We start from the raw sequence: 144,179 nt of genomic DNA, 5'->3' as shown, positions 1-144,179 counted from the left end.
ATGCTGCATACTCAACTCAAAAAATTTTTTCTCATCAAAAAATTAAAATTTTGGAAGGGTTACCCCTTTGCTAAAAAAATGCAAAAAAAAAATAAAATCTTAAATTTTAAGGAATTTTGTTTATTTTATGATTCGCCTTCAAATTTCGAACTGCGGAATGCTTTAAAATGTTCTATATTCAAAAAAATTAGTGAGTTACAGCGCTTTCGACCTCAAAAATGACCTTGGAAATTTTAGGCCCATAATAGGTCGATTTTTACGATGTTTTAATAGAAACCTTTGATTTATTGCTTCAACCAGCACCATTACGGAAAGAGCTTTGCATGACGAATCCAATGGTGTTCTCAAAATTTCGGAGCTCGAAAATCTAAGGAAGTTACAGCAATTTCGACCTCACATAGATTTTTTTGCATTCTTTGGGTATCAATATTGAGATTTAGGGCTTATTTTTTGAGGAAACGACGCAGGATTTGAGCTAAATGTTATTTTTCGCCATAAATTTCGATGCTGCATACTCAAATTAAAAAAAAATTTTTCTCATCAAAAATTGAAAATTTTGGAAGGGTTACCCCTTTGCTAAAAAAATTGCAAAAAAAAAAAAAATCTTAAATTTTAAGGATTTCATTTATATTATGATTCGCCTTCAAATTTCGAACTGCGGAATGCTTTAAAATGTTCTATATTGGAAAAAAAGTAAAGTGCTACATCGTTTTCGACCTCAAAACTGACCTTGGAATTTTTAGGCCCTTTATAAGTCGATTTTTACGATGTTTTCATAAAAACCTTTGATTTATTGCTTCAACCAGAACCATTACGGAAAGAGCTTTGCATTACGAATCCAATGGTGCTCTCAAAATTTCGGAGCTCGAAAATCTAAGGAAGTTACTGCAATTTCGACCTCACATAGATTTTTTTGCATTCTTTGGGTATCAATATTGAGATTTAGGGCTTATTTTTTGAGGAAACGACGCAGGATTTGAGCTAAATGTTATTTTTCGCCATAAATTTCGATGCTGCATACTCAAATTAAAAAAATTTTTTCTCATCAAAAATTGAAAATTTTGGAAGGAAAATGGAAAATTTGGTACAAAAAAAAATGCAAAAAAATAAAATCTTAAATCATTAGGATTTCGTTTGTATTATGATTCGCCTTCCGATTTCGAACTGCGGAATGCTTTAAAATTTTTTATATTCGAAAAAAGTAAGGTGCTACAGCGTTTTCGACCTCAAAAATGACCTTGGAAATTTTAGGCCCATAATAAGTCGATTTTTACGATGTTTTAATAGAAAGCTTTGATTTATTGCTTCAACCAGCACCATTACGGAAAGAGCTTTGTATCACGAATACAATGGTGTTCTCAAAATTTCGGAGCTCGAAAATCTAAGGAAATTACAGCAATTTCGACCTCACATAGATTTTTTGGATTCTTTGGGTATAAATTTTGAGATTTAGGGCTTATTTTTTGATGAAACGACGCAGGATTTGAGCTATATGTCATGTTTTGTCATAAATTTCGATGCTGCATACTCAACTCAAAATATTTTTTCTCTTCAAAAATTGAAAATTTTAGAAGGGTTACCCCTTTGATAAAAAAATGCAAAAAAAAATAAAATCTTAAATCATAAGGATTTCGTTTATATTATGATTCGCCTTCCAATTTCAAACTGCGGAATGCTTTAAAATTTTCTATATTCGAAAAAAGTAAGGTGCTACAGCGTTTTCGACCTCAAAAATGACCTTGGAAATTTTAGGCCCATAATAAGTCGATTTTTACGATGTTTTAATAGAAAACTTTGATTTATTGCTTCAACCAACACCATTACGGAAAGAGCTTTGCATCACGAATCCAATGGTGTTCTCAAAATTTCGGAGCTCGAAAATCTAAGGAAGTTACAGCAATTTCGACCTCACACAGATTTTTTTTGCTTTCTTTGGGTATCAATTTTGAGATTTAGGGCTTGTTTTTTGAGGAAACGACGCAGGATTTGAACTAAATGTTATTTTTCGCCATAAATTTCGATGCTGTATACTCAACTCAAAAAATTTTTTCTCATCAAAAATTGAAAATTTTGGAAGGGTTACCCCTTTGCTAAAAAAAATGCAAAAAAAAATAAAATCTTAAATCATAAGGATTTCGTTTATATTATGATTCGCCTTCAAATTTCGAACTGCGGAATGCTTTAAAATTTTCTATATTCGAAGAGAGTAAGGTGCTACAGCGTTTTCGACCTCAAAAATGACCTTGGAAATTTTAGGCCCATAATAAGTCGATTTTTGCGATGTTTTAATAGAAACCTTTGATTTATTGCTTCAACCAGCACCATTACGGTAAGAGCTTTGCATCACGAATCCAATGGTGTTCTCAAAATTTTGGAGCTCGAAAATCTAAGGAAGTTACTGCAATTTCGACCTCACATAGATTTTTTTGCATTCTTTGGGTATCAATATTGAGATTTAGGGCTTATTTTTTGAGGAAACGACGCAGGATTTGAGCTAAATGTTATTTTTCGCCATAAATTTCGATGCTGCATACTCAAATTAAAAAAATTTTTTCTCATCAAAAATTGAAAATTTTGGAAGGAAAATGGAAAATTTGGTACAAAAAAAAATGCAAAAAAATAAAATCTTAAATCATTAGGATTTCGTTTGTATTATGATTCGCCTTCCGATTTCGAACTGCGGAATGCTTTAAAATTTTTTATATTCGAAAAAAGTAAGGTGCTACAGCGTTTTCGACCTCAAAAATGACCTTGGAAATTTTAGGCCCATAATAAGTCGATTTTTACGATGTTTTAATAGAAAGCTTTGATTTATTGCTTCAACCAGCACCATTACGGAAAGAGCTTTGTATCACGAATACAATGGTGTTCTCAAAATTTCGGAGCTCGAAAATCTAAGGAAATTACAGCAATTTCGACCTCACATAGATTTTTTGGATTCTTTGGGTATAAATTTTGAGATTTAGGGCTTATTTTTTGATGAAACGACGCAGGATTTGAGCTATATGTCATGTTTTGTCATAAATTTCGATGCTGCATACTCAACTCAAAATATTTTTTCTCTTCAAAAATTGAAAATTTTAGAAGGGTTACCCCTTTGATAAAAAAATGCAAAAAAAAATAAAATCTTAAATCATAAGGATTTCGTTTATATTATGATTCGCCTTCCAATTTCAAACTGCGGAATGCTTTAAAATTTTCTATATTCGAAAAAAGTAAGGTGCTACAGCGTTTTCGACCTCAAAAATGACCTTGGAAATTTTAGGCCCATAATAAGTCGATTTTTACGATGTTTTAATAGAAAACTTTGATTTATTGCTTCAACCAACACCATTACGGAAAGAGCTTTGCATCACGAATCCAATGGTGTTCTCAAAATTTCGGAGCTCGAAAATCTAAGGAAGTTACAGCAATTTCGACCTCACACAGATTTTTTTTGCTTTCTTTGGGTATCAATTTTGAGATTTAGGGCTTGTTTTTTGAGGAAACGACGCAGGATTTGAACTAAATGTTATTTTTCGCCATAAATTTCGATGCTGCATACTCAACTCAAAAAATTTTTTCTCATCAAAAATTGAAAATTTTGGAAGGGTTACCCCTTTGATAGAAAAATGCAAAAAAAAAATAAAATCTTAAATCATAAGGATTTCGTTTATATTATGATTCGCCTTCCAATTTCGAACTGCGGAATGCTTAAAAATTTTCTATATTCGAAAAAAGTAAGGTGCTACAGCGTTTTCGACCTCAAAAATGACCTTGGAAATTTTAGGCCCATAATAAGTCGATTTTTGCGATGTTTTAATAGAAAGCTTTGATTTATTGCTTCAACCAGCACTATTACGGAAAGAGCTTTGCAGCACGAATCCAATGGTGTTCTCAAAATTTCGGAGCTCGAAAATCTAAGGAAGTTACAGCAATTTCGACCTCACATAGATTTTTTTGCTTTCTTTGGGTATCAATTTTGAGATTTAGGGCTAATTTTTGGAGGAAACGACGCAGGATTTGAGCTATATGTCATTTTCCGTCATAAATTTCGATGCTGCATACTCAACTCAAAAAATTTTTTCTCATCAAAAATTGGAAATTTTGGAAGGGTTACCCCTTTGCTAAAAAAAATGCAAAAAAAATATAAAATCTTAAATTTTAAGGATTACATTTATTGTATGATTCGCCTTCAAATTTCGAACTGCGGGATGCTTTAAAATTTTCTATATTCGAAAAAAGTAAGGTGCTACAGCGTTTTCGACCTCAAAAATGACCTTGGAAATTTTAAGGCCATAATAAGTCGTCTTTTATGATGTTTTAATAGAAAGCTTTGATTTATTGCTTCAACCAGCACCATTACGGAAAGAGCTTTGCATCACGAATCCAATGGTGTTCTCAAAATTTCGGAGCTCGAAAATCTAAGGAAGTTATAGCAATTTCGACCTCACACAGATTTTTTTGGATTCTTTGGGTATCAATTTTGAGCTTATTTTTTGAGGAAACGACGCAGGCTTAGAGCTAAATGTTATTTTTCGCCATAAATTTCGATGCTGTATACTCAACTCAAAAAATTTTTTCTCATCAAAAATTGAAAATTTTAGAAGGGTTACCCCTTTGCTAAAAAAAATGCCACAAATATAAAATCTTAAAATTTAAAGATTTCGTTTATATTATGATTCGCCTTCCAATTTCGAACTGCGGGATGCTTTAAAATTTTCTATATTCGAAGAGAGTAAGGTGCTATAGCTTTTTCGACCTCAAAAATGACCTTGGAAATTTTAGGCCCATAATAAGTCGATTTTTACGATGTTATAATAGAAAGCTTTGATTTATTGCTTCAACCAGCACCATTACGGAAAGAGCTTTGCATCACGAATCCAATAGTGTTCTCAAAATTTCGGAGCTCGAAAATCTAAGGAATTTAAAGCAATTTCGACCTCACACACATTTTTTTTTGGATTCTTTGGGTATCAATTTTGAGATTTTGAGCTTATTTTTTGAGGAAACGACGCAGGATTTGAACTAAATGTTATTTTCCGCCATAAATTTCGATGCTGCATACTCAACTCAAAAAATTTGTTCTCATCAACAATTGAAAATTTTGGAAGGGTTACCCCTTTGATAAAAAAATGCAAAAAAAAAATAAAATCTTAAATCATAAGGATTTCGCTTATATTATGATTCGCCTTCAAATTTCGAACTGCGGAATGCTTTAAAATTTTCTATATTCGAAGAGAGTAAGGTGCTATAGCTTTTTCGACCTCAAAAATGACCTTGGAAATTTTAGGCCCATAATAAGTAAATTTTTGCGACGTTTTAATTGAAAGCTTTGATTTATTGCTTCAACCAGCACCATTACGGAAAGAGCTTTGCATCACGAATCCAATGGTGTTCTCAAAATTTCGGAGCTCGAAAATCTAAGGAAGTTACAGCAATTTCGACCTCACATAGATTTTTTTGGATTCTTTGGGTATCAATTTTGAGATTTAGGGCTTATTTTTGGAGGAAACGACGCAGGATTTGAGCTATATGTCATTTTCCGTCATAAATTTCGATGCTGCATACTCAACTCAAAAATTTTTTTCTCATCAAATATTGAAAATTTTAGAAGGGTTACCCCTTTGCTAAAAAAAATGCCACAAATATAAAATCTTAAATCATAAGGATTTCGTTTATATTATGATTCGCCTTCCAATTTCGAACTGCGGGATGCTTTAAAATTTTCTATATTCGAAGAGAGTAAGGTGCTATAGCTTTTTCGACCTCAAAAATGACCTTGGAAATTTTAGGCCCATAATAAGAAGATTTTTACAATGTTTTAATAGAAAGCTTTGATTTATTGCTTCAACCAGCACCACTACGGAAAGAGCTTTGCATCACGAATCCAATGGTGTTCTCAAAATTTCGGAGCTCGAAAATCTAAGGAAGTTACAGCAATTTCGACCTCACATAGATTTTTTTGCATTCTTTGGGTATCAATTTTGAGATTTAGGGCTTATTTTTTGAGGAAACGACGCAGGATTTGAGCTAAATGTAATTTTTCGCCATAAATTTCGATGCTGCATACTCAAATTAAAAAAATTTTTTCTCATTAAAAATTTAAATTTTTGGAAGGGTTACCCCTTTGATAAAAAAATGCAAAAAAAAATAAAATCTTAAAGTTTTAGGATTTCGTTTATAATATGATTCGCCTTCAAATTTTGATCTGCGGAATGCTTTAAAATGTTCTATATTCGAAAAAAGTAAGGTGCTACAGCGTTTTCGACCTCAAAACCGACCTTGGAAATTATAGCCCCTTTATAAGTCGATTTTTACGATGTTTTAATAGAAAGCTTTGATTTATTGCTTCAACCAGCACCATTACGGAAAGAGCTTTGCATCACGAATCCAATGGTGTTCTCAAAATTTCGGAGCTCGAAAATCTAAGGAAGTTACAGCAATTTCGACCTCACATAGATTTTTTTTGCATTCTTTGGGTATCAATTTTGAGATTTAGGGCTTATTGTTTGAGGAAACGACGCAGGATTTGAGCTAAATGTGATTTTTCGCCATAAATTTCGATGCTGCATACTTAACTCAAAAAATGTTTTCTTATCAAAAATTGAAAATTTTGGAAGGGTTACCCCTTTGCTAAAAAAATGCAGAAAAAAAATTAAATCTTAAATTATAAGGATTTCGTTTATATTATGATTCGCCTTCAAATTTTGAACTGCGGAATGCTTTAAAATTTTCTATATTCGAAAAAAGTAAGGTGCTACAGCGATTTCGACCTTAAAAATTACCTTGGAAATTTTAGGCCCATAATAAGTCGATTTTTACAATGTTTTAATAGAAAACTTTGATTTATTGCTTCAACCAGCACCACTACGGAAAGAGCTTTGCATCACGAATCCAATGGTGTTCTCAAAATTTCGGAGTTCGAAAATTTAAGGAAGTTACAGCAATTTCGACCTCACATAGATTTTTTTGCATTCTTTGGGTATCAATTTTGAGATTTAGGGCTTATTTTTTGAGGAAACGACGCAGGATTTGAGCTAAATGTAATTTTTCGCCATAAATTTCGATGCTGCATACTCAAATTAAAAAAATTTTTTCTCATCAAAAATTTAAATTTTTGGAAGGGTTACCCCTTTGATAAAAAAATGCAAAAAAAAATAAAATCTTAAAGTTTTAGGATTTCGTTTATAATATAATTCGCCTTCAAATTTTGATCTGCGGAATGCTTTAAAATGTTCTATATTCGAAAAAAGTAAGGTGCTACAGCGTTTTCGACCTCAAAACCGACCTTGGAAATTATAGCCCCTTTATAAGTCGATTTTTACGATGTTTTAATAGAAAGCTTTGATTTATTGCTTCAACCAGCACCATTACGGAAAGAGCTTTGCATCACGAATCCAATGGTGTTCTCAAAATTTCGGAGCTCGAAAATCTAAGGAAGTTACAGCAATTTCGACCTCACATAGATTTTTTTTGCATTCTTTGGGTATCAATTTTGAGATTTAGGGCTTATTTTTTGAGGAAACGACGCAGGATTTGAGCTAAATGTGATTTTTCGCCATAAATTTCGATGCTGCATACTTAACTCAAAAAATGTTTTCTTATCAAAAATTGAAAATTTTGGAAGGGTTACCCCTTTGCTAAAAAAATGCAGAAAAAAAATTAAATCTTAAATTATAAGGATTTCGTTTATATTATGATTCGCCTTCAAATTTTGAACTGCGGAATGCTTTAAAATTTTCTATATTCGAAAAACGTAAGGTGCTACCGCGTTTCGACCTCAAAAATGACCTTGGAAATTTTAGGCTCATAATAAGTCGATTTTTTCGATGTTCTAATAGAAAGCTTTGATTTATTGCTTCAACCAGCACCATTACGGAAAGAGCTTTGCATCACGAATCCAATGGTGTTCTCAAAATTTCGGAGCTCGAAAATCTAAAGAAGTTACAGCAATTTCGACATCACATAGATTTTTTTTGCTTTCTTTGAGTATCAATTTTGAGATTTAGGGCTTATTTTTTGAGGAAACGACGCAGGATTTGAGCTATATGTCATTTTTCGTCATAAATTTCGATGCTGCATACTCAACTCAAAAATTTTTTTTTCTTCAAAAATTGGAAATTTTGGAAGGGTTACCCCTTTGCTAAAAAAATGCAAAAAAAATAAAATCTTAAATTATAAGGATTTCGTTTATATTATGATTCGCCTTCAAATTTCGAACTGCGGAATGCTTTAAAATGTTCTATATTCGAAAAAAAGTAAGGTGCTACAGCGTTTTCGACCTCAAAAATGACCTTGGAAATTTTAGGCCCATAATAAGTCGACTTTTACGATGTTTAAATAGAAAGCTTTGATTTATTGCTTCAACCAGCACCATTACGGAAAGAGCTTTGCATCACAAATCCAATGGTGTTCTCAAAATTTCGGAGCTCGAAAATCTAAGGAAGTTACAGCAATTTCGACCTCACATAGATTTTTTTGCATTCTTTGGGTATCAATTTTGAGATTTTGGGCTTATTTTTCGAGGAAACGACGCAGGATTTGAGCTAAATGTAATTTTTCGCCATAAATTTCAATGCTGCGTACTCAAATTAAAAAAATTTTTTCTCATCAAAAATTGAAAATTTTGGAAGGTTTACCCCTTTGATAAAAAAATGCAAAAAAAAAAACTAAAATCTTAAATCATAAGGATTTCGTTTATATTATGATTCGCCTTCCAATTTCGAACTGCGGAATGCTTTAAAATTTTCTATATTCGAAGAGAGTAAGGTGCTATAGCTTTTTCGACCTCAAAAATGACCTTGGAAATTTTAGGCCCATAATAAGTAGATTTTTACGATGTTTTAATAAAAAGCTTTGATTTATTGCTTCAACCAGCACCATTACGGAAAGAGCTTTGCATCACGAATCCAATGGTGTTCTCAAAATTTCGGAGCTCGAAAATCTAAGGAAGTTACAGCAATTTCGACATCACATAGATTTTTTTTGCTTTCTTTGGGTATCAATTTTGAGATTTAGGGCTTATTTTTCGAGGAAACGACGCAGGATTTGAACTAAATGTCATTTTTCGTCATAAATTTCAATGCTGCATACTCAAATTAAAAAAATTTTTTCTCATCAAAAATTGAAAATTTTGGAAGGGTTACCCCTTTGATAAAAAAATGCAAAAAAAAAAACTAAAATCTTAAATCATAAGGATTTCGTTTATATTATGATTCGCCTTCCAATTTCGAACTGCGGAATGCTTTAAAATTTTCTATATTCGAAGAGAGTAAGGTGCTATAGCTTTTTCGACCTCAAAAATGACCTTGGAAATTTTAGGCCCATAATAAGTAGATTTCTACGATGTTTTAATAAAAAGCTTTGATTTATTGCTTCAACCAGCACCATTACGGAAAAAGCTTTGCATCACGAATCCAATGGTGTTCTCAAAATTTCGGAGCTCGAAAATCTAAGGAAGTTACAGCAATTTCGACATCACATAGATTTTTTTTGCTTTCTTTGGGTATCAATTTTGAGATTTAGGGCTTATTTTTCGAGGAAACGACGCAGGATTAGAACTAAATGTTATTTTTCGCCATAAATTTCGATGCTGCATACTCAACTCAAAATATTTTTTCTCTTCAAAAATTGAAAATTTTAGAAGTGTTACCCCTTTGCTAAAAAAATGCAAAAAAAAAATAAAATCTTAAATCATAAGGATTTCGTTTATATTATGATTCGCCTTCCAATTTCGAACTGCGGAATGCTTTAAAATTTTCTATATTCGAAAAAAGTAAGGTGCTATAGCTTTTTCGACCTCAAAAATGACCTTGGAAATTTTAGGCCCATAATAAGTAGATTTTTACGACGTTTTAATAGAAAGCTTTGATTTATTGCTTCAACCAGCACCATTACGGAAAGAGCTTTGCATCACAAATCCAATGGTGTTCTCAAAATTTCGGAGCTCGAAAATCTAAGGAAGTTACAGCAATTTCGACCTCACATAGATTTTTTTTGCTTTCTTTGGGTATCAATTTTGAGCATTAGGGCTTATTTTTTGAGGAAACGAGGCAGGATTTGAACTAAATGTTATTTTTCGCCATAAATTTCGATGCTGCATAATCAACTCAAAATATTTTTTCTCTTCAAAAATTGAAAATTTTAGAAGGGTTACCCCTTTGATAAAAAAATGCAAAAAAAAATAAAATCTTAAATCATAAGGATTTCGTTTATATTATGATTCGCCTTCCAATTTCGAACTGCGGAATGCTTTAAAATTTTCTATATTCGAAGAGAGTAAGGTGCTATAGCTTTTTCGACCTCAAAAATGACCTTGGAAATTTTAGGCCCATAATAAGTAGATTTCTACGATGTTTTAATAAAAAGCTTTGATTTATTGCTTCAACCAGCACCATTACGGAAAGAGCTTTGCATCACGAATCCAATGGTGTTCTCAAAATTTCGGAGCTCGAAAATCTAAGGAAGTTACAGCAATTTCGACCTCACATAGATTTTTTTTGCTTTCTTTGGGTATCAATTTTGAGACTTAGGGCTTATTTTTTGAGGAAACGAGGCAGGATTTGAACTAAATGTTATTTTTCGCCATAAATTTCGATGCTGCATAATCAACTGAAAACATTTTTTCTCATCAAAAATTGAAAATTTTGGAAGGGTTACCCCTTTGATAAAAAAATGCAAAAAAAATAAAATCTTTAATTTTAAGGATTTCGTTTATATTATGATTCGCCTTCAAAATTCGAACTGCGGAATGCTTAAAAATGTTCTATATTCGAAAAAAGTAAGGTGCTACAGCGTTTTCGACCTCAAAAATGACCTTGGAAATTTTAGGCCCATAATAAGTCGATTTTTACGATGTTTTAATAGAAACCTTTGATTTATTGCTTCAACCAGCACCATTACCGAAAACGCTTTGCATCACGAATCCAATGGTGTTCTCAAAATTTCGGAGCTCGAAAATATAAGGAAGTTACAGCAATTTCGACCTCACATAGATTTTTTGCATTCTTTGGGTATCAATTTTGAGATTTTGGGCTTAGTTTTCGAGGAAACGACGCAGGATTTGAACTAAATGTTATTTTTCGCCATAAATTTCGATGCTGCATGCTCAACTCAAAATATTTTTTCTCATCAAAAATTGAAAATTTTAGAAGGGTTACCCCTTTGCTAAAAAAATGCAAAAAAAAATAAAATCTTAAATCATAAGGATTTCGTTTATATTATGATTCGCCTTCCAATTTCGAACTGCGGAATGCTTTAAAATTTTCTATATTCGAAGAGAGTAAGGTGCTATAGCTTTTTCGACCTCAAAAATGACCTTGGAAATTTTAGGCCCATAATAAGTAGATTTTTACGATGTTTTAATAAAAAGCTTTGATTTATTGCTTCAACCAGCACCATTACGGAAAGAGCTTTGCATCACGAATCCAATGGTGTTCTCAAAATTTCGGAGCTCGAAAATCTAAGGAAGTTACAGCAATTTCGACCTCACATAGATTTTTTTTGCTTTCTTTGGGTATCAGTTTTGAGATTTAGGGCTTATTTTTTGAGGCAACGACGCAGGATTTTAACTAAATGTTATTTTTCGCCATAAATTTCGATGCTGCATAATCAACTCAAAAAATTTTTTCTCATCAAAAATTGAAAATTTTGGAAGGGTTACCCCTTTGATAAAAAAATGCAAAAAAAAAATAAAATCTTTAATCATAAGGATTTCGTTTATATTATGATTCGCCTTCCAATTTCGAACTGCGGAATGCTTTAAAATTTCCTATATTCGAAGAGAGTAAGGTGCTATAGCTTTTTCGACCTCAAAAATGACCTTGGAAATTTTAGGCCCATAATAAGTCGATTTTTGCGATGTTTTAATAGAAACCTTTGATTTATTGCTTCAACCAGCACCATTACGGTAAGAGCTTTGCATCACGAATCCAATGGTGTTCTCAAAATTTTGGAGCTCGAAAATCTAAGGAAGTTACTGCAATTTCGACCTCACATAGATTTTTTTGGATTCTTTGGGTATCAATTTTGAGATTTTGGGCTTATTTGCTGCATGTTTAAATTAAAAAAATTTGTTCTCATCAAAAATTGAAAATTTTAGAAGGGTTACCCCTTTGCTAAAAAAATGCAAAAAAAAAATAAAATCTTAAATTTTAAGGATTTCGTTTATATTATGATTCGCCTACCAATTTCGAACTGCGGAATGCTTTAAAATTTTCTATATTCGAAGAGAGTAAGGTGCTATAGCTTTTTCGACCTCATAAATGACCTTGGAAATTTTAGGCCCATAATAAGTCGATTTTTACGATGTTTTAATAAAAAGCTTTGATTTATTGCTTCAACCAGCACCATTACGGAAAGAGCTTTGCATCACAAATCCAATGGTGTTCTCAAAATTTCGGAGCTCGAAAATCTAAGGAAGTTACAGCAATTTCGACCTCACAAAGATTTTTTGCATTCTTTGGGTATCAATTTTGAGATTTTGGGCTTATTTTTCGAGGAAACGACGCAGGATTTGAACTAAATGTTATTTTTCGCCATAAATTTCGATGCTGCATACTCAAATTAAAAAAATTATTTCTCATCAAAAATTGAAAATTTTGGAAGGGTTACCCCTTTGATAAAATAATGCAAAAAAAAAATAAAATCTTAAATCATAAGGATTTCGTTTATATTATGATTCGCCTTCCAATTTCGAACTGCGGAGTGCTTTAAAATTTTCTATATTCGAAGAGAGTAAGGTGCTATAGCTTTTTCGACCTCAAAAATTACCTTGGAAATTTTAGGCCCATAATAAGTAGATTTTTACGATGTTTTAATAGAAAGCTTTGATTTATTGCTTCAACCAGCACCATTACGGAAAGAGCTTTGCATCACGAATCCAATGGTGTTCTCAAAATTTCGGAGCTCGAAAATCTAAGGAAGTTACAGCAATTTCGACCTCACATAGATTTTTTGCATTCTTTGGGTATCAATTTTGAGATTTTTCGCTTATTTGCTGCATGTTTAAATTAAAAAAATTTGTTCTCATCAAAAATTAAAAATTTTAGAAGGGTTACCCCTTTGCTAAAAAAATGCAAAAAAAAAATAAAATCTTAAATTTTAAGGATTTCGTTTATATTATGATTCGCCTTCCAATTTCGAACTGCGGAATGCTTTAAAATTTTCTATATTCGAAGAGAGTAAGGTGCTATAGTTTTTTCGACCTCAAAAATGACCTTGGAAATTTTAGGCCCATAATAAGTCGATTTTTACGATGTTCTAATAGAAAGCTTTGATTTATTGCTTCAACCAGCACCACTACGGAAAGAGCTTTGCATCACGAATCCAATGGTGTTCTCAAAATTTCGGAGCTCGAAAATCTAAGGAAGTTACAGCAATTTCGACCTCACATAGATTTTTTTGCATTCTTTGGGTATCATTTTTGAGATTTTGGGCTTATTTTTTGAGGAAACGACGCAGGATTTGAGCTAAATGTAATTTTTCGCCATAAATTTCGATGCTGCATACTCAACTCAAAAAATTTTTTCTCATCAAAAAATTAAAATTTTGGAAGGGTTACTCCTTTGCTAAAAAAATGCAAAAAAAAAAATAAAATCTTAAATCATAAGGATTTCGTTTTTATTATGATTCGCCTTCCAATTTCGAACTGCGGAATGCTTTAAAATTTTCTATATTCGAAGAGAGTAAGGTGCTACAGCGTTTTCGACCTCAAAAATGACCTTGGAAATTTTAGGCCCATAATAAGTCGATTTTTACGATGTTCTAATAGAAAGCTTTGATTTATTGCTTCAACCAGCACCATTACGGAAACAGCTTTGCATCACGAATCCAATAGTGTTCTCAAAATTTCGGAGCTCGAAAATCTAAGGAAGTTACAGCAATTTCGACCTCACATAGATTTTTTTGCATTCTTTGGGTATAAATTTTGAGATTTAGGGCTTATTTTTGGAGGAAACGACGCAGGATTTGAACTAAATGTCATTTTTCGCCATAAATTTCGATGCTGCATACTCAACTCAAAAAATTTTTTCTCATCAAAAATTGAAAATTTTGGAAGGGTTACCCCTTTGCTAAAAAAATGCAAAAAAAAAATAAAATCTTAAAGTTTAAGGATTTCGTTTATATTATGATTCGCCTTCAAATTTCGAACTGCGGAATGCTTAAAAATGTTCTATATTCGAAAAAAGTAAGGTGCTACAGCGTTTCCGACCTCAAAAATGACCTTGGAAATTTTAGGCCCATAATAAGTAGATTTTTACGATGTTTTAATAGAAACCTTTGATTTATTGCTTCAACCAGCACCATTACGGAAAGAGCTTTGTATCACGAATCCAATGGTGTTCTCAACTTCCTTAGATTTTCGAGCTCCGAAATTCTAAGGAAGTTACAGCAATTTCAACCTCACATAGATTTTTTTGCATTCTTTGGGTATACATTTTGAGATTTTGGGCTTATTTTTTGAGGAAACGACGCAGGATTTGAGCTATATGTCATTTTTCGTCATAAATTTCGATGCTGCATACTCAACTCAAAAAATTTTTTCTCATCAAAAATTGAAAATTTTGGAAGGGTTACCCCTTTGCTAAAAAATGCAAAAAAAAAATAAAATCTTAAATCATAAGGATTTTGTTTATATTATGATTCGCCTTCCAATTTCGAACTGCAGTATGCTTTAAAATGTTCTATATTCGAAAAAAGTAAGGTGCTACAGCGTTTTCGACCTTAAAAATGACCTTGGAAATTTTAGGCCCATAATAAGTCGATTTTAACGATGTTTTAATAGAAACCTTTGATTTATTGCTTCAACCAGCACCATTACGGAAAGAGCTTTGCATCACGAATCCAATGGTGTTCTCAAAATTTCGGAGCTCGAAAATCTAAGGAAGTTACTGCAATTTCGACCTCACATAGATTTTTTTGGATTCTTTGGGTATCAATTTTGAGATTTAGAGCTTATTTTTTGAGAAAACGACGCAGGATTTGAGCTATATGTCATTTTTCGTCATAAATTTCGATGCTGCATACTCAACTCAAAAAATTTTTTCTCATCAAAAATTGAAAATTTTGGAAGGGTTACCCCTTTGATAAAAAAATGCAAAAAAATAAAATCTTAAATCATAAGGATTTCGTTTATATTATGATTCGCCTTCCAATTTCGAACTGCAGTATGCTTTAAAATTTTCTATATTCGAAAAAAGTAAGGTGCTATAGCTTTTTCGACCTCAAAAATGACCTTGGAAATTTTAGGCCCATAATAAGTAGATTTCTACGATGTTTTAATAAAAAGCTTTGATTTATTGCTTCAACCAGCACCATTACGGAAAAAGCTTTGCATCACGAATCCAATGGTGTTCTCAAAATTTCGGAGCTCGAAAATCTAAGGAAGTTACAGCAATTTCGACATCACATAGATTTTTTTTGCTTTCTTTGGGTATCAATTTTGAGATTTTGGGCTTATTTTTTGAGGAAACGACGCAGGATTTGAGCTATATGTCATTTTTCGTCATAAATTTCGATGCTGCATACTCAACTCAAAAAATTTTTTCTCATCAAAAATTGAAAATTTTAGAAGGGTTACCCCTTTGATAAAAAAATCCAAAAAAAATAATATCTTAAATTTTAAGGATTTCGTTTATATTATGATTCGCCTTCAAATTTCGAACTGCGGAATGCTTAAAAATGTTCTATATTCGAAAAAAGTAAGGTGCTACAGCGTTTTCGACCTCAAAAATGACCTTGGAAATTTTAGGCCCATAATAAGTCGATTTTTACGATGTTTTAATAGAAAGCTTTGATTTATTGCTTCAACCAGCACCATTACGGAAAGAGCTTTGCATCACGAATCCAATGGTGTTCTCAAAATTTCGGAGATCGAAAATCTATGGAAGTTACAGCAATTTCGACCTCACATAGATTTTTTTGGATTCTTTGGGTATCAATTTTGAGATTTAGAGCTTATTTTTTGAGGAAACGACGCAGGATTTGAGCTAAATGTCATTTTTCGCCATAAATTTCAATGCTGCATACTCAACTCAAAAAATGTTTTCCCATGAAAAATTAAATATTGTTGTCTTTTTTGTAACGTTCTGAAATTTAAATTCACTACAAACTACATCTTCAAACCCAACTTTGTCTTAATATTCTTAAAAAGTTTTACCAAAAAACAAACTGAGTTAGGAATATTTTTTTTAAGGAAAAAAATTAAATTTTCTTGCAATCGAGTTAAGGATTTTCTTTTGGGTGATATTTTTGTTTGTTTGTGCTTCGATTTTTTTATGGGATTCCCAAGCCTTAGAAGGAAACTTCGTTCATAATTTACCAATAACCGCCACCCATACCATTTTGCAAATGCAAAGCGAATAAAGTGAAAGTCCTTTGCCAATATGTGTGTGATTGTTTTCAATAGATGACTGTGTGTGTGATGGAGTGAATGCGAATATGTATTGCAAGGATCTGCAATACATGTCTGTGAGTTCGTAAGTTTATTTGTGTTTACATTTTTTATGATATTTTCATTATTATGCGTAGAGACGTACAAAATGAACAAAAAAAAAAATAAAAAAATAAACAAAACACACACAAGACCATATAAAAAAATGATGAAAATAACAATAATTTTGCAGGACGTTCGTTCTAAATTCATGGCCAACAAATGCTACAAACATTGACACACACACACATACGTACACAAAACAATGCGAATAACGAAGTAAATCGTTCTGGACGTCTCGTAAGCCCTCTATAAAGGACAACAAACGTGTGCCCAAGATAAAGTATGCTTATCATCCTGGCCATTCCATAGCTTAAAACATGGCCATACATACACACACACACACACAATTGGAGCAGACACATGTATTGTGTTCAAAGAGCATCCTTCTCCAGCTCCCACTACAAGGACATGGCAAAAGCAAAGAGTGAAAGTTGTTTCGTTGTTGTTGCTTTCATTTTCAATGTAATTTCGTAACCCTTTTTGGTGTGTGTGTGTGTATCTGCAACAACAAAAACTCATTCCTTTTGCTTTAGCAGTTGCTGCGCCCAAACTCTTCTCCTGCTGCTTTGGTCAAAGCTATGGCATCAACACAAAAACCATGGAATGTTCCCAAAAACAGTTGTGTCCATTTCCACATTTGCCCCCTGTTTAAAAAATGGGGTGGTGGCGCTTGCCAGCCGGCCAATGGAGCAAGAGTTATGTCAGACGCCGTTGCCCGCTGGATGGGGTGGTGGATGAGGCAAGAGAAGGGACTTGCCGAATGACCAACAACAAGCAGAGAGAAAGAGTAAAGTTCTAAGCCTCCCTAATTCTTATGTAATACCTGCAGATGATGTTGAGGAAGCTTTGCCTGCTATGCCTCGTTTATGTGAAATATCAAAAACACGCGCATAGACTCTTTCGGTTTAGAAAAAGTAGAGATGGTCGTTTTTTCGCAAAAAAAAAAAAGAACGCAAATGTGTCAGGCAAATAATTGAAGTACCATTACTCTGAGCCTATATAAAGGATCAAGGAAGTTATGAAGGATACTTTTGAAGGAATCAAACAATCATAAATTCTAATGACAGACATCCTGTTAACAAAATGAAAGAGAGAAGGCTAAAGGCCAAAGCCAATCCCTGCAAGTAGAGGACAAATAAGATGCCTGAATATTTAGAAAATTTGATTATAGATGGAATTTCCGAATTGGCTGAAATTTGGCACACAGACTGCTATGACTTCCAACATCCATGCCAAGTATCAATCGAATCGGTACATACCTGATATAGCTGCCATATACACCTTGAGGCTCTTGGGGTTACAGTGTGGAATATATTAGCATATTAGCCTATGATAAAATGCCGGCTTGGGCTCAAATTCCGGCGAGAAGATCAGAAAATTTTTTCATTTGTCACTAATACTGGTGACAGAAACTTCTCTACCAAATTGTGTCGCTATGCCGTACAGCTTTCGGATTATGTAAAGAAAAGGATGGCCCTGTGGCCACCATGGCTCAGAATGTAGCATGTCGGCGCCGAGCCCCTGGGTTCAAATCCCGTCGCAAACATGAGACAAATTTTCAGCGGTTGTTATCTCCTTGCTAATGCTGGCTACATTTGTGAGCTATCCTGTACTCTACCAAGAGGTGTCGCTATGCGTCACGCGGTTCGGACTCGGCATAAAAAAGGAGACCGCTTATCATTGAGCTTAAACATTAAACGAACTGCACTCATGGATATGAGAGAAGTATCCCTTGTTCCTTAATGGAATGTTCCTGGGAAATTAATTAGTAGTAGTTATCATTCATAACATCCTATTTCACCATTTACCTTCATTTTTCATACCTCCCTCTTAAATTTTCTGCCATTTGTCCAATTTTGTTATGTCTCACTAAGAGCAAATGTAGTGGGCGAATGAATATAACGAAAAAAAAGTTAGCTGGCCGAGATGCTGTTTTGTTATCTCTTTGCTGTTTGTTACCCCTTTTTTAGAGTTAACACTGGACTCAGGGCCATCTCAACCATCCCTGGACAGTTGTTCATTGATAACAATGGGGGAGGTTTGGCATTGCTGTTTTTTGTTTTTTTTTTTCTGTTATTTCGTACTTTGAGGCATTCACAAGAATTCTATACATTTTCCAGCTTTTTCTCCCAATTTTCTTTATTTTTCTCCCCTTCTTGGTTGCATGGGATGATGATAAAAAACGAAGACAGCAATGTTGTAGAATATAAACTAAATTAAGTTAGAATCTCATTATAGGCCACCCCTTTGTCATATAAAAGAGGGAGAGTGGGAAGCGGGCATGTACTATTAGTAAGAATGGTTAGAAACATTGAAGACCATAGGAAAAAAGAGCACAAATCCTTAAGGATAATTTTTTTTCCTAAACTTTGTTTATTTTACATTTGGACTTTGTATGTTTAGAGTGGACCATGCTCATATGTATGGTAGGGTTGAGGGTTCTAACCCCATGTAGTAGGCCAGCAATTATTTATTTAATAGAAGCGAATTTTTGACTGGCCTAAGGATAATAACATGTTGCCAGTTTCCAGGGAAAATGTTTTGGCATAATTGCAAATTGTAAAATAACATTTGGGAGTCCAATAGATAGGCAGGTCTTCTCACATAATGGAAATTATAACAGCTGCCTGCAGTAGACTTCAAAAGCAAGAATTTCGATGAACAATGTAAATGATGACCATTGAAGTTAGCACATTAATACTTTGGGCACATTAAAATTCTGCTGTACCAATATGCAAATGCAAAGTTTGATTATGAACATTACTCTAAGGAACAGGGGCACCATTATGCAGTTACACCAAAAATCGCATACATTTGTTGAACAGTGTAAATTTTGGTTTAAGAAGTCTGTACATCAATACTCTGGCATCCTAAAACTCTGCTACATCAACATTACACCACTACTACACCAAAAGTCCTTCCACCAGTTAATGAATCGATTATTTTGTGTCTCTAGAAAATTTTTTTGCTATAATTTTTCCCCCAAAAACAACCCTTTTTTTAATGTGATTTTTACCACCTTCAAAATGTAATCAAAACAATTGAATCACATTCCTTTATCTAAGGGTGTTAGTATGTGTGTATGTGAGACTACACCAAAGCTGTGTGTGTGTATTGGTTTTTTTGTCCCAACAAAAGATTGATAAAAATCGCTACTTTCTAGGTACAGCACAGATGTGCGTTGAAATTGACACTGAAAGGGGTTGCAATAGACAATGGCTTAGAAACAAAAAAAAAACAAAAAAGCAACAACAAAATACATGAGAAAATTGTTCAAAAATAATTGGAAATTATTTGGACTTTGATGATTTCCTTGTAATCAGTAACAAAAAAGAAACATCTAAAAGCCATATCAAATTTGCCATACAATGAAATATGGCAATTTGTTGCAAAGATTTCATATAAAATGTCAACCAGAAATGTAGCATACTTTTAGGTCAATCGAATGAAGTGCAAAATGTCACAATGGAATTAGAAAGAGCTTAACAAATTTTCAGTGTATAAAATTTGTTATTGTCTCTCGAAGAACCAGTCTTCTATAGACAATTTAATGGTGGGGCAAGTTTTCTATAGAAAATTAAGCGGTAAGGTAAATTTTTTGCAGAAGAATTGGTGGTGGAGTAACTTTTCTATAGAAAAATTGGTGACGAAGCAAGTTTTCAATAGAAAAATTGGTAGTGAAGTAAGTTTTCTATAGGGATATTGGTGGAAAAGCAATTTTTTTTAAGAAAATTTGGTAGGAGAAACAGAAACATTGGTGGGAAATCAACAGAAACATTGGTGGGAAATCAAGATTTCTATAGAAAAGTTGGCAGGAGAACAAGTTCTTTATAGAAAGAATGGTGGTGGAGAAAGTTTTCTATCAACAAATTGATGGGAGTCCAAGTTATTCATAGAAAAGTTGGTGGGAGACCAAGTTTTCTATAGAAAATTGGTGGGAGACCAAGTTTTCTATAGAAAAATTGGTGGGAGACCAAGTTTTCTATAGAAAAATTGGTGGGAGACCAAGTTTTCTATAGAAAAATTGGTGGGAGACCAAGTTTTCTATAGAAAAATTGGTGGGAGACCAAGTTTTCTATAGAAAAATTGGTGGGAGACCAAGTTTTCTATAGAAAAATTGGTGGGAGACCAAGTTTTCTATAGAAAAATTGGTGGGAGACCAAGTTTTCTATAGAAAAATTGGTGGGAGACCAAGTTTTCTATAGAAAAATTGGTGGGAGACCAAGTTTTCTATAGAAAAATTGGTGGGAGACCAAGTTTTCTATAGAAAAATTGGTGGGAGACCAAGTTTTCTATAGAAAAATTGGTGGGAGACCAAGTTTTCTATAGAAAAATTGGTGGGAGACCAAGTTTTCTATAGAAAAATTGGTGGGAGACCAAGTTTTCTATAGAAAAATTGGTGGACCAAGTTTTCTATAGACCAAGTTTTCTTGAACCAAGTTTTCTATAGAAAAATTGGTGGGAGACCAAGTTTTCTATAGAAAAATTGGCGGGAGACCAAGTTTTCTATAGAAAAATTGGCGGGAGACCAAGTTTTCTATATAAAAAATTGGTGGGAAACCAAGTTTTCTATAGAAAAATTGGCGGGAAACCAAGTTTTCTATAGAAAAATTGGCGGGAGACCAAGTTTTCTATAGAAAAATTGGCGGGAGACCAAGTTTTCTATAGAAAAATTGGCGGGAGACCAAGTTTTCCGTAGAAAAATTGGCGGGAGACCAAGTTTTCTGTAGAAAAATTGGTGGGAGACCAAGTTTTCTGTAGAAAAATTGGCCGGAGACCAAGTTTCCTATAGAAAAATTGGCGGGAGACCAAGTTTTCTATAGAAAAATTGGTTTGAGACTAAGTTTTCTATAGAAAAAATTGGTAGGGGACCAAGTTATCTCAATAGAAAAATTTTCTTTAGAAAAATTGGTGGTGAAGCAAATTTTCTATAGAAAAAGTGGTGGTGGACAAACTTTTCCATGGAAAAATTGGTGGTAGAGCAAGTTTTCTATGGTAAAATTGGTTTTGGAGCAAGTTTTTTTTTGGAAAAACGGGTGGAGCTGTAATTTTCCGTAGAAAATTCGGTGGGAGACCAAATTTTCAGTAGAAAAATTGGTGGTGAAGGAAGTTTTCTATAGAAAAATTTATGGTGAAGCAAATTTTCTATAGAAAATTGTTGGTAGAGAAAATTTTCTTTTGAAAGTTAGTGGGGAGCAAGGTTTACATGGAAAAACTGATGGTGGAGTAAGTTTTTTTTATGGAAAACCCAAGTTTTCTGTGGAAAATTTTGTTAGGCCGATGATGAATCTGTTCAAATGACAGTTTTATTCGGTTTTATCACACATTGATCATTCAATAAATGAAATTTGTTTTTAAGTTCTATGTTTACCCTTTAAACACATAACTCTCTCTCTCTTCTTCGCTCTCTTTAAAAACTCTAAACAATTACGACAATGTGTGTCCTAATATCCAACTCTTACCATCATTAAAACTATAACTTATTAACCCAATTTCAAAACTAAACTTTTCCAAAAAAAAAGGATAAAAAAAACAAATTTTTCTTCACATTTCAATTTGCTGCTGGAAAAAAGGATGTCAAGCCATAAAAGGCAAAATTCCGAAAGTCATAAATTTCAAATGAGTTTAAAATTTCTGATTATGAAATGGAATATACCTGAGGCAAGAAAAGAAAAATGGCGCAAAACTTTATCACATGAAAAACTTGCAGGACATAAACTGTAAGATAAGGTAACCAGCCACAAGCGAAGCATCTATGAGCAGAAAGTAGAGCACACAAAGGCAAGAGGTGGAAATGCTGGAAACTCATCTAAAATAATTTAACAAAATGTGGAACTTAATTAGTTATCAGACATAGGACTCTCATACAAACACAAGCACACACATAAGCCGGTAGATGTAAGCCAAGACCATGAAAATAAGGGACATGTGAGCTTTCTCTTGACAAAGTAGTCCCATATATAGTATGTCCAAATACACCTATGTATGTGTGTTAGTGCATGCATAAGTAATATTTTAGCACAAGGACTTGAATGTGTGTTTAGATTTAATCTGCTTACCTATATTATGGTCATACAATCGCACACACATGCACATACGCACACATTTTGTTGAAATTTTCCATTTTTCATTTACATAAGATGCTTTGTGAAACATTAAACTAGTTTAGATTTTCCAAAAATTTCACCCACCTCCACCCCCACACCAAGAACTTTGTATTCTCTCATACATAAATAATGCCTTCATGCTAGGCTATAACTTCATGTGCTTTTATGTATGTGTGTGCTTTTAAGACTAAATTTGAAATCATATTTCATATGTGAGAATTTGAATCCTAGTATGCTTTGATATATGTATGTTAGCGTATGTGATTGTACTCATATGTATGTGTATTTGTAAGTGTTTGCAGGACTTTTAAACAGATTTCAGATTTATTTTCATTGTGTTGGCGTGCTGTTGGCACTGAGTCCTTGTAAAAGTGCTGGCCCTGGCCATGACCATTGCTTTCTTTCCTTTGATTGTGGCGCCTCCGCCCCTTTGCTCATGCCAGAGTCACTGTATAGCAACCCTAGTGTACAATAAAGTAAATTGTAGCATACATTAGAGCGCTTTTAATACAAGATTAGATGAGAATTTGTGAGTGTGTTAAATTTCATAGACAGTGGGAGAAATTTGAATAGAAAAATATCGAAAGATATATAATATTGAGAAGAATTTCTATAAAAATAGAAGGCTGAAAAAAAATTGTAAGCATAAAAATTAGGAAAAAGTAAATGGAAATCAATGAACATTCCATTAAAGGACAGGGTCAAACTTCTTACATATCAATGAGTGCTGTCCGATTCAAGTTTAAACTCAATGATTAGGGGCCTCCTTTTTTATCCGGGTCCGAACGGCGTGCGACACCTTTTTGGAAGAAGGAAATCAAATTATAACAACCTTAGCCTCTATATCGAAATATGGTCCTATCTGGACCAAACTATCTAGGGAAGTAGAGAGGTCTAAAACAATTCACTGTCCGTAAAACGGGATATTGGTACTTGTGGTACGTTTATCCAAATATAGACCAATCTACACCATATTCAGCATATGTAGGCGTCGAATACAACTCATTGTACTTAAATTCAGCGAAATCGGGTAATAACAACTCCACCATTAATGGTCCCTAGACATAAAATCCGGTGATCGGTATATATGACAACTATATCTAAATATATACCGATCTGAAACATATAGGTAACGGATATTGAAGAGCCTAGCACAGATCATTGTGCCAAATTTAAGCGAAATCGGTTAATAAATGCTCTTTTTATGGGCCCAAAACCTTAAATCGGGAGATTGATTTAATGGCAACTATATGCAGCTATAAAACGATCTAGACCATATTGAGCAGGGATGTTGAAGAGCCTAATACAGCTGATTGTGCCGAATTTCTGCGAAATCGGTGCTCCTTTTAAGGACCCAAGAACTTAAATATGTTTATTTTTAACGAATGTAACGTGATGTCAACAAATAGACGGGCAGACAGGTAGATAGATTGACGCATAGATGGACAGACAGACAGACGGTAGGCAGACAGAGGGACGATCAGGCGGACGGACAGATGGGCGATCAGACGGACGGACAGACAAGCGGACATGGCTAGCTCTTCTCAGATTTACACTTTTTTTCTAAAGCAAGCTAAAAGTAAGAAGAAAGAATGCAATTACAGAGTCACAAGCTGTGAAACAAATTGTCAACGCCGACTATATGAAAAATCCGCAATTACTTTTTGGGCAACCCAATATATATATTTTATAGAGTCAAATTCACTAATTTCCTTGAACAATTTTATATGACTGCGTTTATACCAATTTCTGTCCGATTACCTACAATAACACCTTGGCTTCTATACACTCATATGTGCACATAGCATTGTTAGCTGGCCAACAACTCCCACCATTACCCCCCTCCAACTTCCCTTACATTCTCCAACCTCTTCTTACTCATTCCATAACCTGCAGACAGTCCATTTACTGTGTGATATGTGTGAGAATACACAACTACATAAACTGATTATAAGTTTAAAATATTTCATATATGTACATACATACGCATATTGCAAACATTCACACTCATTCGCATAAAGTTCAATTTGGCCTAAAGTCATAGTGAAGGTAGATATTCAAACATACTTGTGTAGTGAAAGTGTTAGTGTGTGTGTGTGTGTGTGTGTGAACAAGTCGCTTTTGGCGAACATGCCCAAATTGCCCACACAATGTCCTAACTAAAATCTCTCCATGCATGGTTCTCTTATCCCCCTACCCCTAAGCCAAGCAAGCACCTTCATTACTTACCAGGATATCCTGCGCTTCGTCCATACACATTCTTACATACACACACACATACTATGGTTTCATACATTCTTATAGCCATTGAATAACATGCGTCGTGTACGCACATCCTTTTGGGGTATTATGCATGGACAACATTTGCCTTTTGCCCGTGCCGCCGTTTTAGCTACTAACACCACGCTAGTGAATGCTGATGATGCTTTCCATTTCAATACTCACCAGGCCAGTCACATGTCCTTGCCGCCACCGGCTGACTGGAAAAGGGAGGGAGATGCGAGAAGAAAGCATTTTAAAATCAATAGATTTCAGCTTTCATAGTGATGGTGCTAACTACAACAAAAAGTGGCACAGTGGGTGTAATTGGAATTCTATATAAAATTTTTTTGAAAATTATAGAATATTTTTAGAAAATTCTTTTTTTTATAATTTGGGCAAAATTATATTTCGGTAGAAAATTTGGTCAACATTTAGAAAATCTTATTATATCTTATTATAATTCTAGAGAAATTTCTTCCAATATTTTATTTCTGTAGAAAATTATATCGAGTTTTTATTTTTATAAAAATTTTATTTTTATAGGAAATTTTTTAAAAATTTTATGTTAAAACAAAATTAAAAAAATATATTTTTAAAAAATTGCATAATTTTATAGAATTTATGTTAAAATCTAATTTTTGTAGAAATTTTTCTCAGAATTTCACTTTTTTGAAAGATTTTTTTTGAAAGATTTTATTTTTATAAAAAATTTTGTTAAAAATTTTAATGTCACAGAAAATTGTGGCAATTTTTTTATAGATTTTTGCCAAAATTTCGGTTTTTATAGATAATTTTTAAAGAACTTTTACTTAGTAAATTTCATAAAAACTTTTGAAAAAAAATTAAATTGTATATGAAAAAAAATTTGGTCATAATATATTGGGTTGCCCAAAAAGTAATTGCGGATTTTTTAAAAGAAAGTAAATGCATTTTTAAAAAAACTTAGAATGAACTTTAATCAAATATACTTTTTTTACACTTTTTTTCTAAAGCAAGCTAAAAGTAACAGCTGATAACTGAAAGAAGAAAGAATGCAATTACAGAGTCACAAGCTGTTAAAAAATTGGTCAACGCCGTCTATATAAAAAATCCGCAATTACTTTTTGGGCAACCCAATAGTTGTTGATTTTATATAAATTTTATTATAGAAAATTTTGTTAAAATGTTATTTCCGTCAACATTTTTGCAAACTCTTTAAAAAAAATTTGGGAAAATTTTGCCCGATTTTTTTTTCTATGGAAACTTTTATTTTTAGAAAAAAGTATGTGAAAAGTTGGGAAAATTTTGCCCAATTTTTTTTCTATGGAAAATTTTATTTTTAAAAAAAAAGTATGTCAAATTTTTTTTTTTATTTTTAGAAAAAAGTGTTTCAAAAGTTTTGTTCTATATAAAATTGAGTCATAACATTATTGCCGAAAAAATTTTTTTTAATCTTTATTATAGAAAATCTTGTAAAAATTTTATTTTTGTTAAAAATGTTGTCAATTATAATTTTTTTTAACATTTTAGTTTTTAGCCCCTTTTGGCCAATATTTTTTTCTATGGAATATGTTATCACAATTTCGTTTTTACAGAAAATTATGTAAAAATTTAATTTTTTTAGAAAATATTGTCAAAATTTTTTTTTCCTATAGAAAATTTCTTCAAAATTTTATTTTTTTCAGAAAATTTTATCAAAATTTTACTTATCTGTTTTTTTGACGAAAAAACCAATGTTGAACACATTTTACTTCCCTCACTGTTCCATGCCACAATCAACTCTGGGATAGCGAGGCGAATGCTTTTTAAATATTATCAAATCACATTTAAAACATGCCTAAGATGGTTGATTGGAGCACAATGGAACATAAAAGAAGTTTAAAGCAGGTAGGGGGATTTGCAGACGGGGAAAAATGGATTTCCGTGAATTGGAAAAATCACAGAATGGCGGGGGAGGAAGAACAAAGGGGGCCAAAGCAACAATTTATGTGAATATGACATTGTTAGCACAATATAAGGCAGACACCATAAAAATCACACACTTACACACCCACACACAAACATCTACACGTACATACATATATAGTATAAGCATAGTTTTTGTCATATGAGATATGACCATAAAGATTCCCCCCAAATCCCAATCGCCCATATACGAATACATATGCAGTCGTGTTTGTATGTGTATGTATGAAACTCATGAAGCCACCCACCATCTCTCACGTAAGTCAAAATATTTTGTAAGGTGATTTACATTTTAAAACCACTTTCACTTACGTTTTTAAATCCTGCCTCTGTCCCGGTGGCCAAAAATAAAAGTAAATAGTGATATAGACTGTGCGAAGCAGTGTTCACCTTTAAGGATTTAAGGAAAGAGATTTTGAAAATCTAAAACCAAGAAGAAAGAAGTATAAATAAGGGGAGATATTCAATAAACTATACAGCATATTTTAGGGAGTACATAAATAATAAGAAGGCAAGAATAGCTTTAGGAGTTTATGGGTTGCTTACCTTCGAAAATGGAGTGCATGCCAGATGATGAGTGTTTATTTTGACAAAATTTCCTATAGAAATAAAATTTTGACTAAATTTCCTATAGAAATGAAATGTTGGGAAAAATTTTCATCGAAATGAATTATCCTGCAATGAAATCTCAATGAAATGAATTTAAGATAACATTTCCCATAGATAAAAAACTTTGACAAAATATCCGATGGAAGTTTGACAAAATTTCCCATGAAAATGATTTTAAGATAAAATTTCCAACGGAAATGAAATTTTGACAAAATTTCTCAAAGTACTTAAATTGTGACATAATTTCCCACAGAAATGGAATTTTGACAAAAATTCCCAATAAAAATAGAGTTAAGACAAAATTCCTCACAGAAATGCCTTTGTGATTAAATTTCCAATAGAAATGAAATTTTGATCAAATTTCCGACAGAAAAAAAATTTTATAAAAATTTTCCAAAAAAATTTAATTTTGACCAAATTCTTATAGAACTAAAATTGTAAAAAAATTTCCAACAGATATGAAATTTGGACAAAAATTCGCCATGGAAATAAATATAATAAAAATTTCCCACAGAAATGAAATTTAAACAAAATTTCCGATAGAAATTTAACATATTTTTAGACATGAAATTTGGACAAATTTTTCCATGAAAATAAATTTAAGATAAAATTTCCCACGGAAAAGAAATTTTGACAAATTTTTCCAAAAGAACTTAAATTGTGACAAATTTCCCACAGAAATGAAATTTTTATAAAAATTCCCCATGAAAATGGAATTAAGACAAAATTTCCCTCAAATTTTGACAAAAATTTCCCATAAAAATGAAATGTTAACAAAATTTTCAATTGAAATGAAATTCGGGCCATCTTTTCTATGGAAACGATTTTTTTTACACAAAAATTTTACAAATTTTAAAAAATTTCCCATGAAAATGAATTTAAAATCAAATATCTCATAGAATATTTTGACAAAATTTCCCATAGAAATGAAAGTTTTGACAAAATTTCCTTTAGAAATGAAATTTTTGGCAAAATTTCCTATAGAAATGCAATTTTTGACAAAATTTCCTATAAAAATGCAATTTTGACAAAATTTCCTATAGACAAGAAATTTGGACAAAATTTCCTATAGACAAGAAATTTGGACAAAATTTCCTATAGAAATGAAATTTTAACAAAATTTCCTATAGAAATGAAATTTTGACAAAATTTCCTACAGAAATGAAATTTTGACAAAATTTCCTATAGAAATGAAATTTTGACAAAATTTCCTATAGAAATGAAATTTTGACAAAATTTCCTATAGAAATTAAATTTTGGCAAAATTTACTTTAGAAAATTAAATTCAGATCAAATTTGCCATAGAAATAAAATTTTGCCAAAATTTCCCACAGACATTAGGTTTTGTCTAAAACTCCCATAAAATCCATATTTTGACAAAATTTCTTATAAAAAAGTTTTTATAGATCGATGCTTACGACAAACGAAATTTCAAATGAGAAATCTCCTAGACTGGAACCAGCAAGGACAGAGAAAGAGGGGACGCCGGAAAAACTCATGGATCCACTATACGAAAAGACAATTGGAATCAACCCATATGTGGTGGAATCAAGCCAAGGCTTTGGTCAACGATAGAGATAGATGGAGAGAGCTTGTTGGTGCCCTATGTTCACACTGAACCATATTTTTTGTGACATATTTAATATACTCCAATTGTAAATAAAAGATATAAATATAATGAAATTGGGATAAAATTCACTTTAAAAATTCAAAATTTGCCCAAATTTTTTTTACAAAAATTTAATTAAGATAAATGTTTCTAGAAAAATTAAAATTTTGTTAGATATCGTCTTGTTGCAATTTTTTTACTACAAGAAATGTTGGCCTGTATCTAGTAGTTGTTATACAATAAGTATCGTCTACCTGTATCTTGTGTTGTCTGAAACAAATGTAAAGCATACCTTTAGGAGCTATATTTAAAATAAAACGTAATAATAACTTTGCAAATTTATTTAGAGTGATTTTTGTTTTGCTCTAAGCAATTTCAAAGAAAAATGTTTATAGTATATCACTGTCAGTCATTTGCAACTGTTATAAAAAAAAAACACTCAAGAGAAAAAAGGAAGCCTTTTAAATATACCAAAAAAATTGAGGAGAAGAAACTCTCACAAATTAGAAAAACATTACGCTTAAAAATCACTGGGTCTAAAAGAAAGAGTTACTACCTACACAAGAGACTTTGTAAAAAAAAAATTTAACAAAAGTGAAAAAATAACAACAATAGAAAAACATTTCATTGCTGTTAATAACGGTCAATGAATATGTATGAATTTTGTTGCTAGCTTAAAAAACAGACAAAAAATATAACAGAAGTATACAAACGTGTCAAGGAACAAAAGGGTTTGAGGTACTTATGGCTAAAGGGGAGCAATACTCAATGCAAAACCCTTCATTCGTCCTTTTCGAATATTCACCGGAAAAAAACATGGTTTTTTTCGGGGGATGCAAAAAAGAAACGGCTTGCCATTGCTGGCAAAGATGTTGGATTTTTCATTAAAATCAAGTGAATCAACAACAACAATAACGGCGAATATAACTGCTGGCATGGTTATCCTTTTTCGACTCGTCCTGGCTATGGTTTGCCATCCATTCATTGTTTTGGGTGTTTGGCGTATGGCATTTGGCGTTTTCCAACTCCCCGCTGCCTATGCCCTTGATCCTGATATTATATTTCTTTTTAACATAATTTTTAATGGTTTTTAGATTTTACTTGTTTTTTATTTTTTGGACCACCATCAGTTGTTGGCGTTAAGAATAACAGAAACGCACTTGTCCTTTAATAACAAAAAAACCAAAAAAAAAAAACTCGAAACAAAACAACATTCAAATTTGATGAGGAAAAAATCGAGAGAAAAGAGTGTGCAAACCCCAGCCATCGAAAGCCAAAATAAAGAAGGAGCCACTCTATGTAAGGATAGCGAGAAAGTGGTAATTAAACATGAAGAAGAAGAGTCAGTAATACAGCGAAAGGAGTACAGTTGATTACAAAAACTTAATTATAAATGGTCATGTTGGTTAAATTTTGTCAACAATTTTTTATAGAAATTTTTATCAAATTTTTTTTTGTGTTGAAAATTTTTTCAAAATGTTATTCCATCAAAATTTTGTTTGTATAAACAATTTTGTTTCCATAGAAAATTTTATCAAATTTATGTGGTACCCTGATATGATCCAATGTTCGTCCTAAATAGGAATGCTTCTATCATTGCACAGCTCACTAATTAGGGAGTAGTTGAAAGCATGTAATCTTTTTTGGGGCTGATTGGACTGATGAGATGCCTTGGTTGGCATTGAAATCGCGATCTCCATAGCCTGCCCAATACATTACAACACATATGCTTAACTTTTTTAAAAGGTTTTTATTTTGCTTTCCATGGAAAGCAAAATCAAAGCCTATGGGTTTCAACTGGAAAAACAAATCCAAAAACTATATGAAACAACCAAACTAGAGCGAAAAACAGAAAAATTATGTTTCTTAGAAAATTTTGTAAAAATTTTGTTTCCATTTTTTTTTTATTTTTGCTTTATTCAGCTCTCTCTATCATTTTTGAGTGGGGATACTTCACCCTGAATGTGGATATCGAATTGGTAGCCTTTATCCGCCTATGACTCTGAACGCCTGCGTTCGAATCCTAGCGAGAACATTGGACAAAATTTAAAGCAGTGGTTATCGCCTAACATGCCATGCACGGTCATGTAAAAAATTCTCCCCAGAGAGGTGTAGCATTGAGGCACGCCATTCGGGCTCGGCTATAAAAAAAAGTCCCTTATAATTGAGTTTAAATTTAAATCTAAAAGCTCTCATTGATGATTATGAGGTTTGCCCTTGCTCAGTTTCTGGGCAAATGCCTTTCTTTTGAGGCCTTTATTGCCATATTGGTAAATATTTCCCATTTAGAGGGCATTTCAGGGGTGGGGTGGCCAACCAGACACTTGGCCCTTAAAAACCATTTTATATGAGCCCCATATCGATTTCCCGAAAATCATTCAATTTCCACCTCAAATAGATTTTATATTTATATAAGTCATATATTAACATGGTCGGTAAATACGTCCGATTAGGGAGGTATTTTGGAGTGGCTGCCCAAAGGCATGGGTCTTCAATTGGATATCAAATTTTGATTTTTTCTCTCAAGCACCTTTCGATTGAGCTCTATATTGCAGTCATAGGTCAATATATCCATTTGGCGGGTTTTGAGCGGCCCCCGAGTCTCCCGATCCCAATAATAGAACCATGTTTTGTTTTTGGTGACTGTAAAAGTGCAAAAAAATTTCAAAGGAATCACATTACCAAACTCCGAAATCTGGTGTTTTGAAAATTAGAGTAATGAAAAGTGCTTCTTAGGGGGGATATGGCACCTCAGGCATTTCAAATCAAATATGGATATCAAATTCGTGCTCCACTCCCAAATCCTCTTAATTTGAGCCGCATATTGCCATGGTCGGTAAATATGAACGGTTTGGAGTGTGTTTTGGAGCTGGGGCGGTCACCGGCACTTTGCCCCGAAAATAGATATTAAATTCGTTCTTTTCTCCCAAATACCGTTGATATAAGCTCCATTTTGCCATGGTCGGAAATTAAACTCATTTTAAGGGGTGCTTTAGGGCTTACCCCCCTAGGATATCAAATTCGTTTTCTACTCAAATACCATATTGTCATAATGGGTCAATTAACCTATTTGACGTACTTTTAGGAGGAGTAGTGCCACCTAGACTTGATCACAAATTTTTATGTCATTTTCGTAATCTACTCCCAAATACATTTCATTTGAGTCCCATATAGCCATGATCGGCTAATATGCCCATTTGGGGATATTTTGGGTTGGGGCGACCTCCCATGACTTGGGCCTAGTTTTTTTTTGCCATATTTGTGTTCTACTGCTGAATACTTTACATTTGAGTCCCATATTGACAACATCGAATATATCTGTTAAGAGGCGTTTTGGTGTTGGGGCGGCCCGCTGGGTACTTGGTATTCGGTTTCATTTGATATCCATATTGTTGCTATCGGTCCGCTTTTGGTTTTGGGTGGTGTTTTTGGGGTAAGGAGGAGTGTCCGCCACCATCCGATACCAAAAAATTATGAAGCCTATGTTTCCTTCTAGGCAATCCTACACAATCTGTGAAAAATTTAAGAAATACGGTTGAGCCGTTTTTGATTCTACGAAACAAACCGAGACCCAAATAGCCATGATTGGTTCATATGCCAATTTGGGGAGTTTTTGTGGGGTGGGTTGATCCCCTATACATCGATCAGATTTTGTATACCATATTTGTAATCTACTGCCAAATACTATTCATTTGAGCCCCATTCGACATGAACGTCCAATATGTGTGTTTGGGGAGATTTGGGGTTGAGGCGTCTCGATGGGTACTAAGTCTCAAATGTTAATGTCATATTCCTATTCTACTATACAATACCTTTCATTTGATACCCATGATGCTTCCATTGGTCCACTATTGATTTTGGGTGGTGTTTTGACATAAGGGGGAGGGTCCGCCCACCTCGGTATTACAATTTCAATTTTGACTAAGAAATATCATTAGCGGGAGGTGTCAAATGGATCATGGTGCTTTACAACCATTCCAACTAAAGTAAGTCGTAAAGCACACATCTGAATTTGAATGGGACTCTTTAAGACGACTTGATTCATAAGCGCAATAGAAAACAAATTAAATCTTACTTCCCTTATTCAAATCTAACGTATCCAACGATGCCAATAGTAACAAACACAAACATCTTTTGCAATTTTTTTTCTATAACGCTTATGAATCAATTCGTCTTAAAGAGCCCTGTTCAAATTCAGATGTGTGCTTTACGACTTACTCTAGTTGGAATGGTTGTAAAGCTCTATGATCCATTTGACACCTCCCGCTGATTATATTTCTTGGTCGAAATTGAAATCGCGATACGGGAATCCAGTCAAATGCTTCTAGCAACAACACACTTTTGCTGACTTTTAAATGTTGTTTTGCTTTACTAATCTTTGAATAGAAAGCATAAAACTATGGTCTAAAGCAGGACAATATCCTGCAATTTATTTCTATAAAAAATGTTTTCACAAATCCTCGTCAAAATTCATATTTTTGAGTTTTGGAAATTTTTAAACTTAAATTTATAATCAACATTTGAAATTCCTTATCAGATTTGTTTCCTTACATGACTCTGGCAGAATATCTCACAAAAATTTTCTTAATTTTAAGTTTTATTAAAAATTTTCTTTTAATTTCAAATATATCTAATTCATTAAAAAAAATTCTTCAAACAAACTTATTTTCTTTTTATCCACATACTTTTAAGTTCTCTTTTCTCGAAAAAATGGTGCCTACTTTTAGGCTTTGTTTGTGTTATTCTGAGTACAGATGCTTGTACTAATTAAAAAAGACTCTCCAACGAAAGTTGTTTAGCCCAATGAGCCTCATTAAAAAGCAAAGTCGAAAACTTTCCAATGTTTTCCCTTTCACTGGTCATGTCCCCAATCGTTTGTCCCCGCCTGCCTGCCTACATTTTATCCATATATACATAAATATTTTTCTTTCATGAAAAACCCTTTGATTTTTTTTTGCTGTATTTCATTAGAAACTTTAATGGGTTTTATTTGTAATTTCCTTTTTTCACTTTTCGTGGGGATTTTTTTTCGCGTGTTTTCCGCCATTTTGCTTCAACTACCCGCTGTCGCCAACATTGAGCCGCCCCCTCCTCCTTTTCAAGCTAAACAAATGGCAAAATTTCAAACATTTTCCATTGACGCATATTGAAAAGTACTTTATGGCCAGGATTTCTTTTCTTCGAAACTCTTTTTTCTTATTATTTTTTCACAGAGTCCTTTTTTCGAGAATATTTCCATTAATTAGACAATGCTTGTCCGTTTGCTTCATGTACATAGAGGCAGCGGCGTTAGCGGCGGTGTGGTATAATAGAAATGAAGGGTTAGAAGTTTCCCTTTTTCGTCTTGGTCTTCAATGATTTGTTTTTTTGGGAAAAACTTGCACACGCCAAAAAAGGGTAAAAATCTAAATTTTAGAATATTACGCGTGCATAGAATTGAAAGTTTGTTGTCTTTTGGCGGGGTTGAATATTATAGAATAGGAATACATTAAAAAGTCCCCAGGATTTGTGAAATTTTCTATGTGCTTTCAAAGTGAGGGGGTGTTTTGGGTTGGCACTTGGCCCTTTTTGGACCCTTTAGGTCTCTCTCGCCGTTGTCGTGATGCTTCCAAGCATAATTATTATCTTTACAATTGAGTAAACAGATTTATCATTAATTGTGACAGTTTATGTCTCTAAAAAGCTTAAGGTTAAATTACAGGGAATTAGCGAAAGTAAATTGTGGCTTGTGCCGCTTGGACGTTGGTAGGTTGGTTGGGTTGAAGCGCTGTCATTTACCCCTTTATCAAAAATTGCCAAAAACATTACCATCGCTCCAAAAATAATTTTTGGAAAAATTATTTCAAAGTCTTCTTTAAAAGTTTTGGGGAAATTTTTAGGAAATAAACTTCTTAAAATGGGGCTTAATTAATTAAACATCATTGAAGCCTAAAAGAAGACTATGATTTTGATGGCAAATCACTTACAAACACTTAGAGTTAATTGTAGCCCAGCAAACAGGGGGTGAGGGACAAATGAAATTGCTTCTCTTATTTAAAATATCATGAAATAAATAATTGACATTCTGATAAAGTTCCTCAAAAGAAATCCTACGCCTATTTTGTAAGAAACAAACCTAAAATAAAGATAGCATACTTTATGGAAATCGAAAATATATTTGAAATAATGTCAAATTCTCAAATTTTCATTTGTTAGGGAAATTTCGTCAAAATTTAAATTTTTATAGGAAAAGGCTCATCATAACTGAATTTTTGATAAAGGAAGACTTGATGAACTTTTAACCATTAAAGTCACCCGGACCTGATGGAATATTTCCGGCGGTACTACAGGAGACCGACTATCTTAAGCCCCATCTGGACACTACTTTACAGCGTGACTAGAACTTGCATATACTCTGAAAGTTTGGCAGGAGGCAAGGGTGGTATTTATATCTAAGCCCGGCAAGTCATGTTATGCAACATCAAAGACCTACAGACCTATAAGTCTTGCGTCCTTTCTACTCAATATCATAGAACGTATTGTTGATACCATTATAAAGAGTAGGTCATCCAGCGAACTTCTCAAATACAAACTCAAATACAACTTATGTCTAGGAAATTTCATTTTAAAGGATATGCTGTAAAAATTGAATTTGCATACAAAATTTTGCAAGAATTTGATTTGCATAGGAGATTTTGTAAAAATTGGATTTGCATAAGAAATTTTTATGATTTGATAGGAAATTCTGTTACAATTTCCTTTCCATAGGAAATTTTGTTAAATTAAGAAATTGCTTTGTGGAGAACAAAATCAATCGACATAAATTGCGTACATGGGCTTTACTATAATTTACTCCTAAAAGTATGCTTCAGATTTGCATTAGGCAACAAAAGTAGGCAATTCTCATAACAACTCTAGATATGGGCAATATTTATAAGAGAATAATTGACAATATCATATCAATAAAATAATTTTTCTGCAAAATTTTAATTTCTATAGAAAATATTTCCAAAACTTTGTTTCAACAAAAATGTTACAGAAAATACGATCAATATTTCATTTCTATATGCAATTTTATCAATATACATATCATGTTTAAAGGAAAATTTGTCAAAATTTCATTTTTGTAGGAAATATTGTCAAAATTTAATTTCTATGGGAAATTTTGTCACTTTAAATTCTCATTTCTTTGAGAACCTATCTGATTTAGCGGATGTGAAAATTCGCAAGTTATTTGGCTTTTTAAAGCGATCTGCATGGTTCAACGGTAGGAACTAGAAGGCATCTTCCTTCTTCTGTTTCAGTGGTATCACAAGGGACGAAAACGTCTAAGTGAGTCTGATGACAGCCACTTGAACCTAACCTATCCTTTATTTATATACAAATTTTGACAAAATTTCACTTTTATAGAAATTTTTTTTCAAAATTTAATTTTTATAAGAAATTTTATCAAAATTTGATTTGCATAGGTAAATTTTATGACAATTTCTTTTCCATAGGAAATTTAGTAAAAATTTAGAAATGATCTTATGAACAACACAATCACTCTTATGAATATCGTAAGGTTACAAATAACCTTTACTTTACTCCTAACAGTATGCTTAGGATTTGCATTAAGCAACAAAGGACAAAGTAGACAATTCTCATAGCAACTCCTAGATGTACATTTTCTAGAAAAATTTTTCAAAATTTTCCTTCTATAGAAAATTTTGTCAAAATTTTATTTTTATAGAATATTTTCAACAGAACTTCGTTCTTATGGAAAAGGTTTGATTTCAGTTCGAAATTTTGTTTATAAATTTTTTCCTGGGGAAATTTGGTTTCAATAATAACTTACCTTTTCTTCTTTATTTATTCCAAAATTTTAGTTCAAAGCTCAATATTTTTTAATTATATATTTATGCAAAAATTTCATCTTTATTGATTTATTTTGTTTCATATGGTATCAAAAAATTACAAAAAGGAAAACTTGTACAATTATCAATTATCAAAAAATTCTTTGTGGTTACTTCAGTTTGTCTATTCAGTTTTTCTATTGCTATTGTATATCAGAGGTTATTAGAAAAAAATAAATAAATAAAAGAGAAAAACATTTAAGAGGAAAACGTTTAGGTAGAAATACAAATCGATTTTATATCAAAAGACTTTTGTGGGTTTTCTTGGCTTAAATATTAGACTGCTGCATGGGTATCAGGGTCATTATCATATCTTTTAAGGGTTTACTTTAAGTCTTTGTCACACTATAATACTATAACATGTACGTATGTATGTATGCATGTATATGTATATGAATGAATAAAGATTTGTAGTCTTTTTTATGGGCTTGTCGTAGGTTTTTTGCATTGGTTTTGTTTTCCCCTCCTCATTCATTCATATGTGGCAACCGGTTACTGTATGTTTAAATTTATGGCTTGAGTGTTTAGCGTTTGTGTATTTTCTTTAGCATAGTTTTAGGCGTTTGTTACTTTATTAGCTATGATTTAATGCTATGTTTTACTCTATTTGTTTTACTTTGTTATCTTTTAGTAATACTTGTTGTTGTAAATTGTAAATGTCTGTTGTCAAAAATTTTAAGTTCTTTTGTATTGTATGTGTGTGTGTTTATAGATTTTAAAGTAGTTGTTTTCTTTAGCAAATGTCCCTTTTGAATTGATTTCATGGCTTGATTTCGATCCCCTTTTTTGTCTTTGAAGTCTTTTAAGTTTTGAGATTTTTAAGTCTGTTGCTGTAAGTTATTATGTAAAATGATTTTCATTTTTGTTACGCTTCTTTTATATTTTGTTTTATTATTATTATTAAATATTTTATTGCATAAGTTGTAGGATGAATTCCTTAAAATTGTATTAATATATATCCTTTTTAATATATATTTTAAATCAAAACAAATATTAACTTCACATCCATTTATAGTTTTTAAATTCTAGATTTCTTTTCTGGTATATATATATATTTTTGTTCAAACAACAATTTGTATTTTATCTTATTTTCTTTACTTTTGGCTAAACTTTAGTTATCATTCCACTTGACCTATTTTTAGGTTTTAAAATTTTTAATGATTTTATTTCCCCCCTCTCTATCTCATTTCCCCTCACTATCACTCTCGTTCTTGCCATTTGTTCTCATTTATTGATACAATAAAGAGTTTGTATATTTTAACATATTTTTTCTCTTTATTTTATAGACTTTTTTATATATTTTTTTATTTTTTGTAATTTTTTTTTTATTTTAAATATTTTACTTTAGACATTTATCAAATATAATAATGCACATGTTTATTGCTGTAAACATTGTACATTGTATACTTCATGGCTGAATATGTTATTTAAGCAGTTTCATAGCATAATTTAAGGCATTATCATAAAGTAGTAATATGAAGCTAAATAAAATTAAAAAAAAATAATAATAATAGAAAACGATTGAATAAAACGTTTTGGTTCAAATATTTGCTCAATCCAAAGAGACAGAAATACATTTTGAAAACATTTTATTTCTGTTGAAAAATTTTTTAAAACGATTTAGGCACAGTAGAGATGCATTTTTTGAAATTTCAGTGCGAGGGTCGTGGATTCGATTTCCCCCAAAGGCTATCGTCTGTCGTCGCTGCGATATCACAATGGACTTCCTAATGGACTGCCACTATTATCTAACCTAACATTAAACGTACAAAAGATGGGAACGACAGTTCACTAAAGCAGCGATTTTCATTAGAATGATAAACGTATGGCCGTCTGCACAAAATGGGTGGCCCGTAAATATCATTAGGTAATGCAAGGAAAGAACAGCTTTAGTTACCCATAATTTTGGTAGACTTTATAAATTTTTCCCGAAAATTTTCTATTCTGACGTAGTTTATTGTTCACTCCTGTATATGTTTTCACATAACCAAGCTAAGTAATCGGTTTGACAGAACTTCTGAATTGATGTCGACCAAACACACAAATGGTGGAAATGGGTTCGACAAATAAATCAGAACCCAGGTTCAAATCCGGTACGGACCAGTAACAATCACATACAGCATAAAATGTGGAATAAATTACACATAACACTGAGGCGGCTAACCTTTTTACCGTGGAAGATTTGGTATCAGATACCAGTCATGCGGACTCTGAAATCTGGATCTTCATGAAAGGCTCCAAGATGGTGAAAGTCTTAGAAAGATTAGAGGGTTAACATCGATGTACTAAATCTTAACACTCAGCTTTTCTTTGAGACTGATGGGCTCATACAGTATCTCTTAGTTAAGGTCAAAACAGAAAGAGTGCTTTGTGAGATTTGTTTGCAAAGTTGTATCTTTCAACGCAACTCTCAACTCTCTAATTCTGATTTGGCCTTAAGAGGTATGCACCATTACATCGTAATTACCGCAATCGAAGGTCTGAATTCGCAGCAAAGCTTAATGTGAGACCCATTGAGATCAATATGTTATCTGATATACACTCAGATATTTTGTACAGGGTTTAAGGGAATCGGGAAAAGGATTTATTTCGGTATACTTTTAACATATCGTTGAGACTGCATGACATAAGCAACGTCTTTCAGCCATATGTTCGTACCATAATTATTATCGCAATCGAAATCCACGAGAGAAAACTCCCTTCATCGAAATTTTATGACATTAAGATCAAAATGAGTAATGGAATGTATAGAATTCCGGAATAGATTCAAACAATAAGGCAAAATTTCTAAACTAAAACTGCGAACAAATCGAACTCGACGAGAGTGAGCATACCAACTTGACTACTGAATCTATTAGACGTAAAACCTTACATACCAACTTTACTACTGAATCTATTAGACGTTTAACCTAGTGTACAAGCGGGTCGAATCGACAAGGCTCTATGACCTGAACTTAGCCACAAAAGGATGAATAAAAAACATCTTTGAATATGCCGAAGGAAGTCTTTACATGGCATTGCGCTCCATGTTGGCACTGGGTATACCACATAAACTTTTTCCATCTGTGTATGCATAACACAGATGGGTCTAAATTGAATGAAGGCAAAGGGACAGAAGGCTTCGTATGAAGCATTTTATTATCCACAACCTGTGTATGCGCCCGGTATCGTGACAGCAATGAACACCAACACAAATTGGAGCACAAAATGGTATGAAAAACCAGTGGGAAGCACTGAGAGAGGATATTAGCCAAGATCAGCGGGGCCTTGGCTATATAGTTGTTATGAAAAAGCTCGGCGGAAAGAGCCCAGGAAGTGAGCTAGACAACGAGGCCATGGACAACATTGTAAACACGTTTTTACACAGACACAACATAAAAGCAGGAAATACTGGTAATGAGGATACACGAGGCTTTGCCACTTTTACAGTGTAGTAACTTAATTTGGCAGCATCAAAATTGAAAAATAGAAAAGCAGCAGGTCATGATGGAATACCAACAGAGGGGCTGAAACAAACAGCCGTCGCAAGACCGGACGTACTCCTAAGTAGTTAAAATACGCATCTCACCGAAGGCGTTTCCCAGAATGTTGAAAAGAACAGAAGTTCGTTTTGATATGCCAGGGAAAGGGAGACGCAGTAGCACCCTCGCCCTGCAGACCTCTATGCAAGCTTGACACAGTTAGTAAACTACTCGAGAGACCCAAGTCCAGACTGGATGAAGCTATAAAAAGCGGGGGATTCCACAAGGCAGCAATGCTTCCGCCCAGGAAAATCTACTGTCGCCGCACTAAAAGCTATGGTTTATTAGGTTCTACATGTACGAGAAAAGAAACCAACGCAGCATACTTCTGGCTACCATTGATGTGAAGCAAATCTTAATGTAAATACCAGGGTACCTTTTAAAAATAATCAAAAGCTACCTTAGATATAGAACTTTGATCTACAAAACATGTTCTGGAACGAAGAAATTGCAGATAACTTGTAGGAGCACCTCAGAGGCCATACTGGGTTCAGACCTGTTGAACATCAGCTACTATAACATTCTAAGGATAGAATTGCCTGACGAGACCTTCCTCGTAGGCTACGCAGACGATATTGCCGCAGCCATACCTGGGAGAAACAAAGAAGAGGCTCCGCTATAGGAACTGGCTACACGAACGCGGAATAGAGTTGGCCACAGACAAGACTGAACTAGTACTGCTAACTAGTGGGCGAATTCCCCACAACACGACCAGTGTTGGCGTTTTTGGTAGGATCCTACCAAATTTAGTACATTTATTTTCTCTTGGTAGTAGGTTGGTAGGCTGACCTTTTTTGTATGTTTTTCCAACATTTAACTGATACGAGTGTTAAGGGATTCTTTCAAATTTCGTCAAGTCTGGCTAAGAAATGCGGCTTTTGTGCCTTCAATCGGAAAACAGGTTTATGTAGCAGATGCATACAAATATGGCCAGATCTTTCCCAAATCAAATATTTAAATCAGGTGATGGCTTTATCTAAACTCGGCACGGTTGTTCATTGAAATCAGAGCAAAAATATGACTTTATGAACTCAAGATTTCTTATCGGTAGATAGACATAAAGAGCACTATATCAAGATATAGGCAATCTTTGAACTTACTGCTATATAGTAATTTCAACAAACAGATGGACGGACATGTCTAGTTCCTTTACGAATAAGGACGATCCAGTACTTTGTGGCCTTGGAAATGTATAATTTGATGTGTTCCGAATGACATTTCAAAATGGCCTACTCTTCGCTGGTGCGTATGAAAACATATACCGCATTTGTGGCTTGTAGAATATTTTGTAGGTTTTGGTCGGGTATGGTAGGATTTTTCTCAAATTTTGGTAGAAAATAATTTTCTTGAGTGGCAACACCGATAAAGACAGGAAAGGCTGTAAATTACCTCAGAATTCGACTGGATTCCAAACTGCTATTACATCCGCAGACTTACGGCGAACATAGGAGGGCCACTACTCAAAAAGTGGAAACTTTTAATAGAAGCTTGTAATAGCAGATACCCTTCATGTCAGGCACAAAGCATCACAGCTGATTAGGGTCCAGCGAAACACCGCACTAAGGGTGGTATCACCATATAAGACCGTTTCGGTGCAGATAATAGCTCGAATGGAACCGCTAGACCTGTGAGCCTAGGAACGCTCTGCACTTTAGAACAACAACACATAAAAAAATTAAATAAGAGACTACAAGAAAGTGACAGATATGGTGGGAGAACGAAGCATGCAGGACATGGACTGCGTAACTTATGCCAGATATCAAGAACTTTGTGTGTGGGAGACATGGCGATGTAAACTATTACATAACGCAAATGCTGTCCGGTACTTTTGGGAAATATTTGCCCAGACAGCACTCCTTTTCGCCTTTACGAAGAACACCTGGATGACTCTGAACATACTTTCTTCCACTGCACACGAAGGGAGAAACCACGCGCGTCCCTTGAAGACCAGATGGGGTCAACAACTGCAGAAAATGTTGGGGACAAAATTATCACAAGTATTGACAATTGGACCGCAGCAGCAAGATTCTGCGAAAAGGTCGTAAGACGAATGAAAACTGATCTTGACGAGGCATACGTTTCGGTGAGCATAATATGGACTGAGAACCTGATCCAAAATATAAAGAAATTTGTAGATAGAAGACAAGGGATATAAACTATTACATGACGGAAATGCTATTCGGACACGGATATTTTTGGATATAGTCGCACAAAATAGGGAAGTCCACCCCTCTTTGACTCTACGAAGATGAAGAACACTTGGACGACGCTGAACATAATTTCTTCAACTGCACACGATGGAGGAACCACGCGCGTCCCTTGAAGGCCAGATAGGGTCAATAGCTGCAGAAAATGTTGTAGACCAAATGATGCTGCGAAAACTTCCTAAAGCGAAAGAAAATTTATTCGACGAGGCATAATTGATCTCAAAAAAGAGAGCTTGGACACAAGCGACGACATGGACAAAGATGTAAGGACCAACTTGAAAGTAATGGTAAAGCGGTGCCGAGGTGAAGTTGACTCTCAGCCGTGATAAGGTGGGTTTTTAATTGGTGAGGCGAATTCTAAGCCATACATAAAACATAAGTGACGACTTATGTGCATGCAGCAATGGATTTTTCCATATTAATTACATATCATTCCGAAGATAGGAACAAGGTCAATATCGTTTTAAAAAATACAACAAATTTACTTACCCATAGGACCTTCCTAATCCTTTTAACGCTCACATTTATACATACTATATAGCATACTTTTAGGAGGTATGATAAGACATTTTATGAAGCATTGTTTAATAGAGCGTGCACACGTTCAGCCTTTCTGATTGTTGAGTTAAAAATTCTAAGGATTCAGTATTCATCTCTACTACTGGCATTGTTTTCAAACTGAAAAAAATGTATAGCGTACTTTAAGGATGAATACTAAGATATAATATGAAGTATTGTCTAAAAGAGAGTTAACACGCGTTGGTGCATTTAAAATTCTTGAAAAATTAAAATACAAGAATTAAATTATTAAAACGTTTGAACGGTACAACGTTCGAATGTGTTAACGCTCCAACAAATGTGTAAATTGAATTTTTAAATATATTTTTCATGAAATGTTGATTTTTAAAATATATGAAACTTGTGCGAGAAATAGATTGTGAAATTAACTAACAATCGGGTTATCTATTGCGAATTTGAATTGTTATGCACATGGCAATCAAATGAGTATTATGTCTGTGAAGGGAATAAGAAGGGTAATTGAAGTCTATGAAAAAATGTTTTTTTTTCGTTACAACAAAAGTCAGCAAGCCAATCCGTGAAATGAAATGAATGAATAGACCAATTTTGTGTTTTTTGTTCAATGGGGGTATTTTTATTTAAAATAAAAATATAATTTGTTTAAGAATTTTTCGAATTTTCATTGGAAAAATGTTATAATTGAAATGATTTAAATGGTTTTATGATATTTTTAAATTTATTTTGTAATATCCTTACATTTTGCTTGTTTATATATGTAGTTATGTATATATAAATATTAAGCATAGTTATTATGTATATAAAATTTTTTTAGTTTGTTGTATACAACTCAAATGCAAATGAAACTAAAATAGAAAATTTTAGCTGGATGGATGGAAATCTAAAATAATTGATTTAATAAAATTTTGTTTAAAAGTCATTTGGTTTTTTGTTCTTATTTTTTGGATTAAGAATGATTTCTCATAAAGTCACAGAAGAGGGGGTTAATTTAATAATTAATATAAATATTTGTTATTTTTTCTTATGTATAAAAAAATTTTTTTTCCATTTTCTTCTTTTGCTTTTTTTATTATTTAATTTTTTTTGGATACAAGGGGAGGGGGCCTATGGCACTTAATAATAATTACAATCAATTACCTTGTTATCTTTATTTATTTGTATGTAGTATAAAAAACACTTGTTTTGTTTATTGATTGGCTTATAATTAAAAAATTATTTTTTTTTAGAAAATCCGATTTGTGGTCTCTTTAATTTTTACACAATTTATTTGGTTTTTTACAAAAGGGTTTTAAATTTTTAAATTTATAAGTTAAAGCAGAAGTCTTTTAAACTAAGTATAATTTTTGTTTTTTTTTTTTCTTCAGAAATGAAAGCAAGAAATTATGTTTTTTTTTTTAGAAAAAAGCTATATCTAATATAAAAAGGTATACCTCAAGGATTTCATGGTTTGTTTTCATAGTAAAAAAATGTAGCATATCTTTAGGAGTTATTTTATAGCGTTTTTATTATTTAAATTATTATTATTATTGTTTAACTTAAATAAACTGAAACTATTTTGATTTATAGGAACACCACTGTTTTTTTGTTGCTTTTGTAAAAAACAAAAGATAGCAAAACAAAATGCTAAAAGCTATGTATGGGGGGTATAAACAAAACAAAATATCTTGGCTTCTTGTAGGGAAAATTAATTTCTACCTAATCAGGATCAAGGGATATGTTAAGAGAATAGACCATTCAGTTTTCAAGAAATCTAAGCACAATAACGCAATTAAAGAGTAATAAAAGCCAAAATTCATTTCGATAACTTCTTATTATCGAATTGTAACTAAGGTCACAGAAATCCATTACAATGTCCCAAAAGCATTTTTCGATAACACGTTTTTGTTCATGATAGTTTTTTTATAGTACTCTTTAACCAACCCCCTTAGTTGAATTTAACCTTTAGACGCCCTAAATACTTATTTCAAGACGAATGGAAAATAATTATCTCCAACGATAAATGCATGTTATAGATATTTTTTAGTTTTTTTATTATTATGTTTATGGGATATTTTTGTTTTGCTAAATAGCGTAATCGATGGATGTATATTATCGAAAGAATGAATTTGTCATCCATAAATATTTTAAATATATGAATATTAAAATTTGTATCGATTAATAAAGTAACCGATAAATACATGTTATCGAAATTTTCATCATATTTTTTTTTTTTTTTTTGCTACAATTGTCAAAATTTTTGTTTGCTTCTATTTCGAGACGAGCTCAATTATCCGAGATTTTTCTTTGCAAATGGAAAAGGAAGCTACAGCGTACAGCTAATAGACAGGGTTGTTAAGCGTGGTTAATGTGGTATTTATATCATAGAGGCACTTTCTAATGCATGTCAGGTCTAATATATTGCTGTCTAGAATAAAAACACACTGTTTAAACCTCGATATCACTCGATAACAAGCGATAACACAATTGAGGAGAGACCCTATACATTGTAAATCGTACACGGGAAGAGATTTTTATCCACTTTTATAAACTGTTAATAAAAAAAGTGAGTTATCAGCTGTTATTTCTCGTTATCGGGAATTATCTAGGCACAGTGAAGGCAAAAATTCCATTAATAGATATTTGGAACTCTATATCGAGAAAGAAACTTCTTCTACATGTGCCGTGGTTTAATTTTATTCCATCCAACTTAAGTTAATAAAATTCCAGTGCAAAGCTGTACTGTATGCATATCGATATCACGCGATAACAGTTTAAAATACCCGATAAATCGGGATTTGCACTGTTTAGTACTAAAAAAACGCAGCCATAATTATCTTGCGGAAGTGGAGCATGAAAATGTTTTTTTTTTAATTCTGTCCAGCGAAAGGTATTTCTCATGGCGAAACAATTAAAGTTGGTCTCATTTGTACAAGAATCAGAAATCATATGGTGCAATCCGCCATAGAGCTGGCAAACTATCGATAGTCGCAACATTCGATAATTTCGATAGTTTATTTAATAAATATCGATAGTATCAATACTATAGTTAATTTCCCATCACCTATATTTCAAACAAAAATAAGAAGAAAAAATCAGGAGATCGATTTATGCACAGACCAAATAAAACCAAGGTTAATAAAGTCAGTTGGAAATCATGAGAGAAATCATTGTACAAAATGTTTTAGTCTAATCGGATAAAAATTGCGCCCTCTATAGGCGCAATGTATTGCTTATTTTTGTTTAGTTTTCCAAAAAATTTAACTTTTGCGACAGTATCCATCGGAAAAATATCAATAGATATTCAGTCGAAAAATTAAATATCGATAGAATCGATATTTTGCCAGTTCTAATCCGCCATCTTGCCATTAAGCTGATCGACGTTTTGCCAACCCACACAAAGAAATTTGTGTGCGTGGTTGTATGCGTGTGTGTAAATGAGCTGAGAATATGTGAGAAAGAAGATGACAACAAAGAGAATGTAAATAAAAATCTGGCATTTTAATACCGTCAAACCTGGACGGCTGTTAACAGCTGTTCGCGTGAGAACACCTTCTTAAATCCGGCTTGGGCAGTTCTAAAGAATAAAACTCTAGTGCAAAGTTGTACTCGAAAGTTATCGATACCAAGCGATAACAAGTTAATAATAACCGATAAATCTTGATTCGCCATCTTCAGTACTAAATTTAAATACACAGTTATTCTGTGGGAAAGGAGCATGGAATATTTATCGATAACTAACGATAATTTGCAATTTATTTTGTATAGACTTGAATTTTAGCAAATTTTCTTTAATAGAGCAAATACTTGGGGAAAATGTATTCTAATATTTGTGCACTTATATCATTATCGTAATTGGGTGGTCGTTTCGCATTATGGTCTTTGTTTATCGATCACTTTATAGACTTTATCTCAACATTTCCCTGATCACCATCAACTTTTCTCTGATCATGATAGTTAAAGTTTGAAAAAAATTAAGAAAACTGTTTTTAAACAAGAAAATGGAAAAGTTATTGTAATAATTTTTGTTTTTTTACATTTTTGTTATAATTACAAAATATTGATATCAGCCAATATATACTTCTCATGTCTAGTTGAATTTGAAATGTTTTTGATAAGCTTTTTTATTTAATTATTTTGCCTTAATTTTAGCTTTTTATGCATTAATGATGACTATGCCAATTAACAATTGATTTGCTGTAATCAAAGAATGCTCATATGCAAAATTTGCTTTTAATATTTTGTTTGTTTTTGTTTTCTTTTTTTTTTGTTGGTAAATTTTCATTATTTTTTTTTTTAAATTTCCATATAAAATATTTTTGTTTTATTTTTTTTATTAAATATTATTTTTACTATTTCTAGATTTTTTTAGTTAATTTATTAATATTTATAATTATTTTTATTTATCATTTTTTGTATTAGTTTATAAAAAAAGCATTGTATGCCTACTAAAGTTTCGCTTTGTATTTTTCACTGTCTATGCTTTAAATCATTATTTTATTTATTTTTCTTGTTTTTTGTTTAGCGTTTTTTTTGTTATTTTAGTTTTAAGAATTTCTAAATTCAAATGAAATATTTATATGTATTTATATTCCTATTATATATGTATGTATAAACTTTATGGCGCTTTTACTTCTCTATACGGAACAATACCTTATATAGTAACCATACCAATTAGAAACACAAAATATAAATATTTTTAATTTTTCATATATGTGTATGTATGTATGCATTTTATAAGGCTTTTTCTCAGAAAAAAAAAACACACACATGGAGAGAAAAATCCTTTTCTTTTTCTTTATAGTTGTTTACATTGGCAGGTTGTTCTTCAAAAATCATGCTTTTTGTTTTTTTTTGTTGTATTTTCTTGCAATCATTTACTTATAAATGTTAATTTTTATGTAATATATTCAATTTCCTTTAATTTTAACGCATTTTCATTTAATTTTTTACATTTCTAAAATAAAAGCAATTATTTTGTTTTTGATGATATTTGCAAAGTTCTACTATTTTTGAAAAATTTAAATTTTTAAATGATGACTCATAAAGCTGGTAAAATTTAATTTTGAATTTATAATTTTTTTTTTTGGTATTCACAAAACTTAATGTAAATTTGAAATGGGTTTATTTAACATATTTTCTTATAGAACTGTCAAATAAACATATTTTAAGGCTTCATTAAGTTTTGTGAATACGGCCGTTGATATTTAAAAAGTGCTTTAAAAACATTTATTCTTAGATTTACATTTCCTCTAAAGCAGAAGCTTTTGTGTTCTTTTAAAAATATATTGCCTACTTTTAGGGTTTATAAAAAAGTCAATTCCATTGCATAAAAATTGCAATAAAAGAAAATAGAGTTGAATTGAATAAAATTAAAAAAAAAAAAAAAAATAAAATAACAATTAAATTATATAAAAAAAAAACAATAAACTGTAGTATAAACTGAAATATAGTTTAAACAAGTTTTTATCATAAAAAATATGTTATTGTGTACTTTAGGGGTTAATCCAATCCTAATTTTTGATGTCAGTTTCCTTAACAACCCATGCATATTTAAAATATTAAAAAATTAGAAATGCTTAGTTTGTATGGTATCCTTAATCAATCTGCAAGCCCTTGACGTTATCTTGAATTGGAATCTTTGGCATGGCGTCGGCAAAGCACTTACACAGGTGCCATAAGCAGGTACTATAGGAAAGACCCTTATAACTGCACGCATAGGAATCCAGTAGTTGTTGTTGAAGCCGCAGACTTACGGCGTCCTTGGCAAGAAATGATCCTGGATCTTTTGTTTTTTTTATCTAGGGGCTACGCAGTTTCTTTCCCCTCATTTCTTACTTTCATTGTGTAAGACAGGAGCGACGGATTTCATGCTGGAGGATAGGGTCAAAATAGACACCAAAAACCCAACTCAAAGAGTATACAATTGAGTCGTTGCAGAGAAGCAAGCACCGTCATCTCGTCTACTACTTCTTTCTTATCATTTAAAATTCGTCCCAAACCTTCGTTTCTAAATTTCATGCCCGAGGGTATGGTCAAAATGGCCGTCGAATGTTCTCTGCTACGGAAACCTCGACTGGTAAAGGGTAGCACCAGGCTTCACTAGCCGATAAGGTTCGCAGAAGCTTCTAATGCTTCGAGACTTGATGAGAGGTAGCGGCTGGCACCACAAGCCGACATGTGACTGAATCGTAGTGGCTTCTAATAAAATCTCCTGATTCAGGGATTTATGACAAGACCAAAGACATCTTCATATGGGAGCCATTTGCACATGCAAAAATATTCCCTCTTCTAAGAAGAGTAATAATAATAGCCCCCTAGCCTTTAAGTTTGAGGTTGAAGGTTATAGGGCGCGCTTTTAGCAAACTCGATCGCTACTTTCTCGAGAAAATTTGGCTACAACAATTTCCACCGTAATAAAGTACAAGACAGTAGAATGACAATCCCATGGCAGCCGATTGTACGAACCGGATTGACCCGATAGAGTCCTTCATCGGCAAGGGTTGCCGCCTCAGTGCACACTGCTATGACAACACCAACAGTAGAATGAAAAGAGAAAGGAAGAATAAGAATTAACCAACGCGTATGGCAAGAAACTAATTCCGCACGGGATAACTATGAGCAACATACAAGGTTGCGGAGAGTGAAATGCTCCATACGGAGTAGATGCAGCTGCAGTCATGGACAATCAGCGGTATCGAGTGAAAGGCCGGGCTGCACCGGCTCTGAGTGCCTATGATGCTCGATATGAAAAGGCGAGTTATTCGCGCCTTTCAATAACCAATGCCCATCACGTCCTCGCGGCGATCGGTCTTTTGGACCGGAACGAGCTTTTTTACCTCTAAGAGCTTGAAGAGTATCACTACCTCCAAATGAAAATGTGACTATAACAACAACAATTTCCACCACAGTAAAGTGTAAGTAGCATGGAATTCCGCACTTAGAGTTTCTTTTTGGATGTTACTTTATAGTATTTAGAGCGCACAACAAGTCAAATACTGGCTTAGGTTTATGCCCATAGTGGTATGGGGCGGATCAATATACGTAACCTCTTTTCAACCTAACCTAAAATACAAGACAGTGGAATGACATTCCAATGGCAACCGGTTGTTCGTATCGGATTGACCCGATGGAATCACTCATTGGCAAGGGCTGCCACCTAAGTGTATAACACACTGCTGCGACAACAACAGTAGAATAAAAGGAAAAAGTCGGGCGGTCCCGACTGTATAATACCCTACACCTACCCTATAGCCACAAAGTGGAAGCTATATCTCATTCTGAACCGATTTTGGGCAAACTTCTCAAATATTGTGGTGGTCGTCGAGGAAAGCGTTGTAAAAAAATTTGGCAAGATTGTTTAATAAATGCGCTTGCAGTGACTCTAGAAGTGAAAATCGTGTGATATTCATATATGGCAGCTATATCTAAATCTGAACCGATTTCTATGAAATTTACCAGTAATATCGAGAGTCAAGAGAATATCTTTCCTGCCAAATTTCGGCAGGAATCGGTTAACAAATGACCACATCGGTTAACATCTATATGGGAGCTATATCCAAATCTATACCGATTTTTTCTAATTTTAATAGGCCGAAAAACATGTCTGTACCAAATTTTATGGCGATCGGGCGAAAATTGCGACCTGTACTTTGTACACAAGGGCGCCCCGGTAGCCGAGTTGATAGCGTGCTTGGATTACCAGTGCAGGGGTCGTGGTTTCGATTCCCGCCAGAAGCCTTGGTCTGTCACTACTCTGGTATCACAATGGACTTAAAATTGTCTAAGTGAGTCTGTAAAGGACTGCCACTCTAACCTAACCTAACCTTTGTTAAAGTCGCTTAATATAGACTGATGTACTACGATATCCTTATGGAATTACTCGAACCTTCTCCTTTTCTCCTTACTCGAGCTTTCTTCTAACAACGATTTAGATTTAAATCATTTGGGTATTAAGATTTAGCAGACACGTACAGCTATACCCTAACAAACGGATTGGCGACGAGCAACATGAACATTACCCTACAACCAATGATAATCGGAGACTTATAAAATGTTATCCCAACCTTTTGAAAGTGCAAAAGTTGTTCGTATCCTGGAACCATGCGTGTCACAAAGGAGAATTAGCGAAAATGCTTCGACCGCAGCAACTGGACATTAGAAGATACTTCTAAATAGAGAATGTAAAGCATTCTGACAAAAGAGTGGTGACCTTTGTCTTTCTACTGCACCTAAAATCGTACCTAAATTAATCATGACAAGTTACTTTGACTTTGGCTAAGTATGTAAGTGCTCACACACTTAGCAGATAGGTCAAGGTTACCATACTGGATCAGTCGCTTGGAATTTGCAAGGGTACTACTCCTTCTTTAGGCTCATTGCCTTATTGTATGTTTAGGAAAACAAAGATGATTGGTCATGTCAGATTACAGACCAACCTCCTTGCTACTGATATTGTTCACGGTTGTGGAGAAAATCATTGAAAACAGATATCTTCATTAGTCTACGAAGTATTAATCAGGTACAATCAGGGACTCAGAGCCCCGGCACGGGATAGCTGTGAGCACCACAAAGGCTGGAACTTTGATAAATACTGAGTGCCTATGATGCTCGACGCGGGTTATTGGTGGCTTAAAATACCCCATGGACAACCTGTTCCCGTTGCGATCGGTTCGTTGGACCAGAACGGGCTTCCTCACCTACAGGAGATTGACGAAGCTCACCACATGAAAATGTGGAAGTGGCCCCTTCATGGGATAGCTGTGGATAGGCTGGATTTTGAAGAAAATCCTTGCAAACAGTTTTCTCCATTAGTCTACGAAGACTTAATCTGGTACAATCAGGGACCCGGAGCTCCGGCACTTGCACCACCCAAGCTGGAACTTACAGGTCCGATCTGTGTGGTGTTCATAGCTGTCACGAGAAGCCTAGCTACGGGCTACCGGACGTGTCGACAGGTTGCGGAGTGGGTGCAACGGCAGTCGCGGACGATCAGCGGTATCGGGCGGAGTGACTCAGTGAGAGGCCGGAGGGTACCGGCTCTTGCATAAATACTGAGTGCCTATGATGCTCGCCGATCGGTTCTTTAGACCGTAACGAGCTTTCTCACCTACAGGAGCTTCACATAAAAATGTGGCTAAAACAACAACAACAATTCTGAGCTAATCGGAGTAGAGCGGGAACGGCCAGAGCGGGGTTGAGATTGAAAATCGCTCCCTTCCGAATTGTAAAAATTCCGCTGTCAAATATATGACTGCTCATTGCAAGAAGATATCTCCATAAGTGTAAGGAAATCTTATCTGGTACAATCAGGTATCCGAAGCAGGTTTGCGATTGGAAACTACTTCGCCCTATTTATCCAATTATGTTATTGACACAAGTTGTCAACAAAACTTCGGATGATCTTGTCCTATAGTAAGACTTTGTTGGTCATACCGGCGCATCTAGAACAGGCATTCAACGGGGTAGTTCTCGCTCATGATATCGCTGAGCTTAATTTGTGGAAAGTTAACAAAAGTTTCACCGATGTTCTATATTCTTTTCTAACCCATAGGAGAATTCTGTCAAAAATCGACGGCTACTATGAAGAACTTTATTACTGGACCACTCTTGCGTTGATACTGTATTAAATATATGCGAATTTGTTAGCCAAGATTCATTGATGGCTACCAATCAACACACTTTGTGGTCATTTATGAGGATAACGATTTTGCTGTTAGTTTAGAGAGTGCTGAGACGAACTTAAACTTGACCCGCTTGGGGGGAACTTGGGGTGCCGACATAGGCGGATGTGCTCGAAGACAAAGGGTCCCACATAGATACTGTGATTGCAACTGAAAATTTGCCCATGAACATTCCATTAAGGAACAGGGGCAATCTGCGATTATCACCGTAAATTTCTAGTGGTACTATCTATGCCTCATTTCATTACTGTTTATGACTAAACTTCCCTGTCCAACATTTCAAAATAAGACTTTATCATTATTAAGGGCTTCTGAACACCCACATGTCTTCTAAGAGTTGCACCTAACATATTTCTTTCGAAAGTAGTTTCGTCGAAATTGTTCGATTAACTTGGCAACTAGGGCAATTTCCTACTCCTTGAAGTTCTACATAAAGACTTTTGGCAGCATAAGCTGTTTAGTACATTGAAAAACGTGTCCATTCAAAGATTTGGAAATTTCATTTGCCATAACAGACAAAAAAAAATTAACTTTAAAAAGAAAAAAAAAGAAACTGATAACAGAATGCCAGAATTTTGTGTTTTTTTTTGTATTTTTAGTTTAAATAAAATTTATTGCATACTTTAAGGCAGTAGCGAATAATCGAAATTCATTGCATATATTTATGTATGTATATATAAACTAAACGTATAAAGAGAAGTGTATAAATGTGTGTATGTGTATAATTTTGTATATATGTATAACAAACATTTTACAAGAAAGAAAGAAAAAATAAGAAAACACTGTTAGTTTACAATTCATAAACAAAGGAACTTAGCTTAAGAAACTAGACGCAATGAATTATTTAATGAATGCCGGTTTTTGTTTTGATTTGCTTTTTTGTTTTTGAGATAAAACTTATGACGAAATATTTTTAAAAGCACTTTTTAAATACTTAAAATTTAAATTACACACAAAACAAAATTCTTTTAAAAAAATTTCTATATATGGAGTCTAGGCTTTTAGTTAATTTTTGAAATATTTATGTATATGTATAGTAGTTGTTTTTGTGGTAGTGGTAGTAGGTAGTAGTGATCGCCAAATATGGAAATATATTATTATTCGAAATTTTGATGCTGCTACTCTGTTCTGTTTTTGTTTTTTGGCGGCTGCTGCTTTGCAATTTTTCTACAACTAGTTGCTGCTCATTTCTGCCAGAAGCCTCGTGCCCTAAAGCACGTGCCCAGAAAAGACTAAACGCGATGCGTCAAATGCGTGGAATCGCTGCGTTTTGGTGGCGGTGGTGGAGGTCGCTTGTTTCGCTTGGCCATATCATTGTGCGCCGCCGCTGACGCCGTTGCCATTTGTGGAGGAGGTGGTGCCTGCATTGTTGCGGGAGCATGGCCATATTGTTGTCCTTCAACTACCCCATTATTGGCGGAGTTTGTGTGTATATTTTCATAGAGTGCATATTCATTGAGTGGTGGAGGTTCACAGGCCACACCCGCTCCATAGTGTTCTTGCACCCAATTGCTGACATTAGCAGTTTCTCTATAGAAATGGGAATTTGAGTTTAGATTATGGGCCAACAGCTCTTCGGAGGAAAAGTCTCGGAAGCCCAAGACCTCGTGGGGTGTGGTGGCCGGCTCTAGTTTGCATTTTTGGGCCACCTGCCATTTTTTGCGCATTACTCTTTGCAAATCCTTTAGGAAATCCCTGGGAGGATTTGATTGAGACTCCTGCAAGCGCTTGGGAGACCCATAGTCCTGCTGCGACACTGATGAGATGGTCGAAGAACAGTTTGAAAGTCTGGTGAGATCGTTTCTTGGCGGTGGCAGCGGCCCCGGGGCATAGAAAGGCTCCTGGTGCTGCGGTTCGGGCGAATGCATTTTCCTTCTCAGAAGCACCGGCGAATCGGCAAAGGAGACCTTCTTTTGTGTGGGAGGTGGTGGTGGTGGCTGGTTATTGCTCATTTGGTTGCACTGATTGCCTTTGTAATCGGGAGGATTCTTGTAGGGTGGTGCTGTCTTCACCGCCGGCTTAATGGGCTTGGCTGGTACCGCAGGCGGTGGCATTTTGTGCACCGTTGCCGTTGTGTACATTATGCTGCTAGGGGGCGCCGCCGTGGGTGTGGTCGGTGTCATGGCCACCTCTTCAGGTGGCGGTGGTGGAGGTAATGAGACCAATGACAATTGTGATCCATAGACATCATGTTCACTCTCGTTTAAGGCTGCTGGGGGAGGTGGTGGAGGCAGAGAGTCCAAGGACAAAGTAGAAGAGCTCATCGCATCTACTCCGCCCACACTGTTCAAGACCGAAGGCGGAGGTGGGGGCAACTGACTGTCCTGATAAACTGATGATGCAGCCACCAAAGGTTTTGCACATATGCTGGGCGTTGGTGTGGGAGTGGAATTCGAAGAGCCCGAGGAATTATTGGCATTCATGCTCTCCGCCGAACCGCGCTTGGTGAGGCCAGTCATCATTACCGCAGCAGCACTGGCACCGGCAGGGCGTCGCTTCAGCGTGCCACTGCCATTGGATTCCTGTGACTTTCGCCGGCTGTGGCGCCTGGTCAAAGTGCCACTGTGCTCGGGCGAGGTATTCAATTCATCATTGTCGGCCTGGGTAATTTCGCCCACTTCCTTCAATTGCCTGGTCATGGTAGTCAAAGGCAGATTGGGCTTCATGGAGGGCTTGCGTTTTATGGTGCCTGTGGTGAATTCCGAATCGAAACCATTATTGTCATCCGACAAACAACCGCTGGAGGAGGAGGAAGAAGCCCGCGATACTCGTCCCCCACTGGAGGAGGCTGACATGCTGGAAATGGCCGAAGAAACACTGCCGCATTGAGAAGGTACTGCCGAAGAAATGCTGCTTATGGACTCGGAACGCATGGACACAGCAAAACTACTTTGAGAAATGCCATCACTGCCCATGGTCAATTCGTCCATTAAGGCTTTGTGATTATCCCACAATTGTTTGCCATATTTGGCCACTCGTATGGCAGTCAACCATTTCTCCATGGTTTCCAAATCCTCGGCACATAGCATTTTCAAAGTACGACACGATTTGCCCAAGCTGGAGTCTACGGCAGACTTAAAACCAAAGGTGTAATCGGTAGGGGCTTTCCATTTTTTGCGCCAACCCAAACCCCTGTAGACATTGTAGCCATTGAACAGAGTGAGACATAGCAAATCACGCACATTTTTAGTTTTTTCTTTGGGAAAATAGTAAAGGCCGGAACTGCGCAATACAAAGTGATAGCGTTTCCAACCCTTTTTGGGATCGGCCTTCATGTACAAAGGCCCATCGACCTGTATCTCGGCATTGGTCTCAAAAAATTCCTCCAAAAGCATGGAGCGCGTGTGCTCATCATGCTGACTGCCAGGGGCCATTTGTGGACCGGGTAAATACAGCTCAGGACGTATGAAGAGGGATATTTTATCGGAGCGTTGTTGGAAGAGTACACGATTGCCAGCATCGGAATTCCAGGTCATTAGATTGTCCACCAATTGTTCGTGATCTTCGAAGAGACGTTCTGTAATTGGAGAAAAGGGGAAAAATAAAAAGTGATCATAATAAAAGAGGGTAGAAGAGCATAGGGAAGAGAGTGTGAGAAGGAGGGAGAAAATAAAAAAAAATTAGTAAAGCAAGGGGTTGTATCGAGGTCTTTGACGATTTCTTGCTATAGTTAAAAGCTAAAATACCACAGTTGGGGAACTCAACATGCCAAATTTCAACTACAACCAGCTAAATCAGATGCAGGATCGTTGCGATCTCTCTTGTTATGGATGAGGTAAGTCATAACGGGACTCAAAATGTAAAATTTCATTCATATCGGTTAATAATTATGCCATCAAGAAGTTATATCGGAAGATGAGTGTACTGAGGACTATACCAGTCTACAGGGCAGATATGGTTGAAGCCAATCCGTAAGCCAGACTTGTCAATTTCCCCCAAGTCGGTGAAAAATGTGCGCCCTTTAGATGATCAACAAGTCAAATGGCACAGACATGGATAAATTTGATCCATTTGTACCTTTTTATTTATACAAAGCGTATAGTTGACATTTTTTTTTGGTTGGATGAAAGTCTTTGCTTTAACTGGAGCAATAATGTGTTTAATACAGTGCAGTGTTGAATTTCATATCAAGGTTGGGTGTTTTAGTATATACAGTACTTAAGAACTGTAAAAAATTATATTCAACTTATAAAACTGTTTAGTTAAGTTTGCAAATGGTTTGTGGCGCAACTAAATGACAACTCTTAAATAACGAATTTTGGACTAGCTAACATACATTGTACCATGTTTTATTTGGCTTAACTATAAACAGATGTGGTGAATTTGGGATTTAAGGTGGCGAAACTAAAAAATTATATCTAGGCTGTTGGCTATCTAAAAAATTTACCTTTTTGATAAATTTGCTAACAAATTTAGAATTTTAGTAAACTTCCTTCTTTCCCTTCTCTCTTTCTCACACTTTTTTCCTATTCTCTTTTGTTTTTATTTTTGTTTGTACTCACCCATTTGTAAATCGCCTAGATTCTCTACTAAAGCCCATTGCGGTTGCATTTGTACATGATTTTTATCGGCCAATAAACGTGTCACATGCCCGCACGTCATACGCTCATCGACCAACAATGATTTGGAAGCTCCATCCGAGGTGAAGGCCTTCACAAACAGCCGTCTAATGGGTGCCGTCTCCAACTTATGCAAGGCCAATTGTATTTTGGCCGCCTTTGTGTTGCCCGACAGCGGCAGCACCGGTTGATGCTGATGATGCATAAGACGCTTATGATGCAGCGCCGAACTCATGCCCGAGGAGGCCGAAGATTCGCTGGACAACAGCGACACGGTATCACTGAAAGCCGAATCATTGTCGGGCGATTCGGTGCGGGGTTCTCTCAGTTGTGTTGTAGGACCATTGTTTGTTGATTGCAAGGAAGGATTATGGCTAGCATGGCTACCGTTTTCCGATATACCCGATGAGGAACATAAAGAATGTGAAGTACTGCTGCTGCCGCCCTCTGAGGAGCCAGATATTGAGGTGGCCCCCGAAATTGTGGAATTTGTGCGTGAATGTGTGCGTGTGGAGGAGGGAGTGCACATGCCTCCGGGCGCTCCTGCAGCCGGCAGAAAATTTGCATCACCTGTGGCTATTTGTGCTTCGAGCAGACTTAGCTCGCCCAATATGACATCAAGTTCGGACTCTTGTGTTTCTTCCAGATTGGCCATTGAAATGCGATATGAATGTGAGGATGACGAGGAGGAGGAGCCAACACCACCACCCTCACCAACACCGCCGGGGGAAGATGACAAGTTCAGACAGCGATCAGAATATTTGCGTAACTTAACTCCAGCTGCCCCAGCTACAACTGGCGAGGAGGACAACAAGCCGCCGCCGCTGCTGCTGGCGCCTCCAGACAATGTGGCCGGCAATTGGGAGTTGAGAAAATTTTGATAATAATCACCACCTACTGCCTGCAATTTGGAGGGACTGGAATAGCAACTGTTGCTCTGGCCACCAGCAGTAGTTGCAATGGCACTTTTGCCAATACTCTGGCAAGTATCGGCTAGATTGGTGAGATTTTTAATCTGTAAAGAAATAAACAAAAACACAAATAAGACAAAAATTAATTACATTTCAACTTGCAAAAACAACAACATTGATTGCAAGCATTCGCATGACTTCCTCTAGTTCAAGGTTTAAAAAGAAAAGCCCACAACAACCACATAAATAAATGTAGGTATAAAAACATATTCAAGACCATTTGGTCTATGAAGTATAAAAAGAAAAAAAATCACCGCAACCGCTGCAAATAACCTTCAAGGGTTTTTAATTCTCGTCTACTATGAGGCACATCCAACAAAAAAAAAAACAACAAAAATGTCAACATGTATAGGTGGGAGAGGGGAGGATTTTAAAGAATAAGAACTTCAACATACATTGACAACTAAAGACCATAACCGCAACCATGGCCAAGGCAACCAACAATAGCAACAATTTAACAAACATTGGCCAGCCCACCCCCCTTCCGCACGGCATAGTTTTCGCTTGACTGCCTGCATAGACATGAGAAGTCAATGACCTTAAGATATCCTTACCCACTCATCCCATAAACTCGGAAAACAAATTTTGCCTTATCCTTGCCACCCCTACCTACCGCCCTCTAGTATCATGACAGTACGTTGATGGAGCATTTGGTGTTTCCTGAATGCCTTCACACACACACACTAACAAACTGTTCTGGAAAAGTTAGTTTAATGGTTTGTTTGTTGCCTGCACTTTCAACTTTCTATTCATTTATATAAAAAATGCAGTCTTTCTCTCCCTCTCTCTCTCTCTCTCTCTCTCACCACTGACTCGCTACTAATTTCTCAGTGGTTTTTCTGGACAAAAAAAATATAGGGAATAGTTGGGTTTTAATTTTTTCACCGGAAACCAGGGGAGTGAGTAGAGCTATGATATGCCAGGGAAAATGTTAAACCTCAAACATATTTCGCAATGCAATAAAAACTGTGGTTTTAAGGCAAACAGAAAGCAAAATCCAAGAAGACAATAAAAAAAGAGATAAAAGAAAATCTAAGCTTCTAAGACTTTGATATTTGCTCTTTTAATTTCGAGAGAGAGTGAAATTCCTTTTCTGCTCTGATCACTCCGATTATTTTGGAGGAAAATCAGCATCTTTGCCGAAAAAAAGCCAATATCGGCACTCTATCTTTTAAAAATCGGAAGCTTTTTTAAACGCATAGTTTAAGGACAAAGACTACAAAAACCTTAATTACAGTCAAACTTTACATACCCACCACCATGAAAAAAGTTCGTTCCTGGGTAAAAAAAATACGCCCTAAATGAGCTCAAAAAATCTCACCGCGAGATCGTCATTATGACAACTATGCTTAAATACGGTCCGATTGTAACCCTATTTGGCGTGGTGCGTTAGCTAAGCCGGATAGCTTTATCGAGACATAATTTAACGTAACCTCAACTCAATACATTAAATTTAAGGACTGTAGTATGATTGACAGACAGACATGAAACGGGCAGATATTCTTTGAATTTTACAACTATCAAGAATATACATACAGAGGCAGACAAACAAATAATATTCTTTGTTATTGTTTTGTTTAATAATTGATCTGAAAAAGAAAACTTAAATTTTAAAAATTTGTGAAAATCGTCATTTAAGTACAGCGTACACCTCTGCCGAAATTTTCGTAATTATAAGAAATGCATTGACATATCCGAAACGAAATTTCCGTTACCGTTACCGTCACCGTCAATGTCGCTTCCAGGTACGCAGTTCAAATGAAATTTTGTTTGCTTAATAGGTTGACATAATAGACATTGGTGAATAAAGTTGTTTGCAAACAAGTAAAAGCTTGCTAAGTTCGGCCGGGCCGAATCTTATATACCCTCCACCATGGATAGCATTTGTCGAGTTCTTTGCGCGGTATCTCTTTTTAGGCAAACAAAGAATAATGAATAAGAACTGTTAAGCTATTGGAGCTATATCAAGTTATAGTCCGATTCGGACCATAAATGAATTAAATGCTGAACATTGTAGAAGTCATTGTGTAATACTTCAGGATTCGGAAAAGAATTGCGCCTTGTGGGGGCTCAAGAAGCAAAATTGGTTTATATGGGAGCATATTGTACACGTATTGAAGGTCATGGGAGAAGCCGTTGTATAAAATTTCTGCTGAATCGGGTGAGAATTGTGCCCTCTAGAGTCTCAAGAAGTCAAGATCCCAGATCCGTTTATATGGTAGCTATATCAGGTCATGTACCGATTTGCGTCATACTAAGCACAGTTGTTGGAAGTCTAACAAAACACCACATGCAAAATTTCAGCCAAATCGGGTGAGAATTGTACCCTCTGAATCTCAAGAAGTCAAAATCCCAGATTGGTTTATATGGCAGCTATATCAGGATATGTACCGATTTGCGCCATACTTAGCACAGTTGTTGGAAGTGATACCAAAACACCACGTGCAAAATTAAAGCTCAATCGGTTAAGAATTGCGCCTTCTAAAAGCTGAAGAAGTCAAGACCCAAGATCCTTTTATAAGGCAGCAGGTTATAAACCGATGTAAACCATTCTGCAAACAGTTGTTGGAAGCTATACCAAAACACCACGTGCAAAATTTCAGTCAATTCGGACGAGAATTGCGCCCACTAGAGGTTCAAGAAGTCAAGACCCAAGATCGGTTTATATGGCTGCTATATTAAAACATGGACCGGTATGGCCCATTTACAATCCCAACCATCCTATCTATCACTCCATCGAAAGTTAGCGTGCTTTCGACAGTCAGACGGTCGGACAGACGGACGGAGACGGACTCATATTTCGAGGTGTTACAAATAGAATGACGAAATTAGTGTACCCCCATCCTATGGTGGAGGGTATAATAAAAACTATTAATTACAACACATATGTCCTTTATTATTATGATTAAAATTCGGCCAAAATTATAAATCGATGTTTGTCGCCATCTTGTATTCTACATAACTATTTTGTCTTGGCTGCAACCGAACATTTCGCCTGAGGTGCATACTCAGCTTTGCTATTTTTGAAGCAAAAAATCGTCAAAATGCCGAAAATCGGCAAATATGGCAGCCCTACTCTGATATCATATAGTGAGTGCTGCACAATTTTTTTGCCCTATTCCTTAATCGAATGTTCATGGTCAAATTTGCATTTGCTTGCTGAACAATTTAAGTTAAGATCTATGTCTGACGGATTTACTACAACGGGGAAATTTCGGCTCTTGCGGGCGTTAGTAATGGCTGCCCAATTAAGAGAATAACGTCGCCTTTCCATGTTAAGATTAATCATAAGATGTTATAATTTATCACTTGGCGTTTTGAGTTATATTATATGTCTTTTCTATGTTATTATTATTACTCTCAACCCTGACCCTTTTTCCCAAAGCTCTCTCTAACCACTGTGCGTGCTATATTGAAAAATAAGCACAGCCATACACGATTTCTTATCGTTACACATTTTTTTATTATTATTTTTTCACATTGCCACTGACTCTACTGTTGCTTGCTTGCTTGGTGGACTGCTGTAGACGACGAAGTCGACGCTTAGTAATAGTAATAATAACAATGCGAAAACTTTGCTGTAAAACCAGAGTTTGGTGTATAGGGGGGATATTGGGGATTGGGACAACCATAACAATAACAACAACAGTAAAAAACGAAAAAATAAAACACAGTGACGGTTAGCAGTCATCAACGTTTAAATATTTAAAAAACGATTTTCATATTTTGTTGGGTTTGATATTTTTTCTACTTGTTGTTGTTGCACAAAACAGTAGCGGCCAGACGAGAACGTCCATTTCATTACGATTACGTTGTAATCGTTCAACAGTTTTGATGGTTTCATGGTTTCAAATGAATGGTGATGGGGGGATAGAATGTAATAGAGGGAGACAAAAAATACTAGGGTAAGTAAACACTTGGTTAGAGCGACCAAGGAGCAAGGGGTGTTGTTATTGTAAAGGTTTGAGGAAGTAATTGCGGATGTTTTGTATGTGAATTGTTGGTGCCGTTGATGGTTACAAGAACTTCCGAAATAAGTTATGATGATTGCAGCTTGCTGGGTTGCTATGTAATAAAATTATAGCAAATTAACGCTATTTGTTTGAATTGGTGTAATTGTAAACACAGCCAGCGAAGAGGGGAAAGAGAGTGAGTAATTGTAAGTAAAAAGCACTGAATTAAAAAAAATAACAAACTCCCTCTCTCTTTCCTTCTCACCTATTTACACTCTCAAAATGAAATATTACATCTGAAAGTCCATTAGTTTGTGTTAACGAGATTAGATGAGAGTGGAAATTTGTAGCAATTATATTGTAGTTCAAGGTTTTTTTGTTTTTGTTTTCATATTTTTTAAATGTGCTAGAAGTGCTGTAATTATGATTCATCATCTAAAATTCTCAAGAAATTTAATTTAAGCACATATTGCAAAATGAAAAAACAACAACCGGAAGAAAGTCTCCGTCGTGGGATAAAATAACCAAAGCAAAAAAAAAAACAAAATAAAAATAAACCGATTCCATCTGTATTGTATTGTAGACTATCAAGAATATTATGTAGGAGACCGCAAAAATGAAAAACAAAGCCGTGTCATGTGCGATATAGTGCAGTAGGTTTTGATGATTAATAAAGCAATTCAATCTAGATCAGGTTCAATGTTATTTATATTCAATTTATTTTAAATGAGTGTGTCTAGCTGGACATTGGCTATTAATTGAAAGAAATAAATAGCAACACATAGAAAACAATCAAAGTTAAAATATTTCAATAAAAGATGTAACATAGTTTTTATTAAATAAAAATATGAGCTTCGAATTGTCAATAAAGCGGTCTTTAACTTCTATTTAAAAAAAAAGTGATGCCAAGTTTCTGTAAGATTTGCAATCCCTTAAGGGGTGTTCTCACGAAAGAACTTTGTAGCAGGCTTATCGTGGCACAAAGTTTTAAATTATGTTTACACTATAGCCCAAATCAACTTGATTTTAGATAATCTCCCAAACCCGTTTGGACTACGATTCAAGTGATTTGCATTCGTCAACAGGGATATTTTTGACAGCGTTTTTATTGTGTTCAGCAATTAAATTGGTGAAACGATTTTTTTTAATTTGACTACAAAATTTTATAATTTCAATAAAAAATTGTCAGATGATAAGAAAAAATGCAGCCCACAACTACCGATGGTAACCGGTATTCAATACAAACGCAGCGTTGCATTTGAATTTCAAGAGGTGGCCTTGTGTTTGGTGTATATAGCTTAAAAATCCACCTATTATATTCTCAGTCCAATCCAAGGGATGGCTAATCTGAACATCACATCCGCATTGACGAAGACTCCATCCGATCCGACAATGAATGAAATTTTCTAGACATTGTCTCATCTCTCCATCTGACTCAGGACATCGTTGCTATAAATATACTACTACTATGAAGGAGATTTGTATTCGTAAAACAGCTTTTAGGGATATTTTTGTCCAAGTCACAATGACTAGACTCTCTAAATTACACTTGTCGGCGCCGGAAGAGTCGACTGAAACACCATTATCCTGCCTGATACTACGATTTATGTACGGTCGAAACTATCTGATCTTAAAGGCTTTGGGCTATACTCCCAAGAAAGTTTTCTTTTCACTGCAGCGCAATTAAAGATGTAGTTGAGAGGCTAAAATGCAATTCAATACCTAACGCGTGTATAAATATCAGACAGCTAGGCCGAGGTTATATATCTGTCAGAAGATGTCTGGATTAAAATTCTGCCCTCAATTGTACTTGGCACGTCTGTTGAATCTCACAAAAAATAATTTCAGCTTAATCGGATAAGGATTGCGCTCTTTAGAGGAGGGAGATCGGTTTATATGGGAGATATATCTAAATATGGACCACTTAGAATCGCAAGCTACTCACACTACAAGGAAGTATTTGTGCAAATTTTAAAATGCCCAGCTTTACTCCTTCGAAAGTTAGCGTTCTTTCCATAGACAGGAAGACGGACGGACATGGCTAGATCGACTTAAAATGTCATCACGATCAAGAATATATACTTTATGGGGTCTTCGACCAATATTTCGATGTGTTACAAAGGGAATGATTCTGGCGAGTTCATCGGATTTCGCAATAATTCAATAGGCATTTTCACTGCGAAGTCTTTACTATGCTAAATGGAAAAACATTCTGTACCTCTATTTCAAGTAGCGACAATTTCCGGACTTCAATGAAAAGGTAGAACAAAAGGAATTTAGGTTGTAATTTCTTTAAAGACTTTTATTTTGTCTGAATTAGCGGATTAGAGGATCTAGAAGGCATGTCGCCATGTAGTATCGCACTGGGCTTAAATTAAGTTTAATTAATTAAATTAATTTCAATATGGCCCAACCTAGCCTAAGTTTAACAATTATTTCGAGAGTTTACACCAAATAAGGCTTCGAAAAGGGATCAGATGAAAAAAGATTTTTAAATTACTTCCCATTGAAAATGTGTTTTTTTTTTGTCTTTCTACATTCATTCTTAGTTTACATTTTCTCCAATTTGTGACATTATTAATCGGCATATTTTTACGTTCTTAATATAGAAATATATTTAATATAGAAAAATATTTTTTTTTCACCGATCTGAATTAATTTCAAAAAGGTCTGGCATGTTTTAAAGGCTTTCAAATACATTTCATTCAGCTTTTTATATGTATATGCTTCCAACTTATCTACTTGCTCCATGTCCACTGAAATAAATTTTTGACTTAATTCATGTAAACAAAATGACAAATTTCACCGTAATCGTTTTGACAACTGCAATTACTTTTAATCTTCCAAAATGAAAGATAAAGATGATGGCCTCCTTGAAAAATCTCGTTGTTAACACACAATCATCTGTCATCATTTGTCGCAACATTACAATTTTAAAATTAGCTACAACTTAGTCTTAAGGTCAGATCAAAATAATACACATATATAGACACACACACATACATATAAATGTGTGTTTTTATGACCCTACATTACTTCCCTTCTAAAATTAATTTGTCCATATTTGGAGGCAACCATGAAATATGAGTATGTATTTGCGTGTAACTTCAAAAGGTTCATTAACCCTGGTAAGCTTAAAGTCTTACAAGAATCTGTCTTCGTCTCATTCATCCATATTCATACTCCCCAAAAGAGAGAAAAAGTCTTTTGATTTATAGGACAAAAACCAAAGGAAAGCCAAGAAAACTTTTTGTTTTTAAAATAAAAGTCTACTGGTCTTTTTATGTGCTTTGTCGTCCGCAGCAAGCGATCTTCATCTACATCTGCATCTTCATCATCATTGTCAACATCATAATCATTGGCATCACATAACACCCATAATCGTTAAAAGTATTTCACACATTATTCTTAATTATGTCAACATATATAACATCCAACAACATTCAAAAGAGTACGAGAGTATGCCATCCGTGGACGAAGAACACCACGCTCCCTTTGCTGTATGTGATGGAGTCACAAGTATAACGTTTCAGTTTCTTTTCATAAGAACAAAAATAAATGGCTACGATTCCGAAGCGAGCCATTGCCGGCCGCTTGACTGGCTGCCTTTCCTTTTGTACAAATTTGTATTTACTTAAAACAAAGAGACCATTAATGAAAGAAGGCGCTTGGTGCATAATTTTTACGGCGTTTGGAAAGTAACCGGTTTTTTTAAATTTTTTTCATATACATTTTTCATTTATCAAAAGCTTTTTTTATAAGCAACACATTTTAAAAGCTCTGCATTTAATCGTTTATGAAATTATCGAATCCCTTTATTGGGAAATAATGCTGCTCGGTTACGTCGCTACGTTACATCGTCGTTTAATTAATGGCTAAAGGTCCGATCAATAATTCAGCTGTTAATCTCTTTTGGTTGAGATTTTAAGTCCTCTTTACATGTTGAAAATTAAACTTAAAAGAAAATTATTGTACTTCAATACACTCCATGTTTGGTTTGAGTAGGTTATAGAGACAGTTTGATATCAGGCACCCTACTTTGTGATAACATGGAAAAAGACGTAGACATTGAAATAAAAAGCGTAATAATTTGCAAATGCTCAAATTCGCTAATTCAGTGAAAGTTACCAACGTATTAACGCAACAGATGTTTTCTGTAACGATTTATGGAAATTCTGCACTGTTATTATTAAATTTTTATTGTTTCCAGCTTAGTAAATCATTTCTTATTACACCCTAGTAACCGGTTATTTTTTGTGGTACATATTTCTACCATCCCCCGGCGCAAAGTCAACCACAACACCATTTGAAACATCTGTCCTGTCCTTTGGTCGTTCTGGCATTTGTTTCATTTATATCCTTTATTTTTCTCAACTTTACACATCTAGAGGGGCAAAAGGTTTAACTGGAACACCAAAACGGCGAGTGAGGCAGCAACAAAATTAACACTTGACATGTTTTCCGTTCCCTTTTGAAAGTTGAGCTTCTTGTTCTCTGGGCTTCATTGTTTTCCAGAATGTGTGTTGTTGTTGCTTTTTGGTTCTTTCAACACCAGCAACAAGTGTTAGGTTCCTTTTTATACATTTTTAAAACATCTTTCTGTTGACTGTGGCCGGCGTCAAGTTGTTTTTATGCCGGTAACGGTTGTACAGCAAAAAGAATGAAACAAAAATAAAAACGAAAAGCAAACTAAGCATGTGGACATCAAGTTGTTTGCCATCCATGATGGTGTGCTGATGATGCGATATGATGCCTTCTGAGCAACTAACCCCAAAAGTTTTCATGACTTTTTAATGCGCAACCCCATCAGTAACTTATGATAATTCCTATGCTACAAAGTTTTATGGAATAATTATATGTTTGGAAAAGGAACATGGCAACCAATGGGGCGAGAAGCAAAAGGGTGAGTGAGGCAAGGATGATGCTAAATGGAATTTGAAGTCACAAATTAAATTTCAAATTTTTTTTAGTGTGGAAACGGACCTTGGAATTACCCCTAATCATCTATTTTGAATGTCATATTAAAAGTCCTCCATGCTATCTGCCTGGAAGAATCTAGCAAATGTAGAATAATTCCCAGATATACTAATAGGTAATAGCAGAAAGTGGAAAGACTCCCTGAAAATTAAGGATGTCGAAATGTGCTGACTGAAAATGTCACAAAAATTCCAAAATTGCCCATGAACATTCCATTAAGGAACAGGGACAAACTTCTCACATATCAATGAGCGCTGTCCGAGTCTGAACGGCATGTCGCAGTGCGACGTCTCTTTGGCGAGAAATTTTTACATGAATTGTACCCCATAAATGTCGCCAGCATTAGGAGGGGATAACCGCCGCTGAATTTTTTTCAGATTTTCCCGACAGACGTTCATCGTCATAGGGGGACATGTTAATTTCTGAGCTACGGCGGCCTTCTGAAAATATCACAAGGAAGATAAAACGTTAACAATCGAGGAATAAAACGTTAAAAGCGAAGAAAAAAGTTGACAACTTTAAGGCGAATACTCTCGCACAAGAAATGAAAACAAAAAAAAAAACATTTGTCAAATCCAGTGGAATATATCAAGATTCACCAAATAAGGCAATCAGTCGACAAAATTTTTTTTAATTTTCGACTGTACTCGCCAGAAGATGGTCAACTTATTCCATTATTGTCAGTTTTCTCTTGTCTGTGGCATTTTCAATAATCATGGAATCCTTTCCACCTTTGTTGTGAGTCTGTAAGCAATCTTCAATTCAAGTCTAAAGGCCGGTACTACGTTCGTTTTTCGCGATATTTTTCCCGATTACTTTTTTTAGATAATAAATTTTAAAGCAAAAAAACTTGCTGAAATCATTCAGTAGGAGATTTCCTCATTACTTATGATAAAATTGTTATCATTGATATTTGTGCGGTATTTTCAAAAGTAATCGCGATTAAATATCGGTTTTCAACGATGAAAAACAAACATAGTTCCAGCCATAACCATAGAAGGTTACGACACTTGCAAAAAAATAAGAGGAAAGGCCCCATAAACATTGAGGATATCAAAATGATAGGCGTAAGTGAGAGAAACTTTTGACAAAGAATAAATTTAAAAAAAGAAGAAGTTGATATTTCCATTTCGAATAATTGTTGTCCGCAACCTTAAGTAAATTCTGGCTTTTATTGGTGATTTTTTTTAACACAGAATAAGTTATGCAACCACCCCATAGTTAAAATATATTTTGGAGCGTACTTAAACTTGTATGCAAGACGGCATGTCTGTCAAAATTCATATAGGTAGAAATACACGATATAGTTCTAAAACCCATTTTATTAATAAAAATAACCCTTATGTAAAAAGCGCCAAATGAGTGATTAAAATTTATGAGTAAATTTTATGTGGTGTTTCTGAGGGGGTTATTAAACGTTGCTAATATTTGACTAGGTGATGATCAACTTTTTGGAAACAAAAATAATTTCACTAAAAGCAGGGTACTCTGTTAAACTTTCGGAATAGTTGTGAGAAACTTCAACAAATATCATAATTTAATTAAAATTATTTATAGCAAATATTCTACAACAACACAATTCTGCCATCAAACAGTGGGAGAAAATCGAAAAAACTAGTAAAAATATAGCTTGTGAGCACGGGTAGAGATATCTATCTATACTAATATTTCGGTTTTCTCCCACTGTGCATCATATTACGCTGGGATAAATTTTGTATAAAAGTTATTTTTAACTCCTTTGCCTAAAAAAAGTATCTAAATTTTTTACACATTTTTCATTTCAAATTTGTTTTTATATGGAGTTTGACACTTGTTCATGTAAAAAGACGAACAGAGTACCAACCCAAAGGCCACAGCTTCTTTCGTTCCCGGAACTATGGTTTTCTTTTTATTAATAGGGCGTTTACACGTTGCTAATATTTGACCAGAATATGATCAAAGCAAATAATGGGCCAGCATGCAAAGTGATCAGCAGATATACAATTTTTGACATAAATAGTCATTAAGGCTGTTAAGTTGTTTTCTCGACACATTAGTGACACATTATGACAAAGTAATATGGGGCCTTCAATTTTTTGTTCGTTGCAAGTGACCACACCTTCTTTTGGTGAACCCATCGGAAGACTAAAGCGTTTGGAAAAATATTCTTCCATTAGTTAAGTTTTCTGTTTTAAACTCAAATCATATATTTCCCTTCAGACAAACAAATTTTTCCATGTTGCAAAGAACTTTTCAAATCATAAATCTATTCTTCACCAAAAACTTGGCTTTACTTTCGATATCGTTGGCATCACTTTCATTCTCCTTTGAATGTTAACAAGCAATTTGTACAAAGGGCGGGCAAATATGCAAGAACCACGAATGTATTATGCAGAGACACAGACTGAGATAGTGAAAGTAAAACAAGAAAATTTAATAAAATCATTTTTATGGCCCTATTTAATTACATTTCCATCTTTTTTATGTTTATTTTTCTTAATGCGCTTAGCTGCTAGAGAAACACGCCTAAATTTGGAAAATTACTTTAAATTAGTTTTCGCATTTGAGTGGGTAGAGAATGGAACAACCAAACACTCACCCCCTCTTAATGGTTCCCATTGGCAGTAGCTGAGTTATTTCCCTCCTTCTTCTATTTAATTAAAGTATTTTCGTCAGCCAAAAGAAGTAAATATAAATTAATCTTTTCTATCTTCTTAATGGGATTGAACTTCCATCACCCTTACACAAAATCACCATCATGCTGTTGCTGCTGGTAATGAACCCTTCCTACTTTATTACTCCAAGCTTGTTGATTCTTTTCCATGATTCCTTCTCCCCTAGCAGCGGAACAAATTTTAAATTTTCATCTGACCATTAAATTAATGCATGCAAGCGTCTTCAGCTTGGGCAAGGGCATTGCGTTTTTTCGTCTTTTACGCCTTTAAACATATTAAGATCTTCTTAATCGTCTGAAATAAGGGGAATTTTGGAATTTAAAATAAATTAAACCGCAACCACCAGCACTCTATGTAATGAACAGTACAGCCATCACCATTCTCATTGAGCTGTCATTACCAATGTACTGCGGCTAGCACTTGTACATCTGTTTTGTTATTTTGGTTTTTTTTTTTTTGTAGCCAAAATGTCTTCTGCTTCCTCATACATATGTTGAAAAAATAAAAACCATCTAAGGCAAGATTTTGTAATTCATCACCATTTTCAAAAAAATTTTTTTTTAAAGGGGCCTTTTAGCTTTCTATGGTTTTCGATTGCATACATCCCAACGCCAGCCAGCTGCAATTTTTTTTGTTTCTGTTTATATTTATAACGATTTTATTACGGTTTCTGCTTCTGGCCTGGTCATCAGGCATTTAAAAACACTTCAACTTTCAAAATAAAACAAAAAGATTACATTTCATTGTGGTTATCTTTTAAAACGCCAGCGGTTTTTATGTGTATGTTGTTTCTTTTTTTTCTTCTTCTTTTTCTCCTTGAAAGGGCCAAAAGAAATGCATCTGTCATTTTCCCCCTGTGTCGTTTCAACTCAAAAGCGGTAGTAATGGGGGCATTTGTTGTTGTTGTAGCAGCTATAGTTTGCTTGTCAAATACAAAGACTCTCCACCATATAAGATAAGAAAGGTAAAGAGTATGAAGATGACCATGTTAACAAACCTATGAATGTAAGATCAAAAAAAATTATTGACAGGGTTTCAATGTGCCAATAATTGAATTTAAAGTCAAAAGTTGCTTTTGTCTGAGTATAATTAATTATCCATATTTGACAAGCAGGAACTGCCAAAAATCGCTGGTTCAATCTTAAGATGTGATCACCCCAACATTTTAATATTTTGTTAATGCATACCTAAATTAGAACGCATGACGGTATGTCTGTCAAATTAGATATTAAGCATGACATTTAAAACAGATTAAGGTCGGGTTTCTCCTAGAAAAAACAAAGTTCGTGTTAGGTAGCCGGAACATTAATTTAACGTGGGGATAAACCTCCTAAAGCTTTTTAAGAAGATATGGCAACATATGGCCACAATTGGTAATTAGGGTGTTCGCGTACTCAAAAATTTGCACAAACTTATGTTGAACGTCGTTCGTTTTTTAGAAAGAGAGATTGTAAAAGTGAAGCACATTTGGAGAGTTTTGGAATGTGGAGGTTGCAAATTTCTCCTGGATGTTTTTTCGACCGGCAGAAATTTCTTACACTTTTACAAATTTTTGTTGAAAAATTGTTACAGGATAAATACGCGTACACAACGCTAAATTATGCAGCAGTCGGTAGACAAAACACAGCTGTATTTATGGGGACGGTAAGTCACTAACCGGCATCCATTTGCCGGTTTAGGATAAGCAATAAGCATATATTTGGAAAACCAAATGCCTTTAACCAGAAGAATATCGATACGAAAAATTTTAACCGGAGCATGAGAAACCCGACCTTATAAAAATATTTCATTTATGAAAGTTTGTAAGATAAATCTATAAATTTTTTGTTTAGAGCAAAACAGTGGCTTGAATTGACTGATCCTAAGTTTTCACCAACAAGTAGAGATACTCTCTTTTAATAGGGATCATGGTAGCGAAGTTGGCCAGTCTACGCCGTACTCCAGTATTACGATTAAACGTTCAGAAAGCATGTACTTGTGCTCCCTAAAAAAACTTTGTTAGATTAGGCGAAGATATAGGAAATAGGGAACTGCAATCTCCATGATGCAAACTAGCTGCATGCAGTATAATATTTAACTTAGGGTAAAGCTGTTTTATCCTACGTATTTAAGAAAGTGAGGCTAATGCTTTTGAAAGCAGTAAGTATAGGAATTCCGAAGACGCCTCAGCAACTGTTGCTAAAGATTTGTCGGAGTAAATATCATCCACTTCGCTGGAAGGCAAAAAAAAACTCATCTAACTTTAAGAGTAGGGGACAAGAGACAAGACCCGGTAAGGCCTGTGTGAGTGCATCATTCCAACAGCATCTGGCAAATCCACTTAATTGGGGTCTTCCACACCACAAGTGTCCAGCGCCATGAGGAAGACTCTCATCTGCGACATTAAGAGGGCATCATGACAATATCAAACGAATCTAGTTAGAATTATGTCCTTTCGGGCACGGACATAAAAGCTAATGCAATGAAAATGTAAACCCTGGCGATAGTCCGATTCATGGTAATAAGTTTTAAAGGTCCTTCTGAACTGTATCGGAGAAAATAACCTGATCATCGTTACATTGGAAGAACACGAACAAGTAAAAAGTTGCTAAGTTCTGCTCAGCCAAATCTTACGAACCCGTCACCATAGATTCTGTCAAAAATTTACACAAAATAAACTTAGTTAAAAAGCATAGTTGTACTTTCTGTGCCAAATTTCTGGCAAAAATCGCAGCTTCTGGTGGCTATAGAAGGCTATTTGGAAGATCGATCTATATTGGAGATATATTAGGGGAGATATATCAGGTTATAGACCGATTTGGACATTACTTACCGTGGATTTTGGAAGTCATAACAAAGCACTAAATAAATATTTTCAACAAAATCCGATTACAATTATGGCTTCCTGGGGTTTACGACGTTCAATCGGGAAATCGGTTTATTTGGGAGCTATATCAGGATATAGACCGATTTGGACCATACTTGACACGGTTGTTAGAAGTTGTAATTGAACAATACGTGAAATACGTAAATAATTTCTTTTTCAAGTTTTTGCCTGTTAGGCATCCTCCATGTTCATGGGGCATCCGCCATGTTCATGGGGCCTTTCCACTTTTTGGTTTCTGCAAGTGATGTAACCTTCTATTATTCAGCCATGTTATGCGCCATTAAAATTGTTAACTTGTTCTTTGTTGTCGTTTAATTATTTTATGGCATTTAATGACATTTTCAATCGGCACATTATCATAGTCACAAAGTTGAGGGCCTTTCCACTATTTATGTTCGGCAAGTGTGTTTTATTTTTGGTGTATGATACCTTTCATATAGATGACTTAATCAAAAAGTGTTTACGTTTGGCCATCATAATAAGTTAACACGGTCTCTAATGCCACACAAATTTAACTTTTCAGCTTTATAAAAAGACACATGTAACACACGTGAGTTTAACCAGTTGTCATACATAGAAAATTAGTAAACAGTATGTATGGTCACACATTTCCTGCAGATATTTTACAAGTTACAGGTTTTACAACAAAAAAAATCCGGAAATATGACAACATTGTTATATGATGTAGACCCTTCCCGCTGTGATAATCTCTCACATGCTTACGTTAATCTGTCATCACAAAGCACTTCATGCAAAGGTAGTCTCAGTCACAACTAGTGTCACGAATCTTTCGCACTTTAAGTTGATTCTGAGCGTGAAAAATCAAAACACAACCACATATATTTTTATGACCCCAACTATGTATGAAACCACATTTATTAAAGAATCTTTAAAATGAGGTAATTTTTTGTTATGTATGGTATAGAGCATTGTTTATGGTTATGACTGACAAAAGTGAGATAATCATTAAATGGTATAAGTCATGTTTACTCTAGAAAACAAAAGAAGATTAATGACAAGCCAAACCTAAAACATTCTGACAAATTGTTATGTCAGCTACAAAGTTCAATTATCTGTCAACAGCCTTGGCCATGAGTTGTACTCAAAACAAAGGAAAAAAGGATCAAAGGGTTAAACATTTTTGGGAAATATAAAATATCATTAGTGAAAAAGTTTGTAAAATAAGCAACAATAATGACACTTTTGGGCATAGTTAACTTTTGCTGTGTTTTATTTTAGCACTAGATGGATAAGCCGTGAAGGGCAAAAATAAAACGCAAAAAAAGTTTCCAGTGCAAGTCTGTTTGTTTGCCAGGGGTGACGACATTCGCCATTCGCAATTGTATAAATAATTGGCTTTAATTTAATTTTACCATTCACAATAGAGGTATTTCTACAAGTACTACCCATGAACATTCCATTAAGGAATAGGGGATACTTCTATAAAATCAATGAGTGCAGTCCGATAAATCTTCAAGCTCAACGATAAGGGGCCTCCTTTTATTGGCGGGTCCACACGGCGTGCTGCATAGTGACACCACTTGGCAGAAAAGTTTTAACATGGCATAATACCTCACAAATGTAGCCAGCATTGGTAAGGGGAATACCACCGCTGAAAATTTTTCTGATATTTTCAAAAATCTGAAAAATTTTTGACAGCCAGTTTTTAGACAACGCTTTTTAGTGCATTATTAAAGAATATTAAACTATTTTTCTTATCAAAATCTTTGAATGTGTTACAATCCAGTAAAATACGTTATAACTTAGGATGTGCTGCTTGGAGGGTATATTCAAATACCCTTTGAATTAGGTCAGACTTCAACAGGTCGCTAGTTCAGACAGATTATTACTTAAAGTAGCGTAAAGTAAACGCATTGGGACATTATAACTGACTTTGTTTACTTATTGACTATAAATCTTTGTATGTTGGGGAAAAAACACCAATCAATACTACTTTTATATTCCAAAAAGCAGCTGTTTGTTTTTTGTTACCATTGACCCAAAAGCCATCTGCAAGCATTTTTAATGAACTTTTCATCATTTCCCTTTTTTACCAAAAAAGCCTTACTTAACCTTTTGGTATATCCTTTATTTCAGCTTATAACCAATACTCAGATCCTTTTTTGTTCGAGGTTCATTTGGGCATCCTTTGTAAAAACAAGACAGCCAGAGATGAAAGCTGGCCTCAAAATCCACTTCACATACAAACGGAAGATTTCTGTTCTATTCGTTTTGTGAACAATGCTGCAACACAATCTGTTTCAGGTCCATTTTCATCACAGCAACGTTTGAAATTCAATATTTACACATTACGCTGCCAATGGTGCCATCATACTCAATTTGAAGTTGGGGCGTTTCATTTGAAATCTGAATGATTTTTAAGGAAGCCAGCTGTGTTTTAAATTTTTGCCTCTTCTCAAAACAAATGAAAAAAGAAGAGCAACATGAGACGTCCGTCCATACAAATATACATACATTGAAAAAAGGAATTAAAATCTCAACATGATTTACTTTTGCTTGGGCTCATTTCTTAAGGAACCCAAGAAAACAGATGCAATTTTAAACCTACGCATATAGAAATTAAACAGCAGCAACAGCACAATCAAACAAAGGAAAAGACGTTTGTATAAGGGTTGTTTTCTTTTCAAGATTTTTTTTACGTTTTTCAAAATAAACTGCAACAAGTCTGAAGATCAATTTGGACCGCAGCAATAACAAGAACAACGTAAAAACCAAAACCCACATGTAGTGAAGTGCCATCATGGCCTGTATTTCAATATGTACTGAAGTGTGGCATACAGCAAAGGTAGAGGAGGTGGAGTAGTAGTAGTATAGTAGATTTCCTCTGAACAGATGGCCTCATTTGATGACGATGATATGAGTTAGTGTTGTTTTTTTTTTGTTTTTTAATATGATGGTGATTATGGTGGAGTGTTGCCGGGTCATTACAATAGCGCGTGCATAAATAAGTTTAAAAAAACAAGGGTCGATATTATCTACAAAAAAAAGAGGAAACCAAATGCACCTGCTTGAAGACAAAGGCATCATAGTGTAGGCATATAGGAACAAACTAAAGGACTGTTTATGGGTCGAATTTTTCTTCAGTTTTTTTTAAGGTTTTGGCGTAAAGGATTTGTAACAAGTCCTTATACTGCGATTACAATTTAAGGATTATGTTTTAATGCCTTTACGGTACGGAGAAAGATCAGTAGTAAGCACATATTGAAGTTATACAATTAAAACCACATTTACACTAGAGCCCAAATACAGCAAACCCCGTTTAAACTACGATTCAAGTGATTTGTCAACAGAGATGTTTTTGACGCAGTGTTGCGTTTGAATTTCGAAGTACAATAGATTTAGTGCAAATCTCAAATAACTAGATTTGCTCACATTGAAAATGAATGGAAAACCTCGTTGCAAAACACGAGATTTCCGAAATCTTAGTTACTTCACATTTATATACAATACAGTCACTTGATCGACATGGTCAGGCCTATATAGAAAGAAAATTCCCCCAATCTCATACACTTTGTCTACCTTCAAAGTGCAAATACATTGATACAGCGGTCAAAAAAAGTATCATTAGCAAAATTGATAATAAATTCACTTATTTTGGGTAATTGAAGAAAATTTAAAGTAAACAAATAATGCAGTTTTATGCAATAGTTTATTTTTCGTAATATGTTTTAAAATAAATTAAAAAAATAAATTTAATTAGCGCAAAAAATGCAATTTTATATAATAACACCAAAAACAGAACAAAAAAAGTATTCATCATTGATGTGCTATCATCAAAGTCAAATTCAAATATTATTTGGGAATCCCCCTTTTCTGTTTTATTTAGTAAAGGAGGCTTTGCCCTTGACAGCAAATATTTAATTTCATTGAAAATATAGTTTTTGTCAAAATGGGTCGTAAGCAAAACGAGGTTTCTGATGAGGTAAAAGTTTTGATAATAAAACACCACAGGAATGGTTTAACTCAAAAAACTATCAGTGAAATATTAAATAGACCACGATCTACTATACAATCCATCATCAGAAAGTGGACAGAAACGAAAACTGTTGACAATAAACCAAGATCTGGTCGACCAAAAGCACTTTCAGTTGGAGATGTGCGTTGGCTAGTGCGGCAAGTTCAGAAAACTCCGAAGACAAATGCGACCATTCTTCGTAAAAACACTATGGAATATTTAGGGAAGGAAGTTACTACACAAACAATTCGAAATACACTCAAAAGGCATAGTTACAGAGGAAGAACTGCACGTAAGAAGCCCTTTATAAATAAAATAAACCGAGTGAAAAGGCTAAACTTCGCAAAAATGTATGTAAAACAGCCCGAATCATTTTGGAAAACAGTCATTTTTGCAGACGAGAGCAAGTTTAATCTTTTTGGGTGCGATGGAAAGGTCATAGTGTACAGAAAACCAAATACAGAGCTTGAAGAACGAAACACAGTTGCTACTGTAAAACATGGTGGAGGTGGTTTAATGGTTTGGGGGTGTATGGCGGCTTCAGGAGCGGGAAATCTTGAAATTATTAATGGAGTAATGGATCATAAGTATTACATTGACATTTTAAAGAGGAATTTAAAAGATAGTGCTGTAAAACTTGGGATTGGTAATAACTTTCAATATTATCAAGATAATGACCCCAAACATTCTGCTTTAAATACCAAGATGCTGTATAACTGCCCCAAAGTCATTAAAACTCCTCCTCAAAGTCCCGACTTGAACCCAATTGAACATCTTTGGGAACATCTCGAACGCAAATTGAGAACGCGCAATTTTTCGAGCAAGAGTCAAATGCAACAGGTGATAATGGAGGAATGGACTAATATAGACCAAAATATAACCGCTAAATTAGTCCAATCGATGTCAAACCGTTTAAAAGAAGTTATAAGACGCGGTGGTCGAATAACAAAGTATTAATTTTTTTAAATTATGTTATTTATTTTTTTGTTTTTTTGCAATGATGAATACTTTTTTTGTTTAATTTTTTGTGTTCAGCTGTAAAATGGCCCATTTTGTTCCAATAAATACTATTTTTTTCTTTAAAAACAATGAAATTGTGTACATATATATCACACAAGCACTACTGCATCATTAGTTTAATATGTTTTTATTCCAATTGCCTATTGTAGACTTATTAAAAAAAAACATTGAATGATGAATACTTTTTTTGACCGCTGTACATTCACTACATCAGATGATATCTCTCTCATTGGGGCTGTGATGCACATACAGCAAATTTTGCAAAGTTGCCATGAACATTCTATTAGGCAACAAAGTGGGAATACCCTTTTCTTATGTTTTATTGACGAGTTCCTCATTGGTAAAGTTTCTTTCCGATGTTTCTGTCAGGATTCGAATTAAGTCGTTCATAATAGAAGACTATGTCACTTGCCGAAAACAAAAAGTGTAAAGGCCCCATGAATATTTAGCATGTCAAAATGTGCCGATTAAAAATGTAACACATAGGAGAAAACGAAAACAAAGGATGAATAAGTCAGTAGTAAGCACATATTGAAGTTATACCACATTTACACTAGAGCCCAAATACAGCAAACCCGTTTGAATTTCGAAGTACAATGGATTTAGTGCAAATCTCAAATAACTAGATTTGCTCACATTGAAAATGTATGGAAAACCTCGTTGCAAAACACGAGATTTCCGAAATCTTAGTTACTTCACATTTATATACAATACAGTCACTTGATCGACATGATCAGGCCTATATAGAAAGAAAATTCCCCCAATCTCATACACTTTGTCTACCTTCAAAGTGCAAATACATTGATACATTCACTACATCAGATGATATCTCTCTCATTGGGGCTGTGATGCACACACAGAAAATTTTCAAAGTTGCCATGGACATTCTATTAGGCAACAAAGCGGGAATACCCTTTTCTTATGTTTTATTGACGAGTTCCTCATTGGTAAAATTTCTTTCCGATGTTTCTGTCAGGATTCGAATTCAGGCGTTCATAATAGAAGACTATGTCACTTGCCGAAAACAAAAAGTGTAAAGGCCCCATGAATATTTAGCATGTCAAAATGTGCCGATTAAAAATGTAACACATAGGAGAAAACGAAAACAAAGGATGAATGTAAAACAAGTAAGGACGGGCTAAAGTCAGGCGAAGCCTACCTTTTAATACCCTACACCACATTGAATATGCAGGCTAAGTCGTCGTTGCCGCTAGCGTTCACCTTAAGTCTAATGTAGCCAATTGACCCAATGTTGAAAGTCCACAAAATTTCAATAATTTTGTTTGTCAAGTCTCTTGTAGAGTCTCACTTAAGTACTTCAACAAGTAATGTCTTCGATTCGATGCTAAAATTCGTTGAGCATTTAAAGTTTCACATACAAATTTGATAGTTGGTTTTTTTTAAGAGTTTTTTTTCTGTGCAAGATTCGGGCTGCCGAACTTAGCATGTTTTTACTAGTTCTCAGTTGATTCGTTCGTTGGATCCTCGCAATCAGCTGATTTCATGAAGGAAAAATAGCTCACTTTGAATATTTGGCGATCGAATCCAGTGACAAAAAATTTGTGGTTTTGGCAGTATTTCAGGTTGTCGGAGTTTAGCTTGCTAGGTAATATATGATTTTCTTCAGAAACCGAACTATTGTGCAATAAATCATTGAACCATTAAGCAACGACAGCCGATGAGTCTCCTCAGTAGTACTTAACCTCACCATTTCTGTACTTTCCTTTAGACTTGTTAAGGTATTCGAGACGGACAATGGCCTTAAAAGGTAATATATAGTTTTTTTCTTAACATTGATTTGTTGTACAAAAAAATCTTTGGAATGCATTAGTTATTTACAATATTTTCACGTTTTCTTACCGACATTGTTGTACAACTTGTTTGCAAGTGTTAACATACCATTAGGCAATTTCAAACAACTCAATTTGCAAGGTGATCTATGCATGATCCATTATTAAGGTTATGACATAAAATGCAACCTCTGCAAATGTCATTTCGTATATATCAAAGCACCCAAAGTGGTTAAAACAAGAAACTGATTGATACCCCAAGATCACAGCTACTTTAAACACTTGAAATATTTGAAATATTTGCTTAGCCTCAAAAAAGAAAAACAAAAATCTATAATCATCTGAAGGAAAAGGAAGGTGGTCGTGAGGCCAAAACAAAAAAAGAGCAAACTGCAACTCCACTTCAATTTTAGTTAAGCAAAACAAAAAATATCTAAGCTCAAGTAATGTAACACTAGGAGACATAAGTATTCTGCTCAGGTCAGGCTATTATTAACATATGTGTATATCAGCCATTACAAGCCATTAACAATAAAAAAAAGAAAAATATTTATATACAAAACAATGCGTTAGTTGGTTAGTTGTGGAAATTGGCAAGGCGGAGTATGACGCCCCACTTGACTGATGTGTTACGTGGTGTTACAAAAAACGTTTAATGAAACATTGTCTCTTAACACCGCCGCGGTAAGCACTGTCATGGAACGTGACTGCTTTTCCGCTCCAAAAACAAAAACTATGGCAAATGAATACAGATGCAAAAAAAACACCGACCAACAACACCATACACAAAATATAAAAGTAACAAAAATAATTATAGCATGCGTGTTATGATATAGTTTATAGCTTTTGTTGTTATTATTGTAGTTGCCTTTTTTAATTTGTTTTTCGTCATTTTCAACATTTTGGTTTCATTATGGCTGGTGGATGTGAGATGTATGCCAAAGCCCCAAATGTTGTCATATGTAAACAAACCACAGAAGACAAAAAACAAAACCGTCATAAAATATTCAAATTTAAATTTGAAATGTTTGTACCCTATACCCTACCCTACCCTACCACATCATATACCATTTAGTTTAGCTATTTCGTTGAATGTTGGTTTTAATTCTGTTGTGTCTGTTCCCAATTGTTTGTGTATTTAACCATAATGAAAATAATTTTTAATATTTTGGCCAAATAACTTCCCCCCTTCTCTTCTCATCTCATCTTGAGGGTTTATAGCAGTATAGAGTAGATTGCAATCGCTTTGGAATTTTTCATATTTGAGTCATATGAAATTGAAGGCTAACATTATTAGTTTTTTTATGCATTGCGTTGTTTCTAGTTTCCCTCTCCCCAAAATTCTTCATCATACTGCTAATGCTGCGAATGATATCGTTAACAAATAGCCAAGAATTAATGAATATCTATTTGCGAATGTTCACATATATGAAGTATTTTTCGCTTTCATTGTTTAGCAACGCTCTATTCATTATGGTACAAAAAAAAAATATTTCAATTGGTGCTGTTTTTTTGTATTTCTTTGTAATTGTTTAGCTGGAATAATTGTGTCAATAACAAATTGAAATGCGGTACAAAACTTAATCAACAAAAATGCCTTGATGTATATTTTTATTAAACAATAACAAAACAAAACCAAAACCTAGCGGAGTGGAAAGTTTGAAATTCCAAGAAATAAAATTAAAAAAGTTTCTAAAAATTTATTTAACAAAGAAGTTAGTGTACAAAGAAGAAGTTGAGGCATAGGCCGGCAACCCATCGGCTGCTGCTGCTTTATTATCTATCTAACTTCGTGTAGATGAAATTGTTGGCAAAATTTTTTTAAAGAAATGAATTTTGACAAAATGTAGACACTTTTATTGAAAAAAAAAAATACAAGAACTATATATAAAATAATAAAAATAAAAAAAAAATATTAATAAAAATAAATATATAAAAATAAAATAAATATTTATATTCTTTCTAAACAATAAAACATAAAAATAACAAGTTATAGTCCGATTCGGACCTTAAATTAATTAAATGTTGAATACCATAGTAGAAGTCATTAGATCTTATATTCAGTCCATTCGTATAACTATTACGCCTTGTAGGGGCTCGAAAAGCATAATCGAGAAATCGGTTAATATGGGAGCTGCATCGGGCTATAGATCGATTTAGACCATATTCGACACGAATGTTGAAAGTCAGAAGCCGTTGTACAAAATTTCAGCCAAATTGGGTAAGAGTTGCGTCCTCTAGAGGCTCAAAAAGTCAAGATCCCAGACCAGTTTATATGGCTGCTATATCAGTTTACAAAGCAATTTAAACTACACTTAGCACAGTTGTTGGAAGTATAACAAAACACTACATGCAAAATTTCAGCCAAATCGGATGAAAATTGTCCCCTCTAGAGGCTCAAGATCCAAGATCGGTTTATATGGCAGCTATATCAGGTTATAGACCGTACCAGAACCATACTTAGCACAGCTGTTGGAAGTCATAACAAAACACTTCATGCTAAATTTCAAATCGGACAAGAATTGCGCCTTCTAGAGGCTCTAGAAGTCAAGATCCCAGATGGGTTTATAAGGCAGCTATATCAGGTTATAGACCGATTTAAACCATACTTTGCACAGATGTTAGAAGACATAAAAAAACAATTCATGCAAAATTTCAGCCAAATCTGATGAAAATTGCACCGTTTAATGGCTCAATCATGTTTAAGACCGATTTAAACCATACCTAGCACAGTTGTTGGAACAGCATAGTTGTCGGATAAGAATAGCGCCCTCTAGTGACTCAAGAAGTCAAGATCTAAGATCGGTTTATAGGGCAGCTATATTAAAACATGGACCGATACTTTATGAGGTCTCAGAGGAATATTTCGAGGAGTTACAAGCAGAATGACGAAATTAGTATACCCCCATCCTATGGTGGAGGGTATAACAAAAACAAGTAAAAACATGCAAAGTTCGGCCGGGCCGATCTTGTCTACCCACCACGATGGATTCCGTTAAAAATTTACCTTTACTAACTCAGTTAGTATATGAATTATTTTACAACAATCATATCGGGAATTAGTTGCGGCTGCAATGGTCTCAAGTAATCATATCGGTGAATATGTATATAGGAGCCCATATCTGTATATATACCGATTCGCATCATATTTGCCACGGACGCTGAAAGTCATAGCAGAAGTCTTTGTGTCAAATTTCAGCCAAATCAGGTGAAAATTGAGGCCTCTAAGAGCTCAAAAAGTCAAATGCGGGAATCGGTTGGGGGCCATATAAGTGTATAGACCTATTCGAATCATACTTGATATGAATGTTGGAAGTCATAGCAGAAGTCTTTGTGCCAAATTTCAGTTAAATTAGATGAACATTGAGGCTTGTAGGGGTTCAAGAAGTTAAATCGGGGAATCGGTTTATATGGGGGGCATAAGCGTAGAAAGGCTCCTGGCGGGAAGACTAAGCACCCCCAGATAAGTTTTAGTCCCTCCCAGAATTTTAAAAGTTTCATTGTTTTCGATAAAACTAGCTAAATTTATTGCTATATAAAGGGTTTTAGCACTCCCGAGAAAGCTGGACTGGCTTCGTTTATGTATACCAGTTTATTTTTCGACTTGGATCATACTCAGCAATTATGTTGGAAGTCAGAACCGAATTGTGCCAAGTATCAGCCAAATTGTATGAAAACTGAGGCTTTAGGGGTCAAGAAGTCAAATCCGGAGATTGGTCTGTATGGGAGTTACATCAGCTTATAGACCGATTCGGATCATACTCGGCAATGATGTTGGAAGTCAGAACCCTAGTCCTTGTGCCAAATCGGAAGAAAATTTAGGTCAAATGCAAAAATGCAAATTTTGCCCATGAACATTCCACTAAGGAACAAGGGCAAAATTCTCACATATCAATGAGTGCAGTCCGATCCAAGTTTTAAGCTCAATGATAAGGGGCCTCCTTTTTTTATCACCGAGTCCGAACGGCGTGCCGCAGTACGACACCTCTTTGGTGCAAAGTTTAACAAGGCATAGTACCACACAAATGTTGCCAGCATTAGGAGGGGAAAACCACAGTTGAAAATTTTTTCTGATGTTCTCGCAAGGATTTGATCCCAGGCGTTCAGCGTCATAGGCGGACATGCTAACATCTGCGCTACGGTGGCCTCCGAAAATGTAATTAAATCTTATTTACGGAATTAAAATTTTTGAAAAATGTGAAAAAATTACAATAATAATTTTTTTTTTAAGAATTTTAAAATTAAAAAACAAATTTTTAAGTTGTTTTTATTTTAGTTTGTTTTAGCAATTCCAAGAATTAGAATTTTACATTAAACTTCAAAATCCTTTTTATACCTAACACCGAAGAATGGGGGTACATTAATTTTGTCCTTCCGAATGCAACACATCGAAATATCCATTTCCGTCCATATAAAGTATATATATTCTTGATCAGCGAAAAAATCTAAGACGATCTAGCCATGTCTGAAGTCTGTCAGTTGAAATCGCGCTACAGTCTTTAAAAATAGAGTTATTGAGCTGAAACTTTGCACAGATTCTTTTTTGTCCATAGGCAGGTTAATTTCGAAGTTGGGCTGTATCAGACTATATCTTGATATAGCCCCCATATAGACCGAACCGCCGATTTAGGGTCTTAGGCCCATAAAAGCCACCGATTTTGCTGAATTTTAAGACAGTAAGTTGTGTTAGGCCCTTCCACATCCTTCTTCAATTTGAACTAGATCGGTTCAGATTTGAATATAGCTGCCATATAGACCGATCTCTCGATTTAAGGTTTTGGGCCCATAAAAGCCGCATTTATTATCCGATATCGCCGAAATTTGGGACAGTGATTTAAGTTACGCCCCCCAACATATTTTTGCAATTTGGCCTAGATCGATCAAGATTTGCATATAGCTGCCATATAGACCGATCTCTCTATTAAGGTTTTGGGTCCATAAAAGCCACATTTATTATTCGATTTTGCTGAAATTTGAGAGAGTGAGTTGTGTTAGGCCCTTCCAAATTCTTCTTGAATTTGGCCAAGATCGGTTCAGATTTGGATATAGCTGCCATATAGACCGATCCGCCGATTTAGGATTTTAGGCCCAAAAAAGGCGCATTTATTGTCCGATTTTGCCAAAATTTGGGACAGTAAGTTGTGTTATTCGATATCCTTGTGTTATTGGATATCCTTCTTCAACTTGGCCCAGATGGGCTCCCTTTCGATTTAAGGTTTTGGGCCATAAAAGGCGCATATATTGTCCGATTTCGCTGAAATTTGGGACAGTGAGTTGTGTTAGGCTCTTCGAAATTTTTCTGCATCTTGGCGCAAATAGGCCCCGGTTTGAATATAGCTGCCATATAGACCGATATCTCGATTTCAAGTCTTGGCTCCATAAAAGGCGCATTTATAATCCGATTTCACTGAAATTTAACACAGTGACATATGTTAGGCTTTTCGGCATCCGTGTCGTATATGGTTTAGATCGGTTTATTTTTAGATATAGCTACTAAAAAGACCAATATTATGTTATACACAATTGAACAATGACTTGTTCTTATTAGTATTTGGTCCAAATTGGAACATGTTTCGATAAAGCTGCTATGGGGCATAAGGTATGCATTATTCACCGGATTGTGACGAAAGGTGGTTTCCATACATACCCGAGGTGTTGGGTATCCAAAGTTCGGCCCGGCCGAACTCAACGACTTTTTACTTGTTTTTTAATTAATTTCTCTGTTGTTTACCTAAACTTCTCTGTAATAAATAATTTACATTTCTTTGAAATGCATCATTTAATATATCCATCCATCAGTTTGTATATAGCTTTCAACAATTACCTTTTTTCCCATTTTTTTTATTGGGACGTGCTGATTGTCTTATTCCGGAAATATATATGAATTCAAAATTTTATTATTTTCAAATTCTATAACTCAATCACTGGAACGATTAAGCAAATTCAGTTTTTTTTTTGTTTGTTTTACATTCTTTAACAAATTTCACACCTCAAAATGTAAGGTGAATAAGAGAGTAGGGGGGGGAAGCAGGCAGGATTCATAATGTATTGATTTAAATTTTGGAAGGCATTGAAAGCACACCAACGTTACGTTTATATTTTATTATAATTTTGTTTTGTTTCTTCTCTTAATTTGATTGTGGGAAACGGTGATTGATTTTGAATAATTTTATTTACCACACAATTAATTTGAATTTGAAATTTCTATTGAAAGAAATTTTCATGGATTCTTAGGCATACAAAACTTGTTTCTCACGACGATGCTCTAGTTTCTTTGAATCGGCAGCAGCCCCCCTAAATGATGAATAATGGGAACAACCACCAACCAACTCGTCTCGCTTGTGAATATCTCAATGTGTCAATATTTTTTGAAGTAGAAGTAGGCAAATGTTAAATGCCATAGTAGCTTTTGTGAATCATACAAACAACAGCTATGGGATATGTGGGGGTGGCAGCGCTACTGTAAACAAATTTTGGGGGCACTTCTTTTGTTACCCTTATGCTTACAAAGAAGTTGATCATCCCTGGGAAATATCATTATCATTGTCAATTAACAAATTGGAATGTAAATTTTAAATTATGTTTTATTGTTGTTGCCTGCAGCCGCCGCTGACACTGTCATTACTGCGAAAGCCTCTTTTTCTACTGACTAGCCTAGTACACCAATAATGACGTTTTCGTAAATGCACTTAAAAAAATCTCAAGACGAAACGGAATCAAGAGATTTCCGCTGAAATTGGCTTTGTTTGGGAGAAAAATAATTTTATGCACATTTCAAGGGGAAGATGTGTACAAAAGACGGCAGACAGACAGACAAACAGAAATACACATCATTTTCTTATCATCATCGATGGCAGTGAAGTGGCACATGTGTTCCCAACTTGCTTGCTTCCCTGGAAGCTCACATGTGAATCAATATATTTCTTTTCTCTAGTGTTTTACATGAGAATTTGAAAATGTGACAATATGTTGCATTGATTGCTTGTTATTTTGTTGTTGTTGGTTTTTTTTTGGGGGGGATGCTGTGTGGGAATTGTGTTGCCTAAAACAACTTTCGAACATTCATTGTAAAAAATTTTAATGGACTTTGATTTCATTTTAAGTGATCTCAAATATTTTCACAAGAAAAATCTATTGCCAACGAGTTGTTATAATTCAAAACAATTCCAAGAACTATTGAAATTTGGTGTCATTTGTGAAATAAATTAAAAAAAAAATTGCCAAACTGTTGCAATACTTTGGTAGAACATCAAGTGTACGTAGGGTTTGTGAACAAAAAAACTCAAAATTTGATTCTCAGTAAATACTTAGTCATAGAAAATTTTATCAAAATTTTATTCTATAAAAAATTTTGTCAAAATTTATTTCTCATTAATTTTATTTCTATGGAAAATATGATCAAAAAAATTTTCTTAATATTCCCAAAGAAATTTGTCAAAATTTAATTTGTATAGAAAATTTTTGCAATTATCAAAAAAAAAAGATTTTTACCAATTTTATTTAAATATTTTTTAGGTTTATTCATAAAAAATTAATTTAATAAAAAATTTGTTTATGTTTTGACCTACAGCGTCAACGCTTGTCAAAGAAAAATCTCAATCAAAAACTTTGACAGCCACTAACGCCACCCTCTTTAATTTAGGTTGCAGCTTTTACTAATGTTACAAACCTAGTAAAGGCTTCATTCACAGCGAAGATACCTATTAAATTTTTGTGAAACCCAACGAACACATTGTTTACAAGAACACAAAGATACGAATAAAAAATAAAACAAAAGTCAAACATCATTGAAACAGAGTTCATTGGTGCCCATTTCGTGGGCAATTTGTATTGGTGCAGCGACATTTCGCTATTTTGCTTATAGAACATCGCTACTATTTTGCTTATAGAACTCAGTACCACTTCTACGGAATGTGTTCGCATTGTCTTTGTCAGCGTATTGACAGTGATCGGGCGAAAACTCGAAGTCAGTACTAGGTTATAACCACCACAATAGGATGGAGGTAATTTTGACTTACGGCGTCAAAGCCTGTCAAAAAAAAAAAAACAATCAACAATGTTGCCAGACACTAACGCCATCATTATAATTTTAGGTTTAAACTTTTCATTGTTATTGCAAATTTACCCATGAACATTCCACTAAGCAACTGGGGCAAACTTCTCACATACCACTGAGTGCTGTCCAATTCGAATTTATTTTTCGCCAGGATTCAAACCCAGGCGTTCAGCGTCATAGGCGGACATGCTATCCTCTGATATACGGTGGCCTCCACAATAGGATGTGGGAAACTTACTTCGTCACTCCGTTTGTAACTGATTGAGATTTAGCGATTCAGCCATATCCATCCGTCTAGCCGTCTGTCTGCCAAAAGAAAGCTAACATTCGAAGGGGCTAGGCGCTTAACATTTTGAACAAATACTTCTTATTAGTATAGATCAGTTGGGCTTGTAAAGGCGTCAAATAGTTCCATGGTTTGATATAGCTCCGATATAAGCCGATCTCCCGATTTGATATATGGAGCCGCTAAAGGGCCCAATTATTATTCGATTTGGCTGAAATTTTGAAAGTTTCGTTTTGTTATGACTTCAAATTAGCGTGCCAATTATGGTCTAAATCACTCCATTACTTAATATAGCTCCCTTATAAAACGATTTGACTTCTTGATCCTATAGACTTGCAACAACCGTACTGCGTATGGTACAAAACGCGTCAGCTCCCATAATAATTGATCTCTCGATTTCACTTCTGGAGCCGCTAAGTGGCGCAATAATTATTCGATTTGGCTGAAATTTTACAAGCTTAGTTTTGTTAGATTGCCAAGTATGGTTTAAATCACTCCATTACTCAATATAGCTCCCATATTAACCGTTCGCCCGATTTGACCTCTTGAGCCTCTAGAGTGCGCAATTATTTTTTGATTTGGCTAAAATTTCGCTCGAAGTGCTCTGTATGGTCTAAATCAGTCCATAACCTGGGGCCGAATACCGCAAACGTGATCGAGTGCGCTTTTGCATCGAATAAAATGTAATCTGGTATTTAATGTAATCTAGTATACATTTTAATGTGAATTTTTAAAAATTGCCATTGCTAAATTTCAAAAATTCTATTTCAAAAAGAAAGACACAATTCACAATAGAGAGATTTCGAACAATTTTACTCGTTCGCGTATGCGATAATTTGGCGCCTGATGTACAGGGTGGCTGATGAATATTGCTACAATGATGAATATTGCTACATTTTTTTTTCGGTGTATGGAATACATTTTTCTTTTATTCATGTTAAATTAAATTATTAAATTAATTATTAAATTATTATTAATTAAATTAATTAATTAATTAATTAAATTAATTATTAAATTATTATTATTAAATAGAAAAAAAGTTATTACATTTTTTTTTGGTAGCGGCTTTCATCAGCCACCCTGTAGATCCCGTACACTGATAGAAAAATGACGGTACTTCGCCGATACCAATAAATAACCTATAAATAATCGAAAGATAAAACCAAACAGTGCTAATGATTTTATGTTTCATCCATTCCATCCGATATTGTTTTTGTACCATGCGGTGTCAATATCGTATGGTACTAAAATGATCACGTTTGGTATCAACTTTTCTCTAGGTGCAAAACCGATATATCAATTTGATTTCGTTATCCTCTAGAAGGCGTTATTATTCCCCGATTTTACTTTCGAAATTTTGACTATTATTTCCAGTCTCAAGTTTTTACCTACAGCATCCACGCCTGTCAAAAAAAACCTTATTTTGTTCCGACTTTTGACAGGCCTTAATGCCATCGTCCTTAATTTAGTTTCCAGCCTTAGAAGCTAAACCGTCTTTCCATTGTTTTGTATTCTCAACCAATCTCAATCTTCAAACATAAAATTACTTTCTATTACCGTCAACAAACATGACCTTATATTTGCAATAAATTTCCAAGAAATTCGGTCTAAATTGTGAAAGCTTGCTTACCACACACACAGAAAAGGTCTTTTGGTTAGTAAATCAGCAAATACCTACATTGAGGTTATTTTCTTTGTATGACTTTGAAATAATTGTGGTTTTTGATTTGTATCATCTGATACCGTTTTACGCTTTCGCTTAAAGATGGTTAAATTATACATCCATCCCTACTCCGTATTAAATAACTTGCTCTCTGTGTGAAATGTGAATTAAGACCAAGCAAAAAGATTTTATCAACTCAGTGACATGGTTAGAGAAAAAAACGGCAACAATTAAACGCTTTTTTAATTCATAAAAATCGAAGGGGTATAGAAAAAAAGGCAAAAAACCAAAAACCTCATTAATTCATTTGAGTATTAAATGTTGAAAAACTCTAGCTGCCTACAGATAGATAGTATGGCAAATGAAGATTGTACTTAACAATTCATTGACATTTAAAACTGTCACCACACTCACTCACTCGCTTAGTGCAATACTTTCAATACGCAAACATTTAAGGCGGTCCTCTGGCACACAGTTGATGCCAAGCATGTTAGGGAAAGAGAAAGAGAGAGAACAAAAGTCCAAAAGACTCCGTTAAACTGTGATTATTCTCATGCTTTTACATGCGTGTGTGCTATGTGATATGGGTATTTATACTCCGATTATCCATGCAAAAAATATATAATTGACATTTACAATAGATGTCATTAGCGCAAAAAAAGAGCAGTAGAAAAAGAAATTGCAAAAAATTGTATGCGCCCATAATAAATGCCATGGAGTTGTAGCACACAAATGCCGATCATTGTACACCCAGAACAGAAAGAAGAGGAAGAGCCCAAATACAAAAACTCTGGGACTAAACGAAAGACGGACGGACAGACAGATAGCAAAAATTGCATGTGCAAAGTTCAAAATCAACAAGATTACAAAAATAAGTCAACAGTAGTCAAAAGGCGACAATGATGTTGGTGATGGCGGCAATATTGCCGGCCACGTTGCCATCAGCAGCCAAGCAATTGCAGTAAAAATAAAGAAAAACAAACAATAAATGCTTCCGAGAAAGTCATATAGGGTATGAGTTTTTTTTATAAAAAAAAACTAATTTTGACAAAAATTGTATAGAAAATAAGAAATAGAGAATTTTCTGTAAAAAGAAACAGTTTTGACAAATTTGTTAGTTGTATACCGACCACCATAGGATGGGGGTATACTAATCTATTCATTCCGTTTATAACACCTCGAAATATTGATCTGCGACCCCATTAAGTATATATTATATATTCTGGATCCTCTCGGCATTCTGAGTCTAACTAGCCATGCCAGCCCGTCCGTCCGTCTGTCGAAATCACGATATCGTTCGAACGCGTAAAGCTAGCCGCTTGAAGTTTTGCACAGATATTTCTTATTGATGTAGATCGTTGGGGATTGCAAATGGACCATATCGGTTCAAATTTAGAATAGCCCCCATGTAAACAATTCCCCGGATTTGACTTCTTGAGCCCCTAGATGACTTCAAACATCCATACCAAGTATGATACAAATAGGTCTATAAACAGATATAGACTCAATATAAACCGATCACCGGATTTGACTCCTTGAGCCCCTCGAAGCATCAATTTTCATCCGATTTCGCTGAAAATTGGAACAAAGACCTAAGTAATGACTTCCAATATCCATGCAAAGACTGATCTAAATCGGTCTATAAACAGATATAGCCCCCATATAAACCTATCCCGGGATTTGACTTCTTTAGCCCTTAGAAGCCTAAATGTTCACCTGTTTTGGTTGAAATTTGGCCCATACCCTTATCTTATGACTTACAACATCAGTGCCAAGTTTTATCCGAATCGGTCAATGTGGTGATATAGACATTGAATTTGAACCTAAATCCAAATTTGCCCATGTTCCATTAAGCTGAGTATTCTGTTCAGTTTTTCAAGCGGAATGCTCTCAAACTCCATATAAAAAAAACGTCGGCGAAACGCTGTAGGAAATAGTGGCAACTCTTGAAACTATTGTCAGCGTCATTTTGTTTGTTTTATTGGTTTCCATGGTTCGTTTTTTCTTTTTGTTATTTTATTTACTTGCAAAAAAAAAGTGCAGATAAAAAAACGTATTTTGGTATGAAAATAAAATCAAATTATTACTGTCAAATTTCCCTCGCAAAGCAATTACACGACTATTCCGAAAGCAGAATAGAATACCAACCCTTAAGAAACAGTAACAAATTGAATTTTAACGACTGGACTATTTAAGCCTCATTTACTCATATAAATATACGCATACCCTATCATCCGCGTTGCCCCAAAAAAAAAAAAAACAGACCGCAATTTCTATACGCAGTGGAAGTTATAAAAATAATTTAATATCAAAAGAAGCTAGCAGCAGCAAAAGCCAAATAAAAATACATACATAATGCAGTTCAAGAAAAGAGAACAAAAACCAAAAAGGCAAGACAAAATGAATGCACGCGACTTAAGTTGCCGGGAGGCCAACGAGTGGATAGAGTAATTTATCCCACTCGTACTTGGTATATCTTTAAACGAAGGCATAAAAAGAATTCAGTTTTTTATGTTAAATTTAGATCAAAAAGAAATTAAAAGAGCATCATAACTGCACAAGTTCGTTTCAAGCTGGCAAAAGCGTAAATAAACGGAACTAAGGGAAATACGCATATCATACATAAACAGTTGGCAGTATAAACCGCCCGCCGCCAGCAGCCAGTCGCCGCCGTTTTTACATGTGTGCAATACTAGTAACAGCATGGCGTTGAAGGAAATATGCCAGAGAAATGAGAATTGTAAAAGCAACGCACACTTACACATTTTAAATTTAGTTCACACAACTATTCCCTCCATAGTATCATTAATTTATGATGCGCTGCGCGGGCTTGGGGTTGACAGCGGACCACATGGGAATTCGTTAAAAGTCCCTGGGGACTATTGAAACTTGCCTGGGTGGGGAAGAAAGAGAAGAGCAGAACAAGTATTTAGCTTGAGTGCGTTTAAGAGAGAGTAAATAAGTGGGCTGCCGAAAGGGAAACTCTCTGAGTGTGTAACTAACAAGTAGAAAAATGCAAACTAAAAAATTCATCAAACATATGCAACAAACGCATGCCCACACACATACACCCAAATTAGAATGAGGCTGAATGACAACAAAAATGCCGCTTTGATTATTACAAAGGCTGGTTGGTGCAAAATATGTATGCTTGCACATTGCCAGTAATTGTTGAAGAACTTGAATTGGTATGTGAGACGTAAAGGAAAGCATAAAAGGACTATGCATTTTACTTTACTCTCTTGTTTTTTCTACCAAGCGATTAAAGTCATTTAAAAGCAGACATATTATTATTGGACAATAAATGAGGGTAATTAAAATATATGAGCTGGTAGATTTAGAAAAAAAAAATCATTGACATTTAAGTCGGCCAAATAAAAGACATGTAATAACCCGCTAATCTAGTAACAAATATTTCGATTAAACTTGAATAAACTCAACTCATTATTTTATTAATCTCAACGAAAACAAAATAATTCACAGAATTATATAGCAGGTATTTCTTTGGATGGGCAGTGTGATTTCAACTTACTCAACCGATCAGTAGTGTTGCCAGATCTCCACATAGACACAATGTGAAGAAATGTTCCTTCGCTATCAGGATGCACGCATAAGGTGAGGTCATGCGAACAGCTGAGTAAACATTTTTTTTTTAATTTTTAATTTAATTTGCTCATTTATTATTCAAGTCGTTAGACCATATATGACTAAAACCCTACAAAATTAACAATTCATAAAAGTTTTCTTAAAAATAAATCAGGAATTAAATACTACTCAAATATAGCTAATCTCATAAATTTAACTAATATTACCAAAAATAATTTATAGTACATATTATAAGTTAACATTAAAAATGTTCTTAAAAAAATAAATTAGGAATTAAATACTACTCAAAAACAATAAAAAAATTTTGTTTTGATTTTGTAGTAAATCTAAATGTCAAAGGTTTGATAACACAGCTGTGATTTTTTCCTAAAAGCTTAAAAAGATGTTCTCTTTGATCCGATATTCTACACATAAGCAACAAAACAGTGTTAAAATGATGAAAATACAAATATAAAACACATTGGAAGAAGAAAAGTAGTAAACCAAAGTAATTTCTAAAACCACTTTGACATTTCAATTTACGACATTTGCCACGTATATATGTACATAAAAGGCTTGTTTAAAAAAAAAGGTTTACAGGCCATTTTATTTAATATATTACCATTCATGGCCAACGGCATATCCCCCTCTGTAAAGCTGCGACTATCACAACAACAAATTGTTTTTTTTAGAAATAAAAATTTTAAAAAAATTTTATAAAAAAAAATTTATAAAAATCTTTAACAGAAATAAAATGTTGACAAAAAAAATTGTTTTGAATTCTTATAATTCGACAACTTTCAGACCAAATTTTCAAAAAGGTACAATAGTGGGGATTGTTAAAAGTCACAAAAAGGGGAAAGGCTTCAAAAAGGCTTCCCTTCAGTCGCACAGCGGTACAGTCAACGTAAACAATGAAGTCCAAATTGTTTTTTTTTTATATTTTTAGGTACTTAGGTATATTCTTATTTTATTTTATTTTTAATTATTTCTATTAATTTATTATTTTTTGGCCCTTTCATTCGCCCAACAAAAATTATTTTCCTTCATTTCTATACCACTCGGCATTTCAATTTGTTTGTTTGTCTTAACGTTCCGCGCTTGTTTTCCCCAAAAAATTCCAAGAATCCAAAAATTGTATCTGTTTACATTTGTTCAATGGAGTTTTTTTGGTTTGGCCAAGAAAACAACAGACGGTCAGCTCACAAGTCAGTCAGTCCATCAGTTAGTTAAGACTAAATCATTCATTGAGAATGCGATGAACTTTTCATGTTTATTTATCTTTAACATAAAAAAAAATTCAAAAACAAAAATAAAATAAAAAAGATTTTTTAAATCTTCTGGAAATGGCAAACTGCAACTGCTGTGCAGAAATTTCATTCCGATTTTAATTTGCCAAGATTTGTTTATTTACATTGTTGGTGGTGCTATAGAAGTGGTTTAGGGCAATTGAGAGGTGTTGCATAGATGTTTAGGCATTTCCTCTGTTTGAAAAGCTTTTTTTAATAGCCTCCTCACTTCTGGTTTGAAGCATGCACCATATGCTTGCTTGGGTCCTCTACATTTCCGTGGCTGCGTGTGTTTGAATGAGATTGCATAAATTTTCCCCCTTTAAAGAGTTTGCGCACAGATACACTGCCGGCCTCTCTTACCCCTTCTGAGCCAAGTATCACTTTACTTCTATATATGGCGCAAGAAATTCTCATTAAATTGCTGGATCACGTACTTTAAATATTTGCCCAATAAGCCATTTTTCCTCTTCATTGCTTCTACTGTGGGCTTCTGGTTAAAATTGTTTTATAACCAGACATGTCAAATGGGGAAAATAAGAGGATAAGGTGAAAAGAGTGGTAAAAGCAAGACAAATAAATTAGTAACTATAACAAATAACCTATTAAGCTAATTCTCATATATTAGCCTGTTTCAAAGGCAATGGTTAAATTTTAATTAAGCTAACGTTAACATGGCAACCATGATGTTCTTGTTAGCCCTAAACTTTTTGTTAAATAAATGTCAGCTAGTTTCTAATAATTCTCTTAATGTTAAGTAAACTTTGTCTAATAGCTTTTCAATATTTTCCTCAATTATTTCTTTTTTGGACTTCTTATATATTTTATATGTATTGTGTTACAACACTTCTTGATATGTGAACGCCATTCTAATGCCAGGGTTGTCACTTAATTCAGAGCTGCTATTTAATACAGAGTTGTTTAACACTTCAAGGCTATGCCAGAACTGAACACACTGACCCTCGCTGTAACTAAACAAAGCATAAACAAAAATGTTGCAAACAGCTTGAGCAATTTTTTCCCAAGTATCATAATTTTTTTAATTAGTTTTAATTACAAAGAAATTGTGTTGGTGCCAAAAGCATACAATTAAATGGTCGCACTCATACAAACGTACACATACACACACACACAAACATCTAGCTTTGCAATTTTAGAAGGTGGGTTTCAACAAAAGCCCTAAAGAGTAGCCTAAAAGTTAAGCAGCTAAGTCAGTAGCGTTCCGCCTTATGCTTTACAACAACACATCAAGTAATGAAATTGTTATAAACATCTGTATCTTTGTCTGTATGGGGTTTTGTGTGTGTGTAAGTGTCACAACATAATGTCACTTAAGTTGGGGAAGTTAGCCCATTACCCCACACACCCCCTGCCCCATCACTAAAACATTCTAACCATATTTCCCGCATGACATGTTCTCTCCATTTGAAATTGGCCCCTGGCGTGTCTAACCCATTAAAGCCACTCACGTTGAAGTGGATGTGTAGTAAGAAAATGGAGAAACGAAAAACAGCCGTATGTTTTTTGACAGTCAAAACAGAGGGTAACCTTAGATAAGGATGATAGACAAATAGTGTGATGCAGGATTCACTAAATAAGGTTAGTGAATGTAATCAATCGGTTGAGGGCCACCGTAGCGCAGAGGTTAGCATGTCCGCCTATGACGCTGAACGCCTGGGTTCGAATCCTGGCGAGACCATCAGGAAAAAACAAAAAATTTTAGCGGTGGTTTTCCCCTCCTAATGCTGGCAACATTTGTGAGGTACTATGCCATGTATAACTTCTCTCCAAAAAGGTGTCGCACTGTGGCACGCCGTTCGGACTTGGCTATAAAAAGGAGGCCCCTTATCATTGAGCTTAAACTTGAATCGGACGGCACTCATTGATATGTGAGAAGTGTTCCTTAGTGGAATGTTCATGGGCAAAATTTGCATTTGCAATCAATCGGTATATAATATTTGAATTGCATTTTTTCTCAAATATCAATGGGAGCTGTCCAATTCAAGTTTAAATTCAATGATAAGTAAACTTTTGTCGAGTCCTAGCGGCGCGCCGCTGTGCGACACTCTTTGGGGATAAGTTTTTACATAGCATAGTACCTTACAAATGTCCCCAGAATTCAGAGGAAATAACCACCGCTGAATTTTTTTCTGATTTTCTCGCTAGGATTCGAACCCAGACGTACAGTGTCATATGCGGACATGCTTACCTCTGCGCTACGGTACCATTAAGGAAGCCAACTTTCCCTTTGTTTACATTCATGTTTCTATTGCAATTCGACCACTGTTGCGTTGCCAGGAGACAAAAACACGAAGTAAAAATATTTAAAAAGTTGGATAATTTTGGAAATTTCATTCAATAATAGTATTTTTAAAGTTCAGCTAATAAAAATTCGAAAAGTGTATGTAATTCAATACAAAAATAAAAATTTCTGCAACAAATTTGGCTATTCACATCGCAACTGAAGTGGGGTTGTTATCCATAATCGACCCATAAGGATCTATGAATTATCTTTCCAAACAACATGCATATTGCTCGCATAGCATCTGATATCCTCCCTCCATCCACAAATTGTAATGACACTTTGGTTTTTCGATAATGACCCTTTGGCAGAACATTTAAGCCTATGGCCAACTACGAATATTGTAGTATTAATTAATCTTCTACTAATAGTGGATATTAATCTTGTGTGTTGTCTAGTGGTTGTCTATCTGATTTCATTGGTTAATTTATTACCACTCCTACAAAGATTTTCATTATAGCTATCTCTGGTTAGGCTATTGCTTTATAAATATTCCATAGAATATGTCTGACCCAATTCGTTCATCTCTTACCCTTTTTCCGTTTGGGGTCATCAACTTTTTTCTATCCCAATTAGATATTTACATTTGCAATTTCTCAACTGTGGTGACTGGTTTGGTCTATCATTAAACCATAGCATCTCTCTTATCTCCGTCAGTGTGTCTGGTAGTACTCATATTGTTTACATACTAAGACCATGTTATTAGCAGCAGACCTAACAAATAGGGTCACATTTAGCTGACCTTTTTCTCTCTCTCTCTCTCGCCTACTCCTTCTATTCAAATATTTTACTTAACAATAATTTCTCTTTCATTGTGAATCTTGTAAGCTTTGTTTCATCCATGGAAAATTAAACATTATGTTTTACTTTCAGTTCTTCAGTTTTGTTTCCAATTTTTCATTTTCTGTTTCAGTTTGCTATTTGAACTGTAAAACTATTATTCCAGTTTCTTCTACATTCTCACTCTATGAATGTATTGCAGGGAATGGAGCAAAACAGTGGGGGATATAGAAATGTTTCTAGCTATCACATCAACACAATATGGATGGTCTAGCATGTTTTTAATACTAAACTTGTTTAAGCATGATTAGATCAGGAGAAGTTCCTCCTCATAGGCCTTTCTTTTATACCAATTGAATACTCAAGTTTTTAAACATACTTTGCTCGTTTCATTTTTATTAAAATTATTTTTTTCCTATTTTAATGAATACAGCCTGCCACTGAGAAAATCGTCGGCCCCAAAGGTTTCGGATTAACCAAATTTACTGACGTCAGTCCTATGGCCTTCTCGGTCAATATTCCCCCTTACTGCACTATGGCCCGGCGCTCAAACATGACATGACAGGTGTTAATTGGGTTACTTTAATCCATAAACCTTACTTCTCTTAAGAATCGTGCTTACTCTATCTTCATATAGCCCGTGCAATGTCAAGGCCCTATAAAATATCAGTGGTGTCGTTCTGCCAGCTTATTTGTATTTCGAAAGCCACCTTCCTGCCAAAGAAATAATACAGTGCGCTCCAAAATAACTTAAATAGCCCTGCGTTAAATAGCGACTGTAAATTAAATAACAACCCTGGAGTAAAGGGTAGTTTACATGTAAGGAAGTGTCGTTAAGCTGTAAAACGTAAAACTCCGTTTACACTGCTCATTAAATCCCGATTTAAGGCTCTTGTCAGCTGAATATTTAAAGGGAAAACGGATGATCGAGCCATTAAATCGTGATTTAAGGAGCAGTGTAAACGGGGTTTAATACATCTACAAGATATTTTGAATCGAAAATAACAATAACAATTAATTATAAAAATTGAAACAATTTGAGACAAGATTTCTTAGAACCTTAAGTAACAAATAATACATAGAATTGAAAAGCGAGAATTCCAAGTGTTCTTAACATGTAGAGAGTTTTAGAAACTAGTCTTTTTGTAGTAGACTGTCAATGATTGGCAAAAACTCACTGATTTCTTTAAGTCGAGTCGTAATCTGAAACTGCGCTAAATGCTCAATTGGGACGCACATGAAAATTACACATTGAATATTGTAGAAGCTGTATTGAGTGAAACGGAATGGGACAATTCACAGGAACACAGGCTGTCACTTTTAAGGAGCCGCCCTTTTCCGATCAAGATAATATTGCTAAAGTGTCTTCGAAAGTTATTCACGTATATATGGACAGGACGGGATGGTTCCGACAAAGAACATGATAATATACTCCACGCGAACGTCTATGTATGAACGTACAGGGATACTGGTTTGTGCACAAAAGCAGAGTGGATAATCCTAGTGCTACCCCCGAGGATAATGTTGTTGTTGTAGCCACATTTTCATGTGGCTAATTTTCTATTCCTTGACGTACTTACAGCTTCTGCAGAAATAGTTACTTGTGATCTTCAGTCTATCACCATGTGTTCCATGCGACAGTAACCTCCAATGACGGACAGTATAACGGGGACTTCTGTTCTAGCCAAAGACAAGAATGCGATCGACGTCTTGAAGCTTGGATAAATAATCTTGGAGAGTTCACAGTCCCCAATTTCGGACCTCTGTAGTCTGTGATATAGCTGGCAAACTATCGATAATCGCTATATTGGGTATTTTTAAAATAAATATGGAAATCGATTTTTAACGCCAGTTAACTTTTAAAAATTTTAATTTTTATCTTGTTCAAAGTTAAACAAATATCGATATCTATCTTCATCTTCATGAGAGATCTGCGGCAGCCGAGGGCTATTTTTGAATTGCTGAATTGAATAAATACATTCTGCTCAGTCTTAGTCCATTCGAATATATACCATCTGTATATAAGCCTATGTACCTTATATTACCTGGGATGTGGTTGTTCCAAATGGCTATTTCAGGTATTATAGGTAAAGTACAAAAAACGGCGGTGTAATTCCCTCTGCTTTGGTTATCGGATATTGTATTAAGTGTCCAAAGCCTTGCTTAACCAAATAGAAAGCTCTCTTAACTTCAAGGCACTGATCGCAGTCATTTTCTAGCCTCTTTGCCGCTGAATATTGCAGTATTTGGATTTTTGAATTGACTTCCACCAGACCACAACACCAGTTGGCATTATAGGTCTGACAGCTATAGTACATAACCAAAGCATGACAAATATTGGAAACACCCATAAACTCCTTCTTGCAGGTGTAGTATAGGGCAAGAGCTTCTTTTTTACTTATGACTATAAGCCTTTTAACATTTAAGAATATTCAAAAAAATTTTCCCAAAGTTTCTCCACTGTGCTACATACTATTGCGGCCTTTTCTAGTTTTGTGCCGTTTGTCTCCATATTTCTTCAAACATACACACATACACTCTCGCACACATTTAAAAACTTATCAATCTGCCATCATTTCAAATTGTTTCCAATTTGGTGGTTTCTCAGGCCTCCTTCCCTTCAAAAAAGAAAAAAAACTCCAAACGCAAACCCTCTATTTGGTCTCTCTGACAGTTGATAGAGGGCTTCCACTACTCAGCCCCCTCCATTTGCTAAACTACTAATGCTCCTATTTTTCTTTTTTTTTTTGCTTAATTTTTGTGTTCTCACATTCTCCTTCGTTGAGCATTACATCAATTTGGGGCTGATGTTGTTGTCGCTTGGTTTGTTCTTATTACAATTCTCATTGTTATTGTTGTTTTTGCTGGAATGATTTTTTCCTTTCATTCTTTCGTTTTTGCTTTTATTGTTTTTGTTCTTTTTTCGTAAATATTTTTATTGTCACTCATTTCCGTTTTTCTTCTTTGGTCGTTTTGGAATTTATACGTTTACATTATGTTTTTTTGCCCTGACCATACCGTGGCCGCCAACCGCCAGTGCTTTGCGTATTTGTTTCCAGTCTCTATGCATATGTGTGTGTGTGATGTCTGACCCACTATCTGTCAGTTACTTGGGCTTTTTGTTGTTTCTTAACTTTACCTCGACATTTTTGTTTTTGGTTTTAGCTTGTTCTGCTTTACTTTTGGCTGTCGTCCTCTCATTCATTTTGTTATTGTTTCTGCTGTCTTCTGGATATACGAGTATGTGTGTATGTATGTACGCAGTAAATGTAACTATCTGTGTTTGCCTCTTAGATATGTTTGAGAAAAAATATGTTTGTGTCGGCGGCATGTATAACAACACTTGATAGATATGCTTGCTATTTGTTGTAATATTACATTATAATAAAGTGATATTTTGTAATCTTGTTCCCTATACAGCAGAAAATATTTTTTTCAATGCCTATCAAGAGTGAGTAGCATATCTGTTGTAAGTTGCCTTTGTATTGGGGGGCCTCTTTTAATCAAGAGCGAAACCCAGTTCATAACGGTTTGCAATAAATCAATTTGGTATTATTTTTTCCTTCTTCTTCGTTCTTCGAAGGTGATGACATGTGATATAGAAATGTAATTTACCACGAAGAACATGGCCCCTTAAGTGTTTTTGGTTGATTTTATAACTAAAAAGTAGCCAGACCCAATGAAGCTTGTAGACACTGAAGAGATATGAGAGATTTTTAAAAATAATACTGCATTCATTATAACAGCTCTGGCAACGGCCTTTAAAATAATTAGCTGAGAGGTGTCTGCTACTTTACGTATTTATACCAACATGGACCATTAACTGCATGTTTGAATGAAGGTGAAATTGTGAAAATTATTTTTTATGTCTTTATAGGTCGGTCTGTCGGTAGTCTGGCCTCCAAAATGTCTACTAAATTATATATGCCATAAATTATAACGAAAACATTTTTTTATTCTTGATTGCTAATAGGCTGCTACGACTACTAGTGATAAATGTTGAACACCCCTAACTATAGCAGCTGAAATTATTGTTTTCAGCTTAAAATAAATCTTAAAATATGCGATTAGCACGTTTAGTATTTGGCAACTCTATGTTAGGACGTTTAAGGGGGAAGACAAATATGCTGCATGCAATACCGTTATATTGGAATTTTTGACATTCAGCCAATTAACATAATTTGTTCAAAAATGCTATAAAGAGTAATTAATTGCCAGAAATTAGTTTTATTGTGGCGAAAATAGAAAAAATTGTTTAATATGATAAGAGGAATTTCCTCCAAAAATAGCTGCATTTTTAGTAAAACAGTTGTGAGACAGACCAAATTAAAAATAAATCATTTTTAATAAATTTGTAGCTAAAAGAAAGACGAACAAAATTCTGTAACATAAATATAGTTTCTTCTTTCAAATAACAAAAAACTATACAACTCTAAGGGGATGGAGGCGCAAATAGACTGTTAAACTTCTGTACACTGTTAAATTATGGTTTTTATTTGCTGTGTCATGTACAGCAGCCACAAACTTCGTGATTACAGATGCGAAAACTGTAAATGAAAGCATTTAAAAGTATGAAAAAAAAAACAAAATGAACCAAACTTGGAAATGGGAAAAATCAAATTGACGTGCTAGAAGGATTTTGATACATCTCTGAAATTGGAAAACCTTTACCTTACATATATTTACCTAATGAAGTTTCATATACTGAAATTAAATACCCGGTTATTTTGTTGGACAGTATATTGAACTTTCAAATTAAAGAAGGAGCAAAAAAGGAAACCCTTGCGCTTTATACCTGCAAGGGGGCTAGTGACAATCGTTGGAAAGTTCAAAACGCGTTCATGCAATGGCTTTATACTGCAGTTGTTATACCTAAACTGCTAAGGAGTGTTGAGGTCTGGGGGACGAAAATAAAATCGTCTACTCTGTTGTATCAAAATGATTGTAAGCCTCTATATCATAGTGGATTGGGGACGATATCATCTGATCCACTGAATATAAGGCTGTACTTAATGCGTACTTAATACTTAAAATAATCCATCACCGTACGCAGGTCAGTTATTAAAATGCTTTAAACATAGCAAAGAAAAAGACTGGAGAAAGGTTTGCGGAAAGATATAGTGTTGTTTGTGCTCCTGGTAAAGTAGATGATTGTGACCGAGCACCAGATGTCTTCGTGTTCTATCAGGGATAGGGAACTAAAATTTTGACATGAATCGATACACAATTAAGGAGTTTCAAACATTTTATGTTATTAAAGCTTCCATTTCCATTTAAACGGACCATAACTGCATGAGACTGCTATCTTTTGGCCCATTGCGCAGCCAGAATATCATTATATAAAAGTAAGAGGCTTAGCTGGATACGGGGTCATCAGGGTTGGAGAGTCCATGGCCCTGTGTCACAGTTTCTTGCGGAGGAGAACCGTAAGACCAGTGCAATGTTTTTTTAAGCGGTCTATCATGCAAAGTAAACTAACATTTTATATTGGTTCGATCCATAACTAAAGAGTTGCTTACATTTTAAGTTGATAAAAGGTTATTGCATCGGACAGCTATCTTTCGCCCCATTGTGCTGTAAGACTATCACTACTTATATAGCTGAACTCAGGGCCATCAGGTTTGGAGGGTGTCCAAGGCCCTGTGTCAGAGTTTCTTATTGTTTTAGGGCTATCACTAGACTTAGGTTGGGTTTTCGGAACTTTTTCGTGTTTATCATCAGTGTCTATTTTGCAGGATCGCAGTCCACCAGGGTGGAGATTGCCAAGACCCAATGTCAGAGATTCTCACGGAGAAAAACCGCAAATTTTCTTAGAGCGCTAAGCAAATTGAAGATACATTCTTTACAGCGCTTTTTGCGTATAGCCCTTCCGCATTCCATTGGGCCCTAAAGTTAAAGACTGAGGGAACCGCTAGTCTCTCATTCGTTCTTAATACGCACGATGGCTACATTTTGTTTTCTCTCAACTGTGTTGCACCTCCATTCTTACTTGGCAGCAAGCTGTGAGTGCAGAAAACAGGAAATATAGTACACATACTTAATGTAATTTAGGCTACAATACGAGTAAATTCAGAACATACAACATTATTTGTTAATATAATAATGAAATTGATAAACAATGCGAGATGATATTTTTGCTTTAATATTAAAACTAAAAAATCATGAGATTAGCACGTTCAGTATTTTGAAAAGTTTCGTTGGGAGTTTTTGGAAGATTAATGCACATCATTTAATATCATCAGTTAATGACAATAACCGATCATTTGCTCGATTAGAGAACAAGGTATATATGTAGGGTAAGGTCATTCGGTAGCCTAACAAAAATGTATGCCCAATAAGAACAACCATAATTAGCACATGCTGAAACTCAACTTTACCATTCAGATATTTTGAAAAGGGTCAAAGAGCAAATTAAAAAGGCCAAAGGGACCCTATCTCCCTTTATTCGCACAGCGGTAACCCTGCCGCAACTCAAAATGTATGTCATGTTCAACCCAAGGTACACTTACAGAAGGTAGCGATATGCGATCATCTGATTTATGACTTTTCCAAAAGGAATAGTAGACAGGTGGTAAGCATATAAAAAAGTAGTAAAAGGCTAAAATAGTTGTTAGGAAGTAGGATACACGCATTTTGAAAAGTAAAAAGTAAATAATGATCATGTGGACCTTTTAGGACTTTTTCTTGAGCAAGTCATGGTATCATTCATTGTATTGCCTTTAATTCACCACTAGGATTTAGTTTTTAATCACTAGTGAAAAGCAGATTACTGTTATTTGATTTTTTTTACCATTCCCTTTTCTATCAACAGTCTAGTTGTTACATCAAATTGTTATGAGAATGAAATTCGCCACAAGAACCAATTACTGAGCAATGGTAGACACTACAAAACAATATTTACCAGAGATTTACAGATTTGTTGTAAAGTAATTGGCAGTTATATAAAACAGTCGAATTGAAAGGACCCTTTACACATTTACATGCACACAAGGCCATTCATTTTATGGTCATGCAATGGATTCTAACCCCTATATGTTTGCCCTTTATAAACCAATGACAATTTTCTCTACAAATATGTAATTAACTTTATTCATAAGAAAGAAGAAATTTTACCTTAGTTACAGCAATTCAAAATCTATTTTGTCTGCCTTCCCAACGCTGGAGAACTCTTATAAGCCCAAGCAATCCCTTGAGGAAGTGTGCTTAGACAATTTATGACTTTAACATAAGTTTTACCCAGTCATTCGTTTTAAATGTTGGGAAATATTCATCAGTCGTTTTCACTGCAATAGGTAGCTGAGAATCTTAATGGATGTCATTCATCAATGTTTGTGTTTCCTAACTATACCACAAGTTTGATTGGCAATAAATATAATCAGTTTATATCATTAATAAACGTTTGACAAAACAAAAGAAAAACATTCTATTTTTGACCTTAAAACGAACATTTGTCCATAGCGTATATAGGAAAATAAACGTGTGATGTGCCCATTTTGCCATTTCCTCTAGGGTGCTATTTCCGATGGTGGCAATTTATCAAAGTTTAAATTTGTCGTTGCCACCAAAAAGAAAAAGTTTTAATGCTAAATCCAAACATGGACAGGATTGACATTTGAAAATGAAATATTTAATCCATTAAGGCAATAGAACAAATGAATTTTGGACTTAAACAAAGTTCTAAATTTAGAAGGAACCAACGGTCATTGGAAGTATTTTTAAATCAGCTATACCCATTAAATTTGCTACAGTTTCTCAACATTTGCTCAAATAGGAGAACTACAGTAAATCAAATGTGAAAAGATTTTCTTTCTTTCTTATCCGAAATTAGAGCAAATAACTAAAAGGAGTTACAACTATTTTAAGTTTAGTTAGGGAGTTGCAAGCATTTTAAGTTTTTAGAGTGTCATTTTCACTTTATACGGTTGACGCGAATTAGGACTGCTGCTAAAAATGTGGTTTCGCGCTAACCATTGCCAACATGACAAGAAGCATGAAGTAGAGTAGAGTTCATGGAAAGAATAACTTTGTCTTTCAATGACCAATTAAGAGTTTGTCGTGACGTGATAAAGGCGATAAATTAGATCCTCCCAATTTAACTGCCTGTCCCACTAAGTTTGAGTGATTGAAAATGATCGATTTTCTTTCCCTTTAAAAATGCGTGACACAGAATTAGTGGGACAGGAAGTTAAACACCAGTGAGACTTGTGGAATATTTCCATCTTTACTTCAGCATGAGACCGGCAATCTTGTCCGCAAGCGTCAGAGAATGCTTGCTGACAAGAAAAAGGAGAATGAGTATTCATATCAAAGACCATCAAATCGAGTTATAAGAGCGATTTGCTCAAGTACGGGCAACTTACCTATATCAAGGGGCGATCAGTGGGAACTGCCCTACTTGCATAAGGGTAGAAAGGCCTCTGGGGGGGTGGGCTAAGCAGATAAGAAACAGCACGGCCTACCGCAGTTGGGCTCTAGACAACCTGCTAAGGGTCACTTAAAACTTGACATGGCTACTAAATTCCAATGTGGCTTACTTGCTCTACGAAAGTGTGGTAAGGCCGATTCTAAAGTACGCATGGTTTGTACGCCTGCGGTTGTCTTAACATAACTTGTCGTATGAGAAAACGATTTCCGATTTTTCGTCAGACTTATAGTCATAATGTGAAGTCTAATGTAGAATTTGCGGTTTTGGACGATACGGAGGGAATGGAGGAAGTTTCGGAGACCCATTGAGGTTTATGCTACATATGGAAGAATTTGGATTATTCCTGATGATGAAAGAAGATAAGCGGACATTTTGACATTTAATGTGCGGTATCTTCCTCATCCAACCTCACCTAATCTAAGATAATAGATCCTATGTTGAGAAAGAGAACGTGACAACAGCAGCCGAGAGGGGAGAGAAGGAAATCAGTATGATCTTCAATATCCACACGGAACACACATATCATGTTTTTCCAACAAGGACTTGACAGCTTTTCTTTAAAATAAATAAAAAGCAAACCCTCTGAGATATTTCAAAAACTTTATTATCGTCTTGAAGTACAATCAAAACATTTATGAATGGACTTGACTTCGTTAATATGGTCACCACAGGCACGTTTGCACTTGTCAATACGTTGGACCCAATTTTCGGTGACTTGGCTACACATTGCAGCCGAAACGTTCGCTATTACCCATTGAATGTTGGATCTGACCTCTCCAACGTCGTTGGCTAGACCAATGACTTGACGTAGCCCCAAAGAGCACAAACGAAACATCCAATCGATTGAGCCGTTTCTTGAGATAATACGCTCATGAAACTTACTCTTCAATTAGTCGATTGAATGGTTTGCTGTGTGGCTTGTGGCACCGTCCTGCTGAAACCATGTGTCGTCCAGGTCCATATCTTCCAATTCAAGCCAAAAATAATCAGTGCGAATGGTGCGGTAGCAGTGGCCATTTACTGTTACAAGACGAAGAAGTATGACGCCGCCCGCATGCAAACCGCACCAAACAGTTGTGTTTGTGGATGAAGTGTTGATTCGCGAAGCACATGTGGATTTTAACCTGACCAATAGCGGCACCACTTGCTAAAGAAGTTTTAACATGGCAGGATACCTTACAAATGTTGCCAGCATTAGTGAGGGGATAACCACTGCTGAAATTATTTTCACGTCAGGACAGCTACAGCTATTTATTTGAAGCTTAAAAGTGGAATTTCGAATCCGCGATCGATATTGGCTCAATAATACAAGGTTGTGTCACTTGCACAAAACCAAACGTGGGAAGGTCCCATAACTTTAAAAAATATGGCAATTAAAACGTAAACAAACAGGAATGTAAATAAATTTATTTTCATTTATTGGTTTTAAGGATTTACATGCATTTTAAGTTTATTTCATTGAAAGTTAATTAAAAAGAAGAGTTGCCACAGTTTATTAATTTCCTTTCCTTAAATAGACTCATTTAATTAAAACCAAATGAATCGTTGACACATTTTACAACTCTATCAAGTCATGTGCAATCTCATTTTCCGTATTTAGTCCATTTAGGCCACTTAAGTGATCTTTACACATTAAATTGTTTGGACACAAGTTTCGTCATATACATAGCTGTTTGCCTACTTTGATGCTCAAATAAATTTTTGCCACATCATTCAGAAGATCCCTGTTCAAATTGTATTTTGTTGACATAACTGAAGACTTGGCAGCAATTATGGCATAGAAAATCAATTACGCATTGGCTACTTATAAAACTGTACGGCTGAATAAATAAGACAGACATAAAAGCAAAGTCATCATAACTGTAGTAATTCAAACGCTATTCGCAAGTTATAATAGCTTGACAAAAGAAAAAGCTTATGGAGGAGGAAGAATGTTATTTTATTTGATATGGCTAGGGGGTTTATTAATTTTATTGCTCTTTAAGAACTGTTCTCCTGCCTCGCTCCCAACTATAAGTTGTTGGTTTTTTCTGTACTATACATCAGGTCAATGCAAACAACACTCCTGTTTTTTTTTTTTGTTTACCTAGCTTTAGGGTGAATTTTTTTTCCTTTTGGGGGAAAGGGAGATGATTAATAAAATCATGTGGGCTGGGGTATAAGTACCCCCACCACACAAACCCTATATTCACCAATACCACTCCTTCCCTTCAAAAACAAAAAGTTAATCCCCAGAGCCGACAATCAGCTGGTGGTGGTGCTGGTGATTGTGGTCAGGTCACTCACACTTGCCCTCTGTTTGTTATTCTGGGCTGTACTACTACTTAATTTTTGTGAAAAATTTTAATTTAAGGCAATGGCAAATAAAACTAATAACCGAAAAAACTCAATATTGACACGCAAACATGGCATTAAAACGAAATGTTTACTTTCAATAATGGTGTGGACGGACAGACCAACCATGGGATGGGTTTTTGGAAGCCGCCACAGCAGCAACAACAACCATGCTTATGACAATGATAGACATCATTTAGTTTTGAGGATATTTTAGATTGTTGTAAAATCAAATTTACAAAGGACAGCAGAACATTGATTTTTCCCCCTTGGCCAAATTATTTGGCCAAACAACCAAAGGAGCCTTTCATTCTGCCAAGCACACTAGGTGTTCTAAATAAAATGAGGTTGTGTGGTTTGACAGGGCTATACAGCCTTAGAATAACTCCTCCTTGATTTTTTGGCAATAAAATTTTATTTGCTTGCCATTATTTTTTTAAAGCTACCAAAATAGATAGAGGGATATTTTTCTAAACATTTTATGGGGACAAGTCCATCATTTGCAGTTCAACTTTTTTTGAACACACTCTTTTTAGTGTGTCATTAAAAAGGCAAAAACTGTGATTGTTTTTTTCTCTCCTCATAAGGGTGATGTTATTGGTTTTGACGGCATTTAGTCTTGGCTATTTATTTTTTTTTCGTTCTTTCGTTTTCTGCTTGCAAGTTACACCATGGGGGAGGTGAACGACTTGTTTAATTAATTTTTTTGAAAATTTCCGCTTCTTAAACAGCATTTAAATAATTTATTTTAATGTATGCCAAGCAACAGACAGACAAACGGAAGCTCAATAAAAAAAGACAATACTCCAAATGTGCAGACCCCATGAAAGCCAGAGAGGAAGAGCATATTTAAAGAAGAGCGTCAACTTGACAAAAGAGTAACATGAAAGCATAAGACAAGAAACGGCTTTAAGCGTCAGTGTTGCCAATTTGATTGCATTCGATTTATTTTAATGGCGATTTGGATTGTGCAAAAAATTTAGCATTTTTTCACCATGCTGCACTGAAATCGAAATGTTGTGTTCGTTTGTAATGGTGTTGCCTACAGAGCCTACGGTAAAGAATGTCGCACTTAAAATCGACTGCTATCATTCAAGAAAATGTTATTTGAACGAAAGAAGAAAAAGACAAAATTTGTTGAATATTTTGAAAAAAGCGACATAATATTAAAAAAAAATATATTAAAATGGAAAAAGTGAACGCGTTTTATTTATCAAATGGCACATTAGATGCATTGCTTGAAAGTTCTTCTAAGACGAGGATGCGAATTTTACCATATTGTTTGGTCGAAATGGCTTACTTTACTTTAATTGGCTATGACAGAATATTTGTTCCACTAGCCGAACATAGAATAGCGTTCCAGGCGCCTCGATCTTCTGCGCTCATTCTAAAATCTCTGACAACAAGTTTCGAGGTGTCTCCCACAACTTGATCTTTCCATCAAAAGACTTCTGTGCTGGAGCTTCTTCATCCATTCTGACAACATGACCTAGCCAACGCAGCAGTTGTATTTTGATATGTGTAACTATGCTATCGTCGCCATACAGCTCATACAGCCCGTGGTTCATACGTCGCCTTTATTCTCCATTAACACAAACTGGTCCATATATTTTACGAAGAATCTTTCTCTCAAATATTCCAAGCACTGTATGGTGTATTCTTCGTCGAAATGACTACATATACATATGAACATGTTCGATTGAAAATGCAAAAAGTATAACACTATGAGATGGTAAGGACGGCATTTGCAAAATGTTGTTCCGTAGATGTGCAACATTAGAGTAAAATTTTTTTAAGAATCGAAATCACCCAAAGACTGTGTGACGTTCTTAATAAGACAAGGAAACAAAATCTGTAATGGATCTTTTAAAAAGGTTTCAATAAACAAATTTAACATAAAGTTTATAGGGAGAAACATAAAAGTATGTTCACACGTATATTTTTATTTAATAACAGTAATAACAGTCAGACCGCCGAATCGAATAAGAATTACGGCTGCTAGCGGATACAGAAGTCAAACTTTTTAAAAAGATTTCAATAAAGAAATTTTATATGAAGTTTAAAGGCAAAAACAGAAAAGGACGTTCACACAATTTTTTTAATTAAGGTAAATAGTAAGGTTGATTGATATGCAAGCCATCAACTAAAAGGGGCATTCAGTTACTACTTGAAAGTAAGAACAGTCAGACCGCCAAATCGAATAAGAATTACGTCTGCTAGCGGATCCAGAAGTCAAACTCGGCACAGAAGTTGGAAGAAAATATATATCTCAGACCGTCAAATGGAATAAGAATCGTATCCTCCAGTGAACCAACAAGGCACATCAAAGACCGGCTTATATGTTCACTAGAATTGTACCCTCCAGTGTATCTAGAAGTCAAATTGGAAGAACTTTCATGGTCAGGTTAAGGATTAATTCGGACCATCTTGCCATGGACTTTAAAATTCATAACGTCCAAACAAAATTTCAAACTTCAGACAAAAAAGCAAACTGATCTTCCAAGGGGCGATATCTGCAGAAGCCATGCTGTGAAACGCGCAGAGTATAACGTAAGTAGAACGCGAAATGCGATTTTGTCCACTTCTCCTTTTTTTGGGATCAGCTGAACGTTCCGAAACTTTGGAGCTTTTGGGATAGCTAGAGCAAAGACCTTAATCTCATCAAACATAATCGTTGGAAAAGAGAAGCAAATTGCAATTAACCCACAATTGGTAGGGTTATTCACACTGCCCTTTTTGGGAATTGGCTGAACATTCTTAAACTTAAAGACAAAATGCCATTAGAAGACAGAAATATCATCTAGAGACAGAAAAGTCATCAGGAGACGGATACGTCTCCAGGCTATAGATATACCATCAGCAGATAAAAATTCCTTCAAGACACAGAATTTCCGCGGAAGACAGAAATGCCATCTGGAGACAGAATTGCCATCTGAAAACAGAAATGCCATCAGGAGACAAAAATGTAACCCGCATCGCTGAACATTGCCAACCTTCTGACATGCTGCGAATACTTCCGCACGGCGAAGCAATTTTGGCGTCTAAAGATTATCGTTGGTATCCAAGGTTTTTTGTCCAATGACCCTTGAATGGTTTGGTGATCATAGAAGATTATAGGCTTCTACAGACAACCCTGTCTTCTTTAAAAAATTGAACCAACTAATATTTATTGCAGTCTTTGCTTGCCCATTTCTATTCTGTATGTGATTTAGAAACTTAATTTGTGGTATTGTATTGAAAACATATTTCAATTTCTTCGCCATGGAATGTCCACTTATGTTGCTTAGAAAATCTTCCACCTCTTCTAAATATCATAATTACGGAAGATGTATCAATATTTTGGCAAACAGTCAGGTGCTTCTAAAAGAGAAAATCAATATGTGTGCATAACCATTATATATGTTCATCGATTTATTCGATTTGAAAAAGGTATCTTTTACATTTTTTACGATTCGTGTGGGGTATGGGAAATCAATCATCTTCCAATGGTTTTATTTATTTTTTTATTAGTAATGTGTACCTATTACGACTGGTAATTGAATTTATGTCACTGACGAGCTGTTGCAGAAAAGAAATTACCGGACACATAGTCGGATTGGTCTCAGACTGATTCATTAGCGAACGTCTCCGGCTTGTTTAGGGCCTTCATCAACACTAAAGTGTTATCCGGCCTCCCGTCTGTCGGCCTACAGTTCAAAGCTTGGGCCATTTTATGGTATATTCACCTAGAACTCATAGAGAGAACCCTATAAAAACTTAGGTGTCCCCCACAAGCAGCCGATGTATAACATCTCTTTATGTGTCAAAGTTTCAAAAATTATACATTTGGTAAAATAAATCATTTATTCTGTGCACGTGAAAAGTCTCACACTTGACGTATAGCCACAAGCTGAAATTTGAGATTTAAGGGATTTTATTTGCCAAAAAAAACTCTTGAAAACCTTGCTATATTTCAATGCCTATTTTAAACAATGATGTTAAATCGGAACATGGGCGTAATATCTCTGTTCCCTTTTCTTTCATATTTCAGTTCAACTATATTGACTTTTTTCCTAAAGGTGTCTTAATACCGGCACAAAATAACGCTATTTGACCCATGTACATAAAAAAGTTGGCAACACTTGCAATTGAGTAATTCACAAAAGACAGAGCAGAGCATAAGCTTGACCGAGTGACGTCTATAAACACTGCTGCTTGCTGTCAGTCAGCTTTAACTTCGCGACATAACGAAAATACAACAAAACAAATCTAACAAATTAAAAGCATTTACCGAAAGAACGAACAGCTATGTCTCTTTTGCATGAGTGTTATTTCAACTGTTTGAATTACATACCTATAAGTTAAGTGCGTGTGTATGCATGAATGCTATAAAAACTGTATTAAGCCAAATTAATAAAAATTAAAATAAATTCTCGTTTGTTTTCGTGTTTTGTGCATACGTATATTTACGAGTAAATGTCCATTCGTGGTTTATCCAACAAAAACCAATTCATTCCGCATTCATAATAGTGGTGTACATACATATATATATATATATGTATGTACGTAAGATGATTTTGATGTCGATGGTTGTTATTGTTCAGCTCACTTGATTCATTAAGGCTTTGATGTTATTACTTCACTTTAATAGAATTCCTGGGTTTTCTTTCTTTTGTTCACACACACATGCAATTCTTCTTTAATGTTATAGGTACATATGTGGATTTTAATGTTAAATAAAAAAACTTTTGGTGGGTACTTTTTTTCAAGTCTTTTATGGTCAATGATTATGTTTGGCACACACACACACACTCGCACTCACTTCAAAGCCAAGTACACCATAACTTTATAATAAAAACCAATTTCTAATAAATTTTAGATCCAAAAATATATGTAAAAATATCTACCATTTTGCTTCTATTGGTTTAATGGCATTTTGCACTTACTTTAATTGTACAATCACTGCTTTAAAACATGCAATACATGTACACGTTTTTATTATTATTAATTTGTAATTCGTGGAAATAGGTATATCTCCAATATTTTTTGATATATCTCGAGTTAATAAAACAGAGACACCGTAAACGAGAACTTAGTAGCTGAGCTGGCTAGTTGGTGCCGCATATGAAACACCACCACTTTACAAAAACAACAAAAAGTAAACAATATAAATTTTAATATGATTGGGGACGAGGCAGCACACCAAAAAAAATTTATTTACGTACTACGCTCGAACGCGATTGCCGCCGCTATACCTTATGTCGTCGTAATTGGAAGCAATACCGCCGTCAAGTTAACGTCACGCGTACGAGTCGAGTTTATGTATGACGTTCTTGTGCGCAAGGTCTAAACACAATACCCCAAAAATGTTTTTGGTTTGTCACACAAACACTCTCTCACAATTGACATTCGGTATCTATGTTTGAACACATCTTCTGCAAGAGTCTCAAGAGTGTATTTGTGTATGATGGCTGGCTATAGTACAATTTACATTGACTGTATTTTGTCAATACACATCGCTACTATGCTAGTCGAGTCTAAAAAAGAGAATGTAAAGAGCGTACAAAACAAAAGAGAGAATTGCAGATTTAGAAGATATGACAGCAAGCTAAGAGATAGTTCGTACTAAAAAAGGGGTTGCCATAGTTCATGTTTATCATTTGTTGCCAAAATAATTGCAGTTTTTTGTCATTTTTAGAATGGTAGGTCTAATACAACAGGAGGAAAAAAACTTTAAATTAAAAATGAAGTCAGTATTTGTTTTTACTTTTATGCAGTAATATATTGGGTTGCCCAAAAAGTAATTGCGGATTTTTCATATAGTCGGCGTTGACAAATTTTTTCACAGCTTGTGACTCTGTAATTGCATTCTTTCTTCTGTCAGTTATCAGCTGTTACTTTTAGCTTGCTTTAGAAAAAGTGTAAAAAAAGTATATTTGATTAAAGTTCATTCTAAGTTTTATTAAAAATGCATTTACTTTCTTTTAAAAAATCCGCAATTACTTTTTGGGCAACCCAATATATATGTTATATGTTTTCTGGCTCAAAATGTAAAAATAAAAAAAATTATTAGATTAGATCATGGATGCTGTCTGTAGCACACATACTAAGGAAGGAACAAAAAAAATCGTTTAAAAAGCCCAATAAATTGATAATGTCCATTTCCTCATAGAAATAAGAACCTGAAGTGGAACGTTTTCTTGCCAGTGCAGAACAGACACACAGCTGTGTTCTATGATTACCTCTGTTACTACGACCTCACAATTGTGCAGAAATCGTTATTACTTATAAGGGCGATCTGAGAAATTGGGGCAATGAGATACCATATAGCGATTGCCGAAAAAAAATTTTATTCAACATGCTGAACTAGGAAAATTACGGTAATTCTCCATATTACTCGATCTACAGTCCAAAAACGTTATCAGGCCTGTTCCGGCTTTCGAATTCTCAAAACGCAGAAAATAATTTTGCCTATATTTTCTTCCCTTTAAGATTTGAAATCACTTGAGGTTCCTCTTACTTACTATATATAGGCTTGACAAGAGTATGCATTCAAACATAGACTTTGCAAGAAATAAGACAAAGAAATTCGTTCGTTTTGCGTTTTCGAAAACTGGACCAGGCCTGTATATTGAGGCATAAAAACGAGAATCGTACTTACTACAAGCGATCATGCAAAATTTGAGACGGTTAGTAAAGCCCCTAAAGGGTATTTAAAAACGTAACCCAGAAACCATTCGAAGAATCTTGCGTAAGCATGGTTCTCGTTGCAGAGTTCCACTCTAAAAGTTTTTCAAAAATCCCAAAAACTACAGAATTCGATTGGTTTTCGTTTAGCATCAAAAAAAAAAAAGATTTTACATCATGAAAGTCTGTTATTTTTGTAGACGAAACCTTTTTTGGGACGGATGGACCAAGAAAGGTAAGACGCAGGACGAATACGGCTATGGACTCTAATCACACAAGTTCAACCGTAAAGCACATGCCACTTCTGTAGTGGTATGGTGTTGTAAGAGTGCTGCCGGCGTAGGAATTCTAGATTTTGTGAGATGTATTATTTAAACATTCTGACAGATAATTTGAAATGCATTGCTGAAAAATAGGGATTAAAGACAATATTTCCACTAAATTTTCAAGATAATCACCTCAAGCAAAAACACCACATTGTTCGAGTAAAAAAGTGAGACTCGAAAGAGCAATGAATTTGCTGCGCTTGAAACAACGTGGCGAATTTGCGAATAGATAATATTGATTGGCCGCTGTAAAATTGTTTTCACCCATTCTGGCGACAACTTAAAAACGAAATATTATCCAGAAAATATTTTGGAAGCTGCTTTGGAGCTGTGACACGTGAACACTTCGGTCGTAGACCTTGGACTTGCTAATTAGACACGACATTGTCACATAAAGCACGATTAAACCAAGAGTGGCTAAAAAATCATGCTACACACTTCATTTCTTCCACACAATTGCTGTCCAATTTTCTGGATGCCAATCCGACGGACTTTTCTATTTGGGCCATTTTAGAGAGCAAGGTAAAGACTCAAAAATATGCTAGTATGGATGCGCTTAAGAAAGCCATTGTTCGGCAATGGGCCAAAATACTAGCAAATTACATTTATGCAGTTTGCAACTCATTTTTTACAAGCAAAAGTGAATGGAAATTAGAAATTAAAATAACTACCACACATTTTTTCATTGGGGTCAATAACAAATATTTTCACACAGACTACGGAGAATATATTATCTTCGACTCCAGCCACTGAGCTTAGCTAGGCCGAGAACTGGAAAAAGTGATTGGGAACATATCACATGAAAATATGGTGCAAAAGAGATGAGAGGGGAGGGGGAGGCAGTTATCAGATGCGTTGAGCAGGTCTGGACGAAGACACAAAAAGTAGAAGAACGAGCATCACAGAGCAAAGCAATGTGAGAGAAGTTTTTAGGGGAAACTGAACCCCGGGAAACTGAACCCCGAAAGAGGCTTAATTGTGAGCATGAAATCTGTGATGAAAAATGGTTGTTTCAGCCGATACTGTTGGCATTTATGCAACGCGGCATACGACAATGGACCTATTGGCAAATGTGTAAAGCATTTTCCAATTCTATACCGTGAAAAAATCAATAGACATTTTCTTACCAAGTTTTTGCTACAAAATGACTACTGTAGTCACAACAAGAGTGTGTTGAACTTACCTAAAAAGAGAAGACAAAATTATTGTTTAGTTAAAATTCAAATAACAATATGGAAATGATATAGAAGGAGAAGCGAATAAATTTGAATTTTAAAAATTAAAAATTTATTGTAGCAGAAGTCAAAATTAGAAAATTATCTACTTTTATTGCAATAATTATTCTGATTGATGTTCATTTTTGTTTTCATATTTATTTCATTTTATTGGTTTTTGATTTTAAATAGATTTTTTTATTCCTAATTTAAGTACATTCGCTATTTGCTCGTTCTACATAATTATCTTTTATTTATTATTAATTTTTAAGTTTTAAGACTAATTTATTCCATTTATACTTTTCTGGTCCATTGTGATACCACAGTAGCTACTCGGCTACCGGGCGACCTACTAATATTGATCGCTTAACTACATTTGAAGACTACCTTTAAATGCTTAAATGACTACATTAACCCACAAGCTTTGCTGACTAAGGTAACCCTGTTATTTGTACCTGTTTATCTCTGCCCAACTATCTATTACTTTGACAAGAGATGAAACGATAACTAAAGAGAACTAAATCTTTTTCTACATGAAAGAAAGAGAGAGAGCGACCAAACGTAACGCAAAAACTTCCCCCAAAAATACACACACTCGCACACACTCTCATGAGAACACAAAATGTGCATGCATGATGAAAAATGCATGTTCTATAGGGGGAAGGAAAATACAACGAAAAAGAAACTTATGAAAAATAGCTGGAGTAAAGCAAATAACATGATACGTACGATACTTCAGTACTTCAGTTGTTATCAAGATCAACAGCAACAGCAACAGTCAGTCATCTGGCTGTTGGGCATTATTAACAAAGGGGCAAAAACAAAACAACAAAAACAACAACAAATATGCAACAAAGGAATGTGGCGGAGTGCATTCATTGTGTACTTTAGTGATTTGCTGAAATTCTTTTAGTCCTATGAGTATGCCACTACGAAACAACTCACCCTCGCATTTGCCTTTATATTCTACATCCTACTACATACAGTATAAATAAAGGGTGATTTTTTTGAGGTTAGGATTTTCATGCATTAGTATTTGAAAGATCACGTGGGATTTCAGACATGGTGTCAAAGAGAAAGATGCTCAGTATGCTTTGACATTTCATCATGAATAGACTTACTAACGAGCAACGCTTGCAAATCATTGAATTTTATTACCAAAATCAGTGTTCGGTTCGAAATGTGTTCATTCACCGTAACGTTGCGTCCAACAGCATCTTTGAAAAAATACGGTCCAATGATTCCACCAGCGTACAAACAACACCAAACAGTGCATTTTTCGGGATGCATGGCAGTTCTTGAACGGCTTCTGGTTGCTCTTCACTCCAAATGCGGCAATTTTGCTTATTTACCTAGCCATTCAACCAGAAATGAGCCTCATCGCTGAACAAAATTTGTCAAAATTTGAACACATTTCGAACCGAACACTGATTTTGGTAATAAAATTCAATGATTTGCAAGCGTTGCTCGTTAGTAAGTTTATTCATGATGAAATGTCAAAGCATACTGAGCATCTTTCTCTTTGACACCATGTCTGAAATCCCACGTGATCTGTCAAATACTAATGCATGAAAATCCTAACCTCAAAAAAATCACCCTTTACTTTACCAACCGGCAGTCTGTTGGTTACCCCAGAGCACTGTGTGTGTGAAATGCAAGTATTAAACGTACCATCTTCCTTGCATTAACAAAACAAAAGTGTCATTGTACACTTTATGATTGCGTTGCCAGAGTGTGTATAGACATGTGTGTGTATAGTTGTAGTGTAGCGAGCTTTGCTAGCTTCTGCTGCGGCTGCATTTCATTCTTGCCAAAAACGTGCAAGTTGTGCGCAATATTAAAATAATGCCAGACAAACCAGAAGAGTTTCGCTGACTGTAGAGTTGCCATTATGGTTATTTGGAAACAAATTTTTGGAAATTCTCATAGAACAAAAAATTATAGGTACGTATAGAAAATAAAATAAATTAAATTGAAATTGAATTGGTACAGTTTCACTTAATAAGGAACCAGGGCAAATTCCTCTGGATAACGACCCAAGCCCGCCAAAGAGTTACCGAGAGAGTGGAAATCACACATGTCGTGTTTAAGGGCAAAGTAGTGTTAGAATAACTTCACTTCTCACCAAGGGATTGAAATGCGCAGAACGGCGATGGTACAAACAAACCTGGCAAGGCTATGTTAAGATGAAAAGAGGGTGTAGATATTAATCTGCTCCATGCCACTATTGACATACACCTAAGCCAGAAATCGGCTTGTTGTGCGCTCTAAAAACTAAAAAGTAACTAAAAGTTAGCCTCGGCTAGGCTCAGTGGGGAGTTATATACGCGGAAACTCCTAAAGACGAAAGATCACAACAGAACTACGCAAGTGAACGGACAGATGAATACTACAAAAAGCAATATTACTGTTAGCAGCGATTTTTGTTGTGTTTTAGAGCAGAGTTTGTGTTAGAATAACTCCACTCCTAGGGATTGATAACCCTTTCAAAGATCGGAAGATCGCATAAGAAAGCTGTGGCTTTTAGAAAGGAAATGTGAAAACTTCAGCAGTGATACAGTTATGTAGTTTTTATATCCTCCACTATAGGATGAGGGGTATACTAATTTCGTGATTCCGTTTGTAACCCCTCGAAATATGCGTCTAAGACCCCATAAAGTATATATATTCTTGATCGTCATGACATTCGTCATGTCGTCAGTCGGTCTAGCCTTCCGCCCGTCTGTCGAAAGCACGCTAACTATCGAAGGAGAAAAGCTAGGCTCTTGAAATTTTGCACAAATACTTCTTATTAGTGTAGGTCGGTAGGGATTGTAAATGGGCCATATTGGCCAATGTTTTGATATGGCTGCCATATCAACCGACCATGGGTCTTGACTTCCTGAGCTTTTAGAGGGCGCAACTCTTGTCCGATTTGCCTGAAATTTAGCATGAAGTGTTATGTTATCCATAACCTGATATAGCCTCCATATTAACCACTCTTCCGATTTGAATTCATGAGCCTCTAGAGGGCACAGTTCTCATCCGATTTGGCTGAAACTTTGCATGAAGTGTTCTGGTATGACTTCCAACAATTGTGCGAAGAATGGTTGAAATCGGTCCATAACTGGATATAGCTGGGCCGATCTTGGGTTTTGACTTCTTGTGCTTCTAGAGGGCGCAATTCTTGGGCGAAATTTTGCATGAAGTGTTTTATTTTGATTTTCAACAACTGTTTCAAGTATGGTCTAAATCAGTCCACATCCTTACATAGCCGTCATATAAATCGATCTCACGATTAGACCACTTGGGCTTCAAGAGGGCGCAATTCTTATCCGATTTGGCTAAAATTTTGCAAATGTCGTTGAAGAATAACTTCCAACAACTGTGCTAGGTATGGTCTAAATCTGAATAGCTAACCTGATATAGCTACCATATAAACCGATCTCCCGATTAGATTTTTGGAGCTTCTAGAGGGCGCAATTCTTATCCAATTTGGTTGAAATTTTGCATATTTCATTTTAGTATGACTGCCAACAACTGTTTCAAGTATGGTCCAAATCGGTTTATAACCTGGCATAGCTGCCATATAAACCGATCTCCCAGCTTGACTTTTTAAGCCTTTGGAGGGCGCAATTATTACTCGATTTGACTGAAATTGTGGAGGTGGTCTATTTCTATGACTGGTGTTTTTCTATTTGAAAAAGACATTCCGACATGCATGCCAATATGGGCAGCAGCAGACAATAACTTAAATCGACAAAACTGCACTTCATAGGGCGCACCTCCGATTTCGCTGATGTGGGTTGATTTGGTGTGTTGATGTGGGTTGACCCCTGGAACACGAATCCGAAGTCCCTTTTTGGGGGAAAAGGCCCCCCAGAGGCCAACCTAAGCAATATGAATATCAAATGAAAGGTATTACCGAGTAGATTACAAATATGCAAAAACATGTCTAAAAATTGGACCCGGGAGGACCTACTGAGTCTTAAGAATTTTTTACCTTTACCAAAAAATTAAACAAATTGGGGGGTGCGCTTATAAACTGTCGATTTGCCTGGGCATATCATTATACCCTACACCACAACATTGGTAAAGGGTATTATCTTATTTGGATTCGCCTGTCGTTTTAATATCCTTTCTGCTGAATTACTGGTCGATTTTGTTCAGCATCCACAGCTTGTATTTTTATTCTTTAATTTAGAGTTGCCATAAATGTTATCTGTGTCTTAAATCACCAAAGATTGTGGCAACACTATTTTCACTATAAAGATAATAGGCGCGTAGTAAATATCGTTACAGTATTTTTACATGCCTACATATCGTAGAAAATCGACCAAAACGTTAGCCGTTTTGTTGGCATTGCTGGGCTGGTGTCGCCGTACACGGATTCATAGCCACCGTTGTTGTCTCGGTTCGCAAGGCAATGGCGGCGTCTACATAAATTAGTGTCAAAACACATACGCATGCATACATGTGACATATGGTCACTAGGGAGAGACTGAATATCCAATAGCCATCATCATGGTTTCCACAAAACGTGGTATGGATGATAGGGCAGCGTCGTTGGCGTCATTCGATCGTGAGTGGAGAAGACAACGGCAATGATGAAATACAATAGAAATTATAATGGTCATTGATCGTTGGAGGTGGTACGTACCCAACATACACACATATGCACACTTTATTGAAATGCAATCATTATTGTAAATTTGTATAAAACGGAAGTTATGATTGGTATGTGCTGAGAATTACTATTTTCAAATGCTATTCAAGCTTTCGCCCTCTAAATTGAAATTGGTAATGTATAATTGCTAGGTTTAGAGTTGTTGTTGTTGTTGTTCAAAGCTTTAACTTCCTCTTTACTTAGGTGGCAAAAGTGTCATTGATTCTAGCCCAACCATTTGTACCTATATATGTATGTGGGTGTACATCGCTATGAAAATTTGTCTCTGCAGTTACAACATCTAAGCTGGGGTTTTATCGGGACACCATCAGTAATTTTTGCTGGGGGAATTGTTACAGAGAAGAAACCTACATGCAAACGCGCAAAGTCGAAACCTAACACCAATGACTTGGCCTCAAGGTGAATGAATGAATGCATTGGTCAGAGAAAATCATAGACTTATCAGTAAATCAACTGAAGGTTGTGGTATTGAAAACTTTAAGCCCTTTAGTATCTACCTAGAGCTATATTATTATCAATACTGGTCGCAAGATAAAGTAGATAAAGATGAGTAGTGAATAAAAGCCATAATTTGTAATCAAAGCTGTTATTACCAAAACAACTCCCTACCAGTCATTTAACAAGATTAAAAGATGAAAAATCAAAATTATTTAAATGATTTGTTATTCTTTTGGATCAGAACTTAAAACATTAAAAAACATCCTTGTTATTCGATAATGAAATGTAAACTCTCTTTTTTCTTTTCCTTTCTTTCCTTTGAAGATCACAAGTGCTACCACCACTAGATGCAAACACCGATTTTAACATGCCTTTGTCATTAGCAGCTGTTGGTCACCAATGTGAGCCTCAGTTTGCTAACAAAGTTACCAGACAATTTAAATAACGTTTGGCGGTAAAGAATTTCAAACTGTTTACTTTCTTAAAAGAAGCTGATAATCAAACAGTTGCCGCTATAATTTTCCAGGAAAAAAATACAGGAGGTAAAAGTAAACATTTAGTCTTCATATGCTGACGATCAACTCAGTAAATACTTCAACAGAGTCTAAGTCCAGTCAGAGTTTTGAAGACAAACTAAAAAAATCAAATCGGCAAAGCCAAATAAGAGAATGAAGTCTGGAGTCAAATTTAAGTAAATAAACAAAAACGGGAGACTGGTGCTAAAACTGTTGACAACACTGAAAATGAGGCAATACTGAAGAGAAATGTGCAAAAAAGAGAGAACATTGAGAGCGACGCGGGAAAAATAAAACAGAATAGAAAACAGTAGACGCCAGCAGCTTTCGTTTTCTGCATCTTCTCAAAAATGAAGAGACAGCTTGCTCCAGACCATTTGATTGGGTTTAGACTCTAACAGCGTTATTTTACAGGAAATTGTATGACCCAGTATTCAACAGGAGTCGGTATTGGAAGTCCTTAAATCAGGAGACGTAGAATTTAAAAAGTATGCTCCTGCAATTATGGACATATCTGGAGAAGTATTGGATCGTACGCGCAGAGGTGTTTATAGTCTTGCAGGAAAAGCCAATAACGCTTTAGGAAACTTTCCGTCTTTTTATTGTTTTTTAAAGATTGATAAAAAAATGCATTAGTAAGGTCTCTGAGATTGGAAAAAACACCTCCGCAAGGTGGAGAGTCTTATTTGCTGCGGACCAGGGTATGAACAAAGCATCCTTGTAAAAGCATTGTCTACCATTATTATTAGAAGGGATGTCCATGTGCCCCGGAATAGTGCCCAGTGTTAACTTCCTTCAAAATACGGATCCTTTGCCGAAAGCAAATAGACCAGCTCGTCCTAGCATGTTTAGGTTGTATGGGTAGCCTCCCATGAAAGGTGAGTTCATTTAGAGCCCAGTCTACCCCATTGTGATACCCCAGTGATAACAAACCGCTGGTGAAAAGGTTAAGAAAAAGTGTGAAATATAAGATGAATTATAAGAAGAGAGAATGTGGAAAGCGTCGTATAGACTGCACGCCGACTCTTATGTGCATCACCGGAACCATCAACCGGAATTGGTCAACGCTTAGCTGAGTGTTTTTATTCTGTGAGTGAGTGCCAGTGGTTCTGCTTGTCTACGCTTACATGAGAGACACATCTGCAAGATCGCCGAGTTTGGAGAAAAACCGCCTCCCTAAGTTAGATCCTAAAAACAGATCTGAAATAAACTAGTTGACACTATTTTGTTCTTGCTCCACTATGTGTATGTAGTTTACTATTTTAGTTATCACATATGTAGTTTACTATTTTGGTTGTATGCCTAATAAAGTTGACCTTGATAATGATATTTAATTCCATTATCATCAGTTTTTTTTCTCTTCCTAAACCTTTTATTTTTTCAATTCTTTTTGCCGTTACCTAAAATTGATGGTTATATTGCCAAACTCCACTTCAGCTCTGTTGGATACTATTTTTGTATGGCCTTTTGCAAAACAGTGTGAAACATTTTCTTACAAATTTAGGTATTGAAATGTCATCCATGTGTCTAGTCAGCTGATATTGGTGTTGGTGTTTATATGGTGCCGCTGTAGGCTATATTTAGTGGCAGCACTCACTCTGTGAATCTTTAATGATCTAAGAAGTTGTTGCCCAAGGGTCATTTAGTCATTAAATGATCTTCGATTTTATTTGTGAACGGTCATTTGGTCTCCTGAGGAGAGCATAACACCCAAAGGCAATTGTGGCCCGTATTCAAATCTTCACGCCTTATTATCAATGCATGTTTTGTGCCTTCTTACGTTGGGTGTTGTGTAGGTTTTTGTGCGGCTATCCTTACTGCGTTGCTAGTTTGACTAATAACCTTGAAACCGTTTGTTGTCTCAATAATTAACCACAGCTGTTGGCGAGCTCTTTCTCTCTCTCTTTCACTCTCTGGCTGACATTTCAAAACGTTTTCGTGACAATGGAATTAAAATGTACATGCGAAGGTGTTGCAGGGACTAAAACTATATAGATGCGGCACACAAAAAGGTGACTACAAAAGTTGATGGACGGAACATATGGAGAAGAACAAAAGAAAAGGATATTACATAGTTGTAGCACGTTTTTCGGACTTTGTTCTCGTTCGATGTTCAACTCCTCCTCCCTCTTCTGTTTCTCTCTTTTCATTTACAAACGTTTTGTGACAATAATAATAATAATACTAACATGTTCATGCCATGATAGTTGAAGAAGAAAGACGTATGGACAGACGGGCGGACGGACAGAGGCATGAATGAATGCATGGAAAAACTTTAAAAGTAAAAAAAGTCACGTATTTAAATGACATTGTTGTTGCTTTCATTTACTTTGCTTTATATATGGGCAAATGACGTTCGAACAAATGCAGCACGACCGCCTCCAATGGCTGACTGGCATAGATGATAAAAAAAAAAGTTCTTATGGAATAAAGTACCCCTTGTGGTGTTGAGCATGAAAAAGGTACTTTTTTTGGATAGGTAAGGTAACCAAATCTATTTTCAAGAAAATATTATACGGAAATCAAAAGATTTGGAACTATGTCAGATTTATGACCGATTCGGACCAAGAATATCAAATCGATAGATCGGGGAGTTCGGACATTCTCAGACTTTACGCGAATTTGATACGATGTCACCTGTATGGTATGGATTAAACGATGGATTATATCTCTGGAAGACGGCAGCAGGGTATATGCGGAGCGACGGACTATGTACCAGAAGATCCTTCTTTTGTTGGCGGAATGCATATTCTTTTCCAGGACGGAGTACAGGGCTAGCGGCACCCCGCATTTTGATGGACATTGTGAATAAAAGGATGGAGCAAGGTTGGATTGGGACAAAAGGGCATGAGACTTCTTTGAGTAAGGAATGGGGGTCATATAGGCTTACTGACAGGTGCAGTGTCCTTAAAACGGAAGTCTTCGCGATTTTGAAGTTTCTGGAGACGATTTGCAAAAGTGGCTACCGTTTATAGTCATGGGGAAGACTGTCAAGCCATTATCGGAATAGCGGAGATGGCACTGTACACAGTAAACTGCGGACTGCCGCAGTGTATGTGAGGATGATGAGAAGTTAGAGACGGTTGAAAACATTTTCTTGCCCGCAATTTAGAGAAGACACCGGTGAAGACTTTTTTCTATCTGCAACATCCGTGTCAAGTATGACATAAGTCGGTTCATAACCGATCCCATATAAACCAATAATCCGATGAAATTTTCGGCAGCCATCCCAGGAGGAAGATGAGACCTCGATCTGTGTAATGGCTCGAAGATGGAGTCAGAACTGGATTGGAGGTTTACTCCAACGCACCCAATATCGTTATGTCTCCGAGAATACCGGACGAATACACGGTCTTTCAGTCCGGTCATGCCTATGTGCCGTTTGTTAAGCTACTGAACTTAGTAAATGAGATGGTCAAAGCGTGGTCGGTGGCGAGATGAGACTGGGCGGATTGTTGTCGGGCCGCTAAAACGCTTTGGCCTGTCATCGACTGGAGGAGGATGAAGAAGTTACTGGCCTTCGATTAGAGGTCGCTGAGCACCTTGACAGGAGTCATAATCGGACATTATGTGATAGTCCGCATGGCGGCGCGCATGCAAATGCCGCACAATGACTTATGTTTGTCTTTAAAGAGATATCGGCCAAAGAACTTGACAAATACGATCCATGGTGGAGGGTATATAAGATTCGGCTCGGCCGAACTTAGCACGCTTCTACTTGTTTATGTTAAAATCTGTTGCTGCTAACTATCATGTTACCCATTATCTTGTGGAGTCCTAATTTTCCGACCAAAGAAGGTGGAGTTGTGCGGAAGCGGTTTCGAGGTCCCACTAAACCCCGTGGAGTGACAGGGGGTTTATCTTATTGTATACTCTCCACCATGGATCGTATTTGTCAATTTCTTTGACCGATATCTCTTAAAAGACAAACAAAGGACAATGGACAAGAATTGCTATGCTATTCAGGACCACACTTATCGCAGTTGTTGATGGTCAAGCCAAAACAGTTCATGCAAAATTACAGCCAAATTGGATAGCTATTGCACCCTCTAGCGACTCAAGAAGTCAAGATCCGAAATCGGTTTATCTTGATGAGGATGAGGAGGAGACTATCAAGCACCTGTTCTGTTCATGACCGGGTCTGCAGGGACGCAAGCTCTCCTTTTTGGGGGGCGCTTTTTTTGCGATTTGCGTGGTCTTTCGAACGTACCCCTGGGCCAATAAAGCGCTTCGGCCTGTCATCGACTGGAGGAGGACGAAAAAGTTACTGGCCTTCGATTAGAGGTTGCTGAGCACCTTGACAGGAGTCATAATCGGACACTATATAATAGTCTGCATGGCGTCGAGCATGCAAATGACTTCTGCAGGAGTTGTCTTGATGAGGATGAGGAGGAAATTATCAAGCCCCTGCTCTGTTCATGACCGGGTCTGCAGGGACGCTAGCTCTCCTTTCTGGGGGGCGATTCTTTTGCGATCTGCGTGGTCTTGCGAACGTACCCCTGGGATTTGTGAACGTGACTGGATGGTTCCGACGGAGAGCGCTTTTAGATTCGGTGAAGGCACATACGAGCTTGCGGGAGGGTTTTCTAGGTATTCACACCATTTTAGTTTATTCTCGCTAGTCCAAAAATCGACCAAATAATAAAATCGCCTTGAAGGTATGCTACCCATTCAATCTATTACATGTTAGGTTTGGTAAGGTTGAAAAGAGGGTGCAGATATTAATCCGCCCCATGCCACTATTGACATATACCTCGAAAAAAGAGAATCTAAGTCAGCAATTCCAATTGGGGCCACCGTAGCGCAGAGGTTAGCATGAACGCCTGCGTTCGAATCCTGGCGAGACCATCAGAAAAATTGTCAGCGGTGGTTTTCCCCTCCTACTGCTGGCAACATTTCTGAGGTACTATGCCATGTAAAACTTCTCTCCAAAGAGGTGTCGCACTGCGGCACGTCGTTCGGACTCGGCTATAATAAGGAGGCCCCTTATCATTGAGCTAAAATTTTAATCGGACTGCACTCATTGATATGTGAGAAGTTTGCCCCTGTTCCTTAGTGGAATGTTCAACAATTCCGTGTTGGTTCAAGTCTGGTGATGTGTCCGCAAGTAAGCGCCGGAGTCTGTTAGCCGCGAAAGCCGGGCAATGACGTAAGAAACTTGCAACGTCTCATTATCTTCCCTACATGCCCTTCACACGCTATCACCTGCAGCAACTATTTAAAATAAATGAGCTGGTAGTCCTATGTGTCCCGTTATAATACCGAACGCTATACTATCCTCCTTCTTACATAAACATATCATAAGTTTGACAACTTTTCTTTGACAATAATATGTAGTTGCCAATTTCGATCAGTTGCAATAAGTATCTAGAATGGTACCACAAGAATAGCTTTATCATCTCTAGTTTCTGGAGTGAAACGGCAACTCACCTCTTACCCCCACATTTCCCATGTTCATTAAAACAATTTTTTAGGCCGTTTGTCGCCTGCGCAAGTTGGTTAAAATCTTTTTGTTGTTGCTGAGGAGTTTTATGCGCTTGCAGCACGTACCAGTTGTGTGCTGGTCTCGACTTAACATTATCATCGCCACCACGTCGAGTTGTTGGTCACCACACAAATGTGGAACAAAGAGTAGGAGAAACTCAATGAATGGTGGGTATATGCTAGGCGATGCACAGTAGAAAATTTCATTTATTTTACAGCTTACAAATCGTTACGAGATTATTTATGCGCAATCCAATTCAATGCAGCATGCGGAGAATAAACTGCCTCTCATTCATCCAAACGAACAGCGATTACAGAAATTTTGTTTTGGATGTAATTGACGATAGTGCATTCATTCTTGCATGGCATGATGCCATGTTGATGGTGACGGTATTCAAGTTTGATTGAATTATTTCCTATGAAAAATCATAGTGCCACAATCATTTTTTTTTCTTTTTTGTAATTTTTTAATATCTGAGTTTACGATAACACTTTAACAAGACTGCTTACTATTGGGAAATGAACATGTTGTCATGCCACAAAAACAAATGAAAACGAAAAACAAAAACGTTTTTCTACTTCCCAGAACAATGGAATCGTGATCCAGATAGCGGAGTCTCAGTTTTTGGGGGAGAGAATGTACGATTCTTCTATGACATGGGCATTGGCCCATTTCCAGCAAATGATCGATTGCACAAACATTTACCTAAAAAAAAGACTCAAACAACAATGATGCGTTAGACCACAGTCTACTCTATCTATCTCTCTCTCTCTCTTACTATAGTGCTAATTCATAATGGTACACAACACGCAACTCCCTTGTGCTCCCAGGGTGGAGTAAAAATATTACATGAATTTGTTGCAGAGGGATTTCCCACTGGGCAATCATTCAACATGAGGGGAAATTTGTGAGACACATAACAGACAACATCTAAAGGGTAAACATTTATTAATGACGGATTTTCATATATGCAACATATTCCATAGTAATATCAAACACATTTTGCTATCAAGGAAATTGAACCAAAGCTTGCGATGTTGCGATGCAACTGTCAAAAGTCTTAATTCAGAGTTGCCACTTACATTAATCCCCAATAACAGTTAATTAATTCACAATAACATCTGCAAGCATAAACGACCTTAATTGTCCTGGCAAAAATCTCTTGGGTTTATTGTACTGTGGCTAAGAGATTTTTAAGATTAGCCTGAAATTTTTTAACATACCGAGGGCTTGAAGGGAAGTCCTAGTGGTTTTACCCTCAAAGTGGAAAAAGTTATCCACAATATGACTGACGGCCTTGCGTCTGCTATCGTTTTACTGTCTAGGCCTAGGTCTAAGGAGCGAAAAAGTCTTAAGGCTCGTTAAGAATTGAAAAGTTAGCTCAAAAAGATGTAAACAGTCATCATAAGATTAGTGCTAACATATGGGAGCATTGGTATAATGAAATGCTGTATATAGTAAGAACGGAATTCGGACTCCCCTCTCTGAATGGGGTTATACTGCAACCATACCTTTACAGCAAGAGGAAGACGGAAGCAAGAAGCCGTAAGCCGCTGTGGCTCCGACGTCTGTGGGAGCGAAGACGGGAGTTAACCCCAGTAGATATGGATAGTGGTATAATGAAAGGCAGTGTTAATTCGGACTCCTATCCTTGAATGGGGTCATACTGCAACTATCGAAGGAGGTGAATAACCAGGGTATAATGAATTACTGAGTGTTCTGTTCAGCTCTTCATACGGAATACTGTCAAATTCAATATAAAAAAACATAAAAAAACATCGGTCCATTTTTTCATATAGCCGCCACATAAAACAATTTTGGATTTTGATTTCTTTAGCCTCTAGACGGAGCATGTATGAGGTGTTTTGTTGCGACTTCCAACAACTGTGTTAAGTATGGTAGAAGTCGATTCATAACTTGATATAGCTGCCATATAAACGGATATTCGATTTTTCCGAAATTCTGCATCAAGCCTTTTGTTTCGACTTCCAACAATTATGCCAAATATGATCAAGGTCGGTTTAAAACCTAACAGAGCTCCCATATTAACCGATTATACTTTTTGAGCCTGTAGATGGCGCAATCTTTATCCAATTTGGCTGAAACTTTGTACAACAAATTCACCTATGACCTTCAACATGTTTACCAAATATGGTCTGAATCGGTTTATAACCAGATATAGCTCCCTTATAAACCGATCTTGGATCTAGACTTCTTGAGCTACTAGAGGGCGAAATTCTCATCCTCTCATTGGCTGAAATTGTGCATGAAGTGTTTTATTATTACTTCCAACAACGGTCCATAACATGATATAGCTGCCATATAAGCCGATCTATGATCTTGACTTCTTAGGCCTCAACAGGGCTCAATTCTTTTCGATTTGGCTGAAATTTTGTGCAACGGTTTGTCCCATGATCTTCAACATACACCAAACCCAACCAAACAGCTAAATTTCAACCAAATTGCATAAGAATTGCGCCCTCTAGTGGCTCATGAAGTCAAAATTCAAGATCGGTTCATATGGCAGCTATATCAAATATGGACTGATATGGCCAATTAACAATATAAATATCAAGTATTTGTGCAAAATTTCATGCGCCTAGCTTTACTTCTTCGAGCATGCTTTCGACAAACAGACAGTCAGATGGCTAGATCGACTTAAAATATCTTGACGATCAAGAATGTACGTACTTTATGAGGTCTTAGACGAATATTTCGAGATGTTACAAGCAGAATGACGAAATTAGTATACCCCTTTCCTATGGTGGAAGGTATAATAAAAATTTTCAAAATATAATAATTGAATAGTACTCTGTGAAATAAAATATGAATCAATCAGCGATCAAAATTTCAAACGAATAGTCATGCCCGTTAGTAAATAAGAAATTAAATTTGCAGAAAGCATATTTATGTTAAAGTTTTGCTAAAATCCTACGAATAAGGAAAAATCTTAAATTGTCGGCAACTTTTTTTTTCAGTGTATAGAAGCAAAAAACTTTGCTCGTGAAATAATTAAAAATTTCATTGACAATTCCGAAAGCGCAAGCCGTTTAACATTTTGCACTTTCTTCCCCTGCGAAAGCATGCCGGACGTTGAGGCTAAGCAATGCTCAGGGGAAGCTGAGGAGGCATCGAGCTAAGTGGCACCGAGATCTATTCGCGGTAGGATCTTCAGGATATGCACTCCCCACAGAAGATTTGGCAGCAGATGCTGTGTTTGAAAAAGGGTGAGACATCGGCGCTTATTCCCTTTTCTACCTCTCTTACAGGGTAACCCTTTTCTTACACAAAATATTGCACTGCCTTCATACATTTAAATTTATAAAATACAGCCAAACTAGGGGAAAATTATGGCTATTGGTCTAGGAACACACTATTCGTACACATATTCAACAAGTTTTCATATTACCGACCTCTCATCAATGATTTACGCAAGTGGAGTTTCGTTTGACCTTTGTTGCTAGGCATTTTATTACCTCGTCCCTTATATTTACGAGCGAAATAGTATTCGTGATCGCATCTAACAAATTTTTATAACATAATAACGTCGTAGGCCAGTGTTAACTGTCTCGATATTAGGTGCATTTTCAAATGTTTCAAAAAAAGAAAACAAACACCAAGTTAAACCTGTTTTAATGAGTCACTTAACGATGATTAAAATAAGAGAAAAAACCCTAAGACCAGCACAATGTGGCGTCAAGTGATACCTGTTTCAAGTGACTTGGCTTGGCTTGATTGTTAAAATGTTGCGTATTAAATGAGAATGCAAGAAAAAATTAACTAATTTGAATAAATAAAATTGAACGAAATCGTTTATCAAAGTGCAGAAGATTGGGATTTTAAAACATATTTTTGGGGACGGTATCATTGAAACTCAGAAGCCAAAATGAAGTCCGAAAATATGAGAATAAAATCAAAGAATAAAACATCAGACTGATATCTTCGTATAAACAAATCCTACTGTTGAGATAAATATGGTAATATGGCAACAAATACCGAAGAAAACCGCGGCAGCTGCGTTGATAGTCATTTGGATTAACAATGCGGAGGTCTTGGCAACTATTCTAATTGAAGGCTTGGGTCTGTCACTACTGTGATATCACAATAGGCAACCATTTTCCAAGTGAGTCGTATATCAGATTGCCACTGTAACCTTAACCAATCAAACAGTAAAGCATGCTGAGAACATAGAAAAAACGTAACCGGGCTAAAGTACAATGAGGCAGCTGGAGCCGATGGGTTGACAACTGCTCTATTTAAAAGAGAAATCGGAATGCTGATTGTGGCTGTAAAGGGGATATCTCAACAAATCTCAGACTATGGTATTGAGAGTTTATATCGCCTAGCCTAGAGTTAGGTCGTCGTTGCAATAACCCCGTTAAAGTATAATAAGGCAGCAGGAGCCTATGTACTGTCCGCTAAGCTATACAAGACCGGAAGATGCACTCTGATAAGGCGTATAATATATATGAAATCGTATAATTTATGAAACCTCCGAACCAATGCCTAATAGTGACATTGAGAAAACAAAAACACCGCTAAGGTATAACAAGGCCGCTGTAGACGACGGGTTGGTAGCTGAGTGATTTAAGACCAAAAGGACACGCCGATTGTAGCAACGAAAAGGATACCTTCACACCTATTATTGACGATGGTATAGAAGTTATACCACCTATCTAGAAAAAGGTCAAAATAGCGGTAACAAGATAAAAAAAATAATAAGGGAGTAGATACCGAAGTTTCGCCAGCTGAGCTTTATAAGACCGAAAACAATGCATTGTTAGGGAGTAAAAAATAGTTGAAAATGGGCATACGCCGCAGCATCAACAGGGGGAAGCCAGGTGCCAAGACATGTCATGTGCAGCAGCAAGTCACCCGGTCGCGCCTTGTCATGGATAACTAGCATGTATTCATGCCTCTTGTCCGTCTCCCAATAAATACTTCCCGGGAAAATGTGGCTAATTCTCATCGCACCTAAGTCTCTAATGTCTGCATAGTACGAGCATTCCGTCAGTACATGACTCCAGTCCTCAGGTTTCCCACAGTTGCACAGATCAGTCGCGTCCAAGTTCTTCTGATGCAAAAATGCATAAAAGGAGCCATGTCCCGTCGGTATAAAGCCCAGACTTAGGCCGAAGCCAAAGTCCGGGCAGAATCGTACGAGCTTCGCGTCACGAATAAATTCGTAAGTCACCCGACCATTGTCACTTTCGGTCCATCTAGTTTTCCACCTATTATCAAGACGATCCAATAGGCTCAAACTATACAGAACAGCCATGTAACTCACGAGTAAATCAAGCGGAGTGCGCCAAGCAATACCTGTAGTGCATCTGTCGAAACAGTCCTACACACAGACAAGCAAGCCAGCATTGCCACCCTCTGACAAGAGAGGATCTTCTTTCGCCCTAAGACAGCCGCAGCAATTCCGTGCCACACAGGAGCTCCATAATTGCGCAAGCAACAAATAGGCCACCATATATGGACCGAAGAGCGCGACGAGCAAGATTCCAATCACTTCTCAGAACACGCTTAACCATTCCAGCTATTCCAGTCATATTTTCTTTCACCCGATCCAAATGAAACAGCAAACTCATTCTCCCTGAAACAGTCACTCCCAGATATTTTACGAGCGCTACGTTCCTGATGCTAGGTGCACCACATCGAATTGTGGTGGATGATTCCGCGACAAAATGCCCTTGAGCCACATTGACACGGTTTTGTCCTCCGCGACGTCAAACACAACACTATCGCTCGATTCGCCCATCACAAGCTCACCGCGAATTTCCAGCGCAAGTCTGTAACCTCCTTCAACCTGGATGAGCACTGATTCTGAAGGACTCAGCGAAAGGTCCCAGCAGGAGATCCATAAGCTTCCATATATATCTGTGCACTCCTGAGAGAGAACGGTATCGCTAGCACCTACCACGCTACGACGAGGATAAGACCCTATATTAACATATTGGCCTATATGACACTTATATCTGAATAAGGTCCGATCTCGACCATACTTGGTTCGGATATCGGAAGGCTCAATACAACTCACTGTTTCAAATTTCAGCGAAATCGGGTAATAAATGAGCTTGTTATGGTTTTAATGCTCTATATCAGCACCTCCGGTTTCATGGCAGTTACATATGAATTTATTCCGATCAAGGCCATATTTGGCATGGATCTCAAGGGGTCTAATAGAACTCAGTGATGAACTCAAATTTCAGCGAAATAGGGTAATAAATGCGCCTGTTATTGACTTAAGACCCTAAATAAGCAGATCTGTCTATATGGCAGCTATATGTTAGCATGTCGACCAAATTCGGCTCGGATATGGATGGACCTAATGAAACTTACTGTCGCAAATTTCAGCGAAATTGTGTTATAAATGCGCTTGTCATGGGCTTAAAATCCGAAATTAACATATCGGTCTATATGGCAGTGAATACGGGTCTATGCCAAATTTAAGCTCAATATCTCAATTTTTAAATACTGTAGTGAGATTAAAACTGACGGACACACAGGCGAACGAACGGACGGACAGCCACACGGACATCGCTAAATTGTCTTCGAATTTTACGACGATTCGAAATATATATACTTTGTAGGCCCGGAAATGGATATTTCGATGTGTTGCAAACGGAATGACTAGAAGAGACTCCCTATCCTACTCTTTGATAATACTGATAATACTCTTCATATTGTACGGATCGGAAGCACACGAATTTACTAATGCGGATGCGATCTCCACTGCAGTCGAATTAACATACCGGTATAGATCCAGAATCATTCATGGTCAAATACTGCTCCCCTCCGCATATTTGCGTAGAGTGAGCGTTCCTATAATACCTCGAAATATTGATCTGCGACCTCATTTATTACACCGAAAGAAAAATTGATACCGTATGGCATCAGTGGTATTGATAGTAAAGCAACACCGTAAATTAATACCAAAACAATACCGTATGGTATTCATAATGCTTCACATCATCCATACAATACGGTTATGTTTTAATAGTACTTTACTATCAATACCGTTGATATCAATTTTTATTTCAGTGTATATAAATACTTGATTTTCTTGATATTCTAAGTCGAACTAGCCAACTCCGTCTGTCCGTCCATCTGTACCCATATGCTTCTAATTGATGTAGGTCGATGGATCGATTAGACATCTTGACCACCTAGAGGATGCAATTGTTATCCAGTTGCGCCGAAATTGTAAATGTAGTGTTACTGTTACAAATTTCAACAACCAAACCAAGTTCTGGACATAGGGAAGTATAGGCTGATATAATTCCCATATAAACCGATCTCCCGATTCGACTTCTTGAGACCCTATAAGCCGCAATTGTTATCCGAATGGGCTAAAATTTGGCACATAGTGTTCTATAAAGACTTCCTATTTTAATGTAAAGTGTGGATCAAATCGGTAAATAACCTGATATAGCTTCCATATAAAGCAATCTCCTGATTTGACATCTTGAGACCCTACATGCTGCAATTTTCGTCCAATTGGGCTGAAATTTTGCACTTAATGTTCTGTTATGTCTTCCTACACATGTGCCAAGTACTGTCCAAATCGGACTATAACATGATATAGCTTCCATATAAACATATCTCCCGATTTGATATCTTCAGCCCCTGGAAGCCCCAATTGTTGTCCGATTTGGCTGAAATTGTACGTAGTGTTTCGCAAAGTCATCCACCGATCTTGCAAAGTTTGGTTCAAATCGATCTATAACCTGATAAATCTCCCATATAAACCGATTTCCCGATTTCACATCTTGAAACCCCAGAAGCCGCAATTTTTGTCCTATTTGGCTGAAATTATGTACATTTTATTTATAACTTCCGTCATCTATGGTAAGTATTGTTTAAATATAAGCCGATTTCCCAACCAGCCTTGCACGGTCCCTAGAAGTTTAATTTTGTACGTAAAGTACAACTATTCCCTTTAACTAAGCTCAATTTTGTAAACTTTTAGCAGAAGGCGTGGTGGTGGTTTCCCAATACTCGGTCCTTTTAAACTTACCACGCTTTTACCTGTCTTACTTAATTAATCATTTTTTATTATTTTGCTAATTTTTTTTTAATAAAAAGATATGTGATCGTTAAAAAAAAAACTTCCCTCCATTGCTTCTTTTCAAAATATCTCAATGGTAACCCTGGCTTTGGCCCGCTAAAACATTTACAATAGCCTTATCCTTTATAATGGGCATACCCTGAAAATCAGTTGAAGTTGGCAACTCCATTACAAGTGAGTCATTAAAGCATCAACTTGTGAGTTTAATTAACCGTGTCTAATTAAATCTTTTATTTTGGAAAGATATCACTTGGAAATTGTTGAAATGACAAAAAATAGCAATCCCAGCTCAAATCCCATTGTCAGCCAATAGAACCCATAGTAAACTAATCACTGAGATTTTTGATTATTTTGATCAAAGATGTATTTAGTAAGGGATGGGGGAAAGAGGCTATAAGCAATTACAACAAAATGAAATTGACAATTTGCAAAATGTATTCATTGAGGCGTTTCTCATCTTTCTCTAATAACATACATATAGGGGTTTGTGAAAAGGGAAAACTTTCAATAGTCAGCCAAAAAAAAGGCGAAATTCCCAATTGTAAGCAAGCGTGTGTGAGGCCAACCGTCAGCCAGCCATTCATTCATCAAAAGAAAATAAGATAAATACACCAAATTCATTTGCTATATATATATAACAACAAACGCCGCAAAACTATGAGTCATCATAAAAGTAAACAAAATCCCCGCGGTAATCCCGCACACACAGCCACACATAGTAATTTTTGTTGTTTTTATTTTGAAACTCTTTCTACCATTTTAGCACAAAGGATAACAACTTGCCATGCTTTCAGCCGGTGCTTGCTAATGTCTTAGAAACACCCCATGACAGGATACAATCCAGTGTTCTTTTTTCACATCAACAGTTTTTCGATTTGAGTCGTAAGATTTACTTTTGGGTATTTTATTTTAGATGAGAAACAACCTGCCGGCATGTGTAAGCAAAAGCAATTTTAGGGGTTAATGGCAATGGCGGAAACAATAATAATAGAAATTTGTACAATAATAACAAAAGGGAGCAATGTGCAAGAAAAGCAATGTAATTTCTTAAGTGTTGGTCTAAGGATGTACTCGTATCGCATAGTGGCAACACTGTATACAACAAATGCCCACTGCCAGAAAATTGGTGGTTCTTCGTTCAAGAAGAAAATAAACAAAAACAAATTAAATAAAAACAAACATCTTGACCAAACCTTGGTAGGAGTTGATTAAAAAGAAGGGATTTATATAGGGGTTGTATGTTGATATATGTTTCTTCGATTTATGGCAGCCCTTAGATAAAAGGTCCGTATCTAGGGTATAGTAAACAATTAAGGGTCCCTTAACGAATGAAAAATATTCAATGTGACAAAGATAAGAAATTAAAATGCAGCAGGTAGCTACTTAAAAGAGATCAGGTGCAAAGGAAAATATTTTCATTGATAAACGTGCAACATTACACTCTTCGGAGATTTTATCACAAATGACAGCTGTCAATAAGAAAAGAAAGTCTAAGATAGACTTGATTATAACCGCCAATAATGTGTTGTTTCGCTACAAACAACAGATTTAGAAATAACAATAGAATAAGTAGCAAATGTTCCATTTTAAGCCCAATCACCATGACACTTTGTTGTTAATTTTCTATTTTAAGCATTTCCCATAACTTATTTATTAGATACAACCTATTCCAAAGACGCACTTCTCACCTGTCAAAAACATGCAAAAAACATGTGCGTCATAATGTCAAACCATTGCAATTGTATAGTTAATATCCTGAAGAAACACATCAAAAATGTTCCGTAGCCATATGGCAACACCAGGGCTATCCGGGTTAATGGAGTGTTCACATCTTAAGACTGGTACTTTAAATTTGTTGATTGAAGAAGTTTGATACAAGTAGAAATCTTTTGCATAATACTTTTTTCCCACAAATTCAAATGTAGGATTAAAAACAAGACACATTTTTATACCAAAAGCAATCAAACCGTACCACAAGAAAGCAGCACAATTTTCGTCAGGCTTCCTTCATTCCACAGTGTCGGGGTGAAGATTCGTGACAATAACGAGTCCCGACCAAAGTACTCCTTTAGCAAAGCCAAGTCCATGGCAAAAGTCCTTTATGACCTTCTCGGCAACATAGAAGGTTCTCTCGAATACAAATACAAAATACCCAGCATACTAAACGTTCAAAGTTCGGAACAAGGCTGTACGAAAAACGGCAAACACATCCGAACTCTAATACGAAATCTGTCCGAAATTGGTCGGAAAAAAATTATATATGTATACAAGCATTCCAGAAATCATTCAAACTTCGGAATTCGTAACGAACTCGATAAGATCTTGACGGAATCAGAGCTGCGGGGTCTGACCTCCGACTCCGGCCTGGGGTAGGCCGCTAAGTCCGAGTACTACCAGCCACCATCTATGTACGTCGGCCATATTAAGAGAAACCAGGCAGTAGTGTGATTTATTAATCTCAAGGCTGGCTACTACTACTTCTTCAGCGATTAGTGACGAAAGAAGATAAATATTCTTAGTCTACGAACCGATTAACCGATGATTAAAACCCTCTTGCCATCAGCAGGACCTTCAGATCGGCCGATGTCATTTAACAAAGTTGAAGATTTACATGTAGAAACCCGATCAAGATCAGGCTTCAAATTTTCTTACACTGTTGCCTCATCGTAAGACAGGATTTCATCCTCGTTTGATCTCGTCATTATTCGCTTTTGGGAAAGAAGTGGCACAACTCTTCCTTAGGTCACTGGACAAATGAATGGCACATCACCCAACCGATGTCATTGGTCCCACTCTGTATTTGTACTGCTTTTGAATTGCAGAGCATGTGCAGACAAAATATAGAGTGGGAGCAATAAAAGTGGTTGGGTGGTGTGCAATTAATTGGCACTTGTGGATGAGTCTTCCTCAGATGTTTCTTACGCTAGAGGAGAGGCGTCCCTTCTTTGCCGCTAGGGTATTCCCATTTTCAGAAATCCAACAGGTTTTAGTGTTCCTTATGATAGTTTTTCAGATCAGAAAAAGAGATCAGGTGCAAAGGAAAATATTTTCATTGATAAACGTGCAACATTATACTCTTCGGAGATTTTATCACAAATGACAGCTGTCAATAAGAAAAGAAAGTCTAAGATAGACTTGATTATAACCGCCAATAATGTGTTGTTTCGCTACAAACAACAGATTTAGAAATAACAATAGAATAAGTAGCAAATGTTCCATTTTAAGCCCAATCACCATAACACTTTGTTGTTAATTTTCTATTTTAAGCATTTCCCATAACTTATTTATTAGATACAACCTATTCCAAAGACGCACTTCTCACCTGTCAAAAATATGCAAAAAACATGTGCGTCATAATGTCAAACCATTGCAATTGTATAGTTAATATCCTGAAGAAACACATCAAAAATGTTCCGTAGCCATATGGCAACACCAGGGCGATCCGGGTTAATGGAGTGTTCACATCTTAAGACTGGTACTTTAAATTTGTTGATTGAAGAAGTTTGATACAAGTAGAAATCTTTTGCATAATACTTATTTCCCACAAATTCAAATGTAGGATTAAAAACAAGACACATTTTTATACCAAAAGCACTCAAACCGTACCACAAGAAAGCAGCACAATTTTCGTCAGGCTTCCTTCATTCCACAGTGTCGGGGTGAAGATTCGTGACAATAACGAGTCCCGACCAAAGTACTCCTTTAGCAAAGCCAAGTCCATGGCAAAAGTCCTTTATGACCTTCTCGGCAACATAGAAGGTTCTCTCGAATACAAATACAAAATACCCAGCATACTAAACGTTCAAAGTTCGGAACAAGGCTGTACGAAAAACGGCAAACACATCCGAACTCTAATACGAAATCTGTCCGAAATTGGTCGGAAAAAAATTATATATGCAAGCATTCCAGAAATCATTCAAACTTCGGAATTCGTAACGAACTCGATAAGATCTTGACGGAATCAGAGCTGCGGGGTCTGACCTCCGACTCCGGCCTGGGGTAGGCCGCTAAGTCCGAGTACTACCAGCCACCATCTATGTACGTCGGCCATATTAAGAGAAACCAGGCAGTAGTGTGATTTATTAATCTCAAGGCTGGCTACTATAGGGTGATTTTTTTGAGGTTAGGATTTTCATACATTAGTATTTGACAGATCACGTGGGATTTCAGACATGGTGTCAAAGAGAAAGATGCTCAGTATGCTTTGACATTTCATCATGAATAGACTTACTAACGAGCAACGCTTGCAAATCATTGAATTTTATTACCAAATCAGTGTTCAGACTTGATGTATGGCTTCAAGGCAGTCGGAATTTAATAAACATATGTCTCTGGTTCCCTTAAGTCTCATCCAACCTCTCATCCTTGCAGTTGGAAGTCCATTTGTTTCCCAATTCGGGTATGCATTCGGGAATTGAAGAATTCTTTGATATCCATGCTATGGGGGACAATCGGGCCCGAGCCCGAACATTCCTTTTAAGAAACAGCTGGGGTACTGCTGGTATCAATGAGGGCTCCCCCGTCCAAGTTAAGGCCCATTAATAAGCAACCTCCTTTTTATTGTAGAGTCAAGTGGGGGGATTACCACCGCTGACATTTTTTTATGTTCTCGCCAGAATTTGCCTATGACGCTGCACACATGGGTGAAGCGCCTATAACCTTTCCATTGGCAAAGGGTACTAGAACTACCTTTTGCCTTCAGTTGAGAAAGGGCACTACGTCTACCTTTTCTGTTGAAAAAGGGTACTAAAATTATCCATTCTGTACGGAAGGGCACTAAAAGTACACTTTCCGATGGGAAAGGGTACTAAAACTAAGGGTAATAAGACTACCTTTTTCGTTGGGAAATGGTATTATAACTACCCTTTCCGTTGGAAAAGAGTACTAAAACTACCTTTTCCATTCGGAAAGGTTTTTAAAACCACCTTTTCTAGTGGGAAATGGTACTAAAATTACCCTTTTCGTACTACAAATGCCCTTTTCGTTATGAAAAGGTACTAAAAATTTTTTCTGTTTGGAAAGGGTATTAAAAATAGCCTTTCCGTTGGAAAGAATATTAAAACTATTTTTCCGCTGGAAAAGTGTACTAAAATTACATTGCCTTTAGGGAAGGGTATAAAAATTACAATTTCCGTTGGGAAAGTGTACTAAAACTACCCTGTCTGTTGCACGAAGACCACCATTTCTATTGGTAAAGAGAACCAAAGCCACCATTTACATTGAGAAAGAGTACAAAACATATCCTTTACTTTAGGAAAGAGTGATAAAAATACCATTTTCTTTTGTAAAGGTTACTAAAACTGCTCTTTTGTTTGGGAAAGTATCCTAAGACTAAATTTTTCATTGGTAAAGCGTACCAAAACTGTCCTTTCTTTAGAAAGAGTACTAAAACTACCAAATCATTTGGGATGTGGTACTTAAATTAATCTTTTCATTGGAAAATGTTACTTAGGCTCTCTCGAAGGAGAAATCAACTGATGATTATGTAATAAAATAATTTTTTCCTAACTGGAAAAGAATTTTAAAAATGAGGTGTTTTCGTCCCATCACTTTAATTTCCTATCAGATCACAATTTAATATAACAAATGTATCTCTCAGATAAAGGAATTCGTTTGTTCTAATCTCACTCACTCTAATCTCACTGCTCTTTTTAACACCATTTTCTAATATGGCAACTATGATATGTAGTTTTTGTAAAAGTGGTAATCCATTTTTAGGATCACGAAATAAACACATGGTAACCCATTTGCGATGAATTTGACAATTGCAGCAGGTTTACCGTTAAGTATGAAGGAAAACATTAGCGCCAAATGTAAACAAATTATAACCAAAACAAATAAGAACATTGAACATAGCCTTTCAATAAATTATGGTGTGCAATGGATTTAGTATTTTGTGTGTGTGTGTTTGAGTATTTATGAGTAGCATGAATATTGAATAGAAAGTGCTGACTGCGATCAATTTATAGAAGTATTTGGTCTTAGGTAGGTACATATTTTCGTGGTAAACATAACAAAATTGTTTTTTTCTTCATGCGTTATGTATTCTTTTGGAGGTAAAGGTAAACAAAGAACCATAGGAAAAGCTAAAAGCCACTGCACACAGAAAAGAAGTGATAATCATGAGATTGTCATTATTTATGCAGTCTTTTAGAGTAAATTAAGGGAAATCGTTTAAATAAACACCAAGAAAAAAAGCTCTTACAAAGAATGGTTGGGATTGGTTTCAGGGTGTAACATCATCATCATACTTGTAGGCATAGAAAACTTGTAGTAATTGTGTACTCACCGTTTCGTCCAGATAATGAACCGATTGGTGTGGTAGTTGATGATTATGCTGTGTCTGCTGCTGCTGTTGATGATGATTATGGTTGTTTAGAACTTGTGGCGTTGAAGATGACGACGATGTTGATGATGATGATGACGACTGTCGATCTGCAAGACTGCAATCCATATTACATTTGATTTTTGCTTTAAGCCACAGGCAATAATAACATCAAAGTCGTTTATATGATGTTGGTTGGTTTCTGGTCACAAGCACAAGCAGTAGGCGACAACAACAAACTACAACACAATAACTCTACTACTGATGACTGATGTTCTGATAGAGATGGACGATGAAGAGACATACAAGACAGCAGAATGGCACAGCTATGCAACACTCATTCACTCACTCTCTACTCACTTAAGGCCCCAGCACACGGTTACTGATGATGGCACAATATTACTTTGTTGTGCAAAAGTCACACTTGCGAGGGACGAGAACGAGGAAGGAGGCGCATACACTCACTCTTCTTACCTAAGTGTATGCAAATGAGAGCGAGCGCCCCAAACGTTGTTCAGCAGACAAAGTAAATATCGACTAAGGGACGGGGTTTGGGATAGATAGCACAGTCATTCACCAAGAACCCGCAACTCAAGCGATAAAATTGAAAAACGATATGTGTATGCAAGTTTTATGCGTTACTGCTGACAAGGAGATTGGAGTAGTAGAGTAAATTTGTAAAAGTATGATAATGCACTTTGCACACACACCACACAACAACAACTTAATAATGCCTGCAAAAAAAAGCCGATACAAAATCTCATTTCTTTTTCGACCGACCGACCAAACGAACGATTCTTTTCAATTGCTTGCACTGTATTTTTTATGTGTATTTATTATGACTTGTTTTAACACCCGAAAACGAGTATATTTCTGGTTATTTTCTCAATTTTTTTCGGATGCATTAATTTTTTGCGCGTAGGCGTTTTTAAATCCTCAATGGATCTTTGTTTTTGTATTTAACGACCCACAATTTTTCTGGGCAATTTTCACATTTGTTTCAGAAAAAATTTACGGCTTTACGTTTGTGTTTCGCTGTTTCGCTTCTTTTCGTATCGTTTGTTGTTTTTGGTGCTGCTATTGTTGTTTATGCACACGAACGAACGAACAGAGTGTTTCCTTACACCCACCCACATATAAACACAACTCTTAAGATTATTTCCTTTACCACCAACAACAAGATGACGCGAAGACAACAACAATAAACACACAAAAGACCCGTTTTCTTCTTCTACTGCAACACACACAATACAATCAATAAAATAACAAAAAAAGAGTGTAAAAAATTATACACAACACAACAAATTTTAACACAAAAAACCATACACTTCGTTTTGGGTGTAGCCAGCCGCCGCCGTCTTTTTGGAATGACGTTGCCTGCCTGCTTGGCCGAAGCTTTAGTAAGAAATGTCAATTGGAGTTATTGTTGTTGTTGGTAGTGAATGTGTGTGTTCTGGCTTTTTCTACACAATCGCAGTGTATCCACACAACTCCCTAGCAGTGTTGTCAACTATAGGAAATTTAAATAAAAATATATAAAACACCAACTTTTTACCAAATATTTCCTAAAAGTTTTGACTACAGGTACGTAAATCTCCGTGTTTTTAGGGTGAATACCCATGGACCAGTCAGGATCCAAAGTTCCCTGGATGGAATATTCACCCAACCCATAAAATATGGGTATCAAAGGAGTCGTATTGGCGAGTAGATGACGAATATTTGAATAGAAATTTTAAAAGGTGGAATCTGAACCCTAAAGAATTTTGGACGTAAGCCCGTTAGTTTTGCTAAATCAAGTTAAATTTCCACCAAATTTTATTTTTTTAAATTCTTCATATAAACTTGCTTACTGTTGTTGTGAAAAAATACAATTTACCCACGAACTTGTAGAGGCAGAAATAATTTCGCATAGGTATTATCCTTTTTAGCCTATAAATGCACAAAGCTCCCTAGCAAGGTTTATTTAAAAAAAAATAGGAATTAAATGGTTATTAGTCGCCATTTAATTCCTATTTTTTTTTTAATTAAAAAAAAAATTTATAAAAACGCAAGCTAAATTTTGGAGAGCGTCCTTTATAAAGGACAATATGCAAGGAGTGCGCCTAAAATAGGATTTGCTTCAACAAGCTTTGAAAGAATTATATTGGTCCCGTAATTGTTCCATTAATTTAAGGTTAG

General features: G+C 35.5%; 1 protein-coding gene and 1 long non-coding RNA gene across 4 annotated transcripts; one reads left to right on the top strand and one right to left on the bottom strand.

The window, feature by feature from the left end:
• Window positions 1-53,374: 53,374 nt before the first annotated feature.
• On the bottom strand, window positions 53,375-143,371 carry LOC106085358 (amyloid beta A4 precursor protein-binding family B member 1-interacting protein). Of its 2 annotated transcripts, XM_013249585.2 has the most exons (4): window positions 143,328-143,371; window positions 141,966-142,119; window positions 57,309-58,380; window positions 53,375-56,323 (listed from the first exon to the last, which is right to left on the bottom strand). In XM_013249585.2, the coding sequence occupies exons 3-4, from the start codon at window positions 58,018-58,020 to the stop codon at window positions 54,039-54,041; spliced, it is 2,997 nt and encodes a 998-aa protein (XP_013105039.1). In that variant the 5' UTR covers window positions 58,021-58,380; window positions 141,966-142,119; window positions 143,328-143,371; the 3' UTR covers window positions 53,375-54,038. The 2 variants fall into 2 exon arrangements, with proteins under 2 accessions (XP_013105039.1, XP_013105031.2); XM_013249577.2 differs by lacking the exon at window positions 143,328-143,371 and having other exon boundaries at window positions 141,966-143,300.
• LOC106085373 (uncharacterized) lies at window positions 120,588-123,383 on the top strand. 2 transcript variants are annotated; one of them, XR_001220934.2, is made up of 5 exons: window positions 120,588-121,129; window positions 121,206-121,277; window positions 121,348-121,563; window positions 121,927-122,056; window positions 122,129-123,383. It is a non-coding gene; the product is annotated as an uncharacterized LOC106085373 (long non-coding RNA). The 2 variants fall into 2 exon arrangements; XR_001220932.2 differs by having other exon boundaries at window positions 121,927-123,383.
• Window positions 143,372-144,179: the final 808 nt, after the last annotated feature.

This window comes from Stomoxys calcitrans, chromosome 4 (assembly GCF_963082655.1).
Source record: "Stomoxys calcitrans chromosome 4, idStoCalc2.1, whole genome shotgun sequence".
Lineage (NCBI taxonomy): Eukaryota > Metazoa > Arthropoda > Insecta > Diptera > Muscidae > Stomoxys > Stomoxys calcitrans.
Note: the sequence above shows the minus strand (reverse complement) of the source record. Positions and strands in the feature narration are given on the sequence as shown.

Coding starts and splice junctions, on each gene's coding strand:
- LOC106085358 (XM_013249577.2), bottom strand. CDS start 142,130: ATGGATTGCAGTCTTGCAGATCGACAGTCGTCATCATCATCATCAACA. Junction 58,381..141,965: donor TTCATTATCTGGACGAAACG/GTGAGTACACAA, acceptor ATTTCTTTACAG/ATTAAAAATCTCACCAATCT. Junction 56,324..57,308: donor TCTAGGCGATTTACAAATGG/GTGAGTACAAAC, acceptor CTCCAATTACAG/AACGTCTCTTCGAAGATCAC.